The sequence below is a fragment of the Diospyros lotus genome, chromosome 6, assembly GCF_014633365.1.
Source record: "Diospyros lotus cultivar Yz01 chromosome 6, ASM1463336v1, whole genome shotgun sequence".
In the NCBI taxonomy this organism is placed as follows: Eukaryota; Viridiplantae; Streptophyta; class Magnoliopsida; order Ericales; family Ebenaceae; genus Diospyros; species Diospyros lotus.
The window spans coordinates 43,701,352-43,845,530 of NC_068343.1; the positions used below are offsets into that span (position 1 = coordinate 43,701,352).

General features: G+C 41.7%; 1 long non-coding RNA gene and 1 other non-coding gene across 3 annotated transcripts; one reads left to right on the top strand and one right to left on the bottom strand.

Moving 5' to 3' along the window:
• Window positions 1-23,308: 23,308 nt before the first annotated feature.
• LOC127804216 (uncharacterized) lies at window positions 23,309-113,516 on the bottom strand. Of its 2 annotated transcripts, none has more exons than XR_008023667.1 (3): window positions 113,368-113,516; window positions 24,115-24,166; window positions 23,309-23,531 (listed from the first exon to the last, which is right to left on the bottom strand). It is a non-coding gene; the product is annotated as an uncharacterized LOC127804216 (long non-coding RNA). The 2 variants fall into 2 exon arrangements; XR_008023668.1 differs by lacking the exon at window positions 113,368-113,516 and adding an exon at window positions 24,497-24,610.
• Window positions 84,084-84,190, top strand: LOC127805368 (small nucleolar RNA R71). Its single transcript, XR_008024104.1, has one exon. It is a non-coding gene; the product is annotated as a small nucleolar RNA R71 (small nucleolar RNA).
• Window positions 113,517-144,179: the final 30,663 nt, after the last annotated feature.

The following is a 144,179-nucleotide window of genomic DNA, read 5'->3' on the forward strand; positions in this document are numbered from 1 at the left end:
CTTATACTTCTCATGGGGAGGATAGTGTTTCTGCTAACCATGTTGAACAGGTAGACAGTACCCTTGAGATAAAGGCAAGCAGGTTAGTCCCTTCATTGCAGCAGCCACCATCCCTTGAGTGCAAGCCTTTGCCCGAGCATCTCAAGTATGCCTTCTTAGAGGATGGCGAGAAGCTGCCAGTCATCATCGCCAATAACTTGCAGCCTGACCAAGAGAAAAGGTTATTGGATGTGCTGAAGAAGAACAAGCAGGCCATAGGTTGGACTCTAGCAGACATTCTCGGGATCAACCCATCTATTTGCATACACTGTATCCTCCTAGAAGAAGGAGCCAAACCTGTAAGACAGCCACAAAGAAGACTCAACCCCACCATTCTTGATGTGGTAAAACAGGAGGTAAGTAAATTACTTGCAGCCGGTATTATTTACCCTATTTCTGACAGCAAGTCGGTGAGTCCCGTGCAGGTTGTTCCAAAAAAGACGGGCATCACGATGGTCCCAAATGAGCAGAATGAGCTTATCCCCATGAGAGTGCAGAATAGCTGGAGAGTCTGCATTGATTATAGAAAGCTGAACCAAGCAACCAGAAAGGATCATTTTCCCTTCCCATCCATTGATCAGATGTTGGAGAGGTTGGCTGGTAAGTCACATTATTGTTTCCTTGATGGATTTTCTGGTTACTTCCAGATTTGCATAGCCCCAGAGGATCAGGAGAAGACCACCTTCACCTGCCCCTTTGGCACTTTCGCATATAGGAGGATGCCTTTCGGTCTATATAATGCTCCAGGTACCTTTGAGCGATGCATGGTAAGTATATTTTCAGATTTTCTAGAGCATTGCATGGAAGTGTTCATGGATGATTTTTCAGTTTATGGCACATCTTTTGATGATTGCTTGGTTAGCTTGGGTAGAGTCCTAGAGAGGTGCATTGAAAAGAACCTTGTTTTAAATTTTGAAAAATGTCATTTCATGGTAGAACAAGGAATTGTTTTAGGGCATGTTCTATCTAAGAAGGGTATAGAAGTGGATCGGTCTAAGGTTGATGTTATTGCTTCTTTGCCTTACCCCACCTCTGTACGAGAGGTGCATTCCTTCCTCGGACATGCAGGATTCTACCGGAGGTTCATCAAGGATTTCAACAAGGTTGCACTTCCACTTTCCCACCTACTCCAGAAAGATGTGAATTTCCACTTCGATGAGCCCTGCAAGCGGGCATTTGAGGAACTGAAGAGCCGATTGATTTCTCCACCCATCATACAGCCACCCGATTGGGAGTTGCCCTTCGAGTTGATGTGCGACGCCTCTAACTTTGCAGTGGGTGCCGTCCTTTCCCAGCATGTGGAGAAGAAATCCCATGTCATAGCCTACGCTTCGCGTACATTGGATACGGCACAGGCTAATTATACCACTACGAAAAAAGAGCTCTTGTCTATTGTTTTTGCATTGGATAAATTTAGATCCTATTTACTTGGTTCTAAAGTTACTGTCTTTTCTGACCATGCAACTCTTAGGTACCTCTTGAAGAAGCCTGATGCCAAACCTCGTTTGATAAGGTGGATGCTCTTGCTCCAAGAATTTGACATTGAGATCAAGGATAAAAGTGGAGTAGAGAACTTGGTAGCTGACCACCTCAGTCGCATTCCTTCCACCTCAGATCCATCTATCATGGACTCCCAACCCATCAGAGATGATTTTCCAGATGAGTTACTCTACCACATTCATGGTGCTGAGCCTTGGTATGCTGATTTGGTAAATTATTTAGTTGCTTCTGAATTACCTGCATATCTTAAGAAGGAACAACTAAATAAATTTAAGAGTCAGGCTCGGTACTATGTGTGGGATGATCCCTATCTGTGGCGCATGTGTAGTGACCAGGTCATCAGGAGATGTGTGCCTAACCATGAGTTTGCTTCTGTCTTAAATTTTTGTCGCACACTTGCATGTGGTGGTCACTTTGGTCCCCAACGTACAGCTAGGAAAGTCCTAGATTCTGGATTATATTGGTCTTCACTCTTTAAGGATTCATATGAGTTTTGTAAGAATTGTACACGTTGCCAACACACAGGCACTATATCACGTAGGAATGAAATGCCTCAACAACCCTTATTGTTTTGTGAAATCTTTGATGTTTAGGGCATTGACTTCATGGGTCCATTTCCTGTGTCATTTGGTTGTGTGTACATTCTGTTAGCTGTGGATTATGTTTCTAAGTGGGTGGAAGCTAAAGCAACCAGGACTGATGATTCTTTTATGGTTGCAGAGTTTGTTCGTTCTCTTATCTTTTGCAGGTTTGGCATGCCCAGGGCCATCATCAGCGACCAAGGATCCCACTTTTGCAATAGAAAGATGGACACCCTATTTCGCAAGTATGGGGTAATACACAAAGTGGCGACTCCTTATCATCCACAGACTAATGGGCAAGCTGAAGTGTCAAATAGGGAGATCAAGCAGATTTTGGAGAAGACTGTCCAGCCCCACAGGAAAGATTGGAGCAAGAGATTAGAAGATGCACTATGGGCCTACCGCACCGCCTACAAAACCCCCATCGGCATGTCCCCCTACAGGTTGGTTTTTGGAAAAGCGTGTCACTTGCCAGTGGAAGTGGAGCATAAGGCATATTGGGCGGTGAAGCAATGCAATATGGACATCAGTCAAGCGAGGTCCCAAAGGAAGCTCCAACTCTAGGAACTTGAAGAGATTCGACTGGAAGCATATGAGAACTCAAGGATCTACAAGGCGAAAACAAAAGTTGCACATGACAAGCTGATCATGAGCAAGGAGTTTCAAGTCGGTTAGAAAGTCCTACTATACAATTCCAGCCTTAAGTTGATGCCAGGTAAATTACGTTCCCGTTGGAACAGGTCATTTCCTAGTTACTTGTGTTTTTCCCTTTGGTGCAGTTGAAATCAAGGATGAGTCTAATGCGAAGCAATTCACAGTGAACGGGCATCGACTTAAGCCATTCCATGAGGACTTTCAGGAGCACATTGTGGAGGAGCTGCATCTCCTCAACGCCACCTCCATTTGATACATCAGGCTGTTTCTCTCTCCCTAATCTTTTACATTTACTTGTCCTATTCTTGATTGAAATTGCATATTTACATTGAGGGCAATGTAAAGTTTAAGTGTGGGGGGGGATAACATTCTTATTTTAGCAGCATTTTCTTTATCTTTTCATATTTCTTTTTCTTTGGGTCTAGTTGAGTCTGTTTTGCATGGAAATGCTAGTTAAGCAATTAAGTCTAAAAGAAACCAGCATGATTAGAACTTCAATCTTATCTCCCTTTATTTCAAGTGACTTGGCAATGAGTTTGATTTGATAGATTGATTGAGTAGTCTACAGCCGTGAGGATTTTGAGCCTATTATCTTTCTTGTGTATGCATTCACCTATCATGATCTCCACTCTAGAACTTGTTTTGATTCTTGGTTGAGGCTATATTTCTTCATGCACGACCCAAATATGATTAAGGCATTCTTTTCTTTCAAACCCATTCGGCCATTTGGTACAAAAAAAAAAAACATTGTTTTCCCTTTGCTTGCCCCTTTGAGCCATTCTTTTTACCCTTCATTTTTTTCTCTCTCCCCTTTTTGAGCCTTCCAATCTTAGGAAAAAGACATTAAGTGCATTCTAGAGAGAGAGATTGAATTCATCAAGCAAGTCATAAGGCCAAAGGCTATTTGCATTTATCAAAAAAAAAAAAAAGAAGAAGAAAAAGAAAAGCTAGCAAAAGGATAAAATGGTGAGAAGGAGCGTAAAACGCACTCAACCAAATAAAGATGCAAAGTTTTTCATAATGTCTATGCTTGGAAATTCTATCTCTTGATCTTGGAGTTGCATGAAGTGTTTTCTCGACCTAAGGCATGTTTTCCTTCATTGTTGTCTTTCCATTTCTTTCTTCCCCACATTACAACCCTTGAATAAAGTCCTTTTGATTTGTGGTATGCATGTGACATGGATAGTGGAGATTGAGAAGATAAACAAGCCTATGGTAATGGAATTGTGATTGGGTGAATTTGAGCGAAACAGTTACTGTAACGACCCGCTCCCACTTACGAGCGCCACTGGTAAATAATCGACCAGATTACTCACCTATCAAACCACAACTGAAGGGTTGGACTATATTTTAAGAGAAACGCCCTAGGTGGGAACTAGGCTTCGTCCTTCCCTTCGCTCCACTTAGGAATCGGTCCCAACTCAATCAAGAAAACACAGCGGACTGAGACCCGAAACCCGAGTGAGCTTCACCTCTCTTCAGCTCGCCCCATAGCAAGCCAGAGGTGACCCAGGCACAAGGCTAGCATACAAACACTTCGCTGAGTATTGGGGATTTATGAGAACATACCTTGCTGATCTTGACTCGGTTCGAAACTTGGCTTTACCGACTATGCCACATTCAACAAGCAATCTCACAATCATCTATCACACTATGATGATTACACAATTAAATACATCTAATGCTCAATATCGCTTACACTCAATTACATGAATAAGTATAAAAATTTACAAGGGAATATACAACAACACATCTCAGGCAACAAATTTAATTGCCACAGCAGCCTCCCGGCGCCATCCTTGCTTGCCTCTGGACTTGCAATATCTACACATGAGGTAAAACCTCATGAGTCATAAAGACTCAGTAAGGGTGCAATGCATGTAAATATGAATATAATCAAGTTTATGTATGCCAATGCATGCATGCAAATGAGGCTAGGCTCACACATCCTAACAACCCACTAAGGTTTAAGGCATCAACCTATCAGCCCCCACCACTAGTCCTCCTTATGGCCACAGGTCCACTAGAGCTTGCATTACACAAGACGTAACCACTACATACCAATGCAACATAAAAACATTATCAGACACATTTACCAACTTGCAAGGCCACCTCCACATGGGGCCGTCCCTTACCTGGCTCGAAGCCTCATCTCTGCCTCGGCCTGAATTCCAGCCCGAACCTCTAGTTCCTCTAGGATCACCGCCTCCTCGGTCAAACCTAGATGCAAAACACACAAAACCCCAACTCCATTAACATCCGGCATTTAACCAATGCCCTCAACTACGCTGCACATTGCCAAAATCATCCATCAACAAGATTTCAAATAACCCCAACACAGGGTTTAATCCAATGATTAATTATTCTGCATTAACTCACTTAATGTAAATAATTTGGGAAGAAATATTAATTTACCTCGGACAATTTGGAAACGAAAATCGGCCAACCGCCCACACCGGCATCGCCTCTCGAGCTGCCACTTGCGCTCAAAATCCCATTCTCGAGCTTCCAGTATGCTCTACGAGCCTCAATATAATTTCCAGGACCTTTCCCCAATTTTCTGGAATTTTTCGGGATTTTTCCCCTATTTTTCCAGATTTTTCTCATTTTCTATTTTCTTTTATTTTTTTATTATTTTTTTTTCTTCATTTCCTCCCCTGTTCATCTTCTTCTCCGCGCCTCTCCTCTGCGCGCGTCTCCCTTCTTCTTCCCCACGCATGGCAGCCTCCTCCAGCTGCTGCCTTGCTCCGCTGGCCGCTGCTATTGGCCGACAACGCTGCCTCCGCCGCGAGTAGCCGCGGCTCCCTCGCGCGCGCCTCCGACCTGCACCCAGCACCGCCGCGCACAACAGCTCCTGCTGCTCGGTCGCTTCCAGCCACCATGGATGGCGGTGGTAGCAGCGTCGACTATCGTTTGCTCCATCAACCCCTACTCACGAAGCCAGCAACCGCCCCAACTCAGTCGCGTAGGGCGGCCTCCACCGCAGCCACCATTGCGACCCCCCCTCCAAGCTTCCAGCCATCACTGGCCCAAACGTGCAGAGCCGCCGCTGCACGCGGCCGTTTCTGGTCTCGAGCTTCGCCTCCGGGTCACCGCAACCACCGCTTGCCTCACCCAGCTCCATTGCGGCCACGACCTTGCTCGATCGGCCTCCTTTGCAGCGGCCATGGCCGCTATTGCCTTCACCGCGGAAACCCGCCAGCGGCCGCCCTCCGCCTCTCTCTCGATCTCGTACTTCTCTCTCTCTCTCTCTAGCTCATAGCTCTCTCTCTCGAGCCTCTTTTCTCCTCTCGGCCGAGCTCCCATGAGCTCTCTTTCTGCCATTTCAATTGTACAGAGACAGTCACTAGGAAGCTTCAAGGAAGCTTCCTCACATGGCTATATATATACATATATATAAATTACATATTAAACCCTCTAATTCTCCAAATTCCACTTAAGCAATTTATTAATTGCATTATAGGAATTTACTAATTACTCTTGGGCCTCCCAATGCTTAAATTAATTATAATTAAGCCACCCAAAATCTTGGTTTAATCGAAACTAATAACCGACCGCTACTCGGGAATACCGACCTTGTCCCTGCGCCTGCACGGGACCTTTAATCGACCCGAAAATACTTAAGGGTTGCCTTACTCAGAAAACCGAACCACCCCTAGGGTCCCCTCAACTTCCAGGAGGTCCCCTCCGATTATTCAGTAATGGCACCCACTCGGGCTTATACAAAATTTATTTCAAAAATTATTCCCGATCGGACCGCTTCCAGCGTCATTATCCTCATCTCGGGACTCTCACCAATCTCTTGCCCTCTTCCCTAGACATCCAAGTCCCGAGGCACTCCCGGCCGCCAATTCGGCAATTTCATTATAAATTACTCAAATTTGACTTTTGGCCTTCCCGGACCACCCGAGGCCCTGCCCAAAATAGTCAAAACTTATTTATTTTTAATACCATGTAATACCAGCTATTACATTCCACCCTCCTTAAAGAATTTCGTCCTCGAAATTTACTTTACCATACTTTCCTGCCCAAGTCGATCACATTCTCAGGCTACTCTCTGAATCTCCTGCGCGAGAATCTTCTAGCCGAACCATTTTCTCAGCCTTTACCTTGACTTATTCACCTCAAGGCTTCACTTAAGCATTTGGTGCTCTGCATCTCGAGGACATTCACCAACCAGACACCGCTTTGGCTTCTCGCCAAATTGTACCACTAGTCGCTGGTCATGCTTACTGCAACGATATCCATCTCCTAATGGATTTTCTCCGCCTCGAAGCATCGCTTTTGCATTTTACTTCCCATTTTTCCTTTTTCGCATCAACCGAAACAACTCTCACTAACATTGCATTACTGATCAGTCTACCACGATTTTACGCCGATCAGACACGGCAACGTTTCTCACTGCCAATCACACATGGCCACGATTTTACGCTGATCCAACCAGCAACGTCTTAGCACTGACCACACGCCGCAATGTCATTTCTAGTGCCCACTAGACACTCGGACACCCATTCCACCATGGCATATCGCCATTAATCACACGCATGCATAGCTTGAGTCGATCCTTATGGAAACTTCTCGTTACCGATCAACTTACTATGCTAGCACTACTTGGGAAGTAACCATTTGGCCCACCCTGCCGACTTCGACCATTTCATACATGGTCTTTTACTTTCACCAGCCGACCTTCATTTATCGATACGATTACGCAAAAATCGATATACCTAACACCATGCTAGGCAATTTCACATTTCAATCACACGTGCATTACTCGAGTCTACCTCGAGCTTGGTGATGCGCGCACAATGACATTTTCACCTCGAGCTTAACCATGCTCAAGTCACAACCTTCTCCCCACCAGGAGCTCTTCGTATAAGCACACAGAATACCTTGGCCTTTCTTTCTGGCCGATATTGCATTCTAGTAAGGGTCTCATACCCATACTGGGGAACTCTTCACTGAGCAACCCCTCTTAAATTGTTCACCCAATTCAACTTTTATGATCATGTCCCATGCTAGGCCTTACCTTGGCTGTTAAACCCTACTGCGAGTCAAGGATCCTACCATTTCGTTTAAGGTCGCAGAACCATTAATCAGCCCTCGTCATCACCCACGGTGCGTGGCACAAGTGATTGGCTTATTACCATCTGCACAATCACTTATTGCATCGCACCTGTAGGATGACTCGTGCCTTTGGTTTGCACCACAACAAGCTAATATGGTTACACCCCTACTCTTGTAGCGGTCTCTAGCCAAATTTACTCGCCCAGCTTCAATTTTGTTGGGACCCCCTTTTTTTTAAATCTCACATTTCTCAACAAAGCCTCTTACTCTTTAGGCACGAAACTTTTCGGCCAACTTAAATCAGGTTCATTCTCAATTTGCGATAAACACCTAATTTAAACCATGCATAATGGTTCCCTTTGTCCTACTCGGTAGGGACAACACCATGACAACGATGAATTCTCTGACAGCGACAATGACACCACCACGTCATCTCAAAAGACTCGTTGCTCCTTGAATCTTACTGGTCATCACAACAAACACGACCCCACCCTTAGTCCATTTTCCACAAATCACTTTGCTATACTTATAGTAGCTAGCTCATTCCTTGAGAAGCTTTGGCTTCTCCCAGGTTTCTTATAACTTTTGCTACAACCAGTTCACATCACTCAGTGAGCGTCCACATTAGCCTTAACGCCATCATCATCAGCTAAGACGATCTCTTGCCATCGCTTAGCGCCACATCCAGCCGCAACCGTGGCTCAGGAGCCACCTACGCCACTGACTGACTACTCTTACGACGCCCCACGACCTTGGCCAGCCGCTGCATTGCTGCTGCCTCTATTACCAGTCGGCGTCTTCGGTCGCCATCGGCTACCCCCGGCCGGTCACCAATCGGCTCCACTAGTTGATTTCCTTTCTTCACAACCATTAACCCCTAACCACGAGGTTAAATCTCATCAATTTCCCACATCCCAAAGCATCCATCTAGCTGTATTAATCACGGCTTTCAGGTGATTTCACCACCTAAACACCATTCTTGGGATCCAACCTCGTCCCACAAGCTCTTCTTTCGAGCCCTCGTCGCCCACTGGCGACATCTTAATTTCGCTCTCATCTTCCATCTAATCAACTCGATTAGCTTTAACCGGATCGCCCGGCTCATAACCGACACAACTTTTCTCCAGGCACTACTCTTGCACTCATCGACTATGATTTTTGATTTAACTCCACCCACTGGAAATCACCCCTGCCACTCTTGTGGAATTCGCACTTCCATTCAATGCCATAGGACTCATCTTCCTACTCAGGCACTTGCCATTTCGCTAGCTTTTCCCTAGTGGTCCATCTTGTTAGAGTTATAGTGCCTTTAGAAAGTTTATCCCACATTGTTACCCCTTGCTCAACTTTTCTTGGAAGAGCACCTTAGGTCCTACTTAGGCCACATTTCAACACTACCATCTATAACTCTCGCTACGGAGTAGTATTCTTTTAAGCGGCACAATTTTGCCTTGACCAACCATCTTTTATCACGTTGGATTTCTTTCTCAAAATTCGCCTGGTCTAACCACTAGGACCCGCTGAATCTTTTTGTACACGGCTAATCAATAAGGCTTTACATCACAGTCCTCGAGCCTCACGCCCCTATCATTGCCATCAGGTGCTACCACCTGGCAACTAATCCTGTGTCAACAACTGGAAACCCATCCAGTGCCACATGAAGATACTTCCTCATTTTCGCATCGACACATCAGGACTAATACTAGACCGTGCACTTACGAGCCTTTATGAATTTCGAACCGTGCCTTAGCCACACGTTCAGCCTACCCCAACTCACATCATAGGATTAAAGATTCCCATACTTGAAGCTTTTGCACGCTTCAACAATCCCATCTCATGGTTGGCTTTCGACTCGTTAGTCTCGCCCTCCACGGCACTTACGTAACATTCTGGAGCCATTTACTGACTCCACCAATTGACCCATCTTCTTGCATCACCGCAAGGTCACACAGGGTCCATCATCTCAATTTACCCGATCAACTTCGATTAAATTTAACCACAACTGCGATAGCATCCTTTAGCAATGAGCATCACCACCATATTACAACCCTTACGGAATTTTAGGTCTGGCTCAGGCATAACCTACAGCATACTGCAGGTCTTCGGCGTCTAATAGTCTCCACTGCAGACAGGTTACTCCACATAGAGGGTTGCAGTCCCTCCCGTGAACTAACCGTCTATATCCAGTGGTCCTTAGCATTAGACCCGTCAACCGTATGCATCAACTGTAGCGTTATTCCCACGCTATACCCATTTCTTTTCCCCGGGTTTTTTTTTTTTTTTTTTCTCAAACATCTCGAAGTGCTACAACACCCAAACATTAGCCAAACCACTTCGACACTACTTATCGAAATAAAAGGCTTAACCCCTGACTCGGGTGCAACACCCTGACAACTCTTATTACTAGCAGCTAAGTTGCAAAACTGATCACAGCTTTCGCTCCCCTATCATGCCTCTCACAGATCCTTAAACCCTGACCATCTGCAAAATCACTGTGTTGCCCTGTGTTTTAGGAGAGCCAACACCTGGTCATCATTACCGTGTCACTCCCATACACTGGCCCAACACTGGTTCCCCATCGTGTTGCCCTGTGATTCGAAGAGCCAACACCTAATCATCATTACCGTGTTGCTCCCATACACTGGCCCAACAACAGTTTCCAACAGCATGGCTCAGGTCCCACTCTGATCTGTTTCGCACCCCATAATGTGACTTTCAGCCTTTCAGTCACACCTCTGACATCGAACTTGACATGACTACCTTGTTATGCTCGCAGCCACTATTCTTACCAGGCGTCCTACTCGACAACAAATCTATCGGATCATTACCGCGTCCCACGATTTTTCCTTAGGACTACTTTAGATGTCCTATCCTTTATAGGAGATTCTCGGTCTAACTTGACCAAATTTCCTAAGGTGCTGCTTCAGATCTTCCGCATCTGACTATCATTTGCAGTTCACTAAATTGCTCAGGCCCATGGGCCATTTGTCCTCAACGCGAGCGAAATCATTAGTCCTCTGCCACACGGTCCATAGCATCAGATCCGTCACATTGAGCCCTGCACCCACAACATCAAAGCTACTAAAAGCCTTCCCGAACTACGATGGTTCCACCACCATCTTACCAAAGTCATCTTACTTGGTTACCCTTGCCTTGATAACCTCAAGCTCATACCATGAGCTTCGCTCCTTAGGACTCCACATCTCTTATCGCTTAAGAGACTCTCAACAACCACCAACATGTTGAGCCTATCTCAAGCTCCGGTACCCATAACCATCGAGCACCTACCATAACCTTCCAAGTAAATCGAGACCTCTCGTCTCTCCTTGCACACCCACAGTGCATTTAGTCACTATGCTCGGCCTGGCCTTCCCGCACGCCTCGCTCGAGCTCCCATGACTTGGAATTTAAAATTCGGGGCCTCTGCATTGCTTACCATGCCCCTGCCCACTTGGCATCCGAAGTCGGCATTTCCATTGCGCGCATAGCCTATGGATGTTCTGTTGCCATAACTCATCACCCTAGGCCCACATACCCGTTCATACCCTTCATTGGGTGACCTCCTCGTCTCCCATCAAGGGTTTCGAGACCTTAGGCGTCATCACGACCCCAGGCATCATAATGAGGGTCTATTCATCTCTCATCTCCCGACTTTAGGCATCCCAACTAACCCCCAAGCATCATAATGAGAGTTTTAATTGGCCCCTCATCCATTGATCACATGAACGGTCACTTGGCCTTACTCAACCAGGACTTCTAACCCAATGGCTCTCACGCGCATATCAACACATGACCAACTCTTTAATACCCAATCTGGATTCCCCTAGATTCCAGCTCGACTCACTTGGGACTTCCATCTCGTGCAAACACCCGCTAGGGTCCACTTGCCACACGCCTATCATTCTCGAGGATAATCCTCATCTCATCACGAAGCCAACTAGGGTCCACTCATACCCTAGGCACATCCCCTCTGGGATTATCATAGCAATACGATCACATCGCATAACATTTATCTAGCATCCCGACTCTCCTCAGAGTCCTTCCGGATTCTACTTACGTCATGCCTTCACTGGCCATGACATACAGATGCATTACATGCACACTCCCCATAGAGCCTCATTGCAAGCAACCTTATTCCCAGTAGCTCATCACATCGCCTGATGTCAAATCTTTTTCCTTGAGCCTCGAGCTAACACCCACTTTAGCTCATTTTATCTCAAGCGCACACGCCTTACTGCACCACTTCCAAGGGACAACTTTATTCCTTCGAACCAGCTCGGGGAATCCCTGACATAGGGACGCTCCACTAATTCCTTTTCGAACTAGTCATGTTTCGGCTTCGTGTCCCCACACGAGCCTCAACACTTCAATCTCAAGGAATTCGCGTCCTTAAAACCCTACACCATACACCCGAATTCCAATATTCAGGGCTTCCTGGCACCGTCACCCACACTTGGGTTTCCGGTTCTTCTTTGCTCAACCTTTATACCTCTCACAGGTATATCATCTCAATCCAAGGTATTTTCTCATCCCTAGAACAGGAACATCCAAACATACCATTGCAGGCCTCAATGACTTGACCCAATCCCTTAGGGTCCTCGGTCCACATGTCCAACTTTCAAGGTTATCGGACCAACCTTACATTGAAATCCCAAAATTTCAAATCAATTGTTCTCGACCACAACTCAGCAGTTAAGACATTCCAACTTACACCCAATCATGCCAGACATCCTCTATTCCAAAACTCCAGCAATTACTCACATTAATCACTTAACAGACCATACTTAACAGTTAAGCACGCTAGCCTTCCTCACTTATATAGCTAGTCATGCTCTGATACCAATCTGTAACGACCCGCTCCCACTTCGAGCGCCACCGGTAAATAATCGACCAGATTACTCACCTATCAAACCACGACTGAAGGGTTGGACTATGTTTTAAGAGAAACGCCTTAGGTGGGAACTAGGCTTCGTCCTTCCCTTCGCTCCACTCAGGAATCGGTCCCAACTCAATCAAGAAAACACAGCGGACTGAGACCCGAAACCCGAGTGAGCTTCACCTCTCTTCAGCTCGCCCCATAGCAAGCCAGAGGTGACCTAGGCACAGGCTAGCATACAAACACTTCGCTGAGTATTGGGGATTTATGAGAACATACCTTGCTGATCTTGACTCGGTCCGAAACTTGGCTTTACCGACTATGCCACATTCAACAAGCAATCTCACAATCATCTATCACACTATGATGATTACACAATTAAATACATCTAATGCTCAATATCGCTTACACTCAATTACATGAATAAGTATAAAAATTTACAAGGGAATATACAACAACACATCTCAGGCAACAAATTTAATTGCCACAGCAGCCTCCCGGCGCCATCCTTGCTTGTCTCTGGACTTGCAATATCTACACATGAGGTAAAACCTCATGAGTCATAAAGACTCAGTAAGGGTGCAATGCATGTAAATATGAATATAATCAAGTTTATGTATGCCAATGCATGCATGCAAATGAAGCTAGGCTCACACATCCTCACAACCCACTAAGGTTTGAGGCATCAACCTATCAGCCCCCACAACTAGTCCTCCTTATGGCCACAGGTCCACTAAAGCTTGCATTACACAAGACGTAACCACTACATGCCAATGCAACATAAAAACATTATCAGACACATTTACCAACTTGCAAGGCCACCTCCACATGGGGCCGTCCCTTACCTGGCTCGAAGCCTCATCTCTGCCTCGGCCCGAATTCCAGCCCGAACCTCTAGTTCCTCTAGGATCACCGCCTCCTCGGTCAAACCTAGATGCAAAACACACAAAACCCCAACTCCATTAACATCCGGCATTTAACCAATGCCCTCAACTACGCCGCACATTGCCAAAATCATCCATCAACAAGATTTCAAATAACCCCAACACAGGGTTTAATCCAATGATTAATTATTCTGCATTAACTCACTTAATGTAAATAATTTGGGAAGAAATATTAATTTACCTCGGACAATTTGGAAACGAAAATCGGCCAACCGCCCACACCGGCATCGCCTCTCGAGCTGCCACTTGCGCTCAAAATCCCATTCTCGAGCTTCCAGTATGCTCTACGAGCCTCAATATAATTTCCAGGACCTTTCCCCAATTTTCTGGAATTTTTCGGGATTTTCCCCCTATTTTTCCAGATTTTTCTCATTTTCTATTTTCTTTTATTTTTTTATTATTTTTTTTTCTTCATTTCCTCCCCTGTTCATCTTCTTCTCCGCGCCTCTCCTCTGCGCGCGTCTCCCTTCTTCTTCCCCACGCATGGCAGCCTCCTCCAGCTGCTGCCTTGCTCCGCTGGCCGCTGCTATTGGCCGACAACGCTGCCTCCGCCGCGAGTAGCCGCGGCTCCCTCGCGCGCGCCTCCGACCTGCACCCAGCACCGCCGCGCACAACAGCTCCTGCTGCTCGGTCGCTTCCAGCCACCATGGATGGCGGTGGTAGCAGCGTCGACTATCGTTTGCTCCATCAACCCCTACTCACGAAGCCAGCAACCGCCCCAGCTCAGTCGCGTAGGGCGGCCTCCACCGCAGCCACCATTGCGACCCCCCCTCCAAGCTTCCAGCCATCACTGGCCCAAACGTGCAGAGCCGCCGCTGCACGCGGCCGTTTCTGGTCTCGAGCTTCGCCTCCGGGTCACCGCAACCACCGCTTGCCTCACCCAGCTCCATTGCGGCCACGACCTTGCTCGATCGGCCTCCATTGCAGCAGCCATGGCCGCTGTTGCCTTCACCGCGGAAACCCGCCAGCAGCCGCCCTCCGCCTCTCTCTCGATCTCGCACTTCTCTCTCTCTCTCTCTCTCTCTCTCTCTCTCTAGCTCATAGCTCTCTCTCTCGAGCCTCTTTTCTCCTCTCGGCCGAGCTCCCATGAGCTCTCTTTCTGCCATTTCAATTGTACAAAGACGGTCACTAGGAAGCTTCAAGGAAGCTTCCTCACATGGCTATATATATACATATATATAAATTACATATTAAACCCTCTAATTCTCCAAATTCCACTTAAGCAATTTATTAATTGCATTATAAGAATTTACTAATTACTCTTGGGCCTCCCAATGCTTAAATTAATTATAATTAAGCCACCCAAAATCTTGGTTTAATCGAAACTAATAACCGACCGCTACTCGGGAATACCGACCTTGTCCCTGCGCCTGCACGGGACCTTTAATCGACCCGAAAATACTTAAGGGTTGCCTTACTCAGAAAACCGAACCACCCCTAGGGTCCCCTCAACTTCCAGGAGGTTCCCTCCGATTATTCGGTAATGGCACCCACTCGGGCTTATACAAAATTTATTCCAAAAATTATTCCCGATCGGACCGCTTCCAGCGTCATTATCCTCATCTCGGGACTCTCATCAATCTCTTGCCCTCTTCCCTAGACATCCAAGTCCCGAGGCACTCCCGACCGCCAATTCGGAAATTTCATTATAAATTACTCGAATTTGACTTTTGGCCTTCCTGGACCACCCGAGGCCCTGCCCAAAATAGTCAAAACTTATTTATTTTTAATACCATGTAATACCAGGTATTACAGTTACCACCACCTCTTGAGATATTTGAGAGCATACACTTGTCCTGTGAGAGGCTACTACTTTTGATTTGTCTTATTGAATGAATTGCCATGCTACTTGTCTTCTTGGAAGTTTAGGAAAGGTGATCTTTGAATGCTGGATTCCTGTAAAGCTTGCCTTGCCTTTAACTTTTGCATTCTTCACATCCCTTTTGTTATTGAGTGTTAGTGTCTAGTGTTTTGCCCAGGAGTGCAGAAGTCTAAGTGTGGGGGAATTTGATAGAGCACATATTTTCATATTATTTAGCCCTCATATTTAGTCTTTTTGCATGTTAGTTGTGTCATTTTATTCATCTTAATTTTGTTTTATTTTATTTTATAGGAATTGGGTTTCACTCTATTTTATTTTATTTTGGACAGATTAGGGCTTCCTGGGTCATAAGGAATTTTGATGGCAAGAAGGGAAACAAGGAGATTGGAGACAAATAAGCAGAAGTGTGCTGATAGATTTGACCTTCTGTGCTTCTTTCAAATTTTTAGCCAAGTTATAATCCTAGAACGTGAATGATGTCTTTAAAGATATTTTATAGGACTTCTTAGGCTTTCTGGAATGGTATGGTTTGTCTAAATCGGAGTTCGTTTGGGCCTCCAAACATCGCTTCAAAGTCGGGACCAAATAGCTGGGTTAAATTAGGAAAGCTACACTAGACATTGATTCTTTAAAAGGCCATAACTTGGGCGTCCAATATCCAAATCAAGTCATTAAAAAGTCCAAATTCATCTACTCTTCCTGATATACAATTTTTATGAAGGGACCAAAGCCCAGAATGCACGTTATCCTATTCAAAATCGGCTTTGAAGTTGTGGTAACCTAGGGTTTCCTCCTTAAGCTCTATTTAAGCACCTTAGGAGGCCATTAGGTGGGGGGAGATATATATTTTTTGTCTCATGAACAGTAGCCATTTTTTCTCTATTTTTGTTTTCTTCTCCATGGAGGGTTAAACACTTGTAATCAGTTGCAAATCCGAACTCATTCCATGGTTTGAATCCCGAAAGCTTCTACGAAATCTGGTTTGAATTTTAATTATATTTGTTTTAAGTTTTCTCTACTTCTTTTCCGCTTATTCTAGTGCATGTTCAAGACGATTGTATGAACATATACGGGGTGGATTTCTCTTTTCTATATTGCAGTTTTAATGTTATAGTCGGTTGATACAACACACGAAGGAAAGAAGCAAAAACAAATAACTTGGTATGGATGGTTATGGATACTAGGTTCTGGAATCTGTGTGAATGAAGATTAAAATTGGTAGACTAATTGAAGGAGGTTTTCTTTGATTTTTATATCAGCTTTGATATGATCTTTAGACAGTTGTTGGAGATTTATTTATGCAAATTTTGGGTGTTGAAACTCAGCTAGATCTAATCTATAAGAAGGGATGATGAAAACCTAGTTTAAGGGAAAGATTTGTAACTGGTTGCGTTTGGATCCATAGACAGTTTCGTTTTTATATTTTTACTCAATCTTCATACTTTCTTTTTCATCAAAAAAACCCCCCTCATTTAGTTCTTGTCATGACAGATTTGTATTGAGGTTCCTTTGAGAGACGACTTTGGGGTCACACCCTTGCTGCTGATCCGAAATATATTTTTTTTACAATCATCGAGGTTCGACAGTCTCGATCAAGGTAGGACCAGAAGGCTTAGAGTCATGCTACGGGTGCGAAGCAAATCAGTGTTGGACCTGAGACATGTTGTTGGGAACTGTTGTTGGGTCAATGTAAGGGAGCAACATAGTAATGATGATTTGGTGTTGACTCTCCGAAGCACAGGGCAACACGATGGGGAACCAGTGTTGGGCCAGTGTATGGGAGTGACACAATAATGATGACCAGATGTTGGCTAGCCTAAAGCACAGGGCAACTCAGTGATTATGTAGGTGGTCAGGGACTAAAGATTTGTGAGATGCGGTAGAGGTGACGAAAGTTGTGGCCAGTCCCACAACTCAGCTACGAGTAATAAGCGGTGTTGAGGCGGTTTAGCGAATGTAAGGCATTGTAGTGTCTTGAGATGTTTGAGAAAGAAACCTGAGGAAAAAGAAATGAGTCTAGCATAGGAATAACGCTACAGTTGATACCTATCGTTGACGGGTCTAATGCTAAGGACCACTGGATATAGACGATTAGTTCACGAGAGGGACTACAACCCTCTATGTGGAGTAACCTGTCTATGGTGGAGATGGTTAAACGCTGAAGACTTGGGGTATGCTGTAGGTTATGCCTGAGCCAGACCTAAATTTCCATGAGGGTTGAAGAATCATGGTAGTGCCTTTAGTTGGCATGGCAGTTAGAAAGTTTGTGAATCGATTGAATGATATCTTGTGGTGTGAAAACAAGATGTGCGGCGATGCTCCTTGTTAAAGGATGCTAACGCAGTTGTGGTTAAATTTGATCGAAGTTGACCGGGTAAAAATTTGAGATGATGGACCTTGTGTGACCTTGCGGTGATGCAAGAAGATGGGTCAATTGGAGGAGTCGGTAAATGACTCGAGAATGTTACGTAAGTGCCGTGGAGGGCTAGACTTACGAGTTAGAAGCCAACCATGAGATGGGAATATAGAGGCGTGCGAAAGTTTCAAGTATGGGGATCTCTAATCTTGTGATGTGAGTTGTGGCAGGCTGAACGTGTGGCTGAGGCACGGTTCGAAATCCATAAAGGCTCGCAATTGCACAGTCTAGTGTTAGTCCTGATGTGTCGATGCAAAAATGAGAAAGTACCCTCATGTAGCACCGGATGGATTTCTGATTGATGACACGGGATCAGTTGCCAGGTGGTAGCACCTGATGGCAATGGTGAGAGCATGAGGCTCGAAGACCGTGATGTAAAGCCTTGTTGATTGACCGTGTACATAAAGGTTCAGCGGGTCCTGGTGGCTAGACCAGATGAATTTTGAGAAAGAGATCCAAGGTGATAAAAGATTGTTGGTCAAAGCAGAATTGTGCCGCTTAAAGGAGTGTGGCTCCAGAGCGAGAGCTATAAATAGTAGTGTGAAATGTGGTCAGGGTAGAACTTGAGATGTTCTCCCAAGATAAGTTAAACATGGGGTAACAGCACGAGATAAACTTCCTAAGGCGCTACAACTCTATCAGAATGGATCACCCGGGGAAAGCCATTATGATGGCGAGTGCCTAAGTAGGAAAGTGAGTCCTACGGCATCGAGTGGAAGTATGGGTTCCACAGGAGTAGTAGGGGTGATTTCCAGGGGGTGGACTTAAATCGAAGTCATAGTTGATGATTGCAAGTGTAGTGCTAGGAGGAAGGTTGTGTTGGTTGCAAGCCAGGCGACCCGGCTAGAGCTAATCAAGTTGGTTAACTGAAAGTTGAGGGCAAATTTAAGATGTCGCTAATGGGTAAAGAGAGCTCGAAGGAAGAGCTTATGGGACGAGATTGGTTCCTAGGAATGGTGTTTAGGTGATGAAATCACCTGATAGCTGTGAGTGCTATACAACTAGAGGGATGCCTTAGAGTGTGGGCAATTGATGAGATTTAGTCACGTGGTTAGAGGTTCATGGGTGTGAAGAAAGCAACTAGTGGAGCCAATTGGTGACCAGCCGGGGGTAGCCGATGGCGACCGAAGACGCCGACCGATGATAGCGGCAGCAGCAGTGTAGTGGCTGGCCAGGGTCGTGGGGCGTTGAGAGAGTAGTCGGTCAGTGGCATAGGTGGCTCCTGAGTCGCGGTTGCGGCTAGTGTGGTGCTAAGCGATGGCAAGAGATCGTCTTAGCTGATGATGATGGCGTTAAGGCTAATGTGGTCGCTCACTGAGTGATGTGAGCTGGTTATAGCAAAAGTTATAAGAAACCTGGGAGAAGCCAAAGTTTCTCAGGGAATTAGCTAGCTGCTATAAGTATAGCAAAGTGATTTGTGGAAAATGGCCTAAGGGTGGGGTCGTGTTTGTTGTGATAACCAGTAAGATTCCAGGCGCAGCGAGTCTTTTGAGATGACGTGGTGGTGTCATCATCGCTGTCAGAGAATTCATTGCTGTCATGGTGTTATCCTTGCCGAGTAGGATAAAGGAAACCATTATGCATGGTTTAAATCAGGTGTTTATCGCAAATTGAGAATGAACCTAATTTTGGGATTGCCGAAAAGTTCCGTGCTTAAAGAGTAAGAGGCTTTGTTGAGAAATGTGAGATTTAAAAAGTCCCAATGAAATTGAAGCTGGGCGAGTAAATTTGGCTAGAAGACCGCTACAAGAGTGGGGGTGTTACCGTGTTAACTTGTTGTGGTGCGGACCAAAGGCACGAGTCATCCTACAGGTGTGATGCAATAAGTGATTGTGCAGATGGTAATAAGCCAATCACTTGTGCCACGCACCATGGGTGATGACGAGGGCTGATTAATGGTTCTGCGACCTTAAGCACAATGGTAGAATCCTTGACTCGCGGTAGGGTTTAATAGCCAAGGTAAGGCCTAGCATGGGGCATGATTCTGAAAGCGGAAATGGGGTGAAAAATTGAAGAGGAGTTTCTCAGTGAAGAGTTCTCTGGTATGGGTATGAGACCCCTACTAGCGTGCAATATCGGTTAGAAAGGAAGGCCAGAGGAGTCTATGTGCTTGTGCAAGAAACTCCTGATTGGGAGAAGGTTGTGGCCCGAGCATGGTTAAGCTCGAGGTGAGATGGTAATAGTGCGTGCATCGTCAAGCTCGAGTTGGACTCAGGTAATGCACGTATGGTTGAAATGTGTAATTACATGACATGGTGTTAGGTATATCGATTATGCGTAATCGTATCGATAAATGAGGGTCGGTTGGTCAAAGTAGAAGACCATGTATGAAATGGTCGAAGTTGGCAGGGTGGGCCAATTAGGTGCTTCCCATGTAGTGCTAGCATGATAAGTTGATCGGTAATGAGAGATTGCCATGAGGATCAACTCAAGCTATGCATGTGTGTGATTAATGGCAGTTGCCATGGTGGAAAGAGTGTCAAAGTGTCTTGTGGGCACTAAAAGAGACATTGCGGCAATAATCAGTGCTAAGACGTTGCTAGTTGGACCAGCGTAAAATCGTGGCCATGTGTGATTGGCAATGGGAAACATTGCCATGTGCGATCGGCGTAAAATCGTAGTAGGCTGATCGATGATGCAATGTTAGCGCGTGTTTGTTTTAGTTAATGCGAAAAATAGGAAGTGGAATGCAAAGCAATGCTTCGAGGCAGAGAAAATCCATCCGGAGATGGATATCGTTGCAGTAAGTATGACCAGCGACCAGTGATGCGATTTAGTTGGAGGCCAAGACGGTATTCAGTTGGTGAATATCCTCGAGATGAGGAGGACCAAATGCCTAAGCAAAGCCTTGAGATGGGAATAACCCGAGGTAAAGGCTGAGAAATGATTCGACTACGAGATTCTTGATTAATGCTCAAAAATGCCAAAAATTTGTTATATTTATACCCCTAGTTTAATCTTAACATTGGTTTTAATTGAATATTTATATTCAATTTGTGGTTATATGCAGGTTTAAAAAATTAATATAAAAATATATATAATATCTATAATATAAAAAAAATAGTAATAATAAAATAAATATAATATAATATAATATAATATAATATATAATATATAAATATAATACATATATATATTCTATATTCATGCATGACATACATATATATATAATATATAATATATCAATAACATATATTCTTTGTATGTAGCGTGAACCAGTGGACGTGAAGTAAGGCTAATTGCAATTTGACTTGGAGATCAAATCAAGAAGTCCAAATTGGGGCCCACGCATGTGCACATTGAAAGCGAAACTGAAGTCCAGAAGCGTGAAGCCCACTATTATCAAACTAAAGCCCACAATTGAATGTTAAATTAAAGCCCAGCTCGGGGAATCAGCAGGCGCACAACAGCTTCAGCATGCGATCTTTTATCAGAGCATGCGCAAATGACCATGGTGGCACGCGACGTAATTTCTTCGTTGACCAGGGCCATTTGCAGAATATATACATATATATATATCCATTGTCGACTTCAGAAAAAGAGATCCCCATCCACCATTTTAACTAGAATAAGGGGAAAAGCCCACTGTTCTATTCCTTTTTTTTTGTTCTTAAATTCCAGTAGTTTTTTATTTCTTCATGTTGTTCCAATGTTCTTCATTTCAGTTACTTACATTCTGCAGTTTTCATTTCTGTTCTTTTTATTTTGTAACTTTAATTCATTGTTCATCTACATTTCTCTAATTTCAATTTCAGTATTTACATTCCAGAACTTTAATTCCTATCTCTTTAATTTTTTCTTTGGAGATGTGTGGCTAAGCTTAAACTTGGGCCAAGGCGAGGGCAGTGTCCAATGCCATAGATTTCCCAAGATAGCCGAACTTCAAATGCATTACCAGAAACCTAATTTAATTTGAGTATTGCGCGTTTATTGAATCTTTGAATTTGGAGTGGAGCATAAGCCAAACTTAGAGTCTCCATGCCATGTATGGAGGTTACTTAAATTGGAGATGCTATCATACCCGAATCCAAATGGGTTATCTGATTACTGCATATTAACTATATTTTAATTTATGGTAGTTGCTTAATGTAGAATCTCTCATGCCATGTATGGAGATTGCTAGACCAAGAACTATCATCATCTTGAGATGCATTTTAATAGTAAAACCTCAAATTAATTTAAACATATGTTTCTGGTACCTATCTATCTGTTGGGAAGTTATGGAATTAGCACTAAACATTGCGTTGACTCAAGACTTCTTACAGTTACAGTACTTCATTTTTGTTCACTTAAAATCAAATGAATTGGCCTGACAACCCAATTTACATCGCGACTCTATTTTCATTTTATTAACAATCTCCCAGTGAATTGACCTGGACTTTCCCAGAAAATTAAATTGTGCTACAGCGCACACTCGTACATTGGCGAGTATAAACGCCTTGTGCCTGCATGCTTGTTTCTTCTTTGTTTATTTTGTATGTGTTTGTTTGAAATAAATGCACAAGGTTAAGCGCAACCAATTTTGGCGTCGTTGTCGGGGAGATCGGTGATGGAATTAGTGCTGCGAAAAAAATACAGTAACTTAGTTTCTGTTAATTCTGTTATTGTGTTATTGATACATGAGACATAGGTTAGGTAAGATTTATTATTAGAATTCTTATCTGCATTTTCATGTTCAGATTCCATCATGTCTCAGTATTTTGATTACATGTCTGTGTTTGGAAATTCTTTTGGTTATCATGATCCAATTGAGCAAACTGTTTCTAGACCCTTTGAGGATTACCCAAAAATTCCTAGGCAACCAACTCTATCCTACACCACACTTCCTGTTGTTCCCCATGATTTTAATGACGACCCTAGTGCAACATTGGATTATTTAACTCGGAAGGTGGAGTGGTTGGAATTTCAGAATTTTCAAAATTTAAGTGAGGTTAGATGCTTGGTGTGCGAGTCTTTAAATCATCAAACAGATGATTGTCCTACCATACCTGTTCTTAAAAGATTTCTGAAGGGGCAACCATCTGATTTTCAATCACACCACAGTGAGGAGAGGTTTCCTTTTAACCATTTGAATCATCCATGGAACAATGACTCTGTGTTCCAATCTTATGTATAACACCCTATATTTTCGTGAAATTGCCACGTATTTTAAGTGAGTTAAAATACCGAAAAATATGTTTGAAATGACAACAAGTGACAAAATCAGTCGCAGAGTGTAACACCCCAAATTTCTTGAGCGTGTTATAACTTAGGATTTCAGGAATATAAAAATTTTTCATATAACAATAGCTGTCATACATCACACAATATCCCAAAAACCCAAATTTACACCTTCTCAGCTTAACAAACCCAATAATCGAATAGCTCAGATAGGCGTTAAAATCTTGAATGCGGAAGATAGATTGAACCTGATATGGTTCACAACCATAATACTTTATTTATCATAAAATTGTTCAAGACGTTTACAAAATGAATTACATGGACATCATCTCTCGCAAGATATAACTGAACGTCTTAAACATATCCAAGACATACATAGGTTCGCATATAAATGAAAATATTCTAAACATGCTATAGACAGCAAATTAAACTTATTCTTCAGCTACCTCCTTTCCTTTAGAGCCGCTCGTCGAACCTGGAACATTTCAATATTCCAGGGACATAGTCCAATTAGAAGATGAATCTTCTAGTGAGAAACTCCAAAAACAGTTTATATCGATGCATGATCAGGTATAAAATGTATGAGGAAACAACGAGAACTACTCCGAAGTGCCTCGTGAACACGTTAGCCTCCTCCAACAAGAGCTTTCTCAATGGCGCACGCATAGCGCCTCTCGGGAGGTCCCTAACCATGTCACTTTGGCCCGACTTCATAGCACTCATGCAAGCACCACATCCGTTGTTCCTTAAGCTCACGGTCTTCCCCACGAGAGCTTTCTCGATGGCGCACGCATAGCGCATCTCGGGAGATATCCGACTTTTGCCCTCGGCCAACAACAGATAGGTACAATAGTATGGCCACACGAATTTTATAAATGCAACAGTTAAAAAAAACCAACAGCATATATTTTTTAGAAAAGTATGTATCATGATTTCACGTAAAAGAATAACAAGCGTTTATGTGTAAGAACTTCACGAAACACGTCTCATGCAATAGAAGTCTCTCATAAGAGAATAAAAAATAGGATTTGGAGTATAGGAGTCTCACGGAGTCTCACCTTGTTGAGTTATCTCTTCGACGATATAATTTATAGCAAACGGCCTAGGTTTCTGCAGAAAATATGTGTTTTGGTAAATCTAACTTCAAATATTTTTACACAGAGTTGAAGGTTATTAAAGTAGGGGTATAACTGAAAAATTTCATGTAAAAAGGACCTTTCACGTGCCCTCACACGCCCCAAGAAGACTGGCCACGCGCCCCACGCGCAGCCATTATTTGGCGCGTGTAACTCACGCGCAGGCACCAGATTCCGAACAGCAACGTGTCGGTTTGGTATTTCGGCCATATCTCCCTCGTTTTAACTCCGATTCGACCCCCGTTTGAACCTACACAACCCTATCTTCCCCCTCTACAATATTATCAAAAAAAATTGGACTTACCTCGCCTTTTTACTGACTGATTTTGGCGAATTCCGGCGAAGACCCGCAACTCCGACGAGGCTCGTTCTCCGCCGCTTCTTCGCCGCTTTCTTCCCGCCTTCTTGCCGAACCTCCCTGCGACTGATTCGGTCACTTGTTTCCATTTCAAACATATTTTTTGGTATTTTAACTCACTTATAATACGTGGAAATTTCACGAAAATATAGGGTGTTATACAGAGAGTGCCCTAGAGCTTAGATACCTAAGGACAAAGGTATAATTTTAACGAGCGTCTCGAGGTGAGACTTATTGCACTGAAAGAAATCAAATCAGAAATGGTTTTCGGTTAAGCTAAGTTATAACCTAAAAATACCGAATGATGGTAAGGGGCTTCCGAAAAATCGTATATATTGAGTAATTTTGAGTTAATAATTTTGGGATTTTAACTATCTCGATAAATTTGATGTTTGAGGGTATAATTCTAATTAGAGAAATTATCCAAATGAAAGAATGATGAAATTATGAGCTTAGGTGGTGAAATGTTAAAGTTGAAAACTTGAAATATGGGCCAAAGTGTTATTTGAAAGAAGTTTAGGGTTTTAGCTTGGATTTCAAAAGATGGATTAATTCTAGTTTTGGATTTCAAAATCCACTCAATTATGGCTTTGAGTCTTTGGAGTCCATGGCTAAGATTGTGACAAGTGGCATAACACCATTGGTTGAAGGATTCTATAAATAGGCACCTTGAGTTGCTCTCGAACCATTCCAAACAAATTTGAGGAGTGAAGCACTCTAAGAGGAGGAGCTTTCTCTAGAGAGAGAGAAGGAGGTTCGGCAAGAAGGCGGGAAGAAAGCGACGGAGAAGCGGCGGAGAACGAGCCTCGTCGGAGTTGCGAGTCTTCGCCGGAGTTTGCCAAAATTAGTCAGCAAAAAAGTGAGGTAAGTCCCTTTTTTTGATAATCCTGTAGAGGGGGAAGAGAGGGTCACGTAGGTTCAAACGGGGGTCGAATCGGAGTTAAAATGAGGGGGATATGGCCGAAATACAAAAATGACGCGTTGTTGTTCGGAATCTGGTGTCTGCGCGTGAGTTACACGCGCCGGATAATGGCTGCGCGTGGGGGCGCGTGGCCAGATTTCTTAGGGAGCGTGAGGGCGCGTGAGAGGTCCTTTTTACATGAAATTTTCCAATTATGCCTCTAATTTAATACCCTTCAACTCTATGTAAAAATATTTGAGGTTAGATTTACCAAAACACATATTTTTTGCAGAAACCTAGGCCGTTTGCTGTAAAATTATATCGTCGAAGAGATAACTCAACAAGGAGAGATTCCGTGAGACTCCTATACTCCAAATCCTATTTTTATTCTCTTATGAGAGACTTCTATTGCATGAGACGTGTTTTTTGAAGTTATTATACGTGAACTCTTATTGTTCTCTTACGTGAAATCATGTTGCATATATAAACTGAATTTTCCTGAAAATATATGCTGTTGGCTTTTTAACTGTTGCATTTATAAAATTCGTGTGGCCATACTGTTGTACCTATTTGTTGTTGGCCGAAGGCAAAAGTCGGAGATCCCCCGAGAGGCGCTATGCGTGCGCCATCGAGAAAGCTCTCGTGGGGAAGACCGTGAGTCTAAGGCACAACGGATGTGGTGCTTGCATGAGTTCTATGAAGTTGGGCCGAAGTGACATGGTTAGGGACCTCCCGAGACGCGCTATGCGTGCGCCATTGAGAAAGCTCTCGTTGGAGGAGGCTGACATGTTCACGAGGCACTTTAGAGTAGTTCTCGTTGTCTTCTCATACATTTTATACCTGATCATGCATCGATATAAACTGTTTTTGGAGTTTCTCACTAGAAGATTCATCTTCTAATTGGACTATGTCCCTGGAATATTCAAACATTCCAGGTTCGACGAGCGGTTATAAGGGAAAGGAGGTAGCTGAAGAATTAGCTTAAATTACTGCTTGTAGCATTTTAGCATATTTTTATTTATGTGTGAATCTATGTAATTTTGGATATGTTTGAGATGTTCAGTTATCACTTGCTAGAGATGATGTCCATGTAATATATTTTGTAGACATCTTGAACGATTTTATGTATGATAAATAAAGAGTTATGGTTGTGAACCATATCAGGTTTGATCTAGCTTCCGCATCTGAAATTTTAACACCTGTCTTAGCAATTTAATATTGGATTTGTTAAGCTGAGGAGGTGTAAATTAGGGTTTTTGGGATATTGTGTGATGTATGACAGTTATTGAGATATGGAAAATTTTATATTCCCAAAATCCTAAATTATAACATGCTCAAGAAATTTGGGCTGTTACAGTTGGTATCAGAGTGAACCTAAGGAAAAGTTCGAATGTGGCTAGATGAGTAAAGCCACCGTATGTCTCAGGAATTAGGATTTTTGAAATAATTAGTGGCATACTCTTGTTGCTTATTCAATTTGAATTGAACCATGCCGTGCTAATTTAATAGATCGCCCTGTCTTCTTGCTAGATGGTGAATATAAGAAGGAACAGGCGCGATAGAGGCAATGGCGAAGAAAGCAACATCAACCCGCACCCAGGAGGTGGTGTGGAAGGTCGAAGAGATGCACGAGCTGACCTCGGTGAAGGCCGGATAGATAGGATTGAAAGAATCCTTGAAGGAATGGCTGGGCGAATTTTGGAGTTGCAGCCCGAGCAAAGAAGAGTAGACTCCTTAGAGAGATATCTACGACAAAATCCACCAGTGTTTTGAGGAAAACCAGCAGATGACCCGGCAATCAGTGAATACTGGTTGGACCAGACAGAGAAGATCCTACAAAGATTGAGAATCTTGAATGAGGACAAGGTCGAGTGTACGACCTATATGCTAGAAGAGGAAGCTGCCCAATGGTGGAGGTCTATGCAGCGACCGATACCTAACCGGACTAGATCTCAAGGGTCGGCAACAGATGTAGAATTGGGGGAGGCACCCCAGATGTCATGGGAACGATTTAAGGAATTATTCAACGGGAAATTCTTTCCCACTTGCTGGAAGTTGGCTAGAGCTTGAGAGTTCATGAACTTACGCTAAGGGCCAAATATGTCTGTGGCCCAATACGAGGCTGAATTTTTGCGGTTAATTAAGTATATGCCGCTGTACGGGATGGACGATGTAGAGAAGGGACGAAAATTCTTGCAAGGCTTGCGAATTGAATTTCAACAGTTGATGAGCTTGGTCCATGTGGAGTCTTATGCAGACATAGTTTTTAAAGTTATGACGGCCGAGGAGAATATGACGCGGGTGGCAGAACTAAAGGCCACGACTGTTCAAACTGGAGGACAATCAGAGAAATCCCACTTGAATATGGGACCTCGGGATGGGAAGATTGTGAAAAAGGGCAAGGCGTGCTTTAAATGCAAGAAGAGGCACCCGGGCAAGAGGTGCGATGGCCAAAGCATTGTCTGTTACACTTGTGGACAGCCTGGGCATACTTCAAAAAATTGCTCAAGGGGAACAGTCCAAGAAGGTAAGGCCATAGCAGCAGTACCAGTGAATGTGATCTGCTACAATTGCAACCAGCACGGGCACATCTCGAGGAATTGCCCGAAGAAGAAAGAGCAGCCACTAAAGATTGAAGAAGGAAAAGGGACTAGACAGGGACGAGTCTATAATTTGACCAAGGAAGACGTAGAGGCAAACCCTGCAGTTATCCAAGGTATTCTCTTCATTTTGGATACTCCTGTGCATGCATTGATAGATCCAGGGTTTACTCATTCTTTTATATCGCATGCTTTGGCTGGGAGTTTGAGGGTAGAAACCGAGTCTATGGGGTGTCTTATGGTGATTTCGACACCTATGGGTAAAAGTATGAAGTCCTCAGAAATGGTGAGGGGATGCGAATTTAGCCTGAGTAATGGTCGGTTCCAGGCTGATCTGATTCTGTTAGAAGTATATGACTTTGATGTAATCTTAGGGATGGACTTCTTGTCCAAGTACGACGCCAATATAGACTGTCGTAGGAAGATAATGACCATAAGGAAACCCGAGGGAGGGTGGGTCAAATTTCAGGGGCAAGGCAACCCCGACGTTGGAAATATGATTTCAGCAATAAAGGCTGCAAAGCTATTAAGCCGAGGAGCTCATGGATTCATAGCTTATGCTCAGTTAGAAGAAAGAGAGGTACCGAAACTCAATGAGGTGCGAGTAGTACGAGAATATGATGACGTTTTTCCAGAAGAATTACCGGGACTACCTCCACCTCGAGAAATTGAATTCTCAATTGAGTCAGTGCCAGGAACCCAGCCAATATCAATTCCGCCATATCGAATGGCTCCGGCAGAGATGAAAGAATTGAAGAGTCAGCTACAAGAGTTGACTGATAAGGGGTTCATTAGGCCAAGCACGTCGCCATGGGCTGCACCAGTGCTATTTGTGAAAAAGAAAGACAGGAGTCTAAGGATGTGCATTGACTACCGTCAACTAAATAAGGCCACGATAAAGAACAAGTATCCGCTTCCAAGGATAGACGAGTTGTTCGATCAACTACAGGGAGCGAAGGTGTTCTCGAAGATTGATTTGAGATCCAGATATTATCAGCTGAGAATTAAACCAGATGGTGTTCCGAAGACAACATTCCGGTCAAGGTATGGCCATTTTGAGTATTTTGTAATTCCATTCGGATTAACTAACGCTCCAGCAGCATTTATGGATCTTATGAATAGGGTATTCAAGCCCTACCTAAATCAATTTGTGATCGTCTTCATAGATGATATATTGGTGTATTCTTCGAATGAAAGTGACCACGAAGAGCACTTGAGAATAGTGCTAGGAACCCTCAGGAAACACCAATTGTATGCCAAGTTCTCGAAGTGTGAGTTCTGGCTATCCCAAGTTACGTTTCTTGGTCATATGATCTCAGCCGAAGGAATCTCAGCAGATCCAGCCAAGATTGAGGCTATTCAAATATGGAAGCAGCCGACGTGCGTAACCGAAGTACGAAGCTTTTTGGGATTAGCAGGCTACTATCAAAGATTCGTGGAAGGGTTTTCGAAGATAGCTGCACCTATGACGAAGCTCATACGAAAGGTGGTCAAGTTTGAATGAACTGCCAAGTACGAGGAAAGCTTTCAAGAGCTCAAAGACAGACTGACCTCGGCACCTGTTTTGGCAATGCCTAGTGGGCCTGGTGGATATGTTGTATACACCGATGCCTCGAAGGTTGGTTTGGGTTGTGTATTGATGCAGCATGGTCGAGTAATAGCATATGGATCACGCCAGTTGAAGAGGCACGAAGTGAACTACCTAACGCATGACTTGGAGCTAGCAGCGATGGTATATGCTCTGAAGCTATGGAGGCACTACCTATACGGAGAGACGTTCGATGTATTCACAGACCACAAAAGTCTAAGGTATGTGTTCTCGCAGAAAGAGTTGAACATGAGGCAGCGACGATAGATGGAGTTCCTGAAGGACTACGACTGCACCATCTTGTATCACCTGGGGCGTGCCAATGTGGTAGCTGATGCTTTGAGTAGGACTGTGCCTACTGTTATGGCCGGGTTGATGGCCTAGGAGTGGCTGTTGATTGAGGCTTTTAACCTGATGACAGTGAGTGTAGTGCCGAAGGAATCTTCTGTCCTAGTAGCTGGCCTGGCGGTTCAACTGGATCTGGAGACCGAGATACGGGAGGCTAGTGGGAGTAATCGACGTATACGTCTATGGGTAGATGAGCAAGGCTAGCCCAAGAGTCCGGATTTTGAGATGCGAAATGGCATTCTTAGATTTCGGGGTAGAGTGTACGTGCCAAACCTTTGATAGTTGAGGCAGAAAATTTTAGATGAAGCCCACAGAGCTAAGTATACCATGCACCCAGGAGCCACGAAGATGTATCGAGATCTTCGAGAAATCTACTGGTGGCCTGGGATGAAGGCCAGCGTGGCAAGGAGAGTGGCACAATGCGATATATGCCAAAGGGTAAAGATTGAGCACCAGAAACCCGCAGGGTTAATGAGACCTTTGGAAGTTCCTGAGTGGAAATGGGAACATATCACGATAGATTTCGTGACAAGATTTCCAAAGAGCCGAAGGGGCAATGATGCCATTTGGGTGGTGGTAGACAGGTTGACAAAGTCAGCCCATTTCCTGCCTACGAGGATGGATCAACCGGTACGAAAATTTGCAGAGCAGTACGTGAAGGAAATCGTACGACTCCATGGTGCACCGGTAAGTATAGTTTCAGATCGAGACCCAAGGTTCACCTCGAGGTTTTGGGAGAGTTTGCAGGAATGCATGGGGACTCAGCTAAAATTGAGTACGGCTTATCATCCCCAGACTGACAAGCAATCAGAGAGGACAATTCAAACGCTTGAAGATATGTTGAGATCCTGTGCCCTTGATTTTGGAGGGAATTGGGAGGAGCATCTGCCATTGGTAGAATTCGCATACAACAATAGTTACCATGACAGCATTGGGATGACTCCTTATGAGGCTTTATATGGAAGGAAGTGTCAGTCGCCTATCTGTTGGACCGAAGTAGGGGAACGACAGATGTTGGGGCCCGAGCTTGTGCAACAGACTACCGATAAGATTCGAGTAATCCAAGAGAGGATCCGAGCGGCGCAAAGCCGACAAAAATCTTACGCAGATCAAAGAAGAAGGGATATAGAGTTCGAGGTGGGAGATCTAGTGTATCTCAAGGTGTCACCCCAGCATTTGGTGACACGTGGAAGCGGTAAAGGAAAGCTGAAGCCAAGGTATATAGGACCATATCCGATTGTGGAAAGAGTTGAACCTTTGGCCTATCGATTGGAGCTTCCACCTAGCTTGTCTGGGATTCATAATGTGTTCCACGTCTCCCAACTTAGAAAGGCATGTGCCAGATCCAACCCTCGGAGTTCGAGTGGAGACAATTGAACTAAGGAATGACTTGACCTACCCGGAGTCACCTGGAGTAATTTTAGATCGTCGGACTCAAGTGTTGCGAAATAAAGAGATTCCGTTAATGAAGGTTCAGTGGGGAAAGCACTCGGATGACGAGGCAACGTGGGAACTTGAGGAAACAATTAGGAAGATATATCCTCATCTGTTCGAGGAAATGGAAATAGAGTAGGAATTTTTTTTCCAGAAATTGTATTCCAGAATGCCATAATTATTTAACCTTCAATCAATTCGAGTATATTTCAAATTTCGAGGACGAAATTCTCTTAAGGGGGGCAGAATATAACACCCTATATTTTCGTGAAATTGCCACGTATTTTAAGTGAGTTAAAATACCAAAAAATATGTTTGAAATGGCAACAAGTGACCGAATCAGTCGCAGGGAGTGCCCTAGAGCTTAGATACCTAAGGACAAAGGTATAATTTTAACAAGCGTCTTGAGGTGAGACTTATTGCACTGAAAGAAATCAAATCAGAAATGGTTTTCGGTTAAGCTAAGTTATAACCTAAAAATACCGAATGATGGTAAAGGGCTTCCAAAAAATCGTATATATTGAGTAATTTTGAGTTAATAATTTTGGAATTTTAAGTATCTCGATAAATTTGATGTTTGAGGGTATAATTCTAATTAGAGAAATTATCCAAATGAAAGAATCAAGAAGGCAAGCAAGAAGGCAAGCAAGTCTAAGAGAAGAAAGAGAAAGACTAGCAAAGGTAAACCTAGTTTTCTCTCTTGGTATAGTTGAATGCATGTGTTTAAGAGCTAAAATCCCTTTATTATTTTTCTTTAAGGGTGAGTCTTAGCTTGTGGAAGTGTTGAAGCTTCAAAGTCTAAGAGGGATTGTTGGCTTGTGGGAGTATTAAAGCTTCAAAGAAACAAGGTAAGGGATAGCCCCAAGTGGAGGGGTTTTTGCTTGCATTTGTACATGTGTGAATGAGTTGCATGTAATGATTCTTTGCATGTTTTGTGCCCTAGTGGACCTATGGCCATAAGGAGGACTTGTGATGGGAGTGAGGGGTTGGTTGGTGCCTTAACCTAAGTGGTTATGAGGGCATGGAGAACTACCCTTAATATGCATTGCATTTGCATTATGATCGGGGCTGTCGAACACCGATAGATTAGATAAATGATGATTTGGATTTGCAGCAAGAGTGCAACCCTAAGTCGTCTCCCAACGAACCTTCAACGAATCTGTCAAAACAAGGTTAAACGGGGGGGGAAAGTTTTGATGAAAAACAGAACACTAAACAAGCAAGAACACAAGAAATCAAGATGCAATCAATTGCAAACCAACCTTCTATCCCAGTTTTCATCGCCTTCTCAATAAACCATTTGTTTAGTTTCAATTCTCAAATCAAAAACCAGAATAATCCTTTAACAACCGCCAAAGATTGGAAAGAAAACCAATAAACAGATTTCAGAAACCTCTTAGTTCGATTTATCAGTTTTGATTCCCCTTATTGCACAGATTCGAGACTGATTGTTCTTGCTTCTAGTTAAAGCCTCAACCGAGCACAAAAACCTTGGATTCTCAAACAAAGACAATGCATGCATTCATCCAACCGGCATCAACACATACACAGATTTAAGAGAGAACAGAAACAAGAGAACAACAAAGTTAAAACTAAAAAATGATTTCCATTAAAACCAAAGACTCAAACCGGGAACAAGGATGGTATTGCAACTGATTACAGAACCTTAGCCCTCCATCTTGACAAGAACAATGGGGAAAATGAAAGCTGGCTACTGTTCACGCCCTTCGAAAGAATCCTCTCAAAATCGGCCACTTAAGGTGCTTAAGTAGGGCTTAAGGAGGAAACCCTAGGTTACTGCCACTTCACAGCCGATTTCGGATAGGTTAACGCGCGTTATGGGCTTCGGCCTCTTCATAAGACTTGTAGATAAGGAAGATTAGATTAATTTTGGCTTTTGAATCACTTGATTTGGATATCGGACGCCCAAGATATGGCCATTTTAAGGAATCAGCATCTGTGCAGCTTTCCTAATTTGACCCAACTTCCTAGCCCCGACTTTAAAGTGCTGTTTGAAGGCCCAAACGAACTCGGATTTGGACAAACCATACCTTTCCAGAAAGGCCTAGAAGTCCTCTACAATATCTCTGAAGACATCATCTTCATTATGGAACTTTATCTTGGCCAAAATACTGAAGGAAGTGCAGGAGGTTAAATCTGCTAAAAATTGCCCTTACTTCTCTATCTCCAATTTCCAAGATATCTCATTGCCATCAAGACGTTTTCATGCCCCATCTCATGCTCCCATAGTCCTAAACCTGGAAAAATAAAGTAAAATAGTGTGAAGCCCAATTCCTATAAAATAAAACCAAGATGAATAAAAAGGACACAACTAATGTGCAAAAAGACTAAATTTGAGGGCTAGATAATATGAAAATATGTGTTCTATCACATTACATGTTATGTTTCTCATACTTCATTTACATTTGCATAGCACCCTTACTGAGCATTGGCTCATAAGGTCCTTTGACCTCAATGTAGGTGGAGAATCATCCAAGGGAAAGGGAGTTTTGCAAGGGTGAAGGTATTGAAGCAAAGAGGAAACCATGTGTAGTAGATTATGTAGTTTGTGTTTTTGTGTTGTATTATTTTGTTAAACATGTAATGTATGTAAATGTGGTGAAAAGGGGGTAAACTTGAGTGTTTTGGAAGCCCCTTGATATGGAAATGTATTCTGGAAAATATGGTATTTTTAAAAAAAAATATATATATTTTTTTTATGAAAAAAATGGGTGAGACAATGGGCTGGCGCGGCCAAGGGCGCGCCTGGGCAAGGCTGGCGCGGCCGCGCGCAGCGTGCGTGCGCGGCTGGCCAGCGCGCGCGAGGCCTGCACGCGCTGGGGGGCGCGGCTGCTACTGCCCGCCCCCCCCTGTGGCTGCTGTTTGAAGTCCTACCCTTTTTTTATATTTTTTTGGGTTATTTAATTATTTCTGATATTTTATAAAATTCTAAAATAATTTAAATAAATAAATAAATAAATGAGTATTTAGCCTCTAAATTAATTATTAAATTAATGTGAATTTGAGGCAATTGTGGGGAAAATTTTCTATATTTTGGGAAATTAAATAATGGAGTATTTTCCTTAAATTTTGAAATTGGATGAGGATGCTTTGAGAATTGTATTTCAAAAATTAAATTCCTAATGGTTGGAAAATTATGGAATTTTTGAAATAAATAAAGGAAAAATCAATGGAGCTTTAATGAGGAAAATTTATTTAAATTTTTCCAAAGAAATATTAATCCAAATATTTTCCAAAGGAATTGGAAGAGAGATAAATGGGTTAATGGTTGGGGCAAAGATAGGAAAAATTTATTTTCTTATAATTAAGGCGTTATGCCATAAATTATTTTAAGCTAGAGAGTTAGCTTATTTTCTTTCGATCCTGGTAGGTCACTCTTAGCCCTTCATTAAAGAGCTCGAGAAGGGGTGACGATTGCGAGGTTTCGGGTTTTAATAGGTCGTTTGATAATTCCCGGACCTTCGAGCGGAGCGAAGAGAGGGCAAAGCCTAGTTCCCACCTAGGTCGTTTCCCGTTGAAACGTAGCCGTCTCTTCATCTTTGCCCTAGCGTGTGAATAGTAAGTTGGCTGTTCGTGAGTAACACCCGTAGGTGGGAGCGGGGCGTTACAGTGCTTTTCTGTTGCAGGGATTAACTTTTTTCGCTCAAGCACTTCTTCTACTACTCTTTTCATGTCATCACGCATACTAGCTGTTGTTTGATTGTCATGTCTTGTTGGTGTACTGACCACTGTTTCATGATACCTCCGTCTTTGAGGGCTTCTAGTCTTGTTTTCCATTCTTAGGTTTTCATTTCTTCGGGGCACGGAATGAGGGTTCCTTCTTAGAGGTGGTGATCTGGGCCTATCCTCCCGTCGAGGAGTTGATCGGGAATGAGAATCAGGAGTGGCCTCTTGATAGGAATCAGCTCCCACCTCTGGCTGAGGTTCAGGGAGCAGCATAAACTTTTTCAAAGTATCAGGCAACGCCCTTCCAGGCATCATACCTTGGAGTACACCAGCCATGTCTTGAAGTGCTTGCATGCCCTCAACATGTTGTTGTCCCAATGCTTCATACTCTTCCCATGGGACCGTACTCGGTGGCTATTGTGAAGTCCCAGCTTGATCAGTAGGAAGTGGCCCTGAGCCGACGTTAAGTGGAGGTGGGACTGATTGGTTCCCCACTTGCTGGATGGGGGAAACGGAATTATCACCTCCTTGTGGTTGAGCATTATGTGGGGAAGGAGGTGCCCCTTGTTGTTGAGAGTTCCGTGGTGGTAGGCATGTTTCTACGCCCTGAGAGAGAGTTCGTCGGTGTCCACGAGTGTTTGCCATTCTTAAGTTGACTTTTTGTCTTGCGTTTCCCACAAACGGCGCCAATTGTTGTTGTCAAAATAAAACAATCTATTTTTAATTGCGGATAGACGCAAGAGTCTTAGGAGCCGTGTCTTCCTTGATGAGAATCTTGACAAGTAATTGGATCTGGTAAGGTCCAGATCTGATAATCTGATAGAGCTGATGGACTGCTTAGGCTGATGATCTGGTGGCCTAAAATAACCGAGTGGCCTTGGTGACCGAGTGGCCTTAGTGATCGAGTGGCCTTGGTGAGCGAGTGGCCTTGGTGACCGAGTGGCCTAAAGATGAAGAGTGGCTTGGAGATGACGAGTGGCCTTGGTGACCAAGTGGCCTGAAGATGACGAGTGGCCTGGAGATGACGAGTGGCCTTGGTGACCGAGTGACCTGAAGATGACGAGTGGCCTAAAGATGAAGAGTGGCTTGGAGATGACGAGTGGCCTTGGTGACCGAGTGGCCTAAAGATGACAAGTGGCCTTGGTGACCGAGTGACCTGAAGATGACGAGTGGCCTTGGTGACCAAGTGGCCTACAAAATGAGAGAACCGTTAGGACGCGGGTGGGGGTCCCTGTGCAAACCCTTCGATGCTTAAGTCAGATCTGAAGAGAAAAAAATGAGAAAATTATACTTCAATCGCTTAAAATTGCGTACCTTGTGAAAAAAATGGGGGTTCTCGTATTTATAGCGGAAGGTGAGGGACGTCTCGCGATTTTCTCGACGGAAGTCTCGCGGCCCATTCCGAAGATTTCGTGACCCACTCCGAGGATTTCGTAGGCCATTCGAATGGCGAGGGAGTGACCCCCACTAAGTTGCTCCCCGAGTAGGATCTCTCGGCCTAGCCAAGTGGACCTCACTCGGCTAGGCCGAGATTGGGGGGAGGGGTCACTAGGCATGACCGAGTGACCCCCCACTCGGCTATGTTGAGTGGACCTGTAATACCTCGAGAGCCTAGAGAAGTTAGTATATATCGAGGATAGTGTAAGGAAAGAAACAACACCAGCTGGATACCTTTTGGGCTGAATGTTGGCAAAGAACTCCCAAGTTAAGCGTGCATGACCTGGGGTAATCCAAGGATGGGTGACCCCCCTGGGAAGTTCGTGTAGGCCCATCAGGATAAGTTGTTCCGGTCCTTCCTATCGCTTGATGCGGGATGTTACAAATGGTATCAAAGCCGACCCTCGAGCCTCTGAGCGCGGTGGTGGGGCAAACCTCAACAAGGAGGCTGAGTCCCCGAGGGGGGTGTGTGTAGGCATGTAACGACCCATTAGAGGGTTTAGATTTTATTTAGAAATTATTGAATTTCTTAATTAGTATTGTTTGGAGGATTTTGCCAATTAATTATTAATATGGCAAAATAGAGATTTTAATTGAGAAAATAGCTTTTAAATAGCATTTAATTATTTATTTATTTGTGAAGATTAAATGCAAGGACATATTGGTCATTTGAGGATTTGTTATTAGAATTTAATTATTAAGTAAAGTTATTGTGGTTACGAGATTGACAAATCCGTCCGTGAGGAGATTGGGATTAAAGTCTCCTAGTTATGCTGAGAGAAGAGTTTCAAGCCATGAAGGAGTCTGATCTAGGGTTTCAAGTGTATATATTAATCCATTAGCATTAGTTTTTCTTCACGCCATGTGAAGAACAAGAGAAGGAAGAAACTTAACAGTGAGATTGCTTAAGAGATTTTCGTTGCAATCGTTGATCCGATCAGAGTTAGCATAAGGCAAGTATCCTATCTGTAATTCCTTTCATTACAGATTCATAGTAGTTTGTTCTCAGTTTATTCCAGCGCTTCAATGAATTCTCAGTTTATCAACCAGTTTATATATATTCCTATATGCGTGTTAGATTAGCGTATCAAAGGCTTCATTGAGCAAGCATCTATCCCTGTAAAACATTCTTACGGGATCATGATTCAATGAGTAATCTCAATTTTTTTCAGTAACTCTTTTGTTGAGTTTCAGTTGATTACAGACAGTGCACGTATATATATATCTATATGTGTGTGTGTATAACAGTGAGTGCATGAATAAGTTATGCATGATTCTTATAGCAATTCTTTTAAATATGATCTCCAAATCATGTTAGCATATATTCTCAGATTAAACAAGACTCTTCGTTCTTGTTCCCAGATCTTTATCAGTTGAGTTTGCAAGCGTATGTATATGTGCAGTTATAACCATGCCCAGTGAGTTTGATAACTAGTGCATAAATCTTTCAGCGTTTGCTTTCAGAAACGATCTTTAATTCATCCTCAAGTTGTTTATTTATCAATTGGGATTGTTCTCCCAAGATTTCTTTTGGAATGGTGTAGTGAAGATAAGTTTTGATTCAAGTTATGATCTCTGTTATCGTGAGCTGTATATCCGATAAGATTCCAGTCATTCGAATAAGTCTTGTGTCATTCGAATGAGTTTCCAAGCATCCGAATGAGTTTCAGTGTTATCGTGATGTTTTTCCCTTATAATGTATCAATCATTCGAATGAGTTCCTTGTCATTCGAATGAGTCCTGAGATATCGTATCATTCGTATGAATTTTTGAGGTTTTTTGACTGTCATTCTAATGAGCCTTGTTGTCATTCGAATGAGCCCTTGAAGATGTGAGTAAGTTGTTGCCTTGTATAGCTTAGCATTCGAATGAGCCTTCTTGTCATTCGAATGATCTTCAAATTGATTCGAATAAGGTTACTGTTGCATTCGAATGAGTCGCATTTTGCCAGTTCAAAAGTTGAAAATTTTCAAAATTCATTCGAATGAAATTGAGAGTCATTCGAATGAGTCCCAGATCAGATCCGAATAGCCTTTGAATATCATCAGTCATTCGAATGAGTCTCTGTCATTCGAATGAGTTTTCTGCCATTCGAATGAGCTTGCTGAAATCCATTTTTTTCATTCGAATGAGCTGTTTTTCATTCAAATTTCCTCCTTAGACTTTCTCAATCATCCAAATAGTATCAAATGGCATCCAAATAGCTTCCAATAAATTTTTGATTCAAGTCTTAAATTTAATATAAATATTCAATTATTCAAATATTGAATTTTTATGCCAAGATATGATAAGATCCAATATGCCATCTCTATACTCAGAAATTTCAGAATATTTGAATCTCAATATTTCTAGTAAAAATTATGTACCATGTTTAGCAGTTCATTATGACATGGTCAGTATTGTTTTGTGAGATTATGTGCATACATACTTTTGTATGAGCATTGAGCATGACTTTATATGGAGCACTACATATCGTGTGCCAGCATTTATGTGAGCATTGCATTGCATTATGCGCGCCAGGCAGCTTGTCTGCGGGGATCCCATCAGTATCAGTTTCAACTCAGTCTATGAGTTGCTCGCCTGGTGGCAACCAGGGGGCTAGGGGCTTTGCCCCCAGAATGTGCTTACAGTTTTTATGTATGCAGGTTCAGATCAGACAGGTATGTATTATCAGATTATGTGGGCCTATGAGCCAAAGTTGCATACCTGCATTTAGTTTACAGTTTATGTGCATTACATTTTTACTAATGCAAACAGACAGTGATTATACAGTACAAGTTCAGTCAGTTATTTTTCAGTATCGATATTCTTCGATTCAGCTTCAGTATTCTTTCCAGCTTATTACTTGCTGAGCTTTTGTAGCTCACCTTGTACTCTTCCCCCCTCCAGGTTCTATCAGGGAAGTATCAGATGTGGGGCCTAGCAGCAGTATTCAGTAGTGTGTGTACGTGGAGCCGCTCAAGATAAAAGATGTCTGGGAGTCTGTTGAGTTTTATAGTGTTTTCTCAGTTTAAATCTATTTTATATTTCAGTTGAGGGATTGTCCCTCAGACAGAGTTTATGGCTTTTAGTCTGTATTGACTCAGAATTTTTATTCCAGTTGATTGAGATGTTCAGTTATGGTATCAGATCTCAATTTATCAACCAGTTTATTTTATTTTCCCCGTAGCACCTCTTTTCGGGCAGTTCTAGGAGAGGGGGTGTTACAAGGCACCTTAGGCGAATCCCACATTGGCCATGAATCGGGGGGAGATCTGGGACAGTTTGTAAGGTCGCATGGCGAGGACGTCATGTGCTCAAGGGGGGGAGAATGTAATACCCCGAGAGCCCAAAGAAGTTAGTATATATCGAGGATAGTGTAAGGAAGGAAACAACACCAGCTAGATACATTTTGGGCTGAATGTTGGCAAAGAACTCCCAAGTTAAGCGTGCTTGACCTGGGGTAATCCAAGGATGGGTGACCCCCCTGGGAAGTTTGTGTAGGCCCATCAGGGTAAGTTGTTTCGGTCCTTCCTATCGCTCGATGCGGGATGTTACAGGACCCCCACTCAGTTGCATCGAGTGGGGGGGTTAACCACTTTGCAATGTCGAGTGGACCCCCACTCGGTTATGCCGAGTGGACTTAGCCACTCGGTTGTGCCGAGTGGGTCTTCCTCGATCCCCCTCCTTCGCTTCATCTCACTGACATTGGGGCTCACACTTGATCATATATCCGCCTTCGCCTTCCCGGGTACATCAAACCCAAATTAATTTCTTTCCATCTTTCCTTATTTCCATAATGCCTTAAAATAATTAATTACCCATTTCCTCAAAATAGCATAAACTATTATTTCTCTTTAAATCCCCAAATATTTCATAACGACCTCAAATAATTTCGAATAATCACGAAAGCTCACTTGATAAATTTTAATTTTCTTTAATTAATTCCTTACATCCAAATTCACATTAATTCAAATAAATGGGTCGTTACAGCCATGGTACGTTAGCTGAGATCGCAAGGCGATCTATATGGACATATATCTCAGTAAGGTTTTCACTATGATTCGAATATTATTCCATCAAAACGTGTCAACTAAGGGTTGCCTTAATTTTTCCAAGTATGGTTGTTCGCGACTTATCGGACGCATATTGATTATTGATTATTACGTCTATTGTTGATGAACTACTTCACAAGTTTGCTAATCTGCAACTTATGTTCGAAAGATCCATTTTCAATTTATATTCTTGAAAGCTTCTTCCAAGTTATACTTTCGAGCTTATCCTGATATACAGGAACCTCTTGGAGCTCGTGTTAAAGTCAAGTCATGAAGATCAGCTCAAGTTATTATGAAGACTGGTTTTATCTCATTAAGTCTTATTTAAACTTTGAGTCTGATTGGCTTCAGTTCGTTGTAGAATTAAAGCAAGAGACATGAGTTCAGAAATTTTTGAATGTCATTAATGAAATACCTTTATTACAAAGCAAAAAGAGAAAACAAAATAGGAGCCTAGCTAGGGGGAGCGATAGCTTCAACTGTCTAGACATCGACCACTTTGGTTGGTTGGACCTCGGCGTTATCAACTACCTCGGCCTCAACATTGGCGGCTGGCAGGACGACCTCAGTCGGATTCAGCGGAGTGGAAGCCTCAGCATTCTTAGCAGCTTTAGCCGCATACTGCTTCACCTCCTCGACGACCTCTTCACCAAAGAAGGCGAAGTCCATCTCTAGATGGTTCAACCACAAAGTGTAGAGGAACCCTTAGCAGGTGTCGAACACGGCTTCTTTGCATGCTTGGACTATCCAGGCTTCCACACCCGTCTTAATCTCATTGATGGTCATTTTCGCCACCCGCTCGCAGTTTTCATCGAGGTTTTTATTTCTTTGTCACGCGTCTTGCAGTTGCATGTCGAGACCCTCAATTATCCTCCGAGCTTCTAGGAGTTCAGCGACGTGAGACTCCTTCTCCTTCTCGAGCTTATCTACCTCGCCCTTGAAGGAGATGGTTGCTGCCTGGAGCCACTCCTTAAAGTCCACCTGCAGCTTCTTGGCTTCCATGGCAGTGAAGGAAGTCTAAAAGATACAAAGGATTAGCTCATGAGGATAAAACTAAGAAGCTAAGAAATGAAGACGGAGCTTACCAAGAAGCTGTGGCGAGCTATGTAGTCATATAGCGTCATTCCCTTCATCTCCTCATGCTCCAGAGGTCTGGAAAATGTGCCCATGAGTGTCGACATCTCGTCTAGGAAGGCATTGAAGTAGGTCGCTCTGGGCATCGTTTGTTAGTGTAGGTGCTCTAGACTCAATCAGATTGGGCCTATTGTACACTGACAATTGTAATCATGTTATTATTTGAATAAGGAGTTATTCAAATTCACAAGAAGTCATTCTATTAGTTTCTTGTTATTATTGTAATAACCGAATGAAACTAGATAGAAGTCCATATCATGTATACTGTGAATAATCTATAAAGATGTGAGATGATGCATCACAGTTTCTAGACATCATTAAACGTCCCAAGTCGTAGCAATGTCAAGAATGGACATTGACAATTGCGGTAAGACTTGTATGTGCTATGTTTTTGTTATGTGATAGCAATGGGGTCTCACACCCATAGGCATGGGGATGCCTAGACAAGTACATAGGTGACCAATGTTGGAGAACGTGTCACTGGACATGACTCGCCATGAGAATCCATTTTGGTTATATGTTGATGGTATTCTCATACGAGATGGGTGTAACTAATCCTTGGACCTGAGGTTGTCACGGTCATCTCATAAGAAGACCGATATGCTTTGACATCGTTTTGATGGGCCTAGATAAAGGCTGCACGTGGGCGATCGTTGGGCATATCGTGAGGCTTATGGAGATGGGTGTATAACCAAGATGGGACTCATCTATCCCTTGATAGAGGATGATGTATCTAAGGCGCCTTCGGTGGATATTCACTTTAAATCCATGGCCATGGTAAAAGAGATCAATAAGGAGTTATTGATTTACTTTCTATTAAGTGAAGATATCCAGAAGATTGAAGAAAACTCGTGTGATCATTATCAAGAAACACATCGCCATACTTGAGATCACATAAGATACGTTGACGAGAGGATCGAATTACACGGTAACCATGCTCGTGAAAGGTTATTTGCGGATTATGAATCCTTCTGAATAATTGGGTAGGCATGATGCCTTGCTAGAGGCCAATCTTGTCTTATGTGTTCGTACCGACACATTGCCAACATATTCGGAAGCCTAATGAGTCATACGCAATAAGCACAGTCCCTGGCTTAAACCAGGAGAGTGGACGTATGGTTAAGTGGGACACTTCGGTAAGAAGTTATGCCGTCATAGGTTCTCACGGAAAAAGAACAAATAGACGTAATGACGTCGATATGACGAGGAGTCGTCATAATTGAAAGAGTTTCCTAAAATGGCAATTGATTAAATTAGGAAAGAGTTTCTAATTTAATAATTTTCTATTTGTTGGAGTGGCAAATAGGAAATAAAATATTTTTAGGCTTAAGTTAATATTTGGACTAAATTAGATTTGGGCCAAATATTAAATTAAATATTATATTTGGACTAAATTGGATTTGGGCCAAATATTAAAATAAATATTATATTTGGACTAAATTAGATTTGGGCCAAATATTAAATATTATATTTGGACCAAATTAGATTTGGGCTAAATATTAAATATTATATTTGGGCTTGAATTAGATTTGGACCAAAATATTTTATTTAAACCTATAAAAGGATTTGGGCCATTTAATTATATTTCTAGTTGGACTAAAATAAGCCCACTTAATATTCTAATTAAATTAGAATTAATGGGCTAGCCCAATCCATTAGGGTTTTAGAAACCCTAGGATATTTCACTATAAATATCCTTTTATAGGTTGCCCATAATTGATGTGATTTTTGGTGTCGTTTTTCAAGAGTTAAAAAACGTATTGCCATTCACTCTTCCCGTTTCTTTTTGGCATCAATTTGAAACGTGGGCGTTCTTTTACCGTCCATACATAAGCCGCGTAAAGGAGAAGGAGCTAGCACTCCTATTCCGCTCTCCTTGCGAACGAACGCGTGTCGCGCATCACGAGTTAGAGGCCGGACGCTTGGACGGCTCGAATCCGTAAACGACTCGATAATCTAAAGGTTAGATTTATTTATTTGTTTGTGAATGATTTGATTTTGACGTTGATCCAATCGCCAGGATCGGGGTAAGTTCAAAAATTTTTAAACTACGTTGTTTGCCCCGTAGCGATCTTGCTTCACTTTCAGTTTGGAGAGTAGCCTCAGTCTCTGAGACTCTGGCCCTTTTATTTCTATCATGCTCTCGCTACTGCTGATGATCGAGGTCCTCTTTTTTATCTCGCAGCGGGAGTGTTCTGGGCCTCCCTCGTAACCTTCTTCTCATGAGCTCGGCTTGACCCCCGGTCATGAGGAACAAGAGCTCGTTGCTCTTGTCACGGTTGGGATCGTTGCTATTGTTGTTGGTGTTGTTGAGGTCGTGGCCGCGGTAGTGGCTGATCCGACCTCTCTCCCCATGAGCTGGAGCTCGGGGTCATGGCTAAAGCAGTACCTGATCTGGCCTTGGACTTTTATGGCATGGCGAGGCTGAGGTTTACCATGTCTTCAATCGAAGCTTCTTTCCCCTACTGCTGTTGGTCTCGGTGAGCTCGAAGGCGGAAGGAACGAGCTTCGCGCCTAGAACCCTGATGTGCTTTCCTTTTACAATCTTGCTATCAAGGGGTGGCGTGAGCTTATCTCATCCGTGATGTAAAACCCCGCCTTCCAGGGCGTTAGGTAACGTAAGATTTTGGGGTTATATTTTTTTTTCAGCAAAAACCCAACACATAAAACCATTCCCTGAAGATCCTATTACATCTTCTCGGTATATCAACTATAAACCATTAACAAACTAAGACAAATAAATCACCTCAAATGTGGAAGCTAGATCAAAACCTCAATAGATCATAAACGAAATCACTTTATTCATATCATAAAGCCAAACCAACGTTTACATGACATCACCAAAATTAACAACATAATTGAAAATGACACATAGTAAACTATCCACTAATCGCCATCACTCCTTGGAGATCCCTTTTCTTCTCGCACTGCTGCTTTAGCTGGAATATTTAAATATTCCAGGGACATAGTCCATATTAGATGATGAATCATCTAAGTGAGAGTTCAAAAACACATTTTCATGAATGAATGCAAGATATGAAATAAACCAATGCAACCCGGCAAGCCTTAGCCCAAGAGAATCCCACAGCGTTTAACCCTACCACGGGGAAAGAGTAATCTCTCTAAAAGCCATGATGCCATTCCGACACATTAACACGATGCAGTTCTAGCTTAAGAGGGGCAATGTCAACACATCTCCCAAACATCTTGGGAACAATCGTTACCAACTCCCAACCCAAGAGGGTCACATCAATGCAGGAACCCAGCTCACCACATTTACGTCGGGATTACGTTCCCACTCTAAGCATCCAGGAACCACTACCCAGTCCCAACTCAAATCTCATATGGACCACCTACTCATCTTAGTGCAACTTCCCTGATCAAACGGCCCGGCACAAAAACCAAGGCGGCTATCCTAGCATACTCACCAGCATAAGATACCCCTACTATTCCGTCACGCCCTTAAAGAATTATGACTACACTATCTAGACAACATTCCAGGCTGACATTCCATATGAACAACACAAAACGCATGACAATGCCACATATCACATTTCAATGCATCATATAAATAACATTTTAGAAAATGCAATGCACCAGTACAAAACGTTTAGAGACAAACCTCCCTCGTAAAACCAATCGTCACCAGTTACCGTTTGCATGCACAAAACCATTTTGCATGAAATCTCAACACGTTTAGGTAGTACAAACACTAAGTTTTAGGGTAGAAACACCCTTAGTAGATCAAGTTTATAGGTAGAACACTCACCTCGAATGTATTTGGACTGCCTCAATCCTCTTGCAAAACCTTGATTTGCTTGCTAAACCACAAACACCCGTATTTATACTCAACCTCAAGCCACGACACTACCTAAACACCATATTTAATTAAAGAAGCATCAAAGTCAATTTTCCTCAATTTTCCATAATTATCTCTATTTTTCTCCCAATTTTCATCTCGATAATTCGAAAATAATTATCTCATCAAACTTTTTACCAAATGTTTCAACATGATAAATCCCTAAATAATTTAAGAAAAATACTGGAAGAAAAATCCAGAAATTACCCTTGCTCACTTGCCCTCAGGCGCCCTGCGTGTGGCTGCTCATGAAGGATGGCGCGTGGAAGCCACACGTCGATCGTCTTCCTCAAATCCGGCCACCGCCGACGGCTCCGATGCACAAACTAAGGCCACTGGCTTGAAGCTCCCTTAAAGTCGATCCCAATGCCACCAGTTGCTGACTAAAAGGACACCAAAAAATGATCGTTCCTGATCCGATTTCTTTAAATACCATAAATCTTATCTCGAAACACTCATCGAGACCATATCATTTTCCTTAGACAATTTCACTCTGAGACATTCCCTCCAGTAGATTCGATACTTATAATTACTATCAAGCCAATTTTTCGGTATTCTAAACTTGCTTAAATTACGTGGCAACCTCACGAAAAAATGGGTTCTTACATTCTCCCTTCCTTACAAAAATTTCGTCCGCAAAATTTGTCATACGTTCTAAATCTCAAAATTTCATCCTCGAAATTAACACCTGACTGATCAAATAACTAGGGAAGAACATACCTTAACACCTTATTTCAAATTATCCTATTGTAGCTCTTCACAGGAAATCACATATCCCAAGAAAAATTTATATAGACTATAATTCTCTCTTAATCACAAGATCTTTGGCATCTGACTGTCTCCTTGGTAGTTCACTAAGCAACTCAAACCCTGGGTCCTAGACCCATACCGTAAGACACCCTACAAGCTTCTCCAGCACATTAGCCACAAGCTCATTACTAGCCTTCTGCCTTGGTCCTTAGGCTCAAATCCGCTGTTAACAGGTCACACACTAATGGTGTTATCGTCATTCTAGAGCCTTCTTGTCCCATCTCCGAGAGTTGTAATTGTCCCGACTCCCATCACTTCTGATACTTATCGTCATTCTAAATCTCAAATCTTACGAATCCTTGATCCTTTTCGGAATTACACTTACTCAGGTTACCAACCTTTGCTCGAACCTAACCTCTATTCAGAATTTTTGACTCCCGAAATCTATCAGGACATCTGACCTTTCAAAACTTTCGATCCTCATAGTGCTTATGACAATCAATTTTGATTTCACATTCACCAACATAGAGCCTCGTTCTCTCATAATTTCTTTCACAATTTGCTTATGACCTAGCAAGCCAATCTCAATCTCAACATCTATCATGATGTTCCTTAACATTATCCTCAATGTTTCTCATGTGTCTCCCTATCCGAGGAGTACAACAATATATCCTTAATAAACACAATCACCAATGTGTCTTTTGATGCAGCTGGTGTATTGGTCAAATCATCAAATCACGACTCCATTGTCGTATTCGGAATGCCTCATTCCCTTATCTTAACCTTGATCGCTCATGGATCATAGAAATATCCCAACCTTTTGCAGTTGTTTTATAATTCATCAAATTTGAGGTAAATATATTGACTCTTAATTATCACCTCTTTCAAAGCCTGATAATTTACGTCCTCGATCAAGCCACTTATAGCTAAGCATCTAATAACCTCAAGCTATTATTGACAATTTTATCATTAAGAAATAATCTCGATAAATCTTCCAAGAATAAATCCTAATATTTCTCATTTTTCTTGCGGCTTTTCACTTACCGCAAGTGCCTATACCATATCTTAGTAGGCTCCTTATTTCCATAACTTACTAACATCACTCAGCGATACATCTTCTAATTTACCCACCAGGCTACCTAGACTAATCGTCTAGCCATACGAGAGTTCCATTCTTCAAAATCAAAAATCTCAAATATCTAATTGATTTAGGTCTACAACTTTTCCTACTGTGACCCGCCATCTTGGCACATCTGCCATCATCTATCTTTCTCAATCGTCAAATATTTTCACACAATCTTCAAGATGATAATCCATAACTATACCGACAGCTAGAGCAAGTAGGTACTTATGTCACCTATAGTACTCAAATCCTCACTGGATTTCCTCCTAAAACTTTAAAATTCCATCACGAATCCTTAGATCCTCAATCAATTCTTTCAAGAAATTCCTTAAGAATCCCAAACCAATTTATCTCCAAAAATCTCGAATCAAATCACGATATCTGGTTCCAATCATCTTCCATGAACTTTATTTCCTTGCAACTATCACTCTCAATCCACCATTCATCATAGTGCTTCCGAGTTCTCCTCATTGGGTTGACCACCGACAACTTTACCTGATTCTGTAAGTCTATTTGGCACACTGAATCATAGTCACAACCTCTATTGACTAGGTTTCCTCATCATTCCTTTTATAGTCGATACGACCTATCAAGCAACTCTTTCCTTTTTTGGTACTCGAACTCTATTTTGAGTCAAGACTACCATTTCACCACTCATCATCAAGGTTTTAGACTAGCCATGCTCACTACCTGAAATCTCACCTACCGAGAATTGACTGACTCTCGCATTTCATTCTTCAAATCCAGTTATACAATACCCCATATTTTCGTGAAGTTGCCACGTATTTTAAGTGAGTTTAAAATATCAAAAATATGCTTGAAATGGTAACAAGTGACCGAATCAGCTGCAGGAAGTGCCCTAGAGCTTAGATACCTGAGGACAAAGATATATCTTTGATGAGCGTCTCGAGGCTAGATTTATGACGCTAAAAGAAATCAAATTAGAGACAGTTACTGATTAAGCTAAGTTATAGCCTAAAAAGACCGAATGATGGTAAGGGGCTTTCGAGAAATTGACGAAACCCTGAGGAGGCTCTAATTTTGTAAATAAAACAACCCTGAGATGGTTTCGGGAATAAAACAAAGGTCATGTGAGAGCGCTGGGATGAAATCATACTTATCGAGTAATTTTAAATTATTAATTTTGGATTTTCAGTATCTCGATGAAAATTAATTTGATGTTTGAGGGTGTAATTGTAATTAGAGAATTATCCAAATGAAATAAGGATGAAATTAGGAGTTTATGTGGTAAAATATCAAAGTTTAAGAACTTGAAATAAGGGCCAAAATGTCATTTAGAAGAAGTTTGGGGTATTAACCTGGATTTAAAAAATTAAATCCATTCTAGCTTTGGATTTGAAAACCCATTCAATTATAGCTTTGAGTCTTTGGAGTCCATGGCTTATCTTGAGACAAGTGGCACCATGTGATTGGTTCAAGGAACCTATAAATAGATACTATGGGTCGTTCTCAAATCATTCAAAAGAGTTTGAGGATTAAGGCATTCTAAGTTGAGGAGCTTTCTCGTGAGAGAATGGAGGAAATTCTGCAAGAAGGCAGGAGGAATTCAAGGACAAGTCTGAAAAGGCAAAGAAAAATCAAGCTTTAGATATCGGGGGTAGTATGCATACCTGTGGTTCCATTCCTATGTCGGAGCATAAGAAAAGACTGGTAATATTTGATATTTTTTATTATTTTTATTTTACTTCATTATTTTTTAAGAAACAACAATTTTTGCATGAACACATTCTTTTTCCTTTGCAGTCGAAGCAATTTTGTCGCCCACCCACACAGGTTGAGTTGTTTCTTGCGACACATAGAAAGAGAGACAATTCAGGATTTGTTGATAAGAGGTCCGAGGATACTTATGTAAATATACATTATTTGTGTCTTTTTATATTATTATATTATGGTTAGCTGACCTTTTGATAATACAACTTATTTCATGTATCTATGATGCTTGCAGGTTGACTTCCAAACACGACAACACGAGGCATTATCACAGGCATCGACATTTGGCTAGTCAAAAGATAATGACGTTGTCCAGCCCTCGCAACCAACTATTAACGAGAGATCAATATGGTTGGAGGTTGCAGGCAACAAGAAAAGGGTCGCGTCTATAGGATGGGGTCAGAAGCCTATGTCATCCTTTCTTCCTATTACCTACCATCGCTACTACCACTGCCGTCGTCATCAAGCTCATTGGCAGACTGTAATGCCTCATTTTCCCAGAATGCGCATTACCTTGAGATTTCGAGAATATATAATTTTTTTTTCAACGCCATACACACAACATAAGTTTCTTGATATACATACCCTCATCATAATCATTTTTCGACAAATTTCTTGAGCGTGTTATAACTTAGGATTTCGGGAATATAAAAATTTTTCATATCGCAATAGCTGTCATACATCATACAATATCCCAAAAATCCTAATTTTCACCTTCTCAGCTTAACAAACCCAATAATCGAATAGCTAAGACAGGCGTTAAAATCTGGAATGCGGAAGCTAGATCGAATCTGATATGGTTCTCAACCATAATACTTTATTTATCATAAAATTGTTCAAGACGTCTACAAAATATATTACATGGGCATCATCAAGTGATAACTGGACATCTTAAACATATCCAAAATTACATAGGTTCGCACATAAACAAAAATATGCTAAACATGATACAGACAACAGATTAAACTTATTCCTCAGCTACCTCTTTTCCCTTAGAGCCGCTCGTCGAACCTGGAACGTTTGAATATTCTAAGGACATAGTCCAATTAGAAGATGAATCTTCTAGTGAGAAACTCCAAAAACAATTTATATCGATGCATGATCAGGTATAAAATGTATGAGAAGACAACAAGAACTACTCCGAAGTGCCTCGTGAACACGTTAGCCTCCTCCAACGAGAGCTTTCTCAATAGCGCATGCATAGCGCCTCTCGGGAGGTCCCTAACCATGTCACTTCGGGTCAACCTTATAGCACTCATGCAAGCACCACATCCGTTGTCCCTTAGGCTCACGGTCTTCCCCACGAGAGCTTTCTCGATGGCGCACGCATAGCGCCTCTCGGGGGATATTCAACTTTTGCCCTCAGCCAATAACAAATAGGTACAACAGTATGGCCACACGAATTTTATAAATGCAACAGTTAAAAAGCCAATAGAATATAATTTTCAGAAAAATACATTTCATATATGCATTATGATTTCACGTAAAAGAATAACAAGCGTTTATGTGTAAGAACTTCACGAAACACGTCTCATGCAATAGAAGTCTCTCATAAGAGAATAAAAAATAGGATTTGGAGTATAGGAGTCTCACCTTGTTGGTTTATCTCTTCGACGGTATAATTTCACAACAAACGGCCTAGGTTTCTACAGAAAATACATTTTTCGGTAAACCTAAACCCAAATATTTTTATACAGAATTGAAGGGTATTAAATTAGGAGCATAACTAGAAAATTTGTAGGAAAATAGGCCTCTCACATGCCCTCATGCGCCCTTGGAAGATGGCTCACGCGCCTTCACGCGCAGCCACTTCCGGCGCGTGTATCTCACGCGCTGCTGCCAGATTTCGGACAACATTGCGTCATTTTGGTATTTTGGTCATATCTCCCTCATTTTAACTCCGATTCGATCCCCGTTTGAACCTACGCAACCCTTTCTTCCTCCTCTATAGGATTATAAAAAAAAAGGACTAACCTCAGTTTTTCGCTGACTAATTTTGGCAAACTCCGGTGAAGACCCGCAACTCCGACGAGGCTCATTCTCCCTGACTTCTCCTTCGATTCCTTCCCACCTTCTTGCCGAACTTCCTACTCTCTCTGTAGAGTAGGCTCCTCCTCTTAGAGTGCCTCAACTCTCAAAGTTTTTTGGAATGATTTGAGAACAACCCATGGTGCCTTTTTATAGATTTCTCCAACCAATCACATTATGCCACTTATCACAATTTTAGCCATGGACTCCAAAGACTCAAACCTATAATTGAATGACTTTTGAAATCCAAGCTAAAACCCCAAACTTCTTTCAAATAACACTTTGGCCCTTATTTCAAGTCATCAACTTCAATATTTTACCACATAAGCTCCTAATTTTATCCTTATTTCGTTTGGATAATTTTCTAATTACAATTACACCCTCAAACATCAAATTTATCGAGATACTTAAAATCCCAAAATTAATAACTCAAAATTACTCAATATATACTATTTTTCAGAAGCCTCTTACCATCATTTGGTCCTTTTAGGCTACAACTTAGCTTAATCAAAAACGATTTCTGATTTGATTTCTTTCAGCGTCATAAATCTCATCTCGAGACGCTCATAAAAAATATACCTTTAACCTTAGGTATCTAAGCTCTAGGGTACTCCCTACGACTGATTCGGTCACTCATTACCAATTCAAACATATTTTTGGTATTTTAAACTCACTTAAAATACGTGGCATCTTCACAAAAATATGGGGTATTATAGTCAGGGGCTAAAGATCTGCGAGAGGCATGGTGGAGGTGTCGAAAGCTGTGGTCGATTCTACAACTCAGTTGCGAGTAATAAGAGATGTTAGGGTGTTACACCAAGTGAGGGTTAAGCCCTATATTTCGATAAGTAGTGTCGAAGTGGTTTAGCGAATGTTTGGGTGTTGTAGCGTTTTGAGATGTTTGAGAAAGAAACATATGGAAAAGAAACAGGTCTAGCGTGGGAATACTGCTACAGTTGATGCCTATGGTTGACGGGTCTAATGCTAAGGACCACTAGATATAGACAGTTAGTTCACAGGAGGGATTGCAGCCCTCTATGTGGAGTAACCTGTCTGCGGTGGTGACGATTAGACGCCAAAGACTTGGGGTATGCTGTAGGTTATGTCTGGGCCAGACCTAAAATTTCTTGATGGTTGAAGTATTGTGGTAGTGCCTTTGGTGTCTTGGAAGTAAGAAGGTTTGTGGATTGATTGAGTGATACCTTGTGGTGTGAAAACAAGATGTGTGGCGATGCTCCTTGCTAAAGGATGCTAACGCGGTTGTGACTAAATTTGATCGAAATGGATTGGGTAAATTGAGATAATGGACCATGGTGACCTTGCGGTGATGCAAGAAGATGGGTTGATTGGTGGAGTCAGTAAATGGCTCCAAAATGTTATGTAAGCGCTATGGAGGGCGAGGCTTATGAGCTGGAAGCCAACCATGAGATGGGAATATTGAAGCGTGCGAAGGTTTCAAGAAAAGGGGATCTCAAATCCTATGATGCGAGTTGTGTAAGCTGAACACGTGGCTTAGGCATGGTTCGAAATTCGTGAAGGCTTGAAATTGCACAGTCTAGTGTTAGTCCTGAATGTGTCGATGCAAATATGAGGAAGTATCCTCATGTAGCATTGGAGGGTTTTCGGTTGATGACACAGGATCAGTTGCCAGGTGGTAGCACCTGATGGCAATGATGGGAGCGCGAGGCTCGAGGACTGTGATGTAAAGCCTTGTTGATTGACCTTGTATATAAAATTTCAGTGGGTCCTGGTGGCTAGACCAGGCGAATTTTGAGAAAGAGATCCAAGATGATAAAAGATGGTTGGTCAGGCTAAAATTATGCCGCTTGAAAGAGTGCTACTCCATAGTGAGGGTTGTAAATGGTAGTGTTGAATTATGCCCTGGGTAGAACTTGAGATGTTCTCACAAGAAAAGTTGAGCAGGGGCAACAATACTAGACTGACCTTTGAAGGCACTAAAACTTTAACAGGAGGGATCACTCGGGAAAAACCAGCGTGATGGCAAGTACCTGAGTAGGAATGTGTGTCCTACGACATTGAGTGGAAGTGTGAGTTCCACAGGAGTGGCATGGGTGATTTCCAGTGGGTGGAGTTTAAATCGAAGACAAAGTCGATGATTGTAAGTGTAGTGCCTGGAAGAAGGTTATGCTGGTTGTGAGCCGGGCAATCCGGCTAGAGCTAATCAAGTCGGTTAGATGGAAGATGAGGGCGAATTTAAGATGTCGCTAATGGGTAAAGAGAGCTCGAAGAAAGAGCTTATGGGACGAGATTGGTTTCCAGGAGTGGTGTTGAGGTGATGAAATCACCTAATAGCTATGAGTGAGACAACAAGAGGGATGCCTTGGAGTGTGGGCAATTGATGAGATGTAGTCTCATGGTTAGAGGCTAACGGCTGTGAAAGGAAATCAGCTGGTGGAGCCGATTGGTGACCGAAGACGCCGACTGATGATAGCGGCAGCAGCAATGCAACGCCCGGCCAGGGTCGTGGGGCATCGTGAGAGTAGTCGGTCAGTGGCATAGGTGGCTCCTGAGTCGCGGTTGCGGTTGGATGTGGCGCTAAGAGATGGCAAGAGGTTGTCTTAGCTGATGATGATGGCATTAGAGCCAATATGGTCGCTCACTGAGGCGTGAGCTGATTGAAGCAAAAGTTATAAGAAGTCCAGGAGAAGCCAGAGTCTCTCAGGGAATTGGCTAGCTGCTATAAGCATAGCAAAGTGATATGAGGAAGGCGGCCTAAGAGTGGGGTCGTGCCGGTTGCGTTGAGCAGTGAGATTCATGGAGCAGCGAGTCTTTTGAGATGACATGGTGGTGTCATCGTCGCTGTCTAGGAAAAGATGTCCAGAAGGTCAAAGGTAACCATTTTGCATGGTAAGACCTTGAAGCCGAGTGTGAATGGCCATGAAGGCTGGTGCCTGTGAAATTTCAGATGCAATGATCGTGGAAGAAAAATTTGTTGTTGTTCTGGTGTTGTCCTTACCGAGGAGGACAAAGGGAACCATTATGCATGGTTTAAATCAGGTGTTTATTGCGGATTGAGAATGAACCTGATTTTGGATGGCTGAAAGTTTCGTGCCTTTAGAGTAAGAGGCTCTGTCGAGAAATGGTGAGATTTGAAAAGTCCCAATGAAATTGAAGTTGGGCGAGTCAATTTGGCTAGAAGACCGCTATAAGAGTGGGGGTGTAACCATGTTGGCTTATTATGATGCGGACCAAAGGCACGAGTCATCCTACAGGTGCAATGCAATAAGTGATTGTGCAAATGGTAATAAGCCAATCACTTGTGCCACGCACCATGGGTCATGACAAGGGTCGATTAATGGTTCCGCGACCTTAAGCACAATGGTAGTATCCTTGACTCATGGTAGGGTTAAACAGCCAAGGTAAGGCCTAGCATGGGGACATGATTGTAAAGCCGAAATGGGTGAAGAATTGAAGAGGGGTTGCTCAATGAAGAGTTCCCCAGTATGGGTATGAGACCCCTACTAGCGTGCAATATCGGCCAGAAAGGAAGGCCAAAGTATTTCGTGTGCTTATGCGAAGAGCTCCTGGTTGGGAGAAGGTTGTGGCCCGAGCATCGTTAAGCTCGAGGTGGGATTGTAGTGGTGAATGCATTGCCAAGCTCGAGGTGAACTCGGGCAGTGCACGTATGGTTGAAATGAGAAATAACTTGGCATGGTGTTGGGTGTGTCGATTATGCATAATCGTATCAATAAATGAGGGTCGGTTGGTCAAGGTAGAAGACCATGTAGGAAATGGTCTAAGTTGGCTGGGTGGGCCAAATGGTTACTTCTCATGTAGTGCTAGCATGGTTAGTTGATCGGTAATGAGAAGTTGCCATGAGAATCAACTCAAGCTAAGCATGCGTATGATAAATGGCGGTATGCTATGGTGGAATAAGTGTCAGAGTGTCTTGTGGGCACTAGAAGAGACATTGCGGCTGATGATCAGTGCTAAAACGTTGCCGTGTGTGATTGGCATAAAATTGTGATAGACTGATCAGTGATACAATATCAGCGAGAGTTCATTTTGATTGATGAAAAAAAAATGGGAAGTAAACTAAAAAGCGATGCTTCAAGGTAAAGAAAATCCGTCCGATGATGGACATAGTTACAGTAAGCATGATCAGCGACCAGTGGTGTGATTTGGCGAGAGGCCAAAGCAGTATTTGGTTGGTGAATGTCCTCGAGAGGCGGAGGACCAAATGTCTAAGTGAAGCCTTGAAGTGGGAATAACCCGAGGTAAAGACTGAGAAATGCTTCGGCTACGAGATTCTCGAGTAAGGGATTCGAAGAGTAGCTGGAGAATGTGATTATCTTGGGCAAGAGATTAAGGCAAAGTGAATTTCGAGGACGAAATTCTTTAAGGGGGGTGGAATGTAATACTCGGTATTAAAAATAAATAAATTTTGATTATTTTAGCAGGATCTCAAGTGGTTTGGGAAGCCCAAGGGTTAATCTCGAGAAATTAATTAATAAAATTCCCGAATTGGCGGCTAGAAGTGCCTCGGGACTTGGATGTCCAAGGAAGAGGGCAAGGGATTGGTGAGCGTCTTGAGATGAGAATAATGACGCTAGTGTCGATCCGACCGAGAATAATTTTTGGAATAAATTCTGTATAAGCCCGAGTGGGTGCCAATACCGAATGGTCATAGGGGACCTCCTGGAAGCTGAGGGAACCCTAGGGGTGGTTCGGTTTTCTGAGTAAGGCAACCCTTAAGTGTTTTCGGGTCGAATAAAGGTTCCGTGCGGGCCTAGGGACGAAATCGATATTATCGAGTAAGCGTGGATAATTAATTATGGAGAAATCAAGATTTATTGGGGCTTGATATATATTAATTAAGGCATGGAGGGTCAAAGTGCAATTATCTACATTTCTAATTGCAATTAATAAATCCCTCAAGTGTAATTTAGGAGAAATTAGAGGGTTAATGTGATATATATATATATTTATACGTGCGTGTGTGTGTGAGACACTTCCAGGAAGCTTTGTGCACCTCTACCATTTTGAAATGGCCGAACCAAAGAGCGGGGAAGTGAGAGCTAGTGAGAGATTGCGAGGGAGAGAGCATTGCCGAGAAAGGGAGCCGGGCCAAGAGATTGCGGGAGAGAGATCGAGAGAGAAATGGCCGAACTCGCCATGGCCAAGGCATCCTTGAGTTGTTGTTGCAGTGGCCAAGTGAAGTGAGCAGGCGAGGTAGCAAGCGCGCGGCAGAGGCGAGCATCGGTCGCTGGTTGAAGGCGGCCTGAAGTGACCGCGATGGCTGGTAGCGGTGGCCGCTTGGAGCAGCGGCCATGGCCGATGCACCAGCAGCAGCAACACGGAGGTAGCGTGCTCGCGGGGAACCAGCGACGGCGGAAGCGGCTTATGGCGGCGGTCGTGAGGAGTTTAGGGCGGCTGGTGGTGATGAGCGGCAGCGACCACAATGGCTGGTGGAGGCCTAGCGGTGGTGGCAGGCGCACGGGCTCGGTGGAGAACAAGGAGGAACAGGAGCGAACGCGCGAGGAAGAAGAAAGCAAGGGAAAAAGAAAAAAAAAATAAAAGAAAAAGAAAAAAAAAGAAATGAAAAAGAAAATGAGAAAATAAGGGGAAAATAGCTAGAAAATCCCAGAAAAATTGGAGAAAATTATGGAAATTATTTTGGGGCTTGAGGAGCGTGTTGGAAGCCCAAAAATGGGGTTTTGGGCACAAGTGGCAACTCGGGAGCCAACGCCAGTGTGGACGTCTGATCGATTTTCTCCTCCAAATTGTTGAGGTAAATTAATTTAATTATTTTCTAGTTATTTTCATTATGTGAGACATTGTAGAGTAATTATTTGTTGGATTAAACCCTGGGTTGAGGTTGTTTGGAAATTATTGACGACTGGTGTATGCCGTGGTTAGTGTTGTTTGGAGACATTGTTGATGGATGGTTTTGACGGTGTGTGTGGTGAAGTTGAGGGCATTGGTTTAATACCAGATGTTGATAGAGTTGGGTTTGTGTGTATTTGTATCTAGGTTCGACCGGGGAGGCGATGATCCTAGGAGAGCTCGGAGTTCGGGCTAGAGTTCGTGCCGAGGCAGAGATAAGGCTTCGAGCCAGGTAAGGGATGGCCCCATGTAGAGGTGGCCTTGCAAGTTGGTAAATATGTTTGATATTATTTTTATGTTACATTGGCATGTAGTGGTTATATCTTGTGTGATGCAAGACCTAGTGGACCTATGGCCATATGGAGGACTAGTGTGGTAGGGGCTGATAGGTTGATGCCTCAAACCTTAGTGGGTTGTGAGGATGAGTGGGCCTAGCCTCATTTGCATGCACTTGACATACATAAACATGATTGTATACATATTTACATGCATTGCACCCTTACTAAGTCTTTATGACTCATGAGGTTTTACCTCATGTGTAGATGATGCAAGTCCAGATGCGAGCAGGGATGGTGCCGGGAGGCTGTTGTGGCAACTAGCTGTGTTGCCCGAGTTTTGTATTTTACTATCTCTTGTTCGTAGCCATGTGGTCTTATGTATGTATACCCTTGGGAGTAAATGTATGTGTTGTTGAGCATTAAATGTATTTAATTGTTGTAATCATCATAGTGTGATAAATGATTGTGAGATTGTTCGTTGTATATGGCTTGGTTAGCCAAGATGAGTTTCGGACCAAGTAAAGATCAGCGAGGTAAGTTCTCATAAATCCCCAATACTCAGTTATTGTTGCCAAAATACAACAATCTATTTTTAATTGCGGATAGACGCAAGAATCTTGGAAGTCGTGTCTTTGCTGAAGAGAATCTTGACAAGCAATTGGATCTGATAAAGGTCCAGATCTGATAATTTGATAGGGCTGATGATCTGGTGGCCCAAAATGATCAGGTGACCTGAAATGACCGAGTGGCCTATGATCGAGTGGCCTTGGTGACGAGTGACCTTGGTGACCGAGTGGCCTTGGTGACGAGTGGCCATGATGACGAGTGACCTTGGTGACGAGTGGCCGTGATGACGAGTGACCTTGGTGATGAGTGGCCTTGATGACGAGTGGCCTAGGTGACCGACTGGCCTTGATGACGAGTGGCCTACAAAACGAGAGCACCGTTAGGATGCGGGTGGGGGTCCCCGCGTAAACCCTTTGATGCTTGAGTCAAATCTCGAGAGAAAATGAGAAAAGTGTGCTTCAATTACTCAAAATTTCGTACCTTGAAATGAAGGTGGGGTCTCATATTTATAGTGGAGGAGAGAGAGAGACCTCGCGGTATTTTCGGCGAGATTTTCGTGGCCCATTCCGAGAATTTCGGGGCCCATTCGATTGGCGAGATAGGCGGCACTCGTCTGGATCATTAATTCTAAAGGGTCACTCGGTATGGCCGAGTGACCCCCACTCTGTTAGGCCGAGTTTGGGGGAGGGGCCACTTGGCATGACCGAGTGACCCTCCACTCGGTCATGCCGAGTGGGCCCCCACTCGGTTGGGCCGAGTGGGGGGGGGGGTTAGCCACACGGCCCAACCGAGTGGTCTTAGCCACTCGATCCAACTAAGTGGGCTCCCACCCAACCCAGCCGAGTGGGTCTTCCTTGGCCCTCGACTTTGATTTATCTCCTATTGGGGCCCACACTTGATCATAAACCCATTTCGCCTTCTGAGTACATCAATTGCTCCCTGCTTTTTTAGCCGAGGGGTTGGGTAAAAGAGCATACGATCCCGGGAAATATTGGAGTCGCTTTTGCCGCATTTTGCTTATCTTTCGGGAGATCATTTTTGCGCATTTACTCTTCATTTTCTGTATTTGCTCCACAGCTTTCGACTTTTTTTCCTTTTGAGCCCCTATAAATAGGGCTTCAACTCTTCATTTAATTCTCACAAGGATCAGCCAAGGTGCTCCAAAACTCAAATTCTCTCAGGTCTCAGTGCATTTTCTGGGCCACGTCTTCATTTTCAGCACTTGGGGGAGCTCCCACTGGGCCACTCGGTCATGACCGAGTGGTCCTGGTGCCCTGATGCCCTTAAACGCCTTGAAATGCTTGACTCGGCCTTCGGTTGCTCCTTTTTTGCCTTGTACTGATTTTCTTTGCGTTTATGTGCAGGTATTTTGCTCGTTGTGATCATCTGCTTTTCCTAACGTAACAAGGTAACGGCTTTGAACCTTTTAATATGTCGAGGAGAAGACCGGCATCACCCCCTGGCCCCGCGCACATTCCTACCACTTCGAGCTTTCGGCTTCGATATGAGGCCTTCGAGCAAGTTTATGATGCCACGCCTTCGGGATTTATGGTGAGGTACCCTTGCCTCGATGAGCTGGACCCCTCTCGGGTAGACGAGGGCTCCCTTGGTGTTACTTTGCTTCATTTGAGGTGGGACTCTACTTTCCTCTTCCGCCTTTTGCAATGGCATGGTTGCGTCACTACAAGATCGTTCCCGCTCAACTTCATCCTAATGGTTGGGCTCAGATGGTCGGCTTCTCTATACTTTGTCGTCTGAGGGACGTTGTCCATTCCTTGAGACTCTTCAGTTGTTTCTATCGATTGAGAAAAGCCAACAAGGATCATGCCCTTTACACACTCCAGAAGGTGTCGGGTTTAGAGCTGTTCATCGCTCTTCCAAACAAGATTAATTGATTTGAAGAACGGTGGGTAGTGATAGAGCCTTCTCCTAATTGGGATGCTCCTTTATACTGGAACCATCAAGATGCCAGCTAAGGGTTTCCTCCCTGCAAGGAAGTTTGGGGCGTGTATCGTCATCTAGTAGAAATGTTAACGGCGCAGGGCCCCGTCGAGTTGATGAGCCTCCTGACTTTGGAGAATCTCAGAATTGCGGGTTGGGGGGTCGTGACACCAACTGTTCCTCCTCACTCTTCCATGCTATCCAACGAAGAAATGGAAGGAGTTGGGGAGGAAGAGATGGAAATGCCTGGATCATCTTCCCTTCCTCCTTTTAATCCTCAGGAGGAAAACACTCCTGGCGGTAGAATATCTTTCGCCATTATCTTTCTTTTTTCCATTGTTGCATTATTTCTCCATGCTAAATGCTTTGTATTGATTTTTGCAGAAATGGCTGGATTGGGTAGACTGATGGAGTTGCGTAGACGCCACTGCGAGGAGGAGGCACGTGCTGCAACAGCGGCCAGGGTTTCTACACATGGAGCTGAGGGATCTACAAGCTCCCGCCCTCCTCGGTCGCGTAGACCTGCCGGCATTTCTCCCACTGGGGTGGAAAGGCGGCATCGTCCAAGAAGCGACCACTCTAGTGCTGAAGCTCCTACTCATACGGAAAGTCCATCAATTCCTCTTTCTCGTGAAGAGGCTGTAGACATCCCTTCTCTTGCTCCCAATTCTCAAGGGGGGCGAAGCTCGTCTTCTCGGTTTGTTGGTGACATGGCACGGGTGGAAGAAGAATGTCGCCATCCTGTAGTTCCAAATAGGAAGGATCGTCGCCGTCTTGAAGGCGAGAAAGCATTGAGGCCCCCTCCTATACTTCTCATTCTAGGAGATGTGAGACATACCATGATTCTTGGAGACGGTACGAAACTTAGTGGTCGAGACTTTGAAGTTTCCCCAGGGGTATTAGAGACAGACTCGGTTACTGAACGAAGGATTGGTGCTCGCCTCATTTATTCCACCACTCTCCCTCGAGAGGAACGACGATTTATTGGTGGTAATTATGCCCAGACTAGGGACGAAGCAGAGCAGCTCCTGGTGCAAGGTATCCAAGGAATCGTTGCTTCCAATGCTAGGGCCTATTGTGAACAAATAGAGACCCAAATGTCAGACTGGAGGAAGCGCCAATCTTCCTGGAATGATGAGCGTCAAGAGTTAAAGGGTCGTGCTCGTCGGGCGAAGCTCGGGAAGAAGAATGCAGAGGCAGAGATTAGGCGTATGCAGGATCGACTGTCCGAGGCTTCTGTTGGTACCTCGGGTCTTCAGGGGGAAATTAAAGATTTACGCTCCCAGCTAGAAGCTGAAGAGCATAAGAATGTTGGTTTGATGGCGCAACATGAGGCACTTTTGCAGGAACACTCTCTACGCCTGTCAGAACTGAAGATAAGTCAGAAGGATGCTCAGGCTATTCGGGCTGAAGCAGTGAAGGAATATCGTCTCTCAACCGAATGTCAAGATAGGAAGGGAAAGTATGCTTCCGGCTTTCTGAAATATGGATTTTATCTAGCCCGTGCACATCTAGAATCTCAGCGTCCGAGAGAGACTTTTCCTGAACTTTTTCTTACTCGCGAAGTTGAGGAGTCTCATCAAGTAGATTGGCGTCAATATGAGCCGAATGAGCCTATGAGTCCTTCTTCTTATCTGGACTCTTACTTAGTGGATGATTTGGAAAATTTGACAAGCCCTTGGAATTCGTTTCCTTTCAATCATGGGGAAGAAGGCATGACGGTTGATCCCGGAGCCATTGGAGAAGATCCTGGCGCGGCAGATGAAGATATCCCTCACATAGTCGAGGTTGAAGAAGGGGAATTCCCCATGGGGCCTCCTGAGATTTCTGTTGTGTCGTTGGGATCTTCTAAGCGTTCCTCTCGCAAGTCCCGCTCCCGCGAGTAGACCCTCATTGTAGTTTGCTTTCTGCTGTTGCCGGGCCAATGTGCTCCTCTCGTTGTAGTTTGTTTGTTTTATCAATGAATGTTTTTTCTTTGTCCTACCTAATGTGCTCTGCTCTTTATTGCTTGATTTATTCTTTTATTGCTGTCTTTAGTGATATAAGACCAAGACTTTTCTTTCGCTATTGAATCATGCACGATGTGGCGAGCTTGAGCGTATTTTTCCTCATTACCGGGCTGTGAGCAGGGCAACAGGTTCGATCTTAGTTTTACCTCGTTGTCGGGCCATAGGCAAAACAACGGGCTCGATCGTAGTTTACCTCATTACCGGGCCATAGGCGGGACAACGGGCTCGATCGTAGTTTACCTCATTGCCGGGCCATAGGCGGGACAATGGGCTCGATCTTAGTTTTACCTCGTTGCCGGGGCATAAGCGGGACAACGGGCTCGATCGTAGTTTTACCTCGTTGCTGGGCCACAGGCAGGATAATGGGCTCGATCTTAGTTTTACCTCGTTGCCGGGCCATAGGCGGGACAACAGGCTCGATCGTAGTTTATGTAACACCCGGTGTAATCGGTGTTAAGAGAATAAGAAAGGAAGTAAGTAAACTTCCAAAAATACCCTTGAGAAGGTGATGGATCATTGAGATTGAAAATACCCATGGGAAGGGTATTTTGGTAATTTGGATAGAGAAATCCAATAAAAGGGTATATTGGCAAATTGGAAATAATTCCTATGTGGAATTAGGTGAGTAAGTAAATTAAATCCCAAATTTGTGTTTATGTGGAGATATGGGATTAACAATTCATGAAATGAGAATTTTGGTGATTTGGAGTGATTCCATAAAGGAAATTAATTATGGAAAATAGGAAAAATGGTGGATATTAATTAATTTGAGGAGAATAATTATATTTTTCCTAAGTTGGTGAATTAATGTGGTAATGCCACATGGATGACCAAGATCAAAAAATTGGAAGCCAAGTTTGTGTCTTAGAGTGACACTTGGCATAATCTTGGAAATTTGATGGAAATTATATATGTGGATTTATGAGTTGAGGAATGATTTAATTAAATGCAAAAAGAAAGGATAATTGGTCTTTCAAGCATTTAATGAGAGGCATTATTGTGTTGGATTAAAGAAAATCCAAATGAAATGTGAAAATAGTCACCATTAATGTTTGAAATTATGGTGAATTAAATAAATAAAAAGGAAAATGGGAAAATAGTCTCCCATTAATGCTTTGGAAATTATGAGATTTAATTAAATGAGAAAGAAAGCATTTATGTCTTTCAAAGTGGTCTCTCATGTGATGGTGGAAAATTGTCCCATTAAATTAAATGGGAAGGAAATTTATTTATGTCATTCAAGTGTGATGGTTGTGAAAATAGTCCCATTAATTTAAATGGGAAAGAAAAGATATTTCAAGGGATGAGATTAATTCTTGAAATGGGAAAGTGATCCAAGGGTTGCCATTAAATCTTGGAAGTTGGCATGGATTGCCAAATGGGTGGAGAGATTTTAAAGAGAAATGATTGGAAGGTGGAGATTTAATCTCCAAATTAAATCAAAGGCTAGGATTAAAACCTAGCAAAGCACATGGATTGTGCTTCCTTTGGATGGCCAAGATGTTGTCTTGTAAAGTGAGAAAAGATCCAATGGTGGATTTTAAACAAGACTTAATGCCATGGATTGTGTTAGTTTGGATGGTGAGAATTTATTCTCACCAAATAAATCTAATGGCTAGGATGCATTCTTGAAATATGAGGGAACTAGTATAAAATGGCAAGAAGGGAAGTCTTGGTTTCCTTTGGCCATTTGGAGAAAGAAATGAAGAAGAGAGAAAGAAGAAGAAAAAGGAGAAGAAGAAATCCAAGAAGCCTAGAGGTAAAGGTTTCATAATTTTCTTGTATTTCTCATTTTTAAAGGATTTCTTTATAATCCTAGGCTTGTTTTTCATGTAAGGAGTTTGAGGAAATTAAAGGAAGTGATTTTGGAGGCTTGAAGTTGTTGGAAACTTGAAGATCCATGGAGTATGAGGTAAGGGATGGCCCCAAGTGGTGGAGGCCTTGCATTGCATTGTAAGTAGGTTACATAAATCTTTATGTATCTTTTTGCATGCTTTATTTGTTCATGAGACCTATGGCCATGGGGGTGGGAAAGAAGTGGTAGGTTGATGCCTCAAACCATGTTGGGTTGTGAGGATGAAATGACCTAACCATACTTGCATGCATTTGTTATTACATAGACTTGTTATGCTTGTATTTACTTTGCATATGCACCCTTACTGAGCTTTTGAGCTCATGAGGTTTTATCCTCCCCTTGTAGGTTGTTCTTATGCCAAAGAAGAAAAGGGAATGTGTTGGAAGCTTGTGGTTGAAGCTCATGGTGTATCATTTTATTTTTGTTGTAAAGCTAAGGTTATGGCTTGAGAAGCCTAGGTTTGTGGTGTTCAATTTGTGGTTTAATGGCTTAGGGAAGCCTATTATTGGTAAGTGCTTCATGTGATGTATGTTAAGGGTTGCAAGGGCTTGTGAAGGCCTAGAACCATGAATGTAATTTATTTTGGAATAAATTGTGAGTTTGGAGAAAAGAATTTTTGTTGTAAAATATAGGCTTGGAAATTGGAAATGTGGAAATTTTCAATGCATTTTTTTGGAGTTGAATTTCTGGAAATCAGCAGTAGTAGGCTGCTGCCTGCGCGTGGGCGGCCATGCCAGCTCGCGGGCGGGCGCGCTCGGGCGGCCGCGCGCGCAGGCAGCCGCGCGCGCAGGCAGCCGCGCCCTCGTGCGGGCGCGCGCGGGCGGGCGCGCGGCATACGCGGCCAGCCCGCGCAGCCAGCGCCCAGCGGGGCCCCGCGCGGGCCCCGGGCGTGCCAGTGGGCCCTGCCGGCCAATTTTTTTAAAAAAATTGGAATTTTGGGAGAAATTGGGGCATTTCTAAATCGATTTTGGGCCCAGGAGGAATTTTCAAAGCAAATGGATTTTCGGGCATTTTTGGAGAAAACACCGAAAATTTGGAAAATTGAAAATGATGAGTTTTTTCTCCAAAATTGGTGATCCATCAATGGATTGGTTTAAATGGTGATTTTTTTGGAGCCCGGTAAAATTCTTCAATGAAAAAGAATTAACGAGAAAATGGCGATTGGGCGCCTGAAGGAGATTTTCCTTATAGCCAATGCAGTGTGGCTAAAGCCCAATTCCGCTAGTGAATCCTAGGATTCAGCGAAGGGAAGGACGAGCCTAGATCCCACCTAGGGCGTTTCGTCTTGAAACACGATCCACCCTTCGCCTAAGGCCGGGCAGGTGGACAATTCGGGTGATTGTTCACGAGTAACACCCATAAGTGGGAGCGGGGCGTTACAGTTTACCTCATTGCCGGGCCATAGGTGGGACAACGAACTCGATCGTAGTTTTACCTTGTTGCCGGGCCACAAGCGGGACAACGGGCTCGATCTTAGTTTTACCTCGTTACAGGGCCATAGGCGGGACAACGGGCTCGATCATAGTTTACCTCGTTACCGGGCCATAGGCGAGACAACGAGCTCGATCTTAGTTTTACCTCGTTGCCAGGCCATAGGCGGGACAACGGGCTCGATCGTAGTTTACCTCGTTGTCGGACCATAGGCGGGACAACGGGCTCGATCGTAGTTTACCTCGTTGCCGAGCCATAGGCGGGACAACGGGCTCGATTGTAGTTTACCTCGTTGCCGAGCCATAGGCAGGACAACGGGCTCGATCTTAGTTTTACCTCGTTGTCGGGCCATAGGCGGGACAACGGACTCTATCGTAGTTTACCTCGTTGCCGGGCCATAGGCGGGACAACGGGCTTGATCTTTTCCTTTCCGAAAATGTAAATAAAATGACAACCAAGCGCACACAAGCATTTTTACGCGGTTCGGCCAAATGCGCCTACGTCCACGGTCCCATTTAGGACTTATGTTATTGTAGATATTTTCTCAGATACATTGTTCGTATACAACTTCAGATAGTTCAAATTCCATGTTTTCCCCATAGTGTCTCCTGAAAGAGTCTGTAAAATGCAAGTGTTAGGACCAATCAGTTTTAGAATGTGGTACAACCCTTCCCAATTTGCTGGTAACTTTCCATCATCCCTTAGCGCGTTGGTTACAACAGATCTTCGAAGTACTAGATCTCCTTCTTTCATGGGTCTATTCTTCACCCGAGAATTAAAATAACTGGCTACTCTTCTTTGATATGCAGCTATCTTCATGGCAGTGTTATCCCTCTGCTCTTCAATCAGATCCAAATTTTCTCGCAACGCTTCAGAATTCCTTGCGCCGTCCTCTTCCTCATATGCCATCAGTCTTGGGGACTTAGCTGAAATTTCAATGGGAATTAAAGCCTCTGTTCCATATACTAGATTGAACGCAGTTTCTCCAGTAGCGACCCGACTAGTTGTTCGATAAGCCCACAAAATGGTGGGTAGCTCGTCGGCCCATGTGCCTCTAGCTCCGTCAAGTCGGGTTTTTAGGCCATGTAATATGGTTCGGTTACTGACCTCAGCTTGTCCGTTAGCTTGGGGATACGCCACTAAAGCGAATCTTAGTTGAATTCCTAAGTCGCCACAAAATTTTCTAAAGGAGTCACAGTCAAATTACTTCCCATGATCCGTAACGATAATTCTTGGTATCCCAAACCGGCACATAATGTCTTTCCATACCATTGCCTCCACTTTTCGTGCCGTAATGGTAGCCAATGCCTCAGCTTCAATCCATTTGGTGAAATAGTCAATGGCCACTATTAAAAATTTCATTTGCCTGGGTGCTTGAGGAAAAGGTCCTAGAATATCAAAACCCCACTGAGCGAATGGTATAGGCTGGAATGCAGGTTACAACTGAGATATCGGGGCAGATTGGACTGGAGCGTGTCGTTAACATTTGTCACATGATTTGACTTTTTTTAACGCGTCTGACCTTAATGTGGGCCAAAAGAAACCGGCTCTCAAAATTTTGGTTGCTAGGGCTCTTGCTCCCAAGTGCTCTCCACATACTCCACTATGAGCTTCTGCCAAGACATATTCGGCCTCTTGAGGGCCTAAACATTTGAGAAGAGGTGTAGTGTAAGCTCGCTTATATAATATCCCGTCTATGATGGTAAACCTTGAAGCCCGCATCTTAAGTCTTCTTGCTTCTTGTGGATCATCTGGTAATTCATTGTTAGTGAGATAATGATAGAAGGGCAATCTCCAATCCACTCTTGCCTCCACACATGATACCTCTTTTTCTTCGATGCTCAGCTGATGAAGCATTTCAACAAATACTGCTCTTCCGGTTGTCTCTTTAGTGGACGCTAGTTTAGATAAAGCATCAGCATGTCCATTGAGTGATCTGTTTATTTGTGTTAACTAAAAACTCTGAAATGTCTGTGCTAGGTCTTTTACTTTACGCAAGTATTAGGCCATTATCTGCTCTCTGGTTTCATATTGTCCCTGAAACTGTTGCACAATCAACTGAGAATCACTATGAGCAACCAATTGTGTTACTTTCAATTTTCTTGCTATCCTCATTCCAACGATTAATGCTTCATATTCAGCTACGTTGTTGGTACTTGGAAAAGCAAATCGTAGAGAATACTCAAACGTTTCTCCTTCAGGGGATACGAGTACTATCCCAGCGCCACTCCCCTGTGAACCAGATGCTCCATCAATAAACAACAACCATTATGCCTGCCTATTTTCTGTTGCCTTACTAGAGTGTGTACATTCCACAATAAAGTCAGCCAGCGCTTGTCCTTTTATAGCATGTCGAGGTTGATACTGGATATCATATTCACTTAACTCAATGGACCATTTGGTAAGGCGACCAAAACATTCGGGCTTTTGTAAAATACTTCGCAAGGGCTGATCTGTAAGTACGATGATCAAATGAGCTTGGAAGTATGGCCTCAACTTTCTGGATGCGTTTACCAGTGCTAATGCCATTTTTTTGCCACTGGATAACGTGTCTCAGGGCCCTGTAATACCTTACTAACATAATATATTGGTCGATCCACCTGTCCTTCTTTCTTGATTAATACTGCACTTATGGCTTCATCACTTATCCCCAAGTAAAAGTACAATGTCTCTCTAGTTTCTGGTCGTGTTAATAGGGGAACTTCTTTCAAATACTCTTTTAACGCTTCAAATGACTTTTGGCATTGCTCTGTCCACTCAAACTTTTTTCCTGCTCTTAATGTTCACAAGAAGGGTAACTCTCTTTCAGCTGACTTGGAGAGCAGACGTCCAAGAGCTGTCATTCACCCTGTCAATCGCTGAACTTCCTTAGTTGATGCTGGTGGTTCCATGTCCAATATTGCTTGTATTTTCTCAGGGTTTTCCTCAATTCCTCTTTGCATGATCATGTATCCCAAGAATTTTCCAGACTGTACGCCAAAGGCACACTTTTTTGGATTTAACCGCATCTTGTACTGTCTAAAGACTCCCAGCACTTGCGCTAGTTTTTCTACATGGGATTCGTCCTCTCGACTTTTCACAATCATGTCGTCAACATATGCTTCTATTGTGTCGCCCAGCAGTTTTTTAAAGACTTTATTCACCATGCGCTGATAAATGGCTCCGGCGTTCTTGAGTCCAAAAGGCATGACTTGGTAGCAATATGTCCCCTTTTCAGTAATGAATGACGTCTTCTCCTGGTCTGGGGGGTACATCATTATTTGGTGATACCCTGAGAAAGCATCCAGAAAGCTCAGAAACTGGTATCTAGATGTTTCGTCCACAAGACGGTCGATCCATGGTAGCGGGTATGAGTCTTTGGGGCATGGCTTATTGAGATTGGTGAAATCCACACAGACACGCCATTTTTCATTAGGTTTTGGGACCATAACAACATTGGCCAACCACTCTGGATATAATACCTCTCGAATGAAGCCCGCTTTTAGCAATTTGTCAACTTCTTCTTCTAATAAGTGTAGTCTATTAGGGGCAATGTTTCGCTTCTTTTGTCAGACCGGCTTGAATTAGGGGTCCACATTCAAGTGGTGACATATTACTTCAGGACTGATTCCTGGCATATCTTTTGGTTTCCACACAAATACTTCTGAATTTTCTCGCAGGCATCTTATAATTTCTTCTTTCGTATGCTCCGGAAGTTGGGACCCCACATACGCTACTTTCTCAGAATCTGATTCACTCAGATATACTGTTTCCAATTCCTCAACAGGTTGAGGTTTACATGCGGCTCCTTCTTCCAAGGATTTATGTATGGCTTTCTCGGCTATGGATAAGGTTTCTTCAGCTCTTTTCCCTTTTGTAGACGACACATAGCAAGTTCGGGCTTTCTTCTGATCTCCTCGAACTTGTCCTACTCCTGCGGGTGTGGGGAATTTCATCAATAAATAGCATGAGGATACCACGACCCTTAGGTCATTGAGTAACGGGCATCCGAAGATCATATTATAAGCCGCCGAGGAAGTTTTAACCACCATGAAATTTGCTTGTCGAGTTACGAGTTGGGGGTCCACACCTAATGTGATAGGCAGCTGAATTGATCCTACAACAGGAACTGCTTCTCTAGTGAAGCTATATAGAGGTGAGGATACTTTCTTCAGCCGGTCGTGAGATAAATGCATTTGTTCAAAATAGTTCCAATAGATCAGGTTGACAAAACTGCCACTATCTACCAAAATTCTACTGATGGGGTGCTTGGCTACGACTGCTGAAATAACCATGGGATCATCATGTGGGAGTATTATATCACCCCGATCGGTTGGGGCGAAGGTGATTGGCTCTTCATCATCTCTTACCTCCATTACTGAGTTAACTTGGTAAGCTTGACGAGCGTATGCTTTTCGGGAGGCTGATGTGTCCCCACCTAGGGTTTCCCCACCTGAAATAACGTGAATGGCCTGTTGAGTCGGCTCATTGTCTACATGAGTATCTTGCCAACGATCTCCTTCTCTCTCTTGTTATCTCGGGTTTGGCCTTTCATGCCCATCACGCCTGTCTCCCCTTTACAGGGGTTCCCTATTTTCTTCTTCCTCGTGTCTCACATATCTTTGCAAGTGCCCCTCACGAATGAGCATCTCAATCTGATTCTTCAATTCTCTGCAATGATCAGTGGAATGCCCTCTGGTTCGATGGTATCTGCAATACTCTCCCTGATTTTTTCCCATGGGTCGGTCAACTCTGTGGGGTAGTTTAAGGAGTCCTTCTGCCTCTACTGCGCCTAATATAGTTGATCGGGGTTGTAAAAGCCGAGTATAATGATTAAAATGAGGTTTTGGTACATTCAGTCTTCTATTCCTTTCCTGTCGTCGAATAGACTCTTCTTCCCCTTCACGTTCCTTTCTCTTCTTTTCTTTGTCTTCTTTCCCTGCCACGTTCCTCATAATCTCAGTGTGAAGGATATATCGGTTTGCTCTGACAAATAGATCGGCCAGGGATGCTGGAGGGTCTAAAGAAAGTGATTCTTGAAGAGAGGCGAGACATGTCCCTTGGAGCATAGCAGATACTGCCACTTGAGCCGGCAAGTCTGGGACTTCAAGAGTAGCATTGCGAAATCTATCCACAAATTGACATAAGGATTCCTTATTCCCTTTTCGTATGCTGAGCAAATATGTGGCATCCTTTTTTCTTCAACTGTTCATCACGAAAGCCTTGGTAAATTCTATTCTAAGCTGTCCAAATGATGAAATAGAGGCTTCTGGAAGGCTGTTAAACCATGTTCGAGCATGTCCTAATAGTGTTAAGGAAAATGCTTGGCACATCACGTCGTCGTCCCATCCGTGCAATATCATCAGCAACTCGTAATTCTGAATATGATCATATGGGTCATCCTTGCCGGAATAGGGGTGATTTGAGGCATCTTGAATTTTCGAGGTAGAGGTCTTTCCAATATATCTGCAGTAAAAGGACATTTTCTACGCTGGTGTTCTTCTGTTGCAGGGATTAATTTTTTCTTCTCAAGCACCTCTTCTACTACTCTTTTCATGTCATCACGCATACTAGCTGTCGTCTGGTTGTCATGTCTTGTTGGTGTACTGGCCACTGTTTCATGATACCTCCGTCGTTGAGGGCTTCTAGTCCTGTTTTCCATTCTTGGGTTTTCATTTTTTCGAGGCACGGAATGAGGGATCCTTCTTGGTGGTGGCGATCTGGGTCTACCTTCCCGTGGAGGTATAGATCGGGAATGTGAATCGGGAGTAGCGTCTTGATAAGAATCAGCTCCCGCCTCGGGTTAAGGTTCAAGAGGTGGCATAAACTTTTTCAGAGTATCTGGCAGCATCCCTCCAGGTATCATACTTTGGAGTACACCAGCCATGTCTTGTAGTGCTTGCATTCCTTCAACGTGTTGTTGTCTCAATGCCTCATACTCTTCCCATGGGACCATACGTGGTGGCTATCGTAAGGTCCCAGCCTGATCAGTAGGGAGTGATCCTGAGCCGATGTTAGGTGGAGGTGGGATTGGTTGATTCCCCATCTGTCGGTTTGGAGAAACGGAGCGATCACCTCCTTGCGTTTGATCATTATGAGGGGGAGGAGGATGTTGTTGAGAATCGTGAATAGTGGGAGGCGCTCCCTGTTGCTGAGAGTTTCATGGTGGCAGGCGTGTCTCTACGCCTTGAGAGAGAGTTCGTCGGTGTCCACGGGTGTTTTCCATTCTTAAGTTGACTTTTTGTCTTGCATTTCCCACAGATGGCACCAATTGTTGTTGACAAAATACAACAATCTATTTTTAATTGCGGATAGACGCAAGAATCTTGGAAGTCGTGTCTTTGCTTAAGAGAATCTTGACAAGCAATTGGATCTGATAAAGGTCCAGATCTGATAATCTGATAGGGCTGATGATCTGGTGGGCTGATGATCTGGTGGCCCAAAATGATCAGGTGACTTAAAATGATCAGGTGACCTGAAATGACCAAGTGGCCTTGGTGACGAGTGACCTTGGTGACCGAGTGGCCTTGGTGACGAGTGACCTTGGTGACAAGTGAAGGATCATTAACGAGGATACATAGCATGCAACGGAAGCGGTTTTTTTTAAAAAAAGAACGTTCCTCGTATTGATTAGAATCTAGGAAACTTACTTTTCCTACAGATTACCGGACGGAATGAGGAGACAGGCGGAGGATGCGCGGGAGCTTCTTCTCGTGGTGGAGACGACGGCTGTCCTGCAATCCTTCGGCTCCTTCGCATCAGAACTTGAAGGCTCTCTTTCGATCTTCCAAAGTATGACTCGAACTCGTGGCCTCTCTTTCGGTGAAGAAGAGTAAAAAATAAAACCTTGGATGAAAAACTCACAAAGAGAGAATATATATAGAGAGGACATTAGGGTTAAAACCCTAGTGGGCCAAACCCTAGTGGGCCAAGTCCATTTAATTAATTTTCTAATTGGGTTAGCCCAATTAATTAATTAAAGACTAATGAACTATTATTTTATTCTAGCCCAATTAATTATGGACCATTCTGAATAAAATAATTCTCTCTCAATGTAATTCATCCAACAAGCCAAATGTATTAAATAATACATGAGTTATATCGAGCTACCCCAGGGACCAAAAGATAAATTATTCACGGCTACTAAAATGACCAAAATATCCCTGCTACCTAGTAGCTATATTTTGTCATTCTAAGTGTTCCAACTATCACCATATGGTAACACTGACCCCACGAATAATTTTGCATATGCAATGTCTTTGACCTACTAGTGTAATGACGAAAATACCCCTTTGCGTAACACCCATCATTTAGAAAGGAATAATGTACTAACACCTCTCTAAATGATTTCTACCATCCTTAGATCACTAGTCCAATAATCCGTGACTACTCGAATGTACTTGCTTATCACTGGGAGCTACCCAGAAGCACACACTCTTAAGTCATGTTCCCAGGGCCCTGGATTATTTGATTATTCTTGGACAATCACAAGGGGGTGAATCACAGAAACTATCTTGTATTAGTCTGTCTTAGCTAATTAGAAACCATACTCCCAACTCAAAAGGTTATTGATCTTTGATAGACCTCACCTACAGTGAATCTAAGAATATAGCTCTAGGTGCACTAGACCACCAACTAATACTCAAGTATTAGAGTACTCGTCCACGTAGTAGCAGTGATAGACTAGCTCCATGATAATTAGTACTTTGTCATTAGCTTCTATCACAGGTCCACTCTACGCATTCCGAATGCACTTGTACAAATAGAGTAAACGGACTGTTTACTGGCTAAGGCAAGCCATCCTCCATTAGGATCTATTGCACAATGATCTTATCATGATAGAATGCCCAGTTCTATCAAAAGATCAAGAGTAATATTTTCTTGCTCATTAAGTACCCATGATTCATGCCTAACTGTGAAGAACGACCCATCACATGAATCACTTACTTAATAGCATGGACACTTTTCCAACAATTAAATGCAAATAATATATGTGCCATAAACTGACTAAAAGAAACATCATTACCATAAATTAAACAAAACGTGTCTTTAGGGCATACATTTCCAACAACGAGTGACCTTGGTGACCGAGTGGCCTTGATGACGAGTGACCTTGGTGACGAGTGGCCTTGGTGACGAGTGACCTTGGTGACGAGTGGCCTTGATGACGAGTGACCTTGGTGACGAGTGGCCTTGATGACGAGTGACCTTAGTGACGAGTGACCTTGATGACGAGTGACCTTAGTGACGAGTGACCTTGATGACAGTGGCCTAGGTGACCGAGTAGCCTTGATGACGAGTGGCCTACAAAACAATAGCACCGTTAGGACGCCGGTGGGGGTCCCTGCGTAAATCCTCCGATGCTTGAGTCAGATCTCGAGAGAAAATAAGAAAAGTGTGCTTCAATTACTCAAAATTGCGTACCTTGAAATGAATGTGGGGTCTCATATTTATAGTGGAGGAGAGAGAGACACCTTGCGGTATTTTCAGCGAGATTTTCGTGGCGCATTCCGAGAATTTCGGGGCCCATTCGACTGGCGAGACGAGCGGGACTCGTCTGGATCATTAATTCTAAAGGGTCACTCGGTATGGCCGAGTGACCCCCACTCGGTTAGGCAGAGTTTGGGGGAGGGGCCACTCGGCATGACCGAGTGACCCTCCACTCGGTCATGCTGAGTGGGCCCCCACTCAGTCATGCCGAGTGGCCTCCCACTAGGCAATGCCGAGTGGACCCCCACTCGACAATGCCGAGTGGGGGGGGGGTTAGCCACTCGGCCGGGCCGAGTGGGTCTTCCTTGGCTCTTGACTTTGATTTATCTCCTATTGGGGCCCACGCTTGATCATAGACCCATTTCGCCTTCCTGGGTACATCATCAGCGAAGTGTTTGTTATGCTAGCTTTGTGCCTAGGTCACCTCTAGCTTCCTTTGAGGCGAGCTGAAGAGTGGTGAAGCTCACTCGGGTTTCGGGTCTCGGTCCACTGAGTTTTCTTGTTTAAATTGGGACCGATTCCTGAGTGAAGCGAAGGGAAAGATGAAGCCTAGTTCCCACCTAGGGCGTTTCTTGTTGAAACATAGTCCAACCCTTCAGTGATGGTTTGTCGGGTGAGTAATCTGGTCGATTATTTACCGGTGGTGCCCGTAAGTGGGAGCGGGTCGTTACACCGGCGGTACTAATCCAACACATGGGGGGTGCGCCTTAGCGGCTCATTTCCTGCTACGCAAGTCAGCATATTTTCAAAAATCTTTTCCACTCGATCAAATCTACTCTCCCTATGACCTAATTGCTCTTCTTGTTGTCCATCACTCGTGGCACAATTTGTCGAACGACTACGTTGATTACTCGTAGCGGAATTCGTAGAGTGACTACGACGACTACTTGTGGCGTGACTCACAGAGAGACCACGATGATTGCTACTACCATTTTCCTCATTGAGATCCGTGATTCGTTGAGTTTTCACCATCTGAAAAAGGAAAACACCAACACTTTCTTAAAGGTAACCTTAATCATCAGAATCCTAAGACTCTATTTTCAATAACACTAATCGAACCATCCTAGGTTTCTCATTCCCAAGGATCCTTGGTCAATACCAAATCATTCTAATACTTGAACCTCAATGATTTCTATCACCTATTTACAAACCTAATTTGATAGCTAGATTACGTCACATCAGACTAACCATTAATGACTCGGTCATTCTCAATTTTCACTAGTACCCCTGAGACTCCAATCGGGGTTTTTGCTAGTTTTCTCTGATACCAATTGTAACACCCCATTTTCCCAGAACACGCATTACCTCGAGATTTCGAGAATATATTCTTCTTTTTCAACACCATACACACAACATAATTTTCTCGATATACATACCCTCATCATAATCATTTCCCGACAATCCCGATTATACCTTCTCAGCATTTTTAAATTAATAGACTAAGGCAGGTATTATCACATCAGCAGAAGCAAGATCTAAATCTCAATGATATATAACCGACAAATTCCTTTTACAGTTAAATAACCAAATCGATGTTTCACATGAAAATCTATATAATAAGAGAGGATGGTTTTTGAAATCTATAGACAAATGTGAGGGAGAAATTTTTTCAGTGGTTGAGATTAATTTTCAAAAAGTTCAATGGCTTAGATCAATTTTGAGGATATATTTTTCCCCCAAAAAACCATAACATCCCCCGCTAACACCCCCACACACGTAGAGCCACTCGCTAGCCAACCCTCCCTTCCCTCTCACACTCCATCTCTGCCCAGCCGCTCTCTCTCCATCTCTCTTTCTCTCTCTCACAGTCACCCACCCACCCACTCATGCCATCGCAGCCCCCTTGTCGCCCCACCGACAGCCATTCAATAGCCGTTACCCCCCGCCGCATAGCTTTCGCCGTCGCCTCCCGCCAAGATGTCGTCCCTCACTGACTCTCTCTTTCTCTCATTCCCACTCCCTCAAGCTTCGCCGCGTCAAGCTGCATCTACGTCGCCATTGCCTCAAGCTCCATCGCCGCCGACTCGAGCTCCATTGTATCCTCCTCGCCTCCGCCGTATGTATGTGTCTGTGTGTGTGTGTGTGTTCTGCATATACATATATATGTGTGTGCGCGCATATATATGTAATATATGTATGTGTGTTTTGTGTCTATGTATATGTGTGGGTGTGTGTGTTCTGTGTAAATGGGTGTGTGTGTGTATATGTAAATAGGTGTGTGTGTTCTGTGTAAATAACTGTGTGTATATATATGTAAATGGGTGTATGTGTGTGTTTTGTGTATGTGTATATGTAAATAGATTTTCTTCTTTCATCCTCCCTCTCTGCCCGTCTCCCTTTCTCCCTCTGTCTCTCAAAGCCCCTGCATCCCCGCCCCTGCCACCCACCGTCGTCGCCCCCATTTCTCTGTCTTCATTGCATCTCTCTCTCTCAATCTGTCTATATATAGATATACATGCAGCCGCCAGCAATGTTTCTGGGTGATGGGGGTGGGGGGGGTCTGGAACCAGGGGAAGGGGGTGGCCGGGGAGGGATGCCCTCTCCCCGGCCGCTTTTTTTATTTTATACTTTATTTTTTTTTTATCTTACACTTATAATTTGTGTAAAAATATTTTTACACAAAAATTTAAAGGTAGATAAAGTAAAGCACGAGTTATTCAAATTAGATAAAGTAAAAATATGTGTATGTTGTGTGCATGTGTTCTGCGTGTATCTATGTATATATTGTGTATATGCATGTGTTCTGTGTGTGTTCTGTGTGTGTGTGATGTTTACTATGTATATGTATGTGTGTTTTGTGTGTGCATTCTACCTGTATCTATGTGTATATATATACACACATATATACACCCATATATATACCAATCTCTACCTTTTTTTGGTATTGAAATTTTTTGTTATTTTTCTTTTAGTTTCATTTGAGATTTTGTTGGTAGTTATGTAAATGAGGAAAAAGTTAAAATTTTTTCCTGGTTAGAATTTGTAATGGAGTGTGTCGAATTATCCCATGTGATTCTATTTTGTGTTAGTTTTTATGTATTACTAACAAAATTAAAACAACGGATATTGTTTACCTACATACATACAAACATAATACAATAATTTTTTACTATTTTCTTTAACAAAAAAGTATTATATAATTAGTTTTGATTTTAATTTAATACAAACTTATTGTATTTGTTAATAATATTAATACAAACATATTATATTTGTTAATAATATTAATACAAATATATTTACAATATATTTTCATATTGTGTTTTATATTTTAAAACATATGCTAATTTCTACAATTTGAACTATTTTATTATTTTTAATATATAAATAGTAAATACCATTATTTTATGTAACATTATTTAATTGGCATTCCTTAATTAAATTTTACTAATTGATTAAATTGAATTCATACATTAACGGTCCTCTTTTTTTCTTAAAATTTTAAAATAAATTACATAAATATTAATGTATTTCGGTTTATCAACAAATTTTTAGATAAATTATAAATTTTTAGATAATGTATTTTGGTCTGTTAATAATTATTGGCCTATTAATAATTCAAGGGATGTCATTTTTTTGTTAAAGAAAACAATAAAAAAACAAACCAAAGATATTTTGAAAAATAGATTTTTTGGGTGTCTATTTAAAAAAATTTCTCAATTGGACATGATTTTCTAATTTTTATATTTTGTAAATGAATTTTTTGGGATATCTTTGTGATTGTGAAATGCATTTGAGTTGTGTAGATATAAAAAAAAGATGATTTATGAGTTATGATTTATAGATATGTTAAATATTTTGGGATATCTTTGTGATTGTGAAATGCATTTGAGTTGTGTAGATATACAGAAATGATGATTTATGAGTTATGATTTATAGATATGCTAAATTTTTTAATATTTAATTTATAATTTTAATGTTAGATTTTGTTTTTCACCTTTATTCCATATAATTAACATAGTTTTAGTTTTAATTAAGAATTTTTTTGTAAATAACTAATTCCATATAATATAGTTTTAGTCTTAGTTTTACATATTGATACTTTTAATTGTAAATAACAAAAAATAGTCTCCTCATAAAATAAAAATAAAATTATTTTTAATGTAAGACTCTTTCAATAAAAGTAAAATTATTTCAAATTTAAAATGTCACTATTTTATGTTGATTGTTAAAATTATTATTATTATACCTTGCAAACTTAAGCTCAAAACCAAGCAAATCGGTTATCAATACTCAATTTGTTCAGAAAATATTCAATTTAATGGTAATTTCACATTATCTATTCATATATTATTATGTAACTAAATTGTGAATACATGGCACTAGAAAATAATAAATGTCATCTTATGTAAATTGTTCTTACCCATATGTTGTAATCAATGACAGTGGTGACAGTTGAAAGTTTAAATGTTTTTGCCACTATGCATTGAATGTATTTTAGGAACTGTTTAAAGAAAAGTGACCAGCAGCTGGTATGTATGGGGGCAACGACGGATGGGGGTGAGGCATTTGAGGGTTGGCGGGGGGAGATGGCGGTCCAAAATGACCAGCGAGCCCCCGATCAACCGTTGTCGGGGGCCCTTGAAGCCCATGATCAATAACGGTCGGGGGCTCTAAGGGTCCCCGGTTACGGTTGGTATGTATTGTTTGATATTTAATTTTAAATTTAATTAGTTCAGATTGTAGAACATTTAATGATGTGTTTTATTATATTAATTTAATAATTTTTTTCTTTTTATTTTAAAACGTTAATATGTATATAACTTTAATTTTTGTTTTTTATTTAGTGTTTACCATTTTTGTTTTTACAATATTAGTGTTTACACCGTGTCATGTTTATATTCATTTTTTGATAATTTTATATTTAAAAATTATATACATTATCTTCAAATACGTGATATAAACGAGTTTAGCCTTTTAATTTAGTATGTGTTCGAGTTCAATGCTTCATTATTTCGCGTTCAAATTCAATGTTCTATTTTTTTTAGTTGCATCGTGTCTTTAGGCACGGGTTACCCTAGTATAAAAATATTACATAACCTCTGAACATTGTAATCATAGACAAAAACCTACGAAAGCTAAACATAGCAGCTATATCTCGATGACCTCCTTTCCCTTAGCACCACTGCTTTCACCTGAAACGTTCGAATATTCCAGGGGCATAGTCCAAATTAGATGCTGAATCATCTAAGTGAGAGTTCAAAAATATTTTCATGAATATATGCAAAATCATATATAAAATCCACAAATCCTGACATGCCCTAGCCCTAAGAGAATCCCACAAAGCACTTAACCCTAATCGGGGAACATGCAATCTCTCTAAGGGAGACACGACCACATCGACCCATTTGCAAACATGATCCTGCTTAAGAGGGACAATCTCGACATATGAACCCGGGAATCACCCCATTATCATTGTTAGGCATTCTATTCTATCCTGCAAGTGGATGGATCGTGACAAGTAATACAGTGATGAATAGAGTGTCGTACCCACGAGGACTAACCTTTGACGTTTACTCTAACTTATTTAACCTTAACCTAACACACACATTAACAAAGAATTCAACTGTAATGAAAACTAATTTATGAATAAAAGATGCAAACAAAATAATTCCTTTGATTTAAAACTCACAAGACTAAGGCACTAGGGTTTGTGAATCCACCGTCGGCCTTCTATGATTCAATTATTCGTTACTCGGGTCTTGCTATTCCTTATCTTAGGTTGAAAATCGATGATCCAATCACAACCAAAAGCCTCTCTCGATGGTCATTTAGTTCCATGAATATATATGAGATTAACTATCTCTAGTCAACCTTCGAACATATAAACATGCATTCAATCATAGAGATCATCACAAAATGATTTCATAGGGCATAACGATATCTCTACCTATTATAGGACCCTATGTTGTTTGCTACCATGTCTAATCCATATTTAATCTCTCAAAAGCAATACAAATCACAAATATGTTCCAATGGTGATCAAACATCAAAACAATATTATGAACATAACAAACAATCAACCTGAATGGATAAGAAAATAGCAAACCAAATAACTTTAAGTCAAACCATTAGAAGTTGAGGTTTCATCATTCACCCTAGCTATAAAAACATAGTTATGCATGCTCTCAATCAAAAGAAAAAGAAAAGAGTTGGAATCCATAGCAAAGAATTGAGAAAGAAAAGAAAAATAAAACCCAAGAGGAGTCTTCAATCTTCCATTGGCTTCTCTTCCATTCCAAAAACTCTCAAAACCCTCAAGAATAAGTCTTTATATAGTGGTTTTTAGGTTATTAAAGTCGTGCATAGTGAAAACTCTCGTTTTCCATTGATTTGGATGGAGACGAGCCGAAATCAAGCTTTGATTTGAAGTTCAGAACGTTACGGCGGTATGCTTGTTGTTGCAAACCCGTGAGCTCCAGATAGCAATTCCTAAAGCGGTCCTATAGCGGTATGCATTCCGCTGTAAGACCGTGAGCTCCAGAAACTAAATCTTATAGCGGTCCTACAGCGATATGCATTCTGCTATAAGCCTGTTAGCCTTCTTCTTTGGCCTCTTGCTTTATCATCTTCCACTTTTTACTCTCGATACTCTTTTGCTTCTTTTAAATCGATACCCAACCATGCCTCCAAGCTTTATTTCACTCTCATCATGCACCAAAATCACTCTTTTTGCTCTATGTCCGCTTTGCATGTAACGTGTACCTATATTGACAATATTAAGGCTAAAATGAGTAGCAATCATGTTCATCGAATACTTAAATGCTAAGCTTGAACCACTAAATAAGAGTGCAAATTATGTTGATCAAATAACCCCAAACTTAGCCTCTTGGTCGTCCCGAACAAGTTTATCACTCACGCACACATTGGATAGCCTTACCATTAGTCTCAGATTTTGGTATCTTTTAAAATTCACAATGAGTTATCAAGTAATGCTCCACCATAGTTTTAGACTCATTCCATGCTTGACGTGTGTGTGTGCATAGTCGGATTCTTTATCACGCATAAGGTTATTGCTACCCAACCCTTCAATGGTCATGTTTTCTTTTGCCTCTTATGACTTGCACTTCACCCCCAAACTTAATACTTTATTCAATCCCTAGGTATCCTATGGTTACTTTCAGTTTTTTTTTTTTTTTTTTTTAGTCTAGTTGGGTCCAGATAGAGATAATGCTACCTTAGTTTGTGAAGATTCTCAATTGTGAGTGTTTTGACATTCCAACCTGTACCAAGCAGTCAAACCCACTAGTTTTCTTCATCCCCCACAATATAAGTGTCAGCACAATCATCATGTGCCCCTTCCTTTTTTTTTTTTTTTTTTTTTTAGCAAAGCCTCTCCCCATTAAGCTTTCTAGAAGAACCTTGTAGCGAGCTTTCAGTCAATGACTCCCAAGTCAGATGACCTTAGGGCACTAGGTGTTGAGATACCCCTACGGACTTAATCACTCAATTCAATTAGGCTACGTAGAGAGGTGTAGAATATATATATATATATATATACATGATGATTGATATGGCGTGCATGACATAATAATACGGGGATAAGATTTCTAGCCTTTGGTCATTACTTAGTTTCCGTTAGTTTGTCTACACACTCCACACAAATTTTAAACATGCACGGAATCAACACATTCCTCAGTAAACACTACCACAACTTGACCTTCCCCAAACTTCTCTTTTTTTTTTTTTTTTTTAAGAAAATAGCAATACTAAGTCAAAGGGGAGAGTTCACTAGCCATCTAGGTAAGTGTATTCAACCTATGCTGCAATGTGTAACCTGACATACGTGCTCAATAGAAGTCCTCACATGGACATATGAGTAATTCAAACAATGTAAGGCTATCACTATCAACTACTCTGCGAATCATAAAAATACCATGTAGTGTTCATCATTGCTAGTAGAGCTATCCAACCATATTTTTTTTTATTATTATTTTTTGAATAAATGGCTACAACCAAGTAAGCTAACACATCATGCATGATCGGATCAACAAAACCCTCCCCCAAAACTTAAAATGAGCCATTTTCCCAAGGGCTCAAAAAGTAGTAAACAGGAAGGAAGGTACCTGGGATGGAGAATTGGTGCAATGATTGCCGGAGTGAGTCAATGGTATTCGAGAGGTGGTGGAGCCTGCTGCTGTAAAAGATTGGCAAATTATAAGTCTCTGGTGGCATTCTCGCGCTTGGAATTATACCTACATTGCACAAGGTTAAATATGAGATCTCAATCATGGATAGGTAATACAAAATTATATAGAGTTGAATGATTGCCCAAAACTCTCCCCCAAACTTGAACCATCCCGTCCCAAACTTAAGGTGCAATGTGCAGGTGAACATTGGTTGGGGCATTTTTTCAAACACCTAGTATGCATGCTGTTATGATGACCTCAACATTGTTTTTGTGCACAAAACAATTCCTAAAAAAAAATGACACTCTAACCTAACTCAAAATCAAATAAATCAAAGGCAAGAAAATAAAAACAAATGCAGAATGACAATTAAATGGAATGGTGAGAAAATTGGGTTGCCTCCCAATAAGCGCTTGTTTAAAGTCGTTAGCTTGACTTTGTCTCCATTTTCAAGGAGGCTTGAATCCTTTTTCCATCAATATTTTGTGGGTGCCAATTAATGGACTTAATCCTTGAATGTTAGCAGCTTTCAATCCAATCCCCTTCTTTTGCTCCCTCAACACCCTTACTAACTTTTCATTTTCATGACTTGGTGGCTTGGCTTTTGAAAAAGAAGAAACATCCAAATAACACAATTTGTCTCTTTTAGACTGACAACCTTTTTGCTTCTCTCCCAAAGAGCCCACGACCATGACCTTGTTCTTGGCATTCAAAATTTGTTCCTGCTCATCAAAAGAGTTAGCAATGCAATTTTCTGTAGGATCATTAGATCTCTCTACCAAATCAATAATGCCATCTCTCATTAAGACTTCTTTTTCATTGCCATTAGAATATTTCATAGCCTTAAATACATTAAACGTAACTGTCTCATCATAAATTCTAAGGCTAAGTGTTCCTTGTTGGACATCAATCAAAGCTCTCCCTGTGGCAAGAAAAAGTCTCCCTAAAATTAAGGGCATGTCATAATCTTCTTCGATGTTCAGAACAAAGAAGTCAATAGGAAAAATAAATTTATCCACTTTTACCAAAACGTTCTCCACTACTCCCCTCGGATATTTGATACTTCTATCAACCAATTGAAGAGAAATAGTGGTAGGTGTTAGTTCTTTTAATCCAAGCTTCCTGAAAATAGAGTAAGGCATTAGATTTATACTAGCACCCAAATCACAGAAAGCTCGTTCAAATAATAAACTACCAATGGTACATGGAATAATAAAACTCCCTAGATCTTTAAGTTTCGGTGGTAGTTTGTTTTTCAATATAGTGCTGCTCTCCTCCGTTAGCATAATAGTTTTGTGCTCCTCCAACTTCCTCTTATTTGATAAAATTTCCTTCACAAATTTCGTATAGCTAGGCATTTCAGCTAAGGCATCAACAAATGAGATGTTTATGTGAAGCTTCTTGAATACCTCTAGGAACTTCTCAAATTGCTTGTCTAGTTTGTGTTTGCGCAACCTATGAGGGAATGGAATTTGAGGAACATATGGCTGAACCGGCGGTGGAATTACCTTTTCTTGTTCACCTACTACTTCAAGTATTTCAAGTTGATCTATTGTCTCCTGAACAATACCATTTTCTTTTACCACACCTGGCCTTTTAACATGAATTTTTGGTAGTTGCACCCCACTCCTTGTTGTGATTGCATTTACTTGCTCCTTTGGGTTAACTTCTGTATTGCTCGGCCATGTGCCCAGTTGCCTTTTCGTTAGGATTTTTGCTAGCTGCCCAATCTGATTTTCAATATTCTTAATGGCTACGTCTGTCCGGTTACATCGTTCTTGAAGCTTTGAAAGTGCTTCCTCCCATCCTCATTTTTCCTCTTGTGGCCGCCCTTATTTTGGTGGATTTTAGATGTTTTGAGTATTACCATAAGAAAAAAGAGGATGATTCCTCCAGCCCATATTGTATGTTTGTGAGAATGGGTTATTCTGATGCCTTTGGAAATTTTGCTGATGTTGAAAATTCTGTGCATAGGCAGCTTGTTCTGTGAATGGTGGATTTATGAGCAACGGACATTCAGGCGATGGATGAATTGCTCCACAAGTTGCACATATGGGAAGTGATCCTTGCACCATATTAACATTCGAAGTATACTTTAAGGCTTCCATTTGCTTTGATAATGCATCAATCTTGGCCAACATCAACGTGTTAACATCCACCTCATGCACTCCTACTACTCTTTTATGTGAGTTTCTATCTGGCCACATCACCAACTGCTCACTCATTGTCTCAAAAAGGTCATGAAGCTCCCCGACTGATTTGTTTCAAATTGATCCTCCTACTATAGAATCAACTATAGAACGGCTGTGAGGAGTGAGTCCAGCATAAAAAAATGTGAATTTGAGCTGGTAGTGGAAAACCATGACTAGGACACTTCCTCAATAGCTCCTTGAACCTCTCCCATGCTTCATGAAAATTTTCAGACTCAGCTTGCTGAAAAGTTGAAATCTCATGCTTAAGCATGGTAATTTTGGCCGGTGGAAAGTATTTGAGTGTGAACTTCTGTACCAAATCTGCCCATGTAGTAATACTACCCGGTGGTAATGAATCTAACCACTCTCGAGCCCTATCCTTCAGACTGTGAGGGAAAAGGCGCATCTTGAGTGCCTCTCCATTAATTCCTTGATATTTGAAATTCCCACAATACTCCAGAAATCGAGACAAGTGATAGTGTGGATTTTCCTCACTCATTCCATAAAAAGGTATGTTGTTGGCGAAGAGATTGATCACATCCGGTCTCAACTAAAAGTTTTCATGCCCATAGGAAGGATAGATTATGCTTGATCGATTCTCAATCACTGGGGGCATCATGAAATCCCCCATCAGAATGTCTCTTTCATTGACTTCAACGGGTTGCACCATTCGAACGAGTTGATTCGCGTTGTCACCCATATTATTCAGTTACTCTTCCCTCTTTGCTCTCTATTCACGAAGTCTTTAATGAAACGTTCTTTCTATCTCAGGATCGAACTCACAAATATCCGAACGTTCTGAACGGCTCATGCAACTATCTCAATCCCTACACACACAAAAAATTGAAATAGCTCAGCCCAAAAACTAACGAGAACAAAATTTAACAGTTAAAGCTAATATCAATCAAAGCAATAATCAAAAGAGGTAGTCCCCGACAATGGTGCCAAAAACTTGTCCAGCCTATTCTATCGCACAAGTGGACGGATCAAGACAAGTAATACAGTGATGAATAGAGTGTCGTACCCACGAGGACTAACTTTTGACGTTTACTCTAACTTATTTAACCTTAACCTAACACACACATTAACAAAGAATTCAACTGTAATGAAAACTAATTTATGAATAAAAGATGCAAACAAAATAATTCCTTTGATTTAAAACTCACAAGACTAAGGCACTAGGGTTTGTGAATCCACCGTCGGCCTTCTATGATTCAATTATTCGTTACTCGGGTTTTGCTATTCCTTATCTTAGGTTGAAAATCGATGATCCAATCACAACCAAAAGCCTCTCTCGATGGTCATTCAGTTCCATGAATATATATGAGATTAACTATCTCTAGTCAACCTTCGAACATATAAACATGCATTCAATCATGGAGATCATCACAAAATGATTTCATAGGGCATAACTGTATCTCTACCTATTATAGGACCCTATGTTGTTTGCTACCATGTCTAATCCATATTGAATCTCTCGAAAGCAATATAAATCACAAATATGTTCCAATGGTGATCAAGCATCAAAACAATATTATGAACATAACAAACAATCAACCCGAATGGATAAGAAAATAGCAAACCAAATAACTTTAAATCAAACCATTAGAAGTCGAGGTTTCATCATTCACCCTAGCTATAAAAACTTAGCTATGCATGCTCTCAATCAAAAGAAAAAGAAAAGAGTTGGAATCCATATCAAAGAATTGAGAAAGAAAAGAAAAATAAAACCCAAGAGGAGTCTTCAATCTTCCGTTGGCTTCTCTTCCATTCCAAAAACTCCCAAAATCCTCAAGAATTAGTCTTTATATAGTGGTTTTTAGGTTATTAAAGTCGTGCATAGTGAAAACTCTCGTTTTCCATTGATTTGGATGGAGACGGGCCGAAATCGAGCTTTGATTTGAAGTTCAGAACGCTACCGCGGTATGCTTGTTGCTGCAGACCCGTGAGCTCCAGATAGCAATTCCTAAAGCGGTCCTACAACGGTATGCATTCTGTTGTAAGACCGTGAGATCCAGAAACTAAATCTTATAGCGGTCCTACAGCGATATGCGTTCCGCTATAAGCCCGCTAGCCTTCTTCTTTGGCCTCTTGCTTTATCATCTTCCACTTTTACTCTCGATACTCTTTTGCTTCTTTTAAATCGATACCCAACCATGCCTCCAAGCTTTATTTCACTCTTATCATGCACCAAAATCACTCTTTTTGCTCTATGTCCGCTTTGCATGTAACGTGTACCTATATTGACAATATTAAGGCCAAAATGAGTAGCAATCATATTCATTGAATACTTAAATGCTAAGCTTGAACCACTAAATAAGAGTGCAAAATATGTTGATCAACGCTCCTACTCAAAAGTATTTCAAAACCCAACGCAACCCTAGCCCAAGAGTATCACATCAGCATTATCCCCGGAATCAACGACACCTCGGTATTAATGCTATTGCTTAAAGGAACCTGGGGTGGTGTCCACTCTCAGCCCCGTCACTTGAGCCAACAACCGAGGTGGTGTCCACTCTCAGCCCCGCCACTTGAGTACCATAGGGTGAAGTCCGTCTCAGCCCCGTCCCAAGTGTGTCACATAGCATCAATCCTCGGCACGCATCCCGAGTGTTGTCACTCAAGGGCCACATCACAGGTTAACAACCCACGTCCCACATGGACAACACATAACATGCCAATGCCGAAAATCATAACATGCATAACATAAAATCAACATTTCAATGTATGCAATTTATCGTACGAAATTCAATGCATATGTAAATAATCGTTTGGATGAACCATCGCACGAAACCAATCGCTCACGATAAATCAAAAGTGATCAAAAGTAACAAGAATATGCACAAGAATTGGATTGAACAAGTCACAGTAAACCATTCACATGCCACAAACAAGTTTTTCCGGTAGAACCACTCACCTTTGGACGCAACTCAAATTTTCTCGAAAAGCATGCTCTGCCTCAATTTGCGTGCCAATCTCAAACTTTGCACGAGTCACTTCTCATCAAGCTTCAAGGCATCCTAAGCATCATATTTGTTCAAAAAGTATATCAATATTTATTTTCTCCAATTTTTCATAATTTTCTTCCTATTTCCTTTATATTTCTCCTCCAAAATTCCAATAAATATCTACTCAAGGTTTTTCCTCAATTTTTCTTCACAATAATTCATAAATCAATATTCCCTATCTTCTAGAATTTTCTGAAAATTTTTCCATACTTCCTCCTATTTTTCATAAGCCTTATTTTCCTTGAAAATTACGAAATGATCATTTCCTCCAACATTTTTCAAAATTTTCCTCCACCATAATTTCTAATTTATTTTTCTCAAAATAATAAAAAAAATTCCAAAAATACCTGAGTTGTCACATGCCCTCACGCGCGGGCAAGTGGTGCTGCGTGTGGCAGCCGCGCGTGCATTGCATGCGCGTCGTCTTCTCCAACGAGCAGTTCACCGGCCGGCACCAGAATTCGCCCCCAATCACACTAGTTGGAAGCTCTCTCCTAGTCAATCACGAGGGTACCCTTGGGTGCCAGAAACGACCACCGAAGGGTCCAAATCAAGCAAAATCAGTCTCGATCCAGCCACCACAAGCGATTTTCCAGCCACCCTCGAAACACCCTCGAACCACCTCAAAACCCACGAAAACACTACAACAAATTTCGGTTTTCTCTACGAAATTTTTCATAGTTAAAAATCTAATTTTCGTAGCAAAAAACAATCAGCTACGAAATTTTATTCGTAGCGTGAATCGTAGCCAAAGCCTCGTAACTAATAGTATTTAGCTACAATTTACAATTTCGTAGAGAATAATATACTTTTCGCTACAGTCCGATAAATGTAGAGAAAACATTAATTTTATACTACGACATATATCGTAGCTAATTATACCAATTCTCGTAGGTGATGATGCTGATTTTCATGGTTGATGATGTTAATTTTCGTAACAAATAACATAGCTTTTACTACGAATGTCAAATTGTAGAGATAACACTTATTTTTAACTACAACAAATCGTAGCTAATTGTACCAATTTTCGTAACAAATTGATTTTCATATACCAATTTTCATAATAAATTTTCATAGCAAATTAATTTTCACATACCAATTTTCATAGCAAATTGATATTCACATACCAATTTTCGTAGCAAATTAATTTTTTTCTACAATTTTCATAATTAATTCTATATACAACTAACAAACCATATCATTAAATTCAATTTCGTAGCCAAAAATAAAAAATAAAATCCCCTTTTTTGGGAATAATATTTTTCTCTAAACCTACACCAACCCTTACAACATGAAATTTAAAATATAATACATAACTTCAAAATCATTCAATTAATCACATAAAATAAAATTAATGTCGACCACAATCTTCACCATGTTTTGAATATAGCTAGTACATAAAACCAATACGTGTAATATTGATAGCAACATTAAATTCTAAAATAAAAAGTTAAAAATTGACACAACGAAAATGTATCTCGAAGTGTCTTTCTTGTTTTTTCTTTTGTTGCTTACGCTTTCTTCCTTTACTACTTGTGCACGATAAGAACCTAGAAAACAAAAGTCAACACAAATTAAAAGAAGAAATAAATAAAATACTTTTTGAACTCAACTCTTCGATGGAAAAAGAAAGGGTCATGCATACATACTGAGAGAATTACTCTAGTAATTCTAATAGAATTAAGATGCCAAAGCAGGAAACTTGAAAAATCCCAAAGTAGGAAACTTGAAAAATTTTAGTCTAGGATATTTTAGAGTTGTAGATCAGAAGTAAAAGCCAAAAATAACTCCATCTATGTTATTACTTGAACCAGCAGTTTAGGCTTTGGAGAGTTTCAAGTTCAGTATGGTTAAGTAGCCTAAAAAGGGAGATAAAACAAAAAAAAAGAAGAAAGCAAAAACACAATCTATGTTTAGAAATTCCAAAAATGAATAACACCCTAAGTTTAGAAGTCCTAAACCTAGATTTCTTTTATATTACCTAAAGTTTTATAAAAATTTTGGCAGAGTCTCCCCTGTAAATTGGACTTAGCCAACCTGTAAAGGGACACCACATCCACATCACAACTAAAGACACCTAATCACACTCATCCAACATCTCAACAACCACCAAATAATTCAAGTTTCAATCCCCAACTCCACAACAATAAAAATATTAACCAACTAAGTAAATAACTTAGTCCAAATGGAAGATTTGGATCCAACCAAACCAAAACTAATTTATTCAAAATTTTAGGATTAAACAATTAAAAGAATGGGTAAATAAATGAATACAATACATGTAACACCCCCTCTCCTAGAACTGCCCGAGAAGAGGTGCTACTGGGGATAATAAAATAAACTGACTGATAACTGAATTCTGATACCAATACTGTATATATAACAATTAACTATAATAAAACTCTGAGTCAACAAAAACTGAAATCATAAGTTGCATCTAAGGGAAATCCCTAAACTGGAATATAAAATAAATCTAAACTGATCAAGCACTAACTAATAAACTAACAACTCCCAGACATCTTTGGTCTTGAGCGGCTCCACGTACACACACTACTGGACACTGCTGCTAGGCCCCACATCTGGTACTCCCCCACTAGGACCTGGAATGGTGAAGAGTACAAGGTGAGCTACAAAGCTCAGCAAGTAATAAACTGGAAAGAATAACTGATGCTGAATCGAAGAATATCGATACTGATAAAAATACTTACTGAACTTGTACTAAGAGATATAATAATCACTGGATGGCATTATAAGATGTAATGCACATAAACTGTAAACTAAATGCAGGTACGCAACTTTGGCACGTAGGCCCACATAACTGTAAGACATACCTGACTGATCTGAGTCCTGCAAACATAAAAACTGTAAGCATATACTTTGGGCAATATGCCCCTAGCTCCTTGGTCGACATCAGGCGAGCAACTCATAACTGAGATATAATTGAACTGATACTAGTGGGATCCCTGCGGACAAGCTGCCTGGCGCGCATAATGCAATGCTCAAATAAGTGCTGGCACACGATATGTAGTGCTCCATATAAAGTCATGCTCAATGCTCATACAATGTGTATGCACATAATCTCACAAAATAATGCTGACCATGTCATAATGAACTGCTAAACATGGTATATGATTTTTTACTAGAAATATTGAGATTCAAATATTCTGAAATTTCTGAGTATAGGCATGGCATATTGGATTTTGACATATCTTGGCATAAAAATTCAATATTTGAATAATTGAATATTTATATTAAATTTAATACTTGAATCAAGAATTTATTGGAAGCTATTTGGATGCCATTTGATACTATTTGGATGATTGAGAAAGTCTAAGGAGGAAATTTGAATGAAAAATAGCTCATTCGAATGAAAAAAATGGATTTCAGCAAGCTCATTCGAATGGCAGAAAACTTATTCGAATGACAGAGACTCATTTGAATGACAGAAGGCTCATTCGAATGACTGATGATATTCAAAGGCTATTCGGATCTGATCTGGGACTCATTCGAATGACTCACAAATTCATTCGAATGAATTTTGAAAATTTTCAACTTTTGAACTGGCAAAACTCGACTCATTCGAATGCAACAGTAAGCTTATTCGAATCAATTTGAAGATCATTCGAATGACAAGAAGGCTCATTCGAATGCTAGACTATACAAAGCAACAACTTACTCACATCTTCAAGGGCTCATTCGAATGACAACAAGGCTCATTCGAATGAAAGTCAAAAAACCTCAAAAATTCATACAAATGATACGATATCTCAGGACTCATTCGAATGACAAGGCACTCATTCGAATGACTGATACATTATAAGGGAAAAACATTACGATAACACTGAAACTTATTCGGATGCTTTGAAACTCATTCGAATGACACAAGGCTTATTCGAATGACTGGATTCTTATCAGATATACAGCTTACGATAACAGAGATCATAACTTGAATCAAAACTTATCTTCACTACACCATTCCAAAAGAAATCTTGGGAGAACAATCCCAATTGATATATAAACAACTTGAGGGATGATTTACTAATCATAACTAATGAAAAACGTTGCAAGGAACATGCATGAACTGGCTGGTACTCACTGTACGCATGTAAATACATATATAAACATGCACTGAACTGTTATAACTCACTATAACGCACATATATATTTATATACATGCACTAGAACTGATATTAATATGAAACTCAATGAAGAACTTGAATAAACTGAGAACGAACTAACTTCAATCTGTAATGAAAGGAATTACATATAGGATACTTGCCTTACGATCGATCGGATTGACGATTTGTTAAAACACTTTGCCTACGCAATTACTGATGCTATTCTTGGCTCTCTGTTCTTGCGGCGTGAAGAACATATGGCTTATGAAAATATATATACACTGATCTAAGAAGCCCTAACGCCATAACTCATTCTCCTATTATAACTAGGAGTCTTTCAATCCGAATCCTCCTCACGGCTGGGTTAATTAATCCCTTAATCAAAATAATTCTATTTACTAATTGAATATTAACATCCAATCCGTAAATGACCAACACGTCCTTGCATTTAATTTTCACAATAATTAAATATAATTAAATTCTATTTTCTCAATAAAATCTCTAAATTGCCACATTAAATAATTAAATGGCAAATCCTCTTAATTAATTGCTTCAATAATTAATTAACTAATTCTAAATAAATACTAGGCCCTCTAACGGGTCGTTACAATACACCATCAAATCACTTTACATTATTTATCTCAACCAAGATTTCATGATTAAGCATCTTTTGTGCTCCTCCTATTTTACATTATTTATCTTAACTACCAATATTCACAACACCACTAATTCCAACATATACAATACACAATGAAGAATTAACAATGTGAAGAAGAGGAAAAGGAATAAGATAGCATTCAAATCACTTACCATGAAAAATTATTCGGTAGAGTCAAAATCAGATCCAAGTAACCTCTTAAAAAAGAGATCATGTTGCTCTAACTTTTCCATGGTAGTGTTGATAGAGCACATATTTTCATATTATTTAGCCCTCATATTTAGCCTTTTTTGCACATTCGTTGTATCATTTTATTCATCTTGATTTTATTTCATTTTATTTTATAGGAATTGGGCTTCACACTATTTTACTTTATTTTTCCAGGTTTAGGGCTATGGGATCATGAGATGGGGCATGAGACGTCTTGATGGCAATGAGATATCTTGGAAATTGGAGATAGAGAAGTAAGGGCAAATTTTGGCAGATTTAACCTCTTGCACTTCCTTCAGTATTTTGGCCAAGATAAAATTCCAGAATGAAGATGATGTCTTCAGAGATACTGTAGAGGACTTCTTGGGCTTTCAGGAATGGTATGGTTTGTCCAAATCCGAGTTTGTTTGGGCCTTCAAACAGCACTTCAAAGTCGGAGCTAGGAAGTTGGGTCAAAATTAGGAAAGCTACGCAGATGCTGATTCTTTAAAAGGCCATATCTTGGGCGTCCGATATCCAAATCACGTGATTCAAAAGCCCAAATTCATATAATCTTCCTAATCTACAATTCTTATGAAGAGGACGAAGCCCATAACGCAAGTTAAACTATCCGAAATCGGCTGTGAAGTGGCAGTAACCTAGGGTTTCCTCCTTAAGCTCTACTTAAGCACCTTAAGAGGCGATTAAAAAGAGGTATTCTTTGGAAGGGCGTGAACAGCAGCCAACTTTCCCTCTCGCCATTGTTCTTGTCAAGATGGAGGGCTAAGGATTCTGTAATCAGTTGCAATACCATCCTTGTTCCCGGTTTGAGTCATTGGTTTTAATGGAAATCTATTTTTTAGTTTTAACTTCATTGTTCTCTCTTAAATCTGTGTATGTGTTGATACCGGTTGGATGAATGCATGCATTGTCTTTGTTTGAGAATCTAAGGTTTTTGTGCTCGGTTGAGGCTTTAACTAGAAACAAGAACAACCTGTTTGAATGGTATTTCAATCAGTCTCAAATCTGTACAATAAGGGGAATCAAAACTGATAGATTGAACTAAGAGGTTTCTGAAATCTGTTTATTGGTTTTCTTTCCAATCTTTGGCGGTTGTTAAAGGATTTTTCTGATTTTCGATTTGAGGATTAAAACTAAACAAATTGTTTATTGAGAAGGCGATGAAAACTGGGATAGAAGGTTGGTTTGCAATTGATTGCATCTCGATTATTTGTGTTCTTGCTTATTTTGTTTTTTGTTTTCTTCATCAAAACTTTTCCCCCCGTTTAACCTTGTTTTGACAGATCCGTTGGAGGTTCGTTGGGAGACGACTTAGGGTTGCATCCTTGCTGCAAATCAAAACCATCATTCATCTAATCTATCGGTGTTCGACAGCCCCGATCAAGTGTTCAATTGTTCCTTCAATTGGTCCCGTTCTGCTTTAGATTGTCTAAGGTCCTCTTCCAATTCCAACATTTTTTGTGTATTTGAGTTTGTTGTTCTTGTTGGTTTTGGTCCATATCCGAGTCCCTTGATATATCATGACTTTGTGCCAAGGACCATGTCACAAATTTCAGATGGACTTAATGAAGTACCATCAGTAACTGATTGAGTAAGAAGTTCTTGCATTTCATTCTGCAAAAGTATAAGAATTAGAATGCTGAAACCTCAAAACTTATGTAATCAATTATTGAAATTAGAATGTAAAATTGTTGTCCAAAGAAGTAACTTACATAATTTGCTTCTACTGCTGGATTCGTCCATCCTTTCCCTTCACTATAGTAAGTGCGTTTATAAAATGTTATTCGATCACATTCCTCTCCATCAAGCTCGTTCAAACTCTACATTTTTTTATATCAATAAGAAAAAGTTTGTTGTACAAAGGATATATATTGAATAATAAAATTAATTCTTATAATTTTATTTCGAAGAGTGATAAAGGCTCGTGAACCTTGGTTGTGAGATGTAATTCTTTTTTTCCTATTCTCTTATTCTTCGCACATCTTTCCTGTACAGGAACAAAATCATATGAAATACCAAAAGGAAAGTGGAGAATTTGAGTTTGAACATTAAGGCGATACACACCTGAACCTTGGGGCTTGACCAATATGCACAAAGATTATCCCAATTTTCTTGGGTAAGCTTAGCGGGTTTGTTTTGTTTTGCTTCTTCTAATGTCTTAAATTTTTGAAAATGCTTGTGAAGATGATATCTTTGATCCCTACTTCAATTCTTTAATATATCTTCCACTTTTTTTCTTACATCTTCTTCTCCTATATCAATAATGTCCAACCTCATCTAGAAAAAAAAGTAAAATAATTTAAGGTATTACACATATAATTGAAATGACCTAAATTAAAATTAAAAAAAAAAAACAAAACAAAATGGTGATCGTTAAAGATAAAAAAATAATTGAGTACAAGTTTACTTACATTAAGCCAGTCATATGTAGAAGTCAAATGATCATGATTGTTTTTAAGATCCTTCCACTTTGTTGGCTTGGGAAAAAAGTCTCGAGCTATAATACCAAGCTCACTTGATAGCTTTGCAGATTCAATCCTATCAACTGGTCATCCTTTATCCATGGAAATATGTATAGGCATTTTTTTCTTAATTATTTTGTTAATCTTTCTTAAGCCCTTGCCTTTTGTCGGACCTCGGCCTGTACTAGTTGCATTAGAAGTGGAACCTACAATAGACATCACTATTTAAGTAGATATAAAGCAAAATAAGTACCATATTACAACCACAACTTAATGTTTTAGAAATACCAATATTGTCAGATAGAGTCAGTGGAGTGCTACCAGGTTGAGGACCATCTATCATTGAAGTAAGGGACGGTCCACATGGCTCTTGAGGAGGTGAGTCATTTGAGGTATTAATAGGTTGAGGTGGCCCAGTTGAAGTCCTTGAAAGAGGTGGTCTATGTATCCCTTGAGGCATGTGTAATACCCGGTATTACATGGTATTGTAAATAAATAAGTTTTGACTATTTTGGCAGGGCCTCGGGTGGTTCGGGAAGGCCAAAAGTCAATTTCGAGTAATTTATTAATGAAATTTGCCAAATTGGCGGCTGGGAGTGCCTCGGGACTTGGATTTCCAGGGAAGAGGGTAAGAGATTGATGAGCGTCTCGAGATGAGATTAATGACGCTAGAAGCGGTCCGACAGGGAATAATTATTGGAATAAATTATGTATAAGCCCGAGTGGGTGCTAATACCGAATAGGCGGAGGGGACCTCCTGGAAGCTAAGGGGACCCTAGGGGTGGTTCGATTTTCTGAGTAAGGCAACCCTTAAGTGTTTTCGGGTCGAATAAAGGTTCCGTGCAGGCGCAAAGTCGAAATCAAGATTCCCGAGTAGATGCCAGTTATTAATTTTCAATGAATCAAGAATTTGTGTGGGTTAATGATAATTAAATTAGGCTGGGAGGGCCTATATGTCATTATTAAAAATTCCTAAGTGGAATTAAGGGGTTCTCTGGTGTAATTAATGAGGATTATGGGGTTATTTTGTAAATATATATATATATGTGTGTGAGAGGAGGAAGCTTCCTTAAAGCTTCCTCACGAGCGCCCTTGGTATTTTGAAATCAAATGCAGAGGGTATGGGTGATGGCTGGGAGATCAAAGATGTTAGTGTAGGTACTCTAGACCCAATCAGATTGGACAAATTGTACACTGACATTTGTAATCATATTTCATATTGAATAAAGAGTTATTTAATTCTACAAAAAGTCGTTCTATTAGTTTCTTGTTATTAATGTAATGATCGGATGAAACTAGATAGAAGTCTATATGATGTATACTGTGATTAATCTATAAAGATGTGAGATGATGCATCACAATTTCTCGACATCATTAAATGTCCCAAGTCGTAGCAATGTCAAGAATGGACATTGACAATTGCGGTAAGACTTGTATGTGCTATGTTTTTGCTATGTGATAGCAATGGGGGTCTCACACCCATAGGCATGGGGATGCCTAGACAAGTACATAGGTGACCAATGTTGGAGAACGTGTCACTGGACATTACTCCCCATGAGAATCCATTTTGGTTATATGTTGATGGAATTCTCATATGAGATGGGTATAACTAATCCTTGGACCTGAGGTTGTCACGGTCATCTCATAAGAAGACCGATATGCTTTGACATCGTTTCGATGGGCCTAGATAAAGGCTGCACGTGGGCGATCGTTGGGCATATCGTGAGGCTTATGAAGATGGGTGCGTAACCAAGATAGGACTCGTCTATCCCTTGATAAAGGATGATGTATCTAAGGCGCCTTCGGTGGATATTCACTTTAAATCCATGGCCATGGTGAAAAAGAGATCAATAAGGAGTTATTGATTCACTTTCTATTAAGTGAAGATATCCGAATAACTGAAGAAAGACTTATGTGATCATAATCAAGCAACACATTGCCAACTTGAGATCACATAGGATACATTGACGAGAGGATCGAATTACACGGTAACCATGCTCGTGAAAGGTTATTTGCGGATTATGAATCCTTCTGAATAATTGTGTAGGCATGATGCCTTGCTAGAGGCCAATCTTGTCTTATGTGTTCGTACCGACACATTGCCAACATATTCGGGAGCCTAATGAGTCATACGCAATAGGCATGGTCCCTGGCTTAAACTAGGAAAGCGGCCGTATGGTTAAGTGGGACACTTTGGCAAGAAGTTGTGCCGTCGTAGGTTCTCACGGGAAAAGAACAAACAGACATAATGACGTCGATGTGACGAGGGGTCGTCATAAAGGAAAGAGTTTCCTAAAATAACAATTGATTAAATTAGAAAGAAGTTTCTAATTTAATAATTTGGGATTAATTTAATACTTGGGCTAAATAAAGTATTTGGGTCAAATATTAAATTAAATTAAATATTTGGGCTAAATTAGATTTGGGTCAAATATTAAATAATAAATATTATATTTGGGCTAAATTATATTTGGGCCAAATATTAAATATTAAATATTTGGGCTTGAATTAGATTTGGGCCAAATATTTTATAAATGGATTTGGGCCACTTTAATTTCTAGTTGGACTAGGATTAATGGGCTAGCCAAATCCATATCCATTAGGGTTTGGGAAACCCTAGGAGGTTGCTTCTATATAAATAGTCCTTTATGTGATGCCCAAATTAAGCCTATTATTTTTGTTGGTTTTCAAGAGTTGAAAATCGATTCTTTTCCCGTCCATTCATAAGCCTTGTTAGGAGAATGAGCTAGCACTCTCATTCCGCTCTCCTCGTCAATGGACACGTGCCGCGTATCACAAGTTAGAGGCCGGACACTTGGACGGCTTGAATCCGCAAACGACTTAAAAATCTAAAGGTTAGATTTACTTTATTATGTATGTGATTGTTTGATTTCGACGTTGATCCAATCGCCGGGATCGGGGTAAGGTTCAAATTTTTGAACTATGTGCTTGCCCCGTAGCGATCTTGCTTTACTTTCAGTGGTATCAGAGTCATCGTCGAAATATTTCAATTCCTTACGTGCGGATTCTGTTATGTTGTTATTTATGAAAAAATTAAATAATTGTTGCATTTATATTTTTGGATTGCAAAACGTTTTTGGGTGAAAGGAAAAAGATCGTGTATGACACGAAAAAGGGTGAAACGAGGTTCGGGGTGCATACGGATGCACCAGTGGGTCAAAAGACGTGGCCGAGCAGGGCCCGGCCCCGCACAGGGCCTGGCCAGGTGAGGCCGTGCGCGCGCGCGTGGGGCGGCCGGGCGCGGCCCGCTGGTAAGACCCGCGCGCTCGCGGACTGTAACACCCCCTTTCCTAGATCTGCCCGAGAAGAGGTGCTACGGGAAAAAGAAAATAAATTGACTGATAAATTGAATTCTGATACCAATACTGTATATGTCAATTAACTGTAATAAAACTCTGAGTCAACAAAAAATGAAATCATAAACTGCATCTAAGGGAAATCCCTAAACTGGAATAGAAAATAAACCTAAACTGATCAAACGCTAATTAATAAACTGACAACTCCCAGACATCTTTGGTCTTGAGTGACTCCATGTACACACACTATTGGACACTACTGCTAGGCCCCATATCTGGTACTCCCCTGCTAGGACCTGGAATGGTGAATAGTACAAGGTGAGCTACAAAGCTCAGCAAGTAATAAACTGGAAAGGAAAAACTGAAGCTGAATCGAGAAATATCGATACTGATTAAAACTTACTAAACTTGTACTGAGAGATATAATAATCACTGGATGGCATTATAAGATGTAATGCACATAAACTGTAAACTAAATGCAAGTATGCAGCTTTGGCACGTAGGCCCACATAACTGTAATACATACCTGGTTGATCTGAATCCTGCATACACAAAAACTGTAAGCACATACTGTGGGCAATATGCCCTTGGCTCCTTAGTCGACAACAGGCGAGTAAAACAAAACTGAAAACTAAACTGGTGGGATCCCCGCGGACAAGCCGCCTGGCACGCTTAATGCAATGTTGTGCACATATATATGTTGACACACAATGTGTAGTGCTCCATATAAAATCGTGCCAAATGTTCATACCAAAAATGTATGCACATAATCTCACAAATAATGCTGACCATGTCATAATAATATACTAAACATGTAATCTAATCTTCAATGTATTAGAATACAAATATTCCAGGAACTATGTATTATGGCATGGGCATGATTAACTCAATATAATCTGGCATTTAAATTCAATAGGTGTATTGACTATTTTATCGAAGTTAAACTTGAATTGGACTTTCTGGAAGCCTACTTGAAATTCTGAGGAGACCCATCTAGATACTAGAAAAAAAGGCATACGGATACTCTGAAGGGTATTTGGATAATCTGGGATAAAGGCTTCCGGATACTAAAAGAGACAACTTTAAGAAAACACGGAATTCGGGACAGATTGTTACCTTTTCGTATTTTAGCCATAACTCTCTTCTCTAAACTCCGATTGAGCTGATTAAAATTGATATGGAAATAAAAAAGGAAGAACCACAACTTTCATGTTTTGAATTTTGCGAGATTCAGGCTCCATAAAGGTCAAAATTGGCCTGCAAGAGAACAAAAGCTTTCTTGAATGCTGAGTGGATAGATTGATACCCTTTTGTATTTTTACCATAACTCTCTGTTCTGAACTCAGATTGATCTGATTCAAATTTCAATTGAAATACGAGAGGAAGACCTAAAACTTTCATGTTTCAATTTTTTCTAGATTCGGGCTCCATCAAGGTCAAAATTGGCCCGCAAAAGAACAAAACTCAAAGAGACAACTTTAAGAAAACACGGAATTCGGAACAGATTGATACCCTTTCGTATTTTTTATATAACTCTCTCTTCTCAACTCAGATTTAACTGATTAAAATTGATGTGTAAATAAAATAGGAATACCTACAACTTTTATGTTTTGAAGTTTCCGAGATTCGGGCTCCATCAAGGTCAAAATTGGCCCGTAAGAGAACAAAAACTTTTTGGAATGCTGGGTGGACAGATTGATACCCTTTCATATTTTGGCCAAAAATCTCTCTTATGAACTCCGATTGAGCTGATTCAAATTGATATGGAAATACAAGAGGAAGACCTACAACTTTTATGTTTTGAAGTTTCCTAGATTCGGTCTCCATCAAGATCAAAATTGGCCTGCAAGAGAACAAAAACATTCTGGAATACTGGGTATCCGAATACTGAATTCTTGTATCCGAATACCTTCATCTTCCAAACCCAAAAACGAGACACGGACAGAGACGCCATGGATTCAATTTAAAGCTAAATAACAACACCATTCCGAAAGAAATCTTGGGAAAACAAGTCCCAATTGGTAAGAAACAATCATATGAATGAACAATGGATTAAAACTTGAAGAATCAAAGATAAAGATCCAATGAATAATCTGATCATGCACACTGTTACGCTGATATATATGTATGTAAAAACTAATCTGCAATTCAATATAGATCCTACAAAAGTTGAGTTTGATTGCTACACATGCTCCTGTAAAAATGATTTACAAGGAAAAGAACTTGCCTTTTGATTTGATTAATCAACCGATGAAGACCAACGGATGGAACTTGGATGAACTCTAGGCTTCTTCAATTTGTTTTCTTTGTTCTTCACGGCGTGACTCTATGCTAGAGTTTAAAGGCTTATATATATGTATATATAAGTAGGAAATACAACCCTAAACCCATAACTCACACTCCTTTAGTAATTAGGAGACTATAATTTAATCCTTCTTCTTGCAAGGATTCTTCCAACATAATAACTCTTAATTAAATAATTTAATTCTAATTAACAAACCTCTAAAAGACTGCCATGTTCTTATATTCAATCCTCACAATTTAATAAGAATCTAATGTTATTCAAATATTATTTTCTCAAATAAAATCTCAATTGCCACATTAAGTAATTAACTCGCAATATCTTAAACTAAAAATTAATGAAATAAATTAATCAATGCTAAATAAATACTTAACTCTCTGATGGGTCGTTACACGGATGACCCGCGCGCAGCCGCGGCCGACCCGCGCAGCCCAGTGGTCCGCGCTCGCCCCCCCAAGCAGCCCTTGCGCGCGTCGAGGCGCGGCCGTGTACGCTAGGCGCGGCCCATACGCACTCTAGGCACGGCCCATGCGCGCCCAGTGCGCACTAGCCGCGGCCATTGGCCCTTTTTGGGCTGGCAGCATGTGTGAGATGCTGCCCAGCCACCTCCCGGCCCCTCCTGCTTCCTCGGGCTTTGATTTAACCCTTCTCCGGGGTCCACTGAAGCACCCGGGCTGACCCTTCGATGGCCCAGTGCGTTCCATTCCCTTTGGTGGGGCCCGGCCAAATTGTTTGGCTATTTTATTATTTTGATCCGATCCATGAGTGTATGACACTTTTGGGCCGTGATTAAAATTGGGCCAGGGCCGTTAAGTGGATTATTTTTAATTATTGGGTTGCTAGTGTATGTTTGACATACATTAGTTGATCCAAGGCCTGTTGAGCCTTGTTAGTTAGACTAATGGATGGAGCCCAAGCCCAACACAATTAAAACAATTTTGTTTTTCCAAAACTATAAAAAATTTCAATTTATTGAAAACGTTTCATTAAGATTGAAACATATGCGGCAATTAATTAACATAATCTAAATGAATCAATGTGATTGATTGCATGGGTGTATGGTATGGATCGAGTCGACCATTTATCTTATTGTTAGAAATGAATGCTTGTAAATTTGGTTTTTGAAATAGGGTCTGCGTGTCCTGCCTCTCTTATACTCTGATGTACATTCTCTTCTCATCTCACTCCCCCCGAATGTAACTTGGGGTTTCTGATTCTATGTAATGTATGTAGAATAGAATAGAGTAGTGATAGTTGTAGTTTGTATGAAGTGAAAGAGATAGAGCCAAATTGAAGACAAGATTCGAAGACCAATGAAGGCTTGAAGAATGTGCTTGAGAAGCAAATTGTGATTCTTCACTTAGGTTTGACCCGCTAGCTTCCCTTCTATGGCTCGAGGGGGCTAGCCGTAGTTATCCATACCATACACCGGTTTGAGTTGTTTATTATACATTATTAATTTGATTAATTGCATGTGATGAGACCTAAATAAATAAATAATAAATCCCTCATTAATATTAAGCCAACTTGCTTTCCATCATTATGATGCATTAGGATTCTAGCTGGCACTTGATTTGTTGAGTAACTCAAGGTCATGTGTCACCTATGATACCTGTGTTTCAAGGGCCATGAGATGTCCCTGAATGATGGGTCTGACTTAACTAGAAAGGTGAGGTTTGTTGAGTCACTCAAGGCCTTATTGAGTATAGAGGCAAAGATTGGGAGTCACATAAGATGTGCTTGACAAGGAGTTGTCAACCCAATGAATCTAGAAGTTGCATGGAGATGCAATTGGTAGCAAGGACCTACCTAATCGATCCTAACACAATTTGTTGAGTCACTCAAGGTTGTGCGAGGGGAGATGGGATCCTAGCTCACTAGGAAATCTTCCAACGGGATTTCCCGAGCTATGTCTTGAGGGTGGCAAACTCGTAGAAAATAGTGGGAGCAATCATAAAATGTTACTTTTTGCAATTTATGATTTCGTAATTAAATATGATTATAACATTTATCTCTATAATTCAGGTTGTTTGTAACACCCCAAATTTCTTGAGCGTGTTATAACTTAGGATTTCAGGAATATAAAAATTTTTCATATAACAATAGCTGTCATACATCACACAATATCCCAAAAACCCAAATTTACACCTTCTCAGCTTAACAAACCCAATAATCGAATAGCTCAGATAGGCGTTAAAATCTTGAATGCGGAAGATAGATCGAACCTGATATGGTTCACAACCATAATACTTTATTTATCATAAAATTGTTTAAGACGTTTACAAAATGAATTACATGAACATCATCTCTCGCAAGATATAACTGAACGTCTTAAACATATCCAAAATTACATAGATTCACGCATAAATAAAAATATGCTAAACATGCTACAAGCAGTAATTTAAGCTAATTCTTCAGCTACCTCCTTTCCCTTATAGCCGCTCGTCGAACCTGAAACGTTTGAATATTCCAAGGACATAGTCCAATTAGAAGATGAATCTTCTAGTGAGAAACTCCAAAAACAGTTTATATCGATGCATGATCAGGTATGAAATGTATGAGAAGACAACGAGAACTACTCTGAAGTGCCTCGTGAACACGTCAGCCTCCTCCAACGAGAGCTTTCTCAATGGCGCACGCATAGCGCCTCTCGGGAGGTCCCTAATCATGTCACTTCGGCCCAACTTCATAGAACTCATGCAAGCACCACATCTGTTGTGCCTTAGACTCACGGTCTTCCCCACGAGAGCTTTCTCGATGGCACACGCACAGCGCCTCTCGGGGGATCTCCGACTTTTGCCCTCGGCCAACAATAAATAGGTACAACAGTATGGCCACACGAATTTTATAAATGCAACAGTTAAAAAGCCAATAGCATATAATTTTCAGAAAAATACATTTCGTATATGCATCATGATTTCATGTAAGAGAATAACAAGCGTTTATGTGTAAGAACTTCACGAAATACGTCTCATGCAATAGAAGTCTCCCATAAGAGAATAAAAATAGGATTTGGAGTATAGGAGTCTCACGGAGTCTCACAGAGTCTCACCTTGTTGAGTTATCTCTTCGACGATATAATTTTACAACAAACGGCCTAGGTTTCTGAAAAAATATGTGTTTTGGTAAATCTAACCTCAAATATTTTTATATTAAGTTGAAGAGTATTAAAGTAGGGGCATAACTAGAAACTTTCATGTAAAAACGACCTTTCACGCGCCCTCACGCGCCCCAAGAAGTCTGGACACGCGCCCCCACGCGCAGCCATTATTTGGCGCGTGTAACTCACGCGCAGGCACCAGATTCCGAACAGCAACGTGTCGGTTTGGTATTTCGGCCATATCTCCCTCGTTTTAACTCCGATTCGACCCCCGTTTGAACCTACGCAACCCTATCTTCCCCCTCTACAAGATTATCAAAAAAAATTGGACTTATCTCGCCTTTTTACTGACTTATTTTGGCGAATTCCGGCGAAGACCCGCAACTCCGACGAGGCTCGTTCTCCGCCGCTTCTTCGCCGCTTTCTTCCCGCCTTCTTGCCGAACCTCCTTCTCTCTCTCTAGAGTAAGCTCCTCCTCTTAGAGTGCTTAAATCCTCAAATTTGTTTGGAATGGTTTGAGAGCAACTCAAGGTGCCTATTTATAGAATCCTTCAACCAATGGTGTTATGCCACTTGTCACAATCTTAGCCATGGACTCCAAAGACTCAAAGCCATAATTGAGTGGCTTTTGAAATCCAAAACTAGAGTTAATCCATCTTTTGAAATCCAAGCTAAAACCCTAAACTTCTTTCAAATAACACTTTGGCCCATATTTCAAGTTTTCAACTTTAACATTTCACCACCTAAGCTCATAATTTCATCATTCTTTCGTTTGGATAATTTCTCTAATTAGAATTATACCCTCAAACATCAAATTTATTGAGAAACTTAAAATCCCAGAATTATTAACTCAAAATTACTCAATATATACGATTTTTCGGAAGCCCTTTACCATTATTCGGTATTTTTAGGTTATAACTTAGCTTAACCGAAAACCATTTCTGATTTGATTTCTTTCAGTGCAATAAGTCTCACATCGAGACGCTCGTTAAAATTATACCTTTGTCCTTAGGTATCTAAGCTCTAGGGCACTCCCTGCGACTGATTCGGTCACTTGTTGCCATTTCAAACATATTTTTCGGTATTTTAACTCACTTATAATACGTGGCATCTTCACAAAAATATGGGGTATTATATTCTCCCCTCCTTAAAAGAATTTCGTCCTCGAAATTTGAAACATACTCAACATTATTGAAGGTTAAATAATTATTGCATACAATTTCTGGAAGAAAATATAAAAATTTCCTACTCTATTTCCATTTCCTCGAACAAATGAGGATATTTCTTCCTAATTGTTTCCTCAAGTTCCCACGTTGCCTCGTCATCTGAGTGCTTTCCCCACTGAACCTTCACTAACGGGATCTCTTTATTTCGCAATACTTGAGTCCGACGATCTAAAATTGCTCCAGGTGACTCCGGGTAGGTCAAGTCATCCCTTAGTTCAATTGTCTCCACTCGAACTCCGAGGGTTGGATCTGGCACATGCCTTCGAAGTTGGGAGACGTGGAACACATTATGAATCCCAGACAAGCTAGGTGGAAGCTCCAATCGATAGGCCAAAGGTCCGACTCTTTCCACAATCGGATATGGTCCTATATACCTTGGCTTCAGCTTTCCTTTACCGCTTCCACGCGTCACCAAATGCTGGGGCGACACCTTGAGATACACTAGATCTCCCACCTCGAACTCTAGATCCCTTCTTCTTTGATCTGCGTAAGATTTTTGTCGGCTTTGCGCCGCTCGGATCCTCTCTTGGATTACTCGAATCTTATCGGTACTCTGTTGCACAAGCTCGGGCCCCAACATCTGTCGTTCCCCTACTTCGGTCCAACAGATAGGCGACCGACACTTCCTTCCATACAAAGCCTCATAAGGAGCCATCCCAATGCTGCCGTGGTAACTATTGTTGTACGCGAATTCTACCAATGGCAGATGCTCCTCCCAATTCCCTCCAAAATCAAGGGCACAGGATCTCAACATATCTTCAAGCGTTTGAATTATCCTCTCTGATTGCCCGTCAGTCTGGGGATGATAAGCCGTACTCAATTTTAGCTGAGTCCCCATGCATTCCTGCAAACTCTCCCAAAACCTCGAGGTGAACCTTGGGTCCCGATCTGAAACTATACTTACCGGTGCACCATGGAGTCGTACAATTTCCTTCACGTACTGCTCTGCAAATTTTCGTACCGGTTGATCCATCCTCGTAGGCAGGAAATGGGCTGACTTTGTCAACCTGTCTACCACCACCCAAATGGCATCATTGCCCCTTCGGCTCTTTGGAAATCCTGTTACGAAATCCATCGTGATATGTTCCCATTTCCACTCGGGAACTTCCAAAGGTCTCATCAACCCTGCGGGTTTCTGGTGCTCAATTTTTACCCTTTGGCATATATCGCATTGTGCCACTCTCCTTGCCACGCTGGCCTTCATCCCAGGCCACCAGTAGATTTCTCGAAGATCTCGATACATTTTCGTGGCTCCCGGGTGCACGGTATACTTAGCTCTGTGGGCTTCATCTAAAATTTTCTGCCTCAACTCTCGAAGGTTTGGCACGTACACTCTACCCCGAAATCTAAGAATGCCATTTCGCATCTCAAAATCCGGACTCTTGGGCTGGCCTTGCTCATCTACCCATAGACGTATACGTCGATCACTCCCACTAGCCTCCCGTATCTCGGTCTCCAGATCCAGTTGAACCGCCAGGCCAGCTACTAGGACAGAAGATTCCTTCGGCACTACACTCACCGTCATCAGGCTAAAAGCCTCAATCAACAGCCACTCCTGGACCATCAACCCGGCCATAACAGTAGGCACAGTCCTACTCAAACCATCAGCTACCACATTGGCACGCCCCGGGTGATACAAGATAGTGCAGTCGTAGTCCTTCAGGAACTCCATCCATCGTCGCTGCCTCATGTTCAATTCTTTCTGCGAGAACACATACCTTAGACTTTTGTGGTCTGTGAATACATCGAACGTCTCTCCGTATAGGTAGTGCCTCCATAGCTTCAGAGCATATACCACCGCTGCCAGCTCCAAGTCATGCGTTGGGTAGTTCACTTCGTGCCTCTTCAACTGGCGTGATCCATATGCTATTACTCGACCATGCTGCATCAATACACAACCCAAACCAACCTTCGAGGCATCGGTGTATACAACATATCCACCGGGCCCACTAGGCATTGCCAGAACAGGTGCCGAGGTCAGTCTGTCTTTGAGCTCTTGAAAGCTTTCCTCGCACTTGGCAGTCCATTCAAACTTGACCTCCTTTCGTATGAGCTTCGTCATAGGTGCAGCTATCTTCGAAAACCCTTCCACGAATCTTCGATAGTAGCCTGCCAATCCCAAAAAGCTTCGTACTTCGGTCACACATGTCGGCTGCTTCCATCCTCGAACAACCCCAATCTTAGCTGGATCCACTGAGATTCCTTCGGCTGAGATCACATGCCCAAGAAACGCCACTTGGGAAAGCCAGAACTCGCACTTCGAGAACTTGGCATACAATTGGTGTTTCCTGAGGGTTCCTAGCACTATTCTCAAGTGCTCCTCGTGCTCACTCTCATTCGAAGAATATACCAATATATCATCTATGAAGACGATCACAAACCGATCCAGGTAGGGCTTGAACACCCTATTCATAAGATCCATAAACGCTGCTGGAGCGTTAGTTAATCCGAATGGCATTACAAAATACTCAAAATGGCCATACCTTGACCGGAATGCTGTCTTCGGAACATCATCTGGTTTAATTCTCAGCTGATAATATCCGGATCTCAAATCAATCTTCGAGAACACCTTCGCTCCCTGTAGTTGATCGAACAACTCGTCTATCCTTGGAAGCGGATACTTGTTCTTTACCGTGGCCTTATTTAGCTGACGGTAGTCAATGCACATCCTTAGACTCCCGTCCTTCTTTTTCACAAATAGCACTGGTGCACCCCATGGCGACGTGCTTGGCCTAATGAACCCCTTATCAGTCAACTCTTGTAGCTGACTCTTCAATTCTTTCATCTCTGCCGGAGCCATTCGATATAGCGGAATTGATATTGGCTGGGTTCCTGGCATTAACTCAATTGAGAACTCAATTTCCCGGGGTGGAGGTAGTCCCGGTAACTCTTTTGGAAACACGTCATCATATTCTCGTACCACTCGCACCTCATCGAGTTTCGGTACCTCTCTTTCTTCTAACTGAGCATAAGCTATGAATCCATGAGCTCCTCGGCTCAACAACTTTACAGCCTTCATTGCTGAAATCATCTTTCCAACGTTGGGGTTGCCTTGCCCCTGAAATTTGACCCACCCTCCCTCGGGTTTCCTTATGGTCATTATCTTCCTACGACAGTCTATATTGGCGTCGTACTTGGACAAGAAGTCCATCCCCAAGATTATGTCGAAGTCATATACTTCTAACAGAATCAGATCAGCCTGGAACTAAACATTACTCAGGCTAATTTCACATCCCCTCACCATTTCTGAGGACTTTATACTTTTTCCCATAGGTGTCGAAATCACCATAAGACACCCCATAGACTCGGTTTCTACTCTCAAACTCCCAGCCAAAGCATGCGATATAAAAGAATGAGTAGACCCTGGATCTATCAATGCATGCACATGAGTATCCAAAATGAAGAGAGTACCTTGGATAACTGCAGGATTCGCCTCTACGTCCTCCTTGGTCAAGTTATAAACTCGTCCCTGTCTGGTCCTTTTCCCTCTTCAATCTTTAGTGGTTGCTCTTTCTTCTTCGGGCAATTCCTCGAGATGTGCCCGTGCTGGTTGCAATTGTAGCAGATCACGCTCACTGGTGTTGCTGCTATAGCTTTACCTTCTTGGACCATTCCCTTCGAGCAATTTCTGGAAGTATGCCCGGGTTGTCCACAGGTGTAACAGACAATACTTTGGCCATCGCACCTCTTGCCCGGGTGCCTCTTCTTGCATTTAAAGCACGCCTTGCCCTTTTTCACGATCTTCCCATCCCGAGGTCCCATAGTTGAGTGGGATTTCTCTGATTGTCCACCAGCTTGAATCGTCGTGGCCTTTAGTTCTGCTACCCGCGTCATATTCTCATCGACGGTCATAGCCTTGAAAACTATGTCTGCATAAGACTCCACATGGACCAGGCTCATCAGCTGTTGAAATTCAATTCGCAAGCCTTGTAGGAATTTTCGTCCCTTCTCCACATCGTCCATCCCGTACAGCGGCATATACTTGATTAACCGCAAAAATTCAGCCTCGTATTGAGCCACAGACATATTTGGCCCTTGGCGTAAGTTCATGAACTCTCGAGCTCTAGCCAACTTCCAGCAAGTGGGAAAGAATTTCCCATTGAATAATTCCTTAAATCGTTCCCATGACATCTGGGGTGCCTCCCCCAATTCTACATCTGTCGCCGACCCTTGAGATCCCGTCCGGTTAGGTATCGCTCGCTGTATAGACCTCCACCATTGGGCAGCTTCCTCTTCCAGAATATAGGTCGCACACTCGACCTTGTCCTCATTCAAGATTCTCAATCTTTGTAGGATCTTCTCGGTCTGGTCCAACCAGTATTCACTGATTGCCGGGTCATCTGCTGGTTTTCCTCGAAACACTGGCGGATTTTGTCGTAGATACCTCTCCAAGGAGTCTACTCTTCTTTGCTCGGGCTGCAACTCCAAAATTCGCCCAGCCATTCCTTCAAGGATTCTTTCAATCCTATCTATCCGGCCTTCATCGAGGTCAGCTCGTGCATCTCTTTGACCTTCCACACCACCTCCTGGGTGCGGGTTGGTGTTGCTTTCTTCGCCATTGCCTCTCTCGCGCCTGTTCCTTCTTGTATTCACCATCTAGCAAGAAGACAGGGCGGTCTATTAAATCATCGCGGCACGGTTCAATTCAAATTGAATAAGCAACAAGAGTATGCCACTAAATATTTTAAAAATCCTAACCTAATTCCCAAAACTTACGGTGGCTTTACTCATCTAGCCACGTGCGAACTTTTCCTTAGGTTCGCTCTGATACCAATTGTAACACCCCAAATTTCTTGAGCGTGTTATAACTTAGGATTTCAGGAATATAAAAATTTTTCATATAACAATAGCTATCATACATCACACAATATCCCAAAAACCCAAATTTACACCTTCTCAGCTTAACAAACCCAATAATCGAATAGCTCAGATAGGCGTTAAAATCTTGAATGCGGAAGATAGATCGAACCTGATATGGTTCACAACCATAATACTTTATTTATCATAAAATTGTTCAAGACGTTTACAAAATGAATTACATGAACATCATCTCTCGCAAGATATAACTGAACGTCTTAAACATATCCAAAATTACATAGATTCACGCATAAATAAAAATATGCTAAACATGCTACAAGCAGTAATTTAAGCTAATTCTTCAGCTACCTCCTTTCCCTTATAGCCGCTCGTCGAACCTGGAACGTTTGAATATTCCAGGGACATAGTCCAATTAGAAGATGAATCTTCTAGTGAGAAACTCCAAAAACAGTTTATATCGATGCATGATCAGGTATAAAATGTATGAGAAGACAACGAGAACTACTCTGAAGTGCCTCGTGAACACGTCAGCCTCCTCCAACGAGAGCTTTCTCAATGGCGCACGCATAGCGCCTCTCGGGAAGTCCCTAATCATGTCACTTCGGCCCAACTTCATAGAACTCATGCAAGCACCACATCTGTTGTGCCTTAGACTCACGGTCTTCCCCACGAGAACTTTCTCGATGGCGCACGCACAGCGCCTCTCGGGGGATCTCCGACTTTTGCCCTCGGCCAACAATAAATAGGTACAACAGTATGGCCACACGAATTTTATAAATGCAACAGTTAAAAAGCCAATAGCATATAATTTTCAGAAAAATACATTTCGTATATGCATCATGATTTCACGTAAGAGAATAACAAGCGTTTATGTGTAAGAACTTCACGAAATACGTCTCATGCAATAGAAGTCTCCCATAAGAGAATAAAAATAGGATTTGGAGTATAGGAGTCTCACGGAGTGTAACGCCCCGCTCCCACTTACGGGTGTTACTCGTGAACAATTATCCGAATTGTCCACCTGCCCGGTCTTTGATGAAGGGCGGACCATGTTTCAAGAAGAAACGCCCTAGGTGGGAACTAGGCTCGTCCTTCCCTTCGTTGAATCCCAGGATTCACTAGCAGAATTGGGCTTTAGCCACACCGCATTGGCTATAAAGAAAATCTCCTTCAGGCGCCCAATCGCCATTTTCTCATTTTATTTAATTCTTTTCTATCGAAGAATTTTATCGGGCTCCAAAAAAAATCACCATTTAAACCACTCCATTGATGGATCACCAATTTTTGGAGGAAAAACTCATCATTTTCAAATTTTTAAATTTTCGGCCTTTTTTCCAAATGCCCGAAAAATTCATTTATTTTGAAAATTCCTCCGGGGCCCAAATTCAATTAAGAAATGCCCCAAAATTCCCCATTTTTTCCAATTTTAAAAAAAAATTGGCCGGCGGGGCCCCGCTGGCTGCAGGCCGCGCGGGCTGGCCGCGCGCGGCCGCCCGCGCTCTAGCTTGCACGCGCGCCCGCGCGGCCGCTTGCGCACCCGGCCACCCGCGCGCGGCCGCTTGCGCACCCGGCCACCAGCGCGCGGCTGCCTGCGCGCGCGGCCACCCGCGCGCGGCCGCCCGCGCGCGCGCGCTTGCGCGGCTGGCTGCGAGCACGGCCGCCTTGCGGCCTGCTGCAGCAGCCAGCTGCTGGCTGCTCTTTCACTTCATTTTTTTTTCTCTTTTTTTTTTTTGAGCTTCTCAACTCCCAATTTTCCAGAAATTTCACACACCTCCAAATGCATCAAATCCTCCACTTTTCTCATTGTAAGGCCTTATTTCTCAAACAACCCTTCTTAATCTTTATTTATTACAACATACCTTAACAATGAGACTTACATCACAACTTAGGCTTCAAATGCCATAAGCCAACATCTCATCTTAATATAAAATCAAATACTCTCAAGATATGCAATACACATATGATCTTAGGCTTTAACCAACCATTAATAATCAAGTTAATTTACATCTCATGACTCAAACACAATAACATAGGCTTCCATAAGCCATAACCCACACTTGAATCTTCTTTCCAAGCTTCCACATGCCATTCCACCATTTCCTTTACTTTACCATGCTTTCACAACCTACATGTGAGGGTAAAAACCTCATGAGCTATTAAGCTCAATAAGGGTGCATATGCAAAGTAAATACAAGCATAACAAGTCTATGTAATAACAAATGCATGCAAGCATGGTTAGGTCATTCCATCCTCACAACCCAACATGGTTTGAGGCATCAACCTACCACTTCTTTCCCACCCCCATGGCCATAGGTCTCATGTACAAGTAAAGCATGCAAAAAGATACATAAAGATTTATGCAACCTACTTACAATGCAATGCAAGGCCTCCACCACTTGGGGCCATCCCTTACATCATTCTTCTCTTTGAATCTTTAAAAATCTCCTTGCTTCATTGCCTTCAACCTTTGTTCTTTCTCAAGAACTTCTTCTTTTCTTTGAAGCTTCAAGAATCACTTAGCTTCATTTTCCCACTCTTCTCCTTAAGAGCTCCTTAAAACAAAATTTAAAGAAGCTAAACTACCAATTAAAGAAGTGGAAGAAACTTAAACAAGCCTAAGGAAGAATACTTACATTCTTCATTTCTTCATTTATTTCTTCCATGAGAGACTTCTTCATATCTCTCTTCTTTCTTCCTTCTTCATTTCTTTCTTCTTCTTGGAAGACAACTCTTCCTTCCTCTCATTTTCTTTCTCTCTTTGAAATGGCAAAAACTTGAGACAAGGGCTTACTTTCTCTTTAAATACTACCCTTGTCTTGAAATCTCAATTTCAAGACTTGATCTTAGCCCTTGATTTCCATTTGCTTTTTGTAAGAAAATCCCAACCACACAAGAAAGCACAATCCATGTGCTTTGGTCTTGATTACTCTCATCCATTGGATTTCCTTTGTCTTTACAAGACTTCATCTCCACCATTAAAAGAAAGCACACTTTTATTAGGATGGCAATCCATGCCATTTCTTCTCTTTAAATCCCCACCATAGGATTTATTCTCTAATTCAAGAATACATCTCATCCATTGAATTTATATTTATTTCCCATTTAAATTAATCTCCCCATTTTCACTCATAAATGAGTGACTAATTTCCATTTCTTTCCCATTTAAATTAATGGGACTAATTTCACATCCATCACACTTGAGAGACATAAATAATTTCTTTCCCATTTAAATAACTCTCATTATTTTCCAAGGCATTAATGGTGACCATTTACCATTTTCTTTTGGATTTTCTTTAATCCATATAATCATGCCTCTTATTAAATGCTTACAAGACCAATTATCATAACTTTTGCATTTATTTAATTCACCAAATTATACTTGAACCACAAAATGCCAAGTGTCACAACAAGACACTAACCTTGGCTTCCAAGTTTAATCTCATCTCTCCAAGTGGCATTACCACATTAATTCACAACTTAGGAAAAATATAATTATTCTCCTCAAATAATTTAATATCCACCATTTTCCCTATTTCAAAATTAAATTTCCTTTATGGAATTAAATTCCAAAATTCCCAATTACTCTTTGTGAATTTATTAATCTCATATATCTCCACATAAATACCAAATTGGGATTTTTATTCACTTACACACCTAATTCTTCATAGGAATTATTTTTAATTTATCAAAATACCCTTTATTGGATTTCTCTATCCAAATTACCAAAATACCCTTCTCATGGGCATTCTCAATCTCAATGATCCATCACCTTCTCAAGGGTATTTTTGGAAGTTTACTTACTTCCTTTCTTATTCTCTTAACACCGGTTACACCGGGTGTTACACGGAGTCTCACCTTGTTGAGTTATCTCTTCAACGATATAATTTTACAGCAAATGGCCTAGGTTTCTGCAGAAAATATGTGTTTTGGTAAATCTAACCTCAAATATTTTTATATAAAGTTGAAGGGTATTAAAGTAGGGGCATAACTAGAACATTTCATGTAAAAAGGACCTTTCACGCGCCCTCACGCGCCCCAAGAAGGCTGGCCACGCGCAGCCATTATTTGGCGCGTGTAACTCACGCGCAGGCACCAGATTCCGAACAGCAACGTGTCGGTTTGGTATTTCGGCCATATCTCCCTCGTTTTAACTCCGATTCGACCCCCGTTTGAACCTACGCAACCCTATCTTCCCCCTCTACAAGATTATCAAAAAAAATTGGACTTACCTCGCCTTTTTGCTGACTGATTTTGGTGAATTCCGGCGAAGACCCGCAACTCCGACGAGGCTCGTTCTCCGCCGCTTCTTCGCCGCTTTCTTCCCGCCTTCTTGCCGAACCTCCTTCTCTCTCTCTAGAGTAAGCTTCTCCTCTTAGAGTGCTTAAGTCCTCAAATTTGTTTGGAATGGTTTGAGAGCAACTCAAGGTGCCTATTTATAGAATCTTTCAACCAATGGTGTTATGCCACTTGTCACAATCTTAGCCATGGACTCTAAAGACTCAAAGCCATAATTGAGTGGCTTTTGAAATCCAAAACTAGAGTTAATCCATCTTTTGAAATCCAAGCTAAAACCCTAAACTTCTTTCAAATAACACTTTGGCCCATATTTCAAGTTTTCAACTTTAACATTTCACCACCTAAGCTCATAATTTCATCATTCTTTCGTTTGGATAATTTCTCTAATTAGAATTATACCCTCAAACATCAAATTTATTGAGAAACTTAAAATCCCAGAATTATTAACTCAAAATTACTCAATATATACGATTTTTCGGAAGCCCTTTACCATTATTCGGTATTTTTAGGTTATAACTTAGCTTAACCGAAAACCATTTCTGATTTGATTTCTTTCAGTGCAATAAGTCTCACCTCGAGACGCTCGTTAAAATTATACCTTTGTCCTTAGGTATCTAAGCTCTAGGGCACTCCCTGCGACTGATTCGGTCACTTGTTGCCATTTCAAACATATTTTTCGGTATTTTAACTCACTTATAATACGTGGCATCTTCACAAAAATATGGGGTATTATATTGTTGATCCAGAATGTCTGGAAACGTGTCGATAAGATCGATACTCGATGGCAATAATACCTTCAATGGGACGAATTTCCTCGATTGGGAGATGAATGTGAGGATAGTCCTCACTCATGAGAAGATCCTCTATACGATAGAGACACCTCTTCCTCCCGAATCATCACTCGAGGATGCCGTAGCACATGAGGCCTGGAAGACACATAAGGGTGATATGATCACTGCTCAATGTATCATCCTGACAGCCATGACCCCGAAACATAGGCGTCAGCATAAGGGTTATACTGCCTATGAGATCATGGCTAGGCTCAAGGATCTCTATGAGAAGCGAACTAGGCATGAACATTATGACGTTGCCAAAAAGCTCTTCAGGTGCCGTATGGCTGAGGGATCATTTGTTGAAAAGCATGTCACTGAGATGATAGGCTATATTGACAAATTGTCAGAGCTTGGTGTGGGTATGGATGCAGAACTTACCCTTGATTTTGTGCTACAGTCCCTTCCTGATTGTTATGGATAGTTCATCATGAATTTAAATATGATGAATATGGATAAAACTCTTGGAGAGTTACTGTCCATGTTGTGGGAGGCTAAGCCCGAGATAAACAAGAAGGCTAAGGGAAGTGTTCTCTTAGTTGGAGGTCCCAAGGGGCGCAAGGGCAAGCCTAAGAGTAAGAAAGCCAAATAGAAGAAGAGTTCTTCCTGTTGGAAATGTATGCCCTAAAGACACGTTTTGTTTAATTTATGGTAATGATGTTTCTTTTATTCAGTTTATGGCACATATTTTATTTGCATTTAATTGTTGGAAAAGTGTCCATGCTATTAAGTAAGTGATTCATGTGATGGGTCGTTCTTCACAATTAGGCATGAATCATGGGTACTTAATGAGCAAGAAAATATTACTCTTGATCTTTTGATAGAACTGGGCATTCTATCATGATAAGATCATTGTGCAATAGATCCTAATGGAGGATGGCTTGCCTTAGCCAGTAAACAGTCCGTTTACTCTAATTGTACAAGCGCATTCGGAATGCGTAGAGTGGACCTGTGATAGAAGCTAATGACAAAGTACTAATTATCATGGAGCTAGTCTATCACTGCTACTACGTGGACGAGTACTCTAATACTTGAGTATTAGTTGGTGGTCTAGTGAACTTAGAGCTATATTCTTAGATTCACTATAGGTGAGGTTTATCAAAGATCAATAACCTTTTGAGTTGGGAGTATGGTTTCTAATTAGCTAAGACAGACTGATACAAGATAGTTTCTGTGATTCACCCCCTTGTGATTGTCCAAGAATAATCAAATAATCCAGGGCCCTGGGAACGTGACTTAAGAGTGTGTGCTTCTGGGTAGCTCCTAGTGATAAGCAAGTACATTCGAGTAGTCACGGATTATTGGACTAGTGATCTAAGGATGGTAGAAATCATTTAGAGAGGTGTTAGTACATTATTCCTTTCTAAATGATGAGTGTTATGCAGAGGGGTATTTTCGTCATTACACTAGTAGGTCAAAGACATTGCATATGCAGAATTATTCGTGGGGTCAGTGTTACCATATGGTGATAGTTGGAACACTTAGAATGACAAAATATAGCTACTAGGTAGCAGGGATATTTTGGTCATTTTAGTAACCGTGAATAATTTGTCTTTTGGTCCCCGGGGTAGCTCGATATAACTCATGTATTATTTAATACAGTTGGCTTGTTGGATGAATTACATTGAGAGAGAATTATTTTATTCAGAATGGTCCATAATTAATTGGGCTAGAATAAAATAATAGTTCATTGGTTTTTAATTAATTAATTGGGCTAACCCAATTAGAAAATTAATTAAATGGACTTAGCCCACTAGGGTTTGGCCCACTAGGGTTTTAACCCTAGGGTTCTCCCTATATATTCTCTCCTTGTTTGTTTTTCACCTAAGTCGATTTTACTCTTCTTCACCGAAAGAGAGGCCACGAGTTCGAGTCATACTTTGGAAGATCGAAAGAGAGCCTTCAAGTTCTGATGCGAAGGAGCTGAAGGATTGCAGGATAGCCGTCGTCTCCACCACGAGAAGAAGCTCCCGCCCATCCTCCGCCTGTCGCCTCATTCCGTCCGGTAATCCGAAGGAAAAGTAAGTTTCCTAGATTCTAATCAATACGAGGAAAGTTTTTTTTTAAAAACCGCTTCCGTTGCATGCTATGTATCCTCGTTTATGGATCCTTCACTTCCACAGCGCCATCTAGAGGAGTCCAGAAGACCAAAGCCCGTAAGGGCAAAGAGGATGCGGTCTGTTTCCATTGTAACAAGTCGGGCCATTGGAAACGGACCTGTAAGGAATACCTTGCAGAGGTGAAGAAGAAGAAGAGTTCTACTTCGAGTACTTCAGGTATTTATGTTATTGAAGTTAATCTATCTACTTCTGATCAGTCCACATGGGTATTAGATACTGGATCTGGTGCTCACATTTGCACTTCTGTGCAGGGGCTTAGAGGTACGAGACGATTGACTCCAAGAGAGGGGGACCTACGCGTCGACAATGGATCAAGAGTTGTTCCATTAGTTGTAGGGACTTTTTCATTGACATTGCCCTCTGGGCTTGTGTTAGATTTACATAACTCTTACTTTATTCCTAGTTTGACTAGGAATATTATTTCTATTTTTTGTTTGGACAAAGATGGATTTTCATTTTTATTTAAGAACAATAGTTGTTCATTTTATAAAAATGAGTTGTTTTATGGTAAAGCAACATTATGTAACGGTTTGTATGTTCTTGATGTTGATACTCCTGTTAATAACATAAATGTTAAGCGACTGAAATCAGGTGATTTAAATGGCACTTATTTATGGCATTGTCGCCTTGGCCATATAAATGAGACTCGCATATCCAATTTGTATAAAAATGGATATCTTAGCACATTTGATTATGAATCATATGGTTCTTGCGAATCTTATTTACTTGGCAAGATGACTAAGTCTCCTTTTAAAGGAAAGGGAGAGAGGGCCACAGAAGTGTTAGAGCTTGTGCACACTGATGTGTGTGGGCCCATGTCTACCCAGGCTCGAGGTGGGTATGTCTACTTCATAACCTTTACTGATGATAGATCACGTTTTGGTTATGTGTGATATTTTACTCTTGTGTTTAGTTTTGATGATGAAAAATTTCAAATGTATTTTTTTCTCAATCAAAGCATATGGTTTGGAAACAAAAATCAATTTCAAAGTGCTTTGTTAAAATGATCTATGATCTTTTATATTATTTGGAGATTAGCATAAACAAGTTTTAAGATCTAAAAAGAATCTCCTTGAAATCGTTGGTCAAAATAATTCTAAGGCAAAAGACCAACTAGAACATGTTTTTGAAAGTGTGTTCATTTTAGAAAGTGTTCATTTTAGAAAACTATCTTCTAGTATTTTGATATCTAATATCTCTTGGTAATGAATGGTTTTGATAAATGACTATATAAAAATCAATTTCTACTATGTGGATTATATGAATGAGAAAATAAATTTTTAGTATATAAGTTTTGAAGCAAGATATGAAAACTTATAGAAGAAATATTGAGTATGGTTGAGAGTGATTTGAAAAACTTGCTTGTTGAGAGTGATTTGTTTCAAAATATACTTTTGATGATCTCAACTTGCTTTCAAAATAATCAAAATGAAGATTCAAAAGAATCAAATGAGGATTTGATAAATTTTCAATCTTTTCAAAAGGATAGTCGACTATGTTTTTCATTCTGTTGACTATGCCTCAAAATAGTCGACTATTTTGGTTGTTTTATCGACTATTCAAGGCATCTGTCGACTATTTTTGCCATCTGTCGACTATCGAGTAAGGATAGTCGACTATGACCTTTGGTCTGTCGACTATTGTTGCTCATAAAATTCAAAATTTTTTTCATATTTCTGCATCTGTCGACTATACAAATGTGTCTGTCGACTATTGTAAAATTTTGTGTTATAAGATAGTCGACTATTCGTTTTATCTGTCGACTATTTCTTGCTTTACTTGTAAAAATAGTCAACTATGCATTTCTTCTGTCGACTATTTCTTTTTGTAGAAAGCTCCAACGGCTATATTTCTCTTTAACTTTGTGGGACACTTATATATACATGTCATAGATGATCAAGAGAAGGCTAATGGACAAGAATGAAATTATTTGAGCTTACTGTTATTCTCATTTGTATTTAAAATCGTCTGTGCTTTAATTTTCTCTCTTCAAGGCTTCGATCTTCACTTGTAATTATTTACTTCAAACCTTGTATCATTTTCGAGAGATCATTGTAACTAAGAGTTGTACTCTTAGATTCTCTATTCAATTGTTTGTATTTTTCCTAGCAATAACTAGAGGGCCCATTAGATTGGGAGGTTGTATTTTTCCTAGCAGTAGCTAGAGGGCCCATTAAATTGGGAGGTTGTATTTCCTAGCTTGTGTAGCTAGAGGGCCTACTTGTGTAAGTAGGAGGTTTTAGTGAATTGGTTTAAAATCCTTAGTGGGAGCTAAGGTAGTGGATTAGGCTTGGTTTAAGCCGAACCACTATAAATCCTTTGTGTCTTTTATTCTTCTTGCTTTACATTTATCATCTCATATGTTCTATGTTTTAAGTCACTAAAACCTCAATTGGGTCAAAATGTTTTCAAGTTTCTACCAAGCTTTTAATTATACCAATTCACCCCCCTCTTGGTGTGTGCCATAGCATCTCCCGTTCTAACAATGTGTATCTCATGGACACAAATCTGAAGCTTTTGAAAAGTTCGAGGAATTCTGATTTGAAGTGGAGAAACAAACTGGAAAAAACATCAAAGTACTTCGATCAAATCGAGGTGGTGAATACTTGAACAGTGAGTTTCTAGATCATCTAAAGCAGAATGGGATTCTCTCACAATGGACTCCACCTGGAACACCAGAGATGAATGGTGTGTCTGAGAGAAGGAATAGGACCTTGTTGGACATGGTTCGATCCATGATGAGTCGCACTGAACTCCCTATTTCATTTTGGGGATACGCACTCCTCGCCGCGATCTTTATTTTGAATAGGGTTCCAAGTAAATCAGTTACTCAAACTCCATATGAGATATGGAAAGGAAAGAAGCCAAGTTTATCTTTCCTTAAGATTTGGGGTTGTGAAGCTTATGTCAAGCGTGTTGATAGTAATAAGCTAGAACCCAAATCAATGAGATGTTTGTTTGTGGGATATCCAAAAGAAAAAAATGGATATTACTTTTACCACCCACAAGAACAAAAGGTGTTTGTTGCCAAGCATGCGGTATTCCTTGAGAAGGAATTCTTAGATGCTGTGGTTAGTGGGAGGAATGTTAAACTTGATGAGATTCAAGGTGATCCACAAACAGATACTCCTCTCTAGGAACCCGAGGAAGATCAGACACAAGATGTTGTGTCAATTCCCCAATCTTCCACACAAGGACTTCGTAGGTCAACGAGAGTTCGTCATGAGCCTGAGAGATATGGATTTCTCATCTCGACACATGGAGATGTGCTTCTGGTTGAGAATGACGAACCAAATACCTATGACAAAGCAATGTCAGACATTGACTCTAGGAAATGGCTTGATGCCATGAAATCCAAAATGGATTTCATGTACACTAACCAAGTATGGACTTTGGTTGATCCACCCGAGGATATTAGACCCATTGGGTGTAAGTGGGTCTTCAAAAAGAAGACTGACATGGAAGGTAATGTACAGACGTATAAAGCCAGGCTCGTGGCCAAAGGTTTCAGTCAAAGACAAGGAGTTGACTATAACGAAACCTTCTCGCCTGTAGCAATGATAAAATCCATTCGGATTCTGCTTGCAATAGCTGCCTATCATGACTATGAGATTTGGCAGATGGATGTTAAAACAACTTTCCTCAATGGAAACCTGATTGAGGATGTGTATATGACACAACCCGATGGTTTTGTCATCCAAGAACACGCAAATAAGATTTGTAAGTTACAAAGGGCCATTTATGGTCTAAAGCAAGCATCCCAGAATTGGAATCAACGTTTTGATGAAACAATCAAAGAGTTTGATTTTTCACAAAATGAAGATGATCCTTGTGTTTACAAGAAGATTAGTGGGAGCACGGTGGTCTTTTTAGTCCTTTATGTAGATGATATATTGCTCATAAGGAATGATGTTCCCATGTTGCAATTAGTTAAAAAATGGCTTTCAGAAAATTTCTCCATGAAGGATTTAGGAGAAGTAACCTATATTCTGGGAATAATGATCTATAGAGATAGATCCAGGAGGTTGCTAGGACTCTCCCAAAGCACGTACATTGATAAGGTGCTAAAGAGGTTTAGCATGGAAGATTCTAAGAGGGGGAATCTTCCCATGTCACATGGAATACATCTTTCCAAGGCTATGTGTCCGAAGACACAAGATGAAAGAGATAAAATGAGTCAAGCACCATATGCCTCAGCCATTAGCTCGATCATGTATGCCATGTTATGTAGGAGGCTTGATGTCGCATATGCTTTGAGCATATGTAGTAGATATCAAGCTGATCCAGGTGAGAAACACTGGATTGCAGTGAAGAACATCCTTAAGTACTTGAGAAGGACTAAAGAGATGTTCTTGGTATATGGAGAATGAGAGCTTACCATGAAGGGGTTCACGGATGCCAGTTTTCAGTCCGACCATGATGATTTTAAATCACAATCGGGATTAATATTCTGCCTGAACGGCGGGGCCGTTTGTTGGAAGAGTTCCAAATAAGAGACAGTTGCAAATTCAACAACCGACGCCGAGTACATAGCAACCGCCGAAGCAGCTAAGGAGGTTGTATGGATCCGTAAGTTCATTGGTGAACTTGGAGTGGTGCCCAGCATTGTTGATCCAATAACAGTGTATTGTGACAACAATGGAGCCATCGCGCAAGCGAAGGAACCACGGTCTCATCAACGGACCAGACATGTATTACGGCGTTACCATCTGATAAGAGAAGTTATCAGCCGGGGTGACACGCGTACAGAAAAAGTACCGACGGACGACAACGTCGCAGATCCCTTAACTAAAGCTCTGTCCCAGGAGAAACATGAAAGTCATGTTCGATCATCAGGTATGAGATACATGAGTGATTGGCTCTAGTGCAAGTGGGAGATTGTTAGTGTAGGTGCTCTAGACCCAATCAGATTGGGCAAATTATACACTGACATTTGTAATCATATTTCATATTGAATAAAGAGTTATTTAATTCTACAAAAAGTCATTCTATTAGTTTCTTATTATTAATGTAATGATCGGATGAAACTAGATAGAAGTTCATATGATGTATACTGTGATTAATCTATAAATATGTGAGATGATGCATCACAGTTTCTCGACATCATTAAATGTCCCAAGTCGTAGCAATGTCAAGAATGGACATTGACAATTGCGGTAAGACTTGTATGTGCTATGTTTTTTCTATGTGATAGCAATGGGGGTCTCACACCCATAGGCATGGGGATGCCTAGACAAGTACATAGGTGACCAATGTTGGAGAACGTGTCACTGGACATGACTCGCCATGAGAATCCATTTTGGATGGGCCTAGATAAAGGCTGCACGTGGGCGATCGTTGGGCATATTGTAATACCCGGTATTACATGGTATTGAAAATAAATAATTTTGATTATTTTGGACAGGACCTCGGGTGTTCCGGGAAGCCCAAGAGTCGGTTTCGAGTAATTAATTATTAAGGATTGCCGAGTCGGTGGCTGGGAGTGCCTTGGGACTTGGATGTCTAGGGAAGAGGGTAAGAGATTGATGAGCGTCTCGAGGTGAGACTAATGACACTAGAAACCGTCTAACCGGGAATAATTTTCGAAATAAATTTTGTATAAGCCCGAGTGGGTGCCAATACCGAATAGTCGGAGAGGACCTCCTGGAAGCTGAGGGGACCCTAGGGGTGGTTCGGTTTTCTGAGTAAGGCAACCCTTAAGTGTTTTCGGGTCAAATTAAGGTCCCGTATAGGTGCAGGGACGAAATTGGCTTTATCAAGTAAAAGTCAATTATTAATTTTGGAGAATTAATGTTTTAGTGGCTTGTGGGAAATTAATTAAAATACTAGGAGGGCCCAAGTATAATTATTACATTTCCCCAAATGCAATTAATATTTCCTTAAGTGAAATTATGAAAAAATTAAGGGGGTTTCATATGTAAATTATATGTTTATATATATGTGTTGGTAGGCGCCTATGAGGAAGCTTCCTTGAAGCTTCCTATCTTCTGATATTTGAGAACTCAAAGTGGGAGAGCAGAGAGCAAGAATCGAGCGAGAGAAATGAGATCAAGAGGGAGCTGCCGAGAGATTGTGAGAGAGAGCTCGCGCGGGAGAGATAGAGTGAGCGAGAAGCATATGGGCCGAGAGATAGAGAGCTTGGGCCGAGAGTGATCGAGAGAGAGAGAGAGAGCTGGTGCGGCCATGGCGGATGTGAATGGAGGCAGCGATGGCTGCCATGGAGATCGGGCAGAGTAGCGCCGGTAAGTGCAGTGGCGCACAGAGGCGGCCGACGAGGTTGCGGTGTGCTGCAGCTGCGAGCGCGAGGACGGCCAGGAGCTTCGACCATCCGGCCATGGAGGTTGCAACGCTGCTGTGCGTGAGGGCGCGGGGAGCTCGCAGTGTGAGGCAACCAGTGGAGCGGTGCACGACGGTCAGGGGAGCTCGACCAGTGGCCGGAGGCGCACGGAGGCGGCGAGGCCAGCAGCGGTGGCCGGCTGCTGGTGCGCGCTGGAGGTTCAAGAAGCATGAACAGTGCGCGCGCAGGGGAGGCATGGAGAAGAAGAGAAAAATAAGAGAAAAAGAAAAAAAAAAGAAATAAAGAAAATCTAGAAAAATGGGAAAAATAGGAGAAATTCCCGAAAATTCCAAAAGGGTTCTAAAAATTATTTCAAGGCTCGTGGAGCATACTAGAAGCTCGAGAAGGGGATTATGAGTGCAAGTGGCAGCTCGGGAGCCAACGCCAGTGTGGGCGCCTGATCGATTTTCTCCTTCAAATTAGGTGAGGTAAATTAATTTAATTATTTCCAGTTAGTTTCATTATGTTGGATAATGGATTGTATCGCATTTGTTGAATTAAACCCTGGGTCGGGGTTGTTTGGAAATTAGTGACGACTGGTGTATGTCGTGGTTCGTTGTTTGGAAATAGTGTTGATGGTGATTTTGCAATATGTGGCGAAATCGAGGGCATTGGGTTAATGCCGAATGTTAATGGGTTGGGTTTTGTGTGTTTGCCTTTAGGTTCGACCGGGAATGCGGTAATCCTAGAAGAGCTCAGAGTTCGGGCTGGCGTTCTCGCCAAGGCAGAGATGAGGCTTCGAGCCAGGTAAGGGATGGCCCCATGTGGAGGTGGCTTTGCAAGTTGGTAAATATGCTTGATAATGTTTTTATGTTGCATTGGCATGTAGTGGTTATATCTTGTGTGATGCAAGAACTAGTGGACCAATGGCCATATGGAGGACTAGTGTGGTAGGGGCTGATAGGTTGATGCCTCAAACCCTAGTGGGTTGTGAGGATAAGTGGGCCTAGCCTCATTTGCATGCATTTGGCATACATAAACTTGATTATATTCATATTTACATGCATTGCACCCTTACTGAGTCTTTATGACTCATGAGGTTTTAAAAGTAAATGTCTATGTCATTGAGCTTAAATGTATTTAATTGTGTAATCATCATAGTATGCTAGATGATTGTGAAATTGCTTGTTGAATGTGGCATAGTCGGTAAAGCCAAGTTTCGGACCGAGTCAAGTTCAACAAGGTACGTTCTCATAAATCCCCAATACTCAGCGAAGTGTTTGTATGCTAGCTTGTGCCTGGGTCACCTCTGGCTTGCTATGGGGCGAGCTGAAGAGAGGTGAAACTCACTCGGGTTTCGGGTCTCAGTCCGCTGTGTTTTCTTGATTGAGTTGGGACCGATACTTGAGTGGAGTGAAGGGAAGGACGAAGCCTAGTTCCCACCTAGGGCGTTTCTCTTGAAACATAGTCCAACCCTTCAGTTGTGGTTTGATAGATGAGTAATCTGGTCGATTATTTACCAGTGGCGCTCGTAAGTGGGAGCGAGTCGTTACAGGTGGTATCAGAGCCGACCCCCGAGCCTCTGAGTGCGGTGGTGGGGCAAACCTCAGCGAGGAGGCTGAGTCCCGAGGGGGGTGTGAGGCCCCTATGGGGGGTGCGTGTAGGCACCTTAGGCGAATCCCACATCGGCCATGCAAGGGGGAGAGATCTGGGACCGGTTGTAAGGTCGCATGACGGGGACGTCATGTGCTTAAGGGGGGGAGAATGTAATACCCCGAGAGCCCAGAGAAGTTAGTATATATCGAGGATAGTGTAAGAAAGGAAACAACACCAGCTAGATACCTTTTGGGCTGAATGTTGGCAAAGAACTCCCAAGTTAAGCGTGCTTGACCTGGGGTAATCTAGGGATGGGTGACCCCCCTGGAAAGTTCACGTAGGCCCATCAAGATAAGTTGTTCCGGTCCTTTCTATCACTCGATCGGGTCGTTACACATATCGTGAGGCTTATGGAGATGGGTGCATAACCAAGATGGGACTCGTCTATCCCTTGATAGAGGATGATGTATCTAAGGCGCCTTCGGTGGATATTCACTTTAAATCCATAGCCATGGTGAAAAAGAGATCAATAAGGAGTTATTGATTCACTTTCTATTAAGTGAAGATATCCGGATAACTGAAGAAAGACTTATGTGATCATAATCAAGCAATACATTGCCAACTTGAGATCACATAGGATACATTGACAAGAGGATCGAATTACACGGTAACCATGCTCGTGAAAGATTATTTGCGGATTATGAATCCTTCTGAATAATTGGGCAGGCATGATGCCTTGCTAAAGGCCAATCTTGTCTTATGTGTTCGTACCGACACATTGCCAACATATTCGGGAGCCTAATGAGTCATACGCAATAGGCACGGTCCCTGGCTTAAACCAGGAAAGCGGACGTATGGTTAAGTGGGACACTTCGGCAAGAAGTTGTGCCGTCGTAGGTTCTCACGGGAAAAGAACAAACAGACATAATGACATCGATGTGACAAGGGGTCGTCATAAAGGAAAGAGTTTCCTAAAATAACAATTGATTAAATTAGAAAGAAGTTTCTAATTTAATAATTTGGGCTTAATTTAATACTTGGGCTAAATAAAGTATTTGGGCCAAATATTAAATTAAATTAAATATTTGGGTTAAATTAGATTTGGGTCAAATATTAAATAATAAATATTACATTTGGGCCAAATATTAAATATTAAATATTTGGGCTTGAATTAGATTTGGGCCAAATATTTTATAAATGGATTTGGGCCACTTTAATTTCTAGTTGGACTAGGATTAATGGGCTAGCCAAATCCATGTCCATTAGGGTTTGGGAAACCCTAGGAGGTTGCTTCTATATAAATAGTCCTTTATGTGATGCCCAAATTAAGCCTATTATTTTTGTTGGTTTTCAAGAGTTGAAAATCGATTCTTTTCCCGTCCATTCATAAGCCTTGTTAGGAGAAGGAGCTAGCACTCTCATTTCGCTCTCCTCGTCAACGGACGCGTGCCGCGTATCACAAGTTAGAGGCCGGACACTTGGACAGCTTGAATTCGCAAACGACTTAAAAATCTAAAGGTTAGATTTACTTTATTATGTATGTAATTGATTGATTTCGACGTTGATCAAATCGCCGGGATCGGGGTAAGGTTCAAATTTTTGAACTATGCTGCTTGCCCCGTAGCGATCTTGCTTTACTTTCAAAAGAGAGAGTCAAGAGGGATCGGGAGAGCTCGTGACCGAGACAAAGCTTGCGAGAGAGAGAGAGAGAGAGAGATTTGTGAGAGAAAGGGGAAGATCGGCCATGGCAGTAGCTGCCATGGCTGACGATGAAGGGAGCAGCGGCAAGGAAGCGGCCAACGGTTGGCAGTGGTCGCGGGAGCAGCGAAGAAGAGGTCGATGGTGGTGGAAGGCAGCCGTAGCAAGGTGGCCAGAAGCTTCTACGGCCGGCCATGGCGGACGCGGGGACAGCAGCAACGAAGTGGCAGCGGTGGGCGGTGGCTCACGCCTACGACGGTGGATGGCGGCAACGGCCGTGGCAAGGCGGCTGAGAGCGACCGACGAAGGCGGCACCGACAACAGCAGCTGGCCCGAGTGGCGGTGACCGGTGGCCTGCGAGCAGGGGCGCTGTCCGTGCATGGAAGAAGAAGAAAGCGCGAGGAAGAAGAAGTCGCGCGCGGGAATAAAGGAAAAGGAAGAAAGAAAGGAAAGAAAAAAAATAGAAAAGAAAAGAAAAAAAAAAGAAATTAAAGAAAATATGAAAAATGGGAAAAATAGCCAAAAATTCCAGAAAATTGGGGAAAGTTTTGGAAATTAATTTGGGGCCCGAGGAGCCTGCTGGATGCCGAGAATGAGATTTAGGCACAAGATTTACGGCCAAGGAGGCAACGCCGGATGAGTGTTTTCCCGATGTCTCCTCCAAAAATTAATTGAGGTAAATTGAGTTAATTCTTCCCTAGTTAATTTCATTAAATGAGATAATGAATTGTGTAGTATTGGTTGGAGTAAACCCTGTGTTGGGGTTATTTGAAGTTTTGTTGAGGGATGATTTTGGTGATGTGCGGTGTAGTTTAGGGCATTGGTTGAATGCCGGATGTTAATGCCTGATGTGAGTGGGTTCTTGTGTGTGGTTGCCTCTAGGTCCGACCGTGAAGGCAGTGATTCTAGAGGAACTTGAGGTTTAGGCTGGAGTACATGCCGAGGCAGAGATGAGGCTTCGTGCCAGGTAAGGGATGGCCCCATGTGGAGGTGGCCTTGCAAGTTGGTAAATGTGTCTGATAATGTTTTTATGTTGCATTTGCATGTAGTGGTTAACACTTGCGTGATGCGAGATCTAGTGGACCCGTGGCCATAAGGAGAACTAGTGTTGTGAGGGTTGATAGGTTAATGCCTCAAACCTTGGAGGGTTGTGAGGATGAGTGGGCCTAGCCTCATTTGCATGCATTGGCATACATAAACATTGTTATGTTCATATTTACATGCATTGCACCCTTACTGAGTCTTTGTGACTCATGAGGTTTTACCTCATGTGTAGATGTTGCAAGTCCAAACGCAAGCAGAAATGGCGCCGGGAGGCTGTTGTGGCAACTAGCTGTGTTGCCCGAGTTGTGTATTTATTTACCTCTTGTACGTAGCCATTTGGTGTTATGTATGTATACCCTTATGAGTAAATGTATGCGTTGTTGAGCGTAGATGTATCTAACTGTTGTAATCTTCATAGTGTGATAAATGATTGTGAGATTGTTCGTTGTATATGGCTTAGTTAGAGAAGCTGAGTTTCAGACCGAGTAAAGATAAGTGAGGTATGTTCTCATAAATCCCCAATACTCAGCGAAGTGTTGTTATGCTAGCTTTGTGCCTGGGTCACCTTTGGCTCGCTATGAGGCGAGCTGAAGAGAGGTGAAGCTCACTCGGGTTTCGAGTCTCGGTCTGCTGAATTTTTCTTGTTTGAGTTGGGACCGATTCCTGAGTTGAGCGAAGGGAAGGATGAAGCCTAGTTCCCACCTAGGGCGTTTCCTGTTGAAACATAGTCCAACCCTTCAGTTGTGGTTCGTCGGGTGAGTAATCCGGTCGATTATTTGCCGGTGGCGCTCGTAAGTGGGAGCGGGTCATTACAGTTGGTATCAGAGCATGGCTAGCTATAAGAGTGGGAAAGGCTAGAGTGCTTGGGTGTTATGTATGGTTGGTTAAGCGATTAATGTGAGAAATTGCCAAAGTTTGGAATAGAGGATGTCTATGATGGCTTGGATGTAAGTCGGAATATCTTAGCTGCTGAGTTGGGGTTGAGAATAGTTGGTTTGTGGTCTCGAGATTGTGAAGTGAGATTGATCCGATAACCTTGAAAGTTGGATATGTGGATCGAGGACCCTAAGGGATTGGGTCGAGTCATTGAGGCCTACAATGGTTTGAATGGTATGTTTGGATATTCCTGTTCTAGGGATGAGAAAATACCCTGGATTGAGATGATATACCTATGAGGGGTATACGGGTTGAGCAAAGAAGAATCGGAAAACCCAAGTGTGGGTGTCAATGTCAGGAAAACCTGAATATTGGAATTTGGGTAATATTAAGTGTTCTAAGGATGAGAATTCCTTGAAATTGAAGTGTTAAGACTCGTGTGGGGACACGAAGCCAAGTCATGACTAGTCTGGGAGGGGATTAGTGGAGCATCCCTATGTTAAGGATCTGCTGAGCATGTTCGAGGAAATAAAGTTATCCCTTGGAAGTGGTGTAGTAAAGTTTGTGCGCTTGCAATAAAGTGAGCTATAGTGGGAGTTAGCTCAAGACTCAAGGAAATGAGTCGTCAGCGGCTATGTGGTAAGCCCCGAGAAGGGGGTAAGGTTAATTGTAGTGAGACTCTGAGGGGAGTCGAGATGCTGGATGTATGTCATAGCCAATGATGGCATGAAGTAATTAGCCTCCGGAAGGACTCCGAGGAGAGTCGTGCGTGCTGAAAGCATGCTGGAGGTATATGGTACGATGTAATGCGAGGTGATCGTATTGTTATGATGATCCCAGACGGGATGTGCCTAGGGTATGAGTGGACCCTAGCAGGTTTCTGTATGAGATGGAAATTCTAAGTAGGTTGAATTGGAATCCAGATTTGGGATTAAGGAGTTGGGCATGCGTTAATATGCGTGTGAGAGCCATTGGGTTAGAAGTCCTAGTTGAGTAAGGCTAAGTGACCGTTCATGTGATCGATGGATGAGGGGCCAATCAAAACTCTCATTATGACGCTTGGGGTCAGGCGGGATGCTGATAGCGCCAATATTTTATATTATTTATCCCTCTTATTCCATCTTCATTGCACTCTATTTAGGTTATTTTATTTGTCTTGTGTTTATTTTATTTTATTGGGCTTCACACTATTTTTATTCTTATTTGGCAGATTTGGGCTCCAGATTTGAGCTATTTCGATAGAGGCGCAAGTGGGTTTCGCAAGGTGGACGGACATCGAGTTTGAAAGAGGCAACCATACTTCATTATGGGTTATGGGCAAATTTAGAATCCATTGGGCCCTTTTTAATTAATTAAATTATGGGCCATATGTAATAAAAAAACCCTAAGCCCATTTAGCCTAGGTTTTTCTTTTCCAAAACCCTATAAATAAGAGCTAGCTAAGAGGCATTAGGGTGGCCGATTTTGGGAGGATTCTCACGATTTCAACCTAGAAGCTATGGAAGGCTAATTCGCTTGTAATATGCTACATTCCCGTACCCCTTGCCTGGTTTGAGTCTCGGTCATGTAGTTGAATCCGGTTTGGAACTCGATTCTCATATTTTTATTGATGATTTCATTTATTTTCCTTCTCTAATTTTATGTATGTTTCTTTTACGCGGTTGTGTGAATGCATGCATGATCTTTGGATGGGTTTAATTGACGTGCTCGGTTGAGGCTTTGATTAGAAAGAAATGATATATTATAAATTGTATGAGCGATTGCTCGTTTTAATTTAATCTTTTACGGTTGTAGAAGAGTTTTTCAAAAGAAAAAGAATCAAACCAAACAGATTATTTTCATAAGTGAGACGGGGATTACCGTGGTAAGGAGGTAGGGTTTGTAGCGGGTTACGTTTTAGTTGGTCGAGAATTCATCTTTGTTTCATTCTTGAGCATTTTTAAGTTCGATTTTCATCACAACCCCCCTCGTTTAATCTTGTTTTGACAGTTCGTTGGGAGACGACCTGGGGAGCATCCTAGCTGCAAACCAGTCCTAATACATACACTAATCTGGTCGGTTCGACAGCCGCGATTAGATGCCTAAGGTTGGGAGATGAGAGGTGGATAGACCCTCATTATGATGCCTGGGGTCATGATAACGCCTAAGGTTTCTAGACCCTTGATAGGAGATGTGGAGGTCACCCAATGAAGGGTATGAGTGACGTGTGGGCAAAGGGTAGTGAATTGTGGCAACAGGATATCCATAGGCTATGCGCGCGATGGAAATGCCAACTTCAGATGCCTCAGTGGGCAGGGGTATGGCAAGCAATGTGGAGGCCCCAGAATTTTAGTTCCAAGTCATGGGAGCCTGAGCGAGGCGTGCTGGAAGGCCAAGCTGGGCATCATGACTGAATGCACTGTGGGTGTGCAAGGAGAGACGGGAGGTCTCGATTTACCTTGAGGGTAATGGTAGGTGCTCTATGGTTATCAGTATTGGAGCTTAAGATAGGCTCAGCTTGTCGGTTGTGGATTGAGAGAACGTAGATAATCAAGCTCTAGGATGAGCTAGGTGGAAAAATGAATCATGATGGATTTGGATCCATTGTTATGGAAAGTTGGAGCTTTCAAATATTGATTGAAGGCCATGGGGCATGATCTTGTGGGGTAAGATTATGAGGCCTCAAAAGGTGAAGTAGTTTGAGAGTCTCTTAAGCGGTAAGAGATGCAGAGTCTTGAGAAGCGAGGCTCATGGTATGAGCTTGAGATTATCAAGGCAAGGATAACCAAATAGGATGGCTTTGGTCGAGGGTGGTGGAACCATCGTAGTTCGCGAAGGTTTTATAGTAGCACCATGCTACAGGTGCAAGGCTCGTAGTGACGGATCTAATGCTATTGACCGTGTGGCAGAGGACTAATGAGTTAGCTTGCGTTGAGGGCAAGTGGCCCATGGGCCTGAGCAACTTAGTGAACTGTAGGTGACGATCAGATGCCAAAAATCTGGAGCAGCACCTTAAGAGGTTTGGTTAGGTGAAATCGATAGTCTCCTATAAGAGGTAGGACATCTAGAGTAGTCCTATGGAGAAATCGCGGAATGTAGTAACGTTCTGATGGATCAGTAGTCGAGTAGGAAGCATGGTGGGGTGATGTTAAGGGTGTGAAGCAAGATAGTGTCGGACCTGAGCCATGCTGTTGGGAACTGTTGTTGGGCCAATGTAAGGGAGCAACACGGTAATGATGATTTGGTGTTGACTCTCCGAAGCACAGGGCAACACGATGGGGAACCAGTGTTAGGCCAGTGTATGGGAGTGACACGATAATGATGACCAGGTGTTGGCTCACCTAAAGCACAGGGCAACATAGTGATTATGCAAATGGTCAGGGGCTAAAGATTTGTGAGATGCACGGTAAGGGTGACAAAAGCTGTAGTTAGTTCCATAACTCAATTGCGAGTAATAAGCGAATGTTAAGGTGTTGTAGCACCTCGAGATGTTTGAGAAAGAAAATCGGGAAAAAGAAACGGGTCTAGCGTGGGAATAACGCTACGGTTGATGCCTATCGTTGACGGGTCTAATGCTAAGGACCACTGGATATAGACGGTTAGTTCACAGGAGAGACTGCAGCCCTCTGTGTGGAGTAACCTGTCTACGGTGGAGACGGTTAGACGCCGAAGACTTGGGGTATGCTGTAGGTTATGTCTGGGTCAGACCTAAAATTTTCGTGAGGGTTGAAGAATCCCGGTAGTGCCTTTTGTTGTCTAGGCAGCAAGAAGGTTTGTGAATCGAGTGGGTGATATCTTATAGTGTGGAAACAAGATGTGTGGCGATGCTCCTTACTAAAGGATGCTATCGCAATTGTGGTTAAATTAATAGTAGTTAACTGAAAAAAAAAATTGAGATGATAGACCTTGTGTGACCTTGCAGTGATGCAAGAAGATGGGTCGATTGGTGGAGTCGGTAAATGACTCGAGAATGCTACGTAAGTGCCGTGGAGGGTGAGACTTACGAGCTAGAAGCCAACCATGAGATGGGGTTATTGAAGCGTGCAAAGGTTTTAAGTAATGGGGATCTCTAACCTTGTGATGTGAGTTGTGGTAGGCTGAACAAGTGGATAAGGCACGGTTCGAAATCCATGAAGGCTCGCAAGTGCACAGTCTAGTGTTAATCCTGATGCGTCGATGCGAAAATGAGGAAGTATCCTCATGTAGCACTGGATGAATTTTCGGTTGATGACACAGGATCAGTTGCCAAGTGGTAGTACCTGATGGCAATGGTGAGAGCATGAGGCTCGAAGACTGTGAAGTAAAGCCTTGTTGATTGACCGTGTACATAAAGGTTCAACGGGTCCTAGTGGCTAGACCAGACGAATTTTGAGAAAGAGATCCAAGACTTTAAGAGATGGTTTGTTGGGGGCGGAATTGTGCCGCCTAAAGGAATGTTGCTCCGAAGTGGGGGCTATAGATGGTAGTGTTGTAATGTGGCCTGGGTGGAACTTGAGATGCTCTTCCAAGAAAAGTTGAGCATGGGGCAACAGTATGGGATGAACTTCCTAGGGCGCTACAACTTTATCAGGAGAGATCACTCGGGAAAAGCCAGCGTGATGGCAAGTGCCTGAGTAGAAAGATGAGTCCTGTGGCATTGAGTGGAAGTGTGAGTTCCACAGAAGTGGCAAGGGTGATTTCCAATGGGTGGAGTTTAAATTGAAGTCATAGTCGATGATTGTAAGTGCAGTGCCTGGAGGAAGGTTGTGTTGGTTATGAGCCGGGCGATCCGACTAAAGCTAATCAAGTTGGTTAGAGGGAAGTTGAAGACAAATTTAAGATGTCGACAAAGGGTGACAAGAGCTCGAAGGAAGAGCCTATGGGACGAGATTGGTGTTTAGGTGATGAAATCACCTGGTAGCTGTGAGTGTTATATAGCTAGAGGAATGCCTTGGAGTGTGAGCAATTGATGAGATTTAGCCTTGTGGTTAGAGGTTAATGGGTGTGAAGGAAAACAACTAGTGGAGTCGATTGGTGATCGGATGGGGGTAGCCAATGGCGACCAAAGACGCCGGCCGGTGATAACAGCAGCAGCAATGCAGCGGCTGGCCAGGGTCGTGGGGAGTCGTGAGAGTAGTCGGTCAGTGGTGTAGGTGGGTCCTGAGTCGCGGTTACGGCTGGATGTGGCACTAAGCAATGGCAAGAGGTCGTCTTAGCTGATGATGGTGGCATAAGAGTTAATGTGGTCGCTCACCGAGTGGTGTGAGTTGATTGAAGAAAAAGTTATAAAAAGTCTGGGAGAAGCCAGAGCCTCTCAAGGAATTAGCTAGCTGCTATAAGCATAGCAAAGTGATATGAAGAAGGCAGCCTAAGAGTGGGGTCGTGCTGGTTGCGATAACCAGTGAGATTCAAGGAGCAGTGAGTCTTTGAGATGACATGGTGGTGTCATAATCGTTGTCAGGGAAATGATGTTGACAGTAAGGTCAAAGGTAACCATGGTGCATGGTAGGACCTCGAAGCCGAGTATGAATGACCATAAAGGCTGGTGCCTGTGAAATTTGAGATGCAACGACCGTGGAGGAAAATTCGTTGCGGTCATGGTGTTGTCCTTGCCGAGAAGGACAAAGGAAAACCATCATGCATGGTTAAGTCAAGGGTCTAATGCGGATTTAAAATGAACTTGAGTTAGGATGGCTAAAAGTTTCGTGCCTCCAAGGTAAAAGGCTCTGTCAAGAAACGATGAGATTTGAAAAGTACCAATCAAATTGAAGCTGGGCGAGTAAATTTGGCTAGAGGACCGCTACAAGAGTGGGGGTGTAACCATGCTAGCTTGTTGTGGTGCGGACTAAAGCCACGAGTCATCCTACAGGTGCGATGCAATGAGTGATTGTACAGATGGTAATAAGCCAATCACTTATGCCACGCACCATGGGTGATGACGAGGGCCGATTAATGGTTCCTCGACCTTAAGCGAAATGGTAAGATCCTTGACTCGCGGTAGGGTTTAACAGCCAAGGTAAGGCCTAGCATGGGACATGATTGTGAAAGCTGGATTGGGTGACGTATTGAAGGGGGGGTTGCTCAGTGAAGAATTCCCTGGTATGGGTATGAGACCCTACTAGCATGCAATATCGGCCAGTAAGGAAGGCCAAAGTACTTCTGTGTGCTTATGTGAAAAACTCCTAGTTGGGAGAAGGTTGTGGCCCGAGCATGGTTAAGCTAGAGGTAAGAATGTCATGGTGTGTGCATCGCCAAGCTCGAGGTGGACTCGAGTAGTGCACGTGTGATTGAAATGTGAAATTGCCTAGCATGGTGTTGGGTATGTCGATTATGCATAATCGTACCAATAAATGAGGGTCGGCTGGTCAAGGTAGAAGACCATGTATGAAATGGTCGAAGTTGGTTGGGTGGGCCAAATAGGTGCTTCCCGTGTAGTGCTAGCACGATAAGTTGATCGGTAATGAGAGGTTGCCATGAGGATCGACTCAAGCTATGCATGCTTATAATAAATGGTGGTATGCCAAGGTGGAAAGGGTGTCCAAGTGTCTTGTGGGCACTAGAAGTGACATTGCAGGGAATGGTCAGTGCTAAGCGTTACTGGTTGGACCAGTGTAAAATCGTGGTAATGTGTGATTGGCAGTGGGAAACGTTACCGTGTGTGATCGGCGTAAAATCGTGGTAGACTAATCAGTGATGCAATGTTAGAAAGAGTTCATTTCGATTGATGGAAAAAAAAAATGGGAAGTCAACTGCAAAGCGATGCTTCGAGGCAGAGAAAATCCACTAGGAGATGGATATCGTTGCAGTAAGCATGACCAGCGACTAGTGGTACGGTTTGGCGAGAGGCTAAAGCGGTATTCGGTTGGTGAATGTCCTCTAGAGGCAGAGGACCAAATTCCTAAGTGAAGCCTTGAGGTGGGAATAACCCGAGGTAAAAGCTGAAAAATGGTTCGGCTACGAGATTCTCGAGCAGGAGATTCGGAGAGTAGCCTGAGATTGTGATTATCTTGGGCAATAGTTTAAGGCAAAGTGAATTTCGAGGGCGAAATTCTTTCAGGACGGTGGAATGTAATACCCGGTATTACATGGTATTGTAAATAAATAAGTTTTGACTATTTTGGTAGGGCCTCGAGTGGTCCGGGAAGGCCAAAAGTTAATTTCGAGTAATTTATTAATGAAATTTTCCAAATTGGCGGCTGGGAGTGCCTCGGGACTTGGATGTCCAGGAAAGAGGGCAAGAGATTGATGAGCGTCTCGAGATGAGATTAATGACGCTAGAAGCGGTCCGACCGGGAATAATTTTTGGAATAAATTCTATATAAGCCCGAGTGGGTGCCAATACCGAATAGGCGGAGGGGACCTCCTGGAAGCTAAGAGGACCCTAGGGGTGGTTCGATTTTCTGAGTAAGGCAACCCTTAAGTGTTTTCGGGTCGAATAAAGGTTCCGTGTAGGCGCAAAGTCGAAATCAAGATTCCCGAGTAGATGCCGGTTATTAATTTTCAATGAATCAAGAATTTGTGTGGGTTAATGATAATTAAATTAGGCTGGGAGGGCCTATATGTCATTATTAAAAATTCCTAAGTGGAATTAAGGGGTTCTCTGGTGTAATTAATGAGGATTATGGGGTTATTTTGTAAATATATATATATATATACGTGTGAGAGGAGGAAGCTTCCTTGAAGCTTCCTCACGAGCGCCCCTGGTATTTTGAAATCAAATGCAGAGGGTATGGGTGATGGCTGGGAGATCAAAGAGAGAGTCAAGAGGGATCGGGAGAGCTCGCGACCGAGAGAAAGCTTGCGAGAGAGAGAGAGAGATTTGTGAGAGAAAAGGGAAGATCGGCCATGGCAGTAGCTGCCATGGCTGACGGTGAAGGGAGCAGCGGCAAGGAAGCGGCCAACGGTTGGCAGTGGTCGCGGGAGCAGTGAAGAAGAGGTCAATGGTGGTGGAAGGCAGCCATGGCAAGGTGGCCAGAAGCTTCTACGGTCGGCCATGGCGGACGGGGGGACAGCAGCAACGAAGTGGCAGCAGCGAGCGGTGGCTCACGCTTGCGACGGTGGACGGCGGCAGCGGCCGTGGCAAGGCAGCTGAGAGCAACCGGCGAAGGCGGCACCGACAGCAGCTGCTGGCCCGAGTGGCGGTGACCGGTGGCCTGCGCGCAGGGGCGCTGTCCGTGCGTGGAAGAAGAAGAAAGCGCGAGGAAGAAGAAGTCACACTCGGGAAGAAAGGAAAGGGAAAAAAGAAAGGAAAGAAAAAAAATAGAAAAGAAAAGAAAAAAAAGAAATAAAAGAAAATATGAAAAATGGGAAAAATAGCCAAAAATTCCAGAAAATTGGGGAAAGTTCTGGAAATTAATTTGGGGCCTCAGGAGCGTGCTGGATGCCGAGAATGAGATTTAGGCGCAAGATTTACGGCTAAGGAGGCAACGCCGGATGAGTGTTTTCCCGATGTCTCCTCCAAAAATTAATTAAGATAAATTGAGTTAATTATTCCCTAGTTAATTTCATTAAATGAGATAATGAATTGTGTAGTATTGGTTGGATTAAACCCTGTGTTGGGGTTATTTGAAGTTTTGTTGAGGGATGATTTTGGTGATGTGCGGTGTAGTTTAGGGCATTGGTTGAATGCCGGATGTTAATGCCTGATGTGAGTGGGTTCTTGTGTGTGGTTGCCTCTAGGTCCGACCGTGAAGGCAGTGATTCTAGAGGAACTTGAGGTTTAGGCTGGAGTACGTGCCGAGGCAGAGATGAGGCTTCGTGCCAGGTAAGGGATGGCCCCATGTGGAGGTGGCCTTGCAAGTTGGTAAATGTGTCTGATAATGTTTTTATGTTGCATTTGCATGTAGTGGTTAACACTTGCGTGATGCGAGATCTAGTGGACCTGTGGCCATAAGGAGAACTAGTGTTGTGAGGGTTGATAGGTTAATGCCTCAAACCTTGGAGGGTTGTGAGGATGAGTGGGCCTAGCCTCATTTGCATGCATTGGCATACATAAACATGGTTATGTTCATATTTACATGCATTGCACCCTTACTGAGTCTTTGTGACTCATGAGGTTTTACCTCATGTGTAGATGTTGCAAGTCCAGACGCAAGCAGAAATGGCGCCGGGAGGCTGTTGTGGCAACTAGCTGTGTTGCCCGAGTTGTGTATTTATTTACCTCTTGTACGTAACCATGTGGTGTTATATATGTATACCCTTATCAATAAATGTATGCGTTGTTGAGCGTAGATGTATCTAACTGTTGTAATCTTCATAGTGTGATAAATGATTGTGAGATTGTTCGTTGTATATGGCTTAGTTGGAGAAGCTGAGTTTCAGACCGAGTAAAGATCAGCGAGGTATGTTCTCATAAATCCCCAATACTCAGCGAAGTGTTGTTATGCTAGCTTTGTGCCTGGGTCACCTTTGGCTCGCTATGAGGCGAGCTGAAGAGAGGTGAAGCTCACTCGGGTTTTGGGTCTCGATCTGCTGAATTTTTCTTGTTTGAGTTGGGACCGATTCCTGAGTTGTGCGAAGGGAAGGACGAAGCCTAGTTCCCACCTAGGGCGTTTCCTGTTGAAACATAGTCCAACCCTTCAGTTGTGGTTCGTCGGGTGAGTAATCCGGTCGATTATTTACCGGTGGCACCCGTAAGTGGGAGCGGGTCGTTACAGCATGTCACTAGATTTCTTAATCACTTTTTTCTTTCCAATGTTGAGTGGAATATTGAATGGAGATGATGACTTTGTAGTATGGGTTAGTTGTGATGCTTCATTTGGATTACCATTACAAGATGGGACAACTTGATTGCCAATGGGGCTAACTCCGGTAAGAACTGGATTTGTAATACCCCGAGAGCCCAGAGAAGTTAGAATATATCGAGGATAGTGTAAGAAAGGAAACAACACCAGCTGGATACCTTTTGGGCTGAATGTTGGCAAAGAACTCCCAAGTTAAGCGTGCTTAATCTGGGGTAATCCAGGGATGGGTGACCCCCCTGGGAAGTTCGTGTAGGCCCATTAGGATAAGTTGTTTCGGATCTTCCTATCGCTCGAGCGGGATGTTACAAATGGTATCAGAGCCGACCCCCGAGCCTCTGAGCGCGGTGGTGGGGCAAACCTCAGCAAGGAGGCTGAGTCCCGAGGGGGGTGTGAGGCCCCTATGGGAGGTGCGTGTAGGCACCTTAGGCGAATCCCACATCGGCCATGCAAGGGGGGAGATCTGGGACCGGTTGTAAGGTCGCATGGCGAGGACGTCATGTGCTTAAGGGGGGGAGAATGTAATACCCCGAGAGCCCAGAGAAGTTAGAATATATCAAGGATAGTGTAAGAAAGGAAACAACACCAGCTGGATACCTTTTGGGCTGAATGTTGGCAAAGAACTCCCAAGTTAAGCGTACTTAACCTGGGGTAATCCAGGGATGGGTGACCCCCCTGAGAAGTTCGTGTAGGCCCATTAGGATAAGTTGTTCCGGATCTTCCTATCGCTCGAGCGGGATGTTACAGGATTAGACAACCTCTGAGAAAGGATAAATTTGGATGATTTATGTGATATATCTTTAGCTGATGGAATGACTCTATTTAGGCTCAGTGGAGGGATAAATGTTGCAGTTGACCTTAACGAATTTGACAATCTAGATATCCCTTGAGGTTTAGGGCTTGAAGATGTAACTTCACTAGAAGTAGACTTTTTGAACTTACCATGACATAATGCAGATGCCATGATTAACTAAACCTATAAAACAATAAGAATTACCTTTAGCATGAAATATTTATAGCAAAATCCTAAATGTTTACAAAATAACAAGTAAAATCCTAAATATTTAAGCTCATACTATTTTTCTGCTTCAACAAATTAACACATTCTGCCAATATTTTAAATCAAAAAAGTCCAAAGAGCCTTTAATATAAAAGGAAACTCCAAAGGTTTTAACAGAGTAAGTATGTTTACAAGTTAATCAAGTTAACTATCCATCTATCTATATATAAAAAGGTGATAAGACAGAAATTAAACCTGTGTAAGTTGCAATTTCTGGGTTGCCAAAGCCAATTGGTAGAAATTATCAAGCAATAGAAAGAAATCACCTATTGTCTCTTGCAACTAATTAATAACAAAACTTGATGTTGTTGCTAAAATACAACAATCTATTTTTAATTGCGGATAGACGCAAGAGTCTTGGGAGTCATGTCTTTGCTGATGAGAATCTTGACAAGCAATTGGATCTGGTAAAGGTCCAGATTTGATAATCTGATAGAGTTGATGATCTGGTGAGCTAATGATCTGGTGGCCCAAAAAGATCTAGTGACCTAAAATGATCTGGTGGCCTAAAATGTCCAAGTGGCCTAAAATGATTGAGTGGTCTTGGTGACTGAGTGGCCTTGGTGACGAGTGGCCTTGGTGACGAGTGGCTGAAGATGACGAGTGGCCTTGATGACCAAGTGGCCTTCGTGACGAGTGACCTTGGCGACCGAGTGGCCTTCGTGACGAGTGGCCTTGGTGATGAGTGGCCTTGATGACGAGTGGCCTTGGTGACGAGTGGCCTTGATGACGAGTGGCCTGAAGATGACGAGTGGCCTTGGTGACCAAGTGGCCTACAAAATGAGAGCACCGTTAGGACGCGGGTGGGGGTCCCCACGCAAACCCTCCGATACTTGAGTCAGATCTCGAGAGAAAATGAGAAAATTGTACTTCAATTACTCAAAATTGTGTACCTTGTGATGAAAGAGGAGTCTCTTATTTATAGTGGAGGAGAGAGAGAGGCCTCGCGATATTTTCGGCGACAATCTCGTGGCCCATTCAGGGAATTTCGGGGCTCATGCGGCTGACGCGAGGGGGGGCCACTCGATCGGATCAGGCAAATCGTCGAAGAGATAGCAACCCCAAAGGGTCACTCGGCATGACCGAGTGACCCCCCACTCGGTTGCTTCCCGAGTGGGATCCCTCGGCCAAACCGAGTGGACCCCACTCGGCTAGGCCGAGCTGGGACGAGGGGCCACTCGGCTCAACCGAGTGGCCCTCTCCACTCGGTTGCACCGAGTGGACCCCCACTCGATTGCATCGAGCAGGGGATCAGCCACTCGAGCAACCGAGTGGGTCTTCCTTGACCTTCTATTTTCGCTGCATCCCCTCGAATTGGGGCCCACGCTTGATTAAATATCCGCACCGTCTTCTCGGGTACATCAATTGCTCCCTGCTTTTTTAGCCGAGAGGTTGGATAAAAGAGTATAAGGTCCCGGGAAATTTTGGTGCAGCTTTTGCCATATTTTGCTTATCTTCTAAAGACCATTTATGCGTATTTGCTCTTCATTTTTTGTATTCATCCAACAGCTTCAACTTTTTTTCTTTTTGTGCCTCTATAAATAGGGCTTCAAGTCTTCATTCAATTCTCATAAGGATCAGTTGTGGTGTCTTCAAAACTCAAATTCTCCCAGGTCTCGGCGCGTTTTCGGGCCATGTCCTCATTTTCATCATTGGGCTGGTGTTCACTAGGCCACTCAGTCATGACCGAGTGGCCTTGTTTTTAGCCAAGGTCACTCCGTCTTGACCGAGTGACCCCCCACTCGGTCATGACCTAGTGATCCCGATCTCCTGATGTCTTTAAATGCCTTCAAACGCTTGACTCAGCCTTCGGTTGCTCCTTCTTTGCTTTGTACTGATATTCTTTGCCTTTAAGTGTAGGTATTTTGCTTGCTGTGATCGTCCACCTTTCCTAACGTAACAAGGTAGCGGCTTTGAGCCTTTCTAATATGTCGAGGAGAAAACCGGTGATTAGTGATCAATTTTGTAAAAATTTTGTTATAATTTCACCCTTATTTTGATCTTAAAATTGTGTAAATTGAATATTATTATGTATTTTGTGATTTTGTGCATGTTTAAAAATATTAATATAAAAATATATATAATAATATAAAAAATAAATATAATATATATAATAATATAAAAAAATATGGAAAGCCCAAGCCCAAGCCCAAACCCAACATAAGGAAGGCCCAAGCCCAAACCCAACACAAGAAAGGCCCAAGCCCAAGCCCAACACAAGGAAGGCCCAAGCCCAAGCCCAACACAAGGAAGGCCCAGGCCCAAGCCCAACACAAGCAAGGCTCAAGCCCAAAAATATGAAAAGCCCAAGTCTCGCAAATTGATGACATAATCGCTTACATCATGGGTTGGAATGACATCATCGCTTACATCATGGGTTGGAATGACATTATCGCTTACATCACAGGTTGGAATGACATCATCGCTTACATCATGTATTAGATATTTTATTTATCTTTGTATTTTTAAATTAGTTATTTTGTTTTTCTTTAGATATTTTGTATTATTAAATTATATAATTAAATGGTCTCTATTACATCCTAAAGCCTATAAATAGAGCACTTGGGGTTCATTTGTAAGAATTCAATTTTTCTATAATGAAAGTATAGTTTCGTTCTTAGGATTTCTCTCTCAAATTTTCACTTTAGTTTCAATATAGTTTCGTTCTTAGAATTTCTCTCTTAAATCTTCAACTTTTGTTTCCATATAGTTGTATTATGTTATTCAGATTGTCTCTTTATTATATACCGCCTATATGGTCGGTTGAATATTGTCTTTTCATTATATACCGCCTATATGGTCGGTTAAAAAATAGTCTTTCAATTATTGTCTTTTCATTATATACCGCCTATATGGTCGGTTAAAAAATAGTCTTTCAATTCTTGTCTTTTCATTATATACCGCCTATATGGTCGGTTAAAAAATAGTCTTTTAAATACTGTCTTTTAATTTTTGTCATTTAAATTCCTGCCAATTTATTTAAAAATGAAAATAAGTAGCTAAAACTAATCTTGGGTTAAGGCAAAGACAGTGTCTAACGCCAATGATTCCCAAAGAAAGTTACGCTTCAAGTATGTAATATTAATCTGATTTAATTTGAGCAGCGTGGGTATAGTGTATCTTTAAGTTTGGATTGAAGTATAAGCCTAACTTAGAATTTTCATGCCACGTATGGAGATTGCTAGACCTGGAAATGTTTTCATACCCAAACCCAAATGATTAATCTATATCTATAACTTCTGTCTGAAATATAATTCAATTTATGGTAATTACTTAACTTAGAATTTTCATGCCATGTATGGAGATTGCTTAAATAAGAATTATCATTATCTTGAACTTAAAATTACTGACAGAGCTGCAAAACTTAATTCAGATGAATATTACTGATCTTTTTTATTAAATCGGAATTAATTGGTTTTGGCAATGAAATTGTCTTGACCCAAGCTACTTAAATTCAGTATTAGTTTAGTTTTAATTCTTACCTTTAAATCATCTTAATCACCTCCTAAACTCAAATATTTTATGATTTTTACTTTCAATCATAAATAATCTCCCTGTGAATCGACTCGGACTTACCAAAATATAAATTTAAAATTGTACTACACGCACACTCGCACACTGGCGAGTATAATCGCCCTACACTTGCTTTAATAAAAGGATTGACGTCTGATGAATTTGGTTGTAGTTTTGATAAATAAATGTGCAGGGTAGCGTAGAAGTCAGTTTTTGGCGCCGTTGCCGGGGAGATTAAATTTGGTTGAATTTTGTTGTTTAAAAAAAATATTAAAAAAATAATTAAAAAAATTATTTTCAAAAAAATATATATATAAAATATATATTTGAAAAAAAAAATCTAAAAAAATAATAAAAAAATATAAATTAAAAAAATAATAAATTAAAAATAATTAAAAAAATTAAATTTAAAAAAAATATTTAGATAACTTTTAGTTACTAAACAATGCAAGAGATTACGGTCAGGTATGATTATTGAAACATTAATTGATTCATTAGCATCATTATCTGCCGTTGAATTGTGATTCCATATTCTCTATGTCTTAGTATTTTAGCATATCTGTGACTTCTAATGCATTTGGCCATCCCGATCCTAGTGAGGGGAGGTTTTCTTTTGACCAGAGTCAGAGGGAGAATTCTTATCTGTCGGGCTACAACCCAGATCTTTACACTGATTACCCCAATTCCTATGATCATTGGAATTATCCTTGGAACAATGACTCTGTGTTCCAATCTCATGAGCCTTTTCCTCCACCACCTCACCAATTTGAGTTAGAATAAGATGTTAGATCTGATGCTTATCAACCTCAGGATGAAAATTTTCTAGAGGACACCCTTCAGGAGTTTATGCAAGGTCAAATGAGTTTTAATGCACAAGTGGTCGAACTTCAAGAACAAACCACTAGAGCCATATGTGACATTTTAGAACAATTGACAGAATTTACACAGACCTTGAGCGTGAGTGAACTTGGCGAGTTTCCAAACCAACCTAATCAAAATTCCATAGGTCAATGTCTTGGGGAGGAATCATCATTCAATGCAACCATAGGTCAAGAGTCAGTCCAATCTATACCCATCCCTAGGAATGATGAATCAATTGAGAGACTTGATGACCCTAGGATGGTACGAGCAATCATAGAAGAAAAATTGGGCCAAAATGATGTGAGAAAATAAGAAGCCTGGGAGAAAGAAAAGGATAAAACCCAAGAGCCCAAATGTGAAGATACCATGGGCCTAGCCAAACTTGAGCCTAAATTTATGTCTTTTAGGCTAGTCTATATTATTGGGGATCAAATTAAACTAGACATGTGTGAAGTGTTTGTGCGAATTGATGTGTCGTACTCTGATGTAATAAAGCCAACACCTCCGGATGACATATTTTCAAAATATGTATGTGCATTTATGAGAAAAATCAATTTACATAATTTTGAAAATAACTTTAAAAGTGGTGTAATGAATGGGAGTTATTATACGAATAGGTGGGCAACCATTTATTTGATTCTTAACTAGAAGAAAAGAAAAAAACTCTTAAAAAATATTTAAAAATATATAATAAAATAAAATTTGTTTTTGTAATAAATAAATATATACACAAAAGAAAAAAAGATAGAGAAAAGAGAGATACAGACATATCGCTGACGGCAACCACTTTTCTGGGGCAGTGCAATCACACTGCCCCATAAAGAAAAAGGACACAATACCCTATAAAGAAAAAGAAACATCAAGCGTTGAAAAATAAACGCTGAAAGTTGAAAAAGGAGACGCTGAAAGTTGTAAAAGGAGATGCCGAACGTTGAAAAAAGGAGATGCCAGACGTGACCCTGCACTTGTGGCACGCCTCGAGCCAAGTGTGGTTGTTGGAATGGTGACTTCCACAGCCCTATAAGAGACCTGTATCTGGATGAGGCAAGCCACACTTCTTTGAGCTCAGTCTTCTCTCCTTTGTGTTGTTCTCCGATCAGGTACTCTCGTTCCTTTTGTAAGATTCATAATTTTGTTTTATTTCTCTTTTACTATAGTTCTGTTTTAAAAAA